At 34.6% G+C, this 143342-nt stretch overlaps 13 protein-coding genes, 2 long non-coding RNA genes and 1 pseudogene across 24 annotated transcripts; 4 read left to right on the top strand and 12 right to left on the bottom strand.

Annotated features, from left to right (window-relative positions):
* The first annotated feature begins 6683 nt into the window (after window positions 1–6683).
* Window positions 6684–17654, top strand: LOC129898612 (uncharacterized). Of its 4 annotated transcripts, XR_008769407.1 has the most exons (14): window positions 6684–6999; window positions 7508–7645; window positions 7727–7808; window positions 11812–11888; window positions 12052–12158; window positions 13027–13159; window positions 13442–13558; window positions 13661–13752; window positions 14127–14193; window positions 14295–14373; window positions 14468–14559; window positions 15435–15578; window positions 16762–17062; window positions 17329–17654. XR_008769407.1 is itself a non-coding variant. In XM_055973213.1 (13 exons), the coding sequence occupies exons 1-13, from the start codon at window positions 6796–6798 to the stop codon at window positions 16829–16831; spliced, it is 1380 nt and encodes a 459-aa protein (XP_055829188.1). In that variant the 5' UTR covers window positions 6684–6795; the 3' UTR covers window positions 16832–17274. The 4 variants fall into 4 exon arrangements, 3 of the variants coding, with proteins under 3 accessions (XP_055829188.1, XP_055829187.1, XP_055829190.1); XM_055973213.1 differs by lacking the exon at window positions 17329–17654 and having other exon boundaries at window positions 15435–15556; window positions 16762–17274; XM_055973212.1 differs by lacking the exon at window positions 17329–17654 and having other exon boundaries at window positions 16762–17274.
* A 3703-nt stretch (window positions 17655–21357) lies between these two features.
* Window positions 21358–22001, bottom strand: LOC129901130 (uncharacterized). Its single transcript, XM_055976248.1, has one exon. The coding sequence runs from the start codon at window positions 21985–21987 to the stop codon at window positions 21412–21414; it is 576 nt and encodes a 191-aa protein (XP_055832223.1). The 5' UTR covers window positions 21988–22001; the 3' UTR covers window positions 21358–21411.
* A 4248-nt stretch (window positions 22002–26249) lies between these two features.
* On the bottom strand, window positions 26250–34993 carry LOC129899057 (beta-carotene isomerase D27, chloroplastic). Its single transcript, XM_055973837.1, has 8 exons — window positions 34810–34993; window positions 34664–34732; window positions 34491–34592; window positions 34225–34324; window positions 34011–34102; window positions 33826–33906; window positions 26931–26999; window positions 26250–26630 (listed from the first exon to the last, which is right to left on the bottom strand). The coding sequence occupies exons 1-8, from the start codon at window positions 34912–34914 to the stop codon at window positions 26496–26498; spliced, it is 753 nt and encodes a 250-aa protein (XP_055829812.1). The 5' UTR covers window positions 34915–34993; the 3' UTR covers window positions 26250–26495.
* Window positions 34994–47730: 12737 nt separating this feature from the next.
* On the bottom strand, window positions 47731–49459 carry LOC129899410 (uncharacterized). Of its 3 annotated transcripts, none has more exons than XM_055974369.1 (5): window positions 48943–49456; window positions 48747–48876; window positions 48449–48632; window positions 48277–48328; window positions 47731–48155 (listed from the first exon to the last, which is right to left on the bottom strand). In XM_055974369.1, the coding sequence occupies exons 1-5, from the start codon at window positions 49336–49338 to the stop codon at window positions 48039–48041; spliced, it is 879 nt and encodes a 292-aa protein (XP_055830344.1). In that variant the 5' UTR covers window positions 49339–49456; the 3' UTR covers window positions 47731–48038. The 3 variants fall into 3 exon arrangements, with proteins under 3 accessions (XP_055830344.1, XP_055830346.1, XP_055830345.1); XM_055974371.1 differs by having other exon boundaries at window positions 48747–48886; window positions 48943–49032; XM_055974370.1 differs by lacking the exon at window positions 48277–48328 and having other exon boundaries at window positions 48075–48155; window positions 48943–49459.
* A 10681-nt stretch (window positions 49460–60140) lies between these two features.
* LOC129900699 (pectinesterase 4-like) lies at window positions 60141–62174 on the bottom strand. The gene is made up of 2 exons (XM_055975714.1): window positions 61030–62174; window positions 60141–60930 (listed from the first exon to the last, which is right to left on the bottom strand). The coding sequence occupies exons 1-2, from the start codon at window positions 62024–62026 to the stop codon at window positions 60230–60232; spliced, it is 1698 nt and encodes a 565-aa protein (XP_055831689.1). The 5' UTR covers window positions 62027–62174; the 3' UTR covers window positions 60141–60229.
* Window positions 62175–64334: 2160 nt separating this feature from the next.
* LOC129900861 (uncharacterized) lies at window positions 64335–71941 on the bottom strand. The gene is made up of 3 exons (XM_055975939.1): window positions 71710–71941; window positions 64874–64948; window positions 64335–64687 (listed from the first exon to the last, which is right to left on the bottom strand). Exons 1-3 carry the CDS (start codon window positions 71860–71862, stop codon window positions 64526–64528), a joined length of 390 nt encoding a protein of 129 aa, XP_055831914.1. The 5' UTR covers window positions 71863–71941; the 3' UTR covers window positions 64335–64525.
* Window positions 71942–73687: 1746 nt separating this feature from the next.
* On the bottom strand, window positions 73688–80752 carry LOC129900242 (uncharacterized). 2 transcript variants are annotated; one of them, XM_055975169.1, is made up of 8 exons: window positions 80396–80752; window positions 80222–80307; window positions 80037–80131; window positions 79326–79422; window positions 75449–75563; window positions 75189–75343; window positions 74979–75104; window positions 73688–74175 (listed from the first exon to the last, which is right to left on the bottom strand). In XM_055975169.1, exons 1-8 carry the CDS (start codon window positions 80706–80708, stop codon window positions 73954–73956), a joined length of 1209 nt encoding a protein of 402 aa, XP_055831144.1. In that variant the 5' UTR covers window positions 80709–80752; the 3' UTR covers window positions 73688–73953. The 2 variants fall into 2 exon arrangements, with proteins under 2 accessions (XP_055831144.1, XP_055831145.1); XM_055975170.1 differs by having other exon boundaries at window positions 73688–74123.
* Window positions 76693–78262, top strand: LOC129900243 (uncharacterized). The gene is made up of 3 exons (XR_008769589.1): window positions 76693–77151; window positions 77232–77350; window positions 77442–78262. It is a non-coding gene; the product is annotated as an uncharacterized LOC129900243 (long non-coding RNA).
* A 1315-nt stretch (window positions 80753–82067) lies between the features above and the next one.
* On the bottom strand, window positions 82068–84395 carry LOC129901457 (60S ribosomal protein L19-1-like). Its single transcript, XM_055976641.1, has 5 exons — window positions 84229–84395; window positions 83273–83395; window positions 82598–82911; window positions 82379–82440; window positions 82068–82300 (listed from the first exon to the last, which is right to left on the bottom strand). Exons 1-5 carry the CDS (start codon window positions 84338–84340, stop codon window positions 82276–82278), a joined length of 636 nt encoding a protein of 211 aa, XP_055832616.1. The 5' UTR covers window positions 84341–84395; the 3' UTR covers window positions 82068–82275.
* Window positions 84396–91460: 7065 nt separating this feature from the next.
* LOC129899145 (pentatricopeptide repeat-containing protein At4g20770) lies at window positions 91461–96884 on the top strand. Of its 2 annotated transcripts, XM_055973969.1 has the most exons (2): window positions 91461–91720; window positions 93487–96884. In XM_055973969.1, exon 2 carries the CDS (start codon window positions 93612–93614, stop codon window positions 95706–95708), a length of 2097 nt encoding a protein of 698 aa, XP_055829944.1. In that variant the 5' UTR covers window positions 91461–91720; window positions 93487–93611; the 3' UTR covers window positions 95709–96884. The 2 variants fall into 2 exon arrangements, with proteins under 2 accessions (XP_055829944.1, XP_055829943.1); XM_055973968.1 differs by lacking the exon at window positions 91461–91720 and having other exon boundaries at window positions 93073–96884.
* A 232-nt stretch (window positions 96885–97116) lies between these two features.
* LOC129899144 (O-methyltransferase 1, chloroplastic) lies at window positions 97117–102313 on the bottom strand. Its single transcript, XM_055973967.1, has 7 exons — window positions 101972–102313; window positions 101321–101472; window positions 101112–101232; window positions 98830–98954; window positions 97735–97863; window positions 97473–97646; window positions 97117–97383 (listed from the first exon to the last, which is right to left on the bottom strand). The coding sequence occupies exons 1-7, from the start codon at window positions 102135–102137 to the stop codon at window positions 97312–97314; spliced, it is 939 nt and encodes a 312-aa protein (XP_055829942.1). The 5' UTR covers window positions 102138–102313; the 3' UTR covers window positions 97117–97311.
* Window positions 102314–110341: 8028 nt separating this feature from the next.
* LOC129899602 (uncharacterized) lies at window positions 110342–112761 on the bottom strand. Its single transcript, XR_008769560.1, has 2 exons — window positions 112571–112761; window positions 110342–110619 (listed from the first exon to the last, which is right to left on the bottom strand). It is a non-coding gene; the product is annotated as an uncharacterized LOC129899602 (long non-coding RNA).
* On the bottom strand, window positions 110629–112280 carry LOC129899601 (uncharacterized; annotated as a pseudogene).
* Window positions 112762–114822: 2061 nt separating the features above from the next.
* On the top strand, window positions 114823–117874 carry LOC129900989 (outer envelope pore protein 16-4, chloroplastic). Of its 2 annotated transcripts, XM_055976089.1 has the most exons (6): window positions 114824–114999; window positions 115069–115120; window positions 115215–115246; window positions 115331–115364; window positions 116283–116350; window positions 117487–117874. In XM_055976089.1, the coding sequence occupies exons 1-6, from the start codon at window positions 114826–114828 to the stop codon at window positions 117613–117615; spliced, it is 489 nt and encodes a 162-aa protein (XP_055832064.1). In that variant the 5' UTR covers window positions 114824–114825; the 3' UTR covers window positions 117616–117874. The 2 variants fall into 2 exon arrangements, with proteins under 2 accessions (XP_055832065.1, XP_055832064.1); XM_055976090.1 differs by lacking the exons at window positions 115215–115246; window positions 115331–115364 and having other exon boundaries at window positions 114823–114999.
* A 1211-nt stretch (window positions 117875–119085) lies between these two features.
* Window positions 119086–120988, bottom strand: LOC129901229 (universal stress protein PHOS34-like). The gene is made up of 4 exons (XM_055976353.1): window positions 120602–120988; window positions 120429–120523; window positions 119782–119903; window positions 119086–119392 (listed from the first exon to the last, which is right to left on the bottom strand). The coding sequence occupies exons 1-4, from the start codon at window positions 120867–120869 to the stop codon at window positions 119305–119307; spliced, it is 573 nt and encodes a 190-aa protein (XP_055832328.1). The 5' UTR covers window positions 120870–120988; the 3' UTR covers window positions 119086–119304.
* An 859-nt stretch (window positions 120989–121847) lies between these two features.
* Window positions 121848–142091, bottom strand: LOC129900411 (uncharacterized). Of its 2 annotated transcripts, none has more exons than XM_055975383.1 (27): window positions 141804–142091; window positions 141429–141639; window positions 141197–141321; window positions 136847–136969; window positions 136579–136722; window positions 135783–136456; window positions 135158–135279; window positions 134973–135064; window positions 131283–131505; window positions 130986–131049; window positions 129125–129273; window positions 128961–129031; window positions 128700–128873; window positions 128541–128612; window positions 127915–128016; window positions 127745–127834; window positions 127260–127335; window positions 127077–127173; window positions 126851–126920; window positions 126576–126755; window positions 126309–126431; window positions 126140–126223; window positions 125709–125893; window positions 125444–125582; window positions 125237–125296; window positions 124911–125015; window positions 121848–122233 (listed from the first exon to the last, which is right to left on the bottom strand). In XM_055975383.1, the coding sequence occupies exons 1-27, from the start codon at window positions 141888–141890 to the stop codon at window positions 122120–122122; spliced, it is 3756 nt and encodes a 1251-aa protein (XP_055831358.1). In that variant the 5' UTR covers window positions 141891–142091; the 3' UTR covers window positions 121848–122119. The 2 variants fall into 2 exon arrangements, with proteins under 2 accessions (XP_055831358.1, XP_055831359.1); XM_055975384.1 differs by having other exon boundaries at window positions 127266–127335.
* Between the last annotated feature and the right edge of the window lie 1251 nt (window positions 142092–143342).

Raw genomic sequence — 143342 nt, 5'->3', positions numbered from 1 at the left:
TCCCCCAATTTTACATCTCATTCTATCTATATACCGCAGATAAATTAATTTACACATTGTTGCAATAAGATAATTTCTCAATTTATGGACTTTACAATTTTTTTATTATTATTATTTTTCGTATATAAACACTTATCCGATTATCTTTTTAAAAAAATAAAAATATATATATAATAAATAATTCATCCGATTTTTTTAAAATAAAAAATATAAATAAAATATATATATTATTATACTCATGCTTTGTCCCCCTTCCCATATCCCTATACCATTTTTTTATTCCACGCTTGTCCCCTGCCCATATACCCATATTAATATTATATCTCTTTTCCAGAATATATATATATATATATATATATATATATATATATATACCCTCTAACCGACACTATTTCAAAAAAAAAAATCACGCTTCCTTCTTCCCATTTTTATTTATTTATTTATATATATATATAGTTATTCTACCCATGTGCCCCCCCCCCCCCCCTAATCCTATAAAATAATAAAAATTAAAAAAAAAGCAAAATGTGTCCCCTCCCACTTTTCAAAAAAAATAAAATAAAATATATATATACGTACACATATTAATAAACTAAACATGTTTTGTCCTCTCCATTCCCCATTTCTTTATATATATATATATATATATATTCACATCCGATTTTATTTTTAAAATAAATAATTAATAAAATAAAAATAAATAACATTAATTTATACCACGCGTCCCCATATATATTCTTCCGAATATATATATATATATATATATTTCGCATTTTTATAATATTCATTCCGTATTATTTTAATAATCCGTCCATTCCGCATTATTTAAATATTCCGCCCATTTCGTATTAATTATTATTTTTCCGCCGTTCCGCATTATTTTATATTTTCGCCCATTTTGCATTATTTTATTAATTTATCCACTCCGCATTATTTTAATCATCCATTTTCTTTTATTATTTTACTTAATCCGCATACCCCTATAAATAGAGGGATTAAACAGAACAACAAAGGGGCTTACACGGACAGGAGAGGAGAGAAAACGGAGAGAAGCAGGGCGGAGAAATTGGGATAGATTTTTGGCATAGACAAAAACTCCTACACTCGTATTCAAATATATCTTACAAAAATTCTCGAATTTTCTTTCTGAATTTGCACTTGAATTTACTTAAAAATGAGGGTAGATTCATGACCAAATCATCCCCGTTCACTGCCCTGTAACAGGTAATATTTATTCCATGTTCCTTTGTTTTTTTGTTGTCATTATGCTTAAATATTGTCCTAAAAATGCTAGCTTCCTAATTTCGTCACTCTCTTCTTATTTGCATGAATGTTTTGGGAGCAAAAATGGAGTCTCGATGTAGTCTTCATTCCTTCACATGGAGCCGATATCCTTATTATTATTATTTTTGTTATTATTATTATTATCATTATTATTAGTATATTTTCTTTACTGTTATTATTGTTATTATTATCATTATTGTGTTATTATTATTATTATTGTTTTCGTTACTAATATTATAAGTAGTAGTAGTTGTATTTTTATTTTTACTGTTGATATTATTATTATTATTATCATTAGTGCATTTCGTTTACTGTTTATTATTATTATTATTATTATTATTATTAATAATAATAATAATAATAATAATAATAATAATAATAATATTAGTAGTAGTTGTAATTGTATTTTTATTCTACCGTTAGTATTATTATTATTAGTTAATGTATTTTTATTATTATTATTATTATTATTATATATATATATATTATTACCATTATTATTATATTTTTATATTATTATTATTATCGTTATTTTTGTTATTTTTTTTAATTATTATTATTATTATTATTATTATTATTATTATTATCGCTGTTATTATTAATATGGCTATTATTATTATTTTCATTGTTATTGTTATTGTTGTATTATTATTATTATTATTATCATTATTATTAGTATATTATTATTATTATTACTAGTAGTATTATTAGTATTATTTTTTTGTTATCATTATTATCATTAGTATTTTTATTTACTGTTTTTTTTATTATTAGTATTATATTTTATTATCATTATATTTTATTATCATTACCGTTATATTATTATTATTATTATTGTTATCGTTATTATTACTATTATTATTATTATTATCGTTATTGTATTTATTATTATTGTTGGTGTTATTTACTGTTGTTATTATTATTATTATTATTTATCATATTATTATTATTATTTTTGTATTATTATATATATATATTTTTACTACCGTTATTATTATACTTTATTATTATTATTATTATCGTTATGATTATTATTATTATCATTGCTATTATTATTATGGCTATTATTATTGTTATTGTTATTGTTGCATTATTGTTATTATGATTGTTGTTGTTATTGTTGTTATCATTAGTATTATTATTACTATTATTATTATTACTATTATTACTATTACTATTATTACTATTACTATTTTTATCAGTATTATTTATTATTATCATTACATGTTAAATTTGCTTTTATAATTCGAATATGTTCTCACTAATGCAATAGATAACATTATATAGATATTTAGGTTTGTGAAACTTTAATTAAAATGGTTCATCATAATAAAAGAAACCAATATTTTTCTTTAAGGCTTAATTACTAAAAAATATATAGCGCATTTAAACATTCACTTATTTCATGTGCAAAATAATATTCGCCTAATAATTTCAAGTTCGAAAATCTTTTTCGCATGTAATTACTAAGCTTTATTTTCAAAACTTTTGAGCAACCTTTTTATAATTTTAATCATTTAACCTAAGCTTGGCCGGTAATCGTTTTTAACGAATCTTGAAGGATGCCTAACTCCTTCCCTTTAGGATAACTAGAACCCTTATCTAGAATCTCATAAGCTAAGTAGACCACTGATCGGAGATCATTTTTTAGCATTAAATTTATCAATTATTTAGGTATCCTAATTTACCTTAAAAATAATTAGGTGGCGACTCCTTAAAATTAAATAATTTAGGAATCATCAATATGTTGTACACCGTTTGCCCTCGAGTTAAAATGGGGTATAACAAAACATATTAAAAAAGGGATTACTCACAAGAAGTTAGATTTTCCGACAAATGTGATCTTTGTTTTTGTAAGGACAATATTTTGTGATATTTATATTAAAAAAATATATAGTTAAGTGAAAAGCTCAAAGTTATATGACCATCTAATGAAATTTACCTGATGAAAACAGAGAAACTAGAAACCTTTAAGCATATGTACGTGGGTTGTTTAATGTTTGTTTTAGTTGTGCCTACACGACATATTGCAAATGTTCTTATGTTAAGGCAGCCTTGTCGGCTTGCATGCCCTTTCATGACATGATGTAAATGAAAGAGACTATATGTATGCACATATGTTATCACCCATAGGGGTTCTGGTATATAGTTCTTATATCGTATAGGTATGTATACGGGGGTACAGATCAGACCCCAGTCGCGGCCTACGGGGTTGGATCGTGACAAACAATAATGCAAAATGATCAAGCAATTCGTACAATGGGCGATTTAGTGAAAGTTTTGCAGTACTTAAGATAATAGTCATACCATAATATAAGACAAGGAGTAAGGAAACAACTCATCAAACTACTTTAAATTTCAGAAAATAAAATATTCCAACTTCAAGTTTATACACGAACCTTGGCGTTTTAGCACATAACAAGTTCTACCACAACTCGAGGAGCTTTATTCCTATACGCCATAGACCAACCAAAATCCACTTTGTCAAACAGTTCCTCTTAGCTGGTAAAAGCGCATATACACATTAAATACACAATCAAATATCTACTTAAGTTTAACAGTTTCATCATATCAAAACTAAACATGAAATCAATGAAAATCAGTCCAAACTCTCAAAACAAGAGTTCTGGACAGCCTACTATCTTGTATTGTTTCTCTATTTCGAAGGGGTAAATGGGGGAGGTAGGCTTTGTGGCCTTAATGAAAGTTATAGACATTTGTCTTAGGGTCGCATACAATTTTGAATCACCCCTACAACAATTATTTACAAAAAGATATGCCCAAAATATCAACAGTAGTCCATGTAGGATTTCCAAAATAAAATTTGGGCAGCACCTCCCCTATACTTCATCACCTTTTTTCAAGAATATACAAGCAAAACTGAGTTTTAAAGCCCAAATGAAAGTTATATACCTATGAAATATATTTCCAAAACATCTTGAATCACTCGAAACGAAGCTTTACACAAGGAGTTATACTAAAATTACTAACTGAAGTCCTATCAAAAAACGAGTTTGCAACCAAAGTTTATTCCCCCAATTTCGACAACAAAAACTTATTAACAACAATATCAACAATCATTCTACATCATAAATTAACAAATTACACCCATTTAATCCAATCAAAACAACCCCTAATCCATAAGTCTCAATAAAGCAACAAACAAGTTTATAACGCTTCTTCCTCCGTTTTAATCCGTTAAATATCTAAACTAGTTTGTTAACAAGGAAAAGGAACCTCAATATTACCTTAAGTGTAAAGCAACCACCTCAATACACTCCTTCTTCACTGACTTTTAGCTCAAAGTGAAGACAATGCAACGTGCAACGCCTTTCTCTTCACGAGCTTCAAAATCCGGGACTCGGATTTGGGTCGAAAATGGCTTCTTAGCCTAAAAGCTCTCTCTTTCTCTCTTTCTCTATGATGTTCTGGAAAGTTATGGTCTAAAATTGAAGAAATAAGCTGAACTTATCCTTTAAAGGTTAGAGAAAATGGGCCTGACCCGACTTGGAATCGGGTTGGGCCTAAAATCACCACCCTGCTTAACCTTTTTGTCTTAAAATATCCATTACTTTTTATTCCGATGTCGCATATAAGCCCACGACCTATGGTTGGAAAGGTATTTCAATTATCTACAACTTTAATTTTATGAGTTTTCCTAAATTTCCAAATTCTAATGGGTTTATGGCCTCCTATTCCTAAAGGCTCTATGATAATAAATGTCTCTAATTGCATAAGTTGTGTAGCATTACCTTGATGCACGTCTATGATGCCTGAGGCTCCACTTGATATGATTCCTAATGACCTTTAGAGAGTACTTAAGATGATTACTACCCTGATTTTCAAGTGAGGGTTCGCTTGATTACTCTATGGGGTCTCAGATAATGATGTAATTTGCATATGGTTATGCACTACTCTACTCGTGCATAATGTAATACATCTTTCACTGAGTTCCATAATGGGTCGGGTATGATATATATGTATATGGATCGGGCCGAACGTTCCTCGGCATATTTTACTATATAGGGATAGGGCCGAACGTTCCTCGATATATTTTACTATATAAGGATCGGGCCGAACGTTCCTCGGCATCACTATTATACTATATATGGATCGGGCCGTACGTTTCTAGGCATCACTATTATACTATATATGGATCGAGCCGTACGTTCCTCGGCATCACTATTATACTATATATGGATCAGGTCGTACGTTCCTCGACATCACTATTATACTGTATATGGATCGGACAGTACGTTCCTCGGCACTAACCTGCTATATACATGGATTAGGCTGTACGTTCCACAATGCTAATAGTATATATATGCCTATGATGATAGAATGATGTATTTGTAACACCGAGTCCCCGAGCGGGCCGGGTACGGTATGTGACGATGGTATACATGACTTTATTTTATAAGATGCAGGTACAGTACTCTGTTAAATGTTATACTTGTCCCCTGCATCCCTATGTCAGCTGTAATCTCCTTATGATGTTTTATACTTTACATACTCAGTACATGTCGTACTGACCCCCTCTTTTCGGGGGGGGGGGGGGGAGGGCTGCGTTTCATGCCCACAGGTACAGACGCACGTTCTGGGGATCCGCCAGCTTAGGATTCCACTCACGAGTTGGGGAGAAGCTCCATTGTATCAGAGCCTAACTTTTGGTACTAAACCTGTTATGTATATATTTGTTTATTCAGGGGTACGACGGGGGCCCTGTTCCGCCATATATTATCGTTCTTACTCTTAGAGGTCTATAGACATATGTATGTGTGTTATTTATAAGTTTGTTTTGGCTGTGCCTATACGACGTGTTGTAAATGTTATTATGTTATGCTTGCATTAATTATACATGCCATGAAAAAATGTTCCAAACAAAGTACTACTAATATACAAATTTAATGCATGCATTATTTTTGCTAACACACTATATCAAACGATCCTTACTACGTTTACTTATAAGAAAGGGTTTTCGAAAACATATCTCAATTTATAATAGAAAACATCCAAATATGTTTTCCAAGGAGTAAGATGTTACATAACAAGTTAAAGCTCAAAACTTTTCTACTATAGATGTAAGAAATTTTAGTTAACAAATTTCGTGATTCTTTTCATCTGCCATTAGTTGGCTGATGAAATTACATGACTCAAAACAATTAGTTTGTATCTTTCAAGAGATTAATGACAATATTATACTCTTCTTATAAACTTCAACACTACAAAATAGTGTAATTTTAAAGTATTAAATATTAAAATTTCTTATGTTTATTGTAAATTTTTCAAACAAAAGATAAAAAAGGTTCCATCAACATTATGGATTAGATCTCTAATTTGAGCTTTGTTAACTTAATAAACTACTCTAATGGTCCTAGCACTAGTAGTGCCCTATATTGAATATGGAAAAAAACAAAATAAGTATAAATATTGGAAGTTGCACTTACACTGCAAATTAGTCGACGTTGGAGTAGTCAACTAACTTCAGCTGAGTATTTGGCAGCTTGAGGGATGTCGTCGCTTACGGTGGTCACAGATCCTGGCGAACGAGCTCCGCTTCTTTGCATTTCTTCGGCTGAATCGTCGCACTCGCACCCTGGGGATGGAGAAATAGTCTCTTCGTCGTTGGACGAGATCGCCGTATCAAAACCTACGTCCAGTGATCCCAAACAACGTTTAGTCTCTCTCGATGTCTTTAGAGGCCTTACCATCGCTGTATGCTTCCTCTGAATTTTTTCTTTTCCGGCGGCCGGCCATTTCTAAAGTTTAATTTATTTACTACTGTAGTTCCTGTTTTTCCAGTTTAAATCTCTATGATGATTGATGAAACCCCTGATTACAGCTTTCCTGCAAAGCACCTTGCCAAAATTATTGGAAGAGAAGAAAACGTACTTTTGTACTTTTGTACTTTTGTGTGATTTTGCCTTCTGAATTGTGCTTATTTGCACAAACACCACCTAATCAACCAAATCGAATGTTAGAAATGCAATTCTGCAACTATCTTCCAGTAGGTTAATGGAAGAACTTAAGGGGAATTTTGAAAATTTCTAACGTGTCTGTTTGTGATTCTAGCCTGTATCATAAACTTGTCCTTCCTTTTGATCTTCCCTTGTTAAATGATGTGTCTTGAGCGATTTCATGTGCTTTATTCTCTTTGTTGTTTTACTTACTGTAATCTCCTTCCTTCTTCACCTTATTTTTCTTTATGTGGTTTGTTTGACAGTTGATGATTTTGGTTGATGATGCTGGAAAGGCTTTCCCGTCCATAAACCACTCTCCGTGGTTTGGAGTGACCCTTGCTGACTTTGTGATGCCATTTTTCCTCTTTATCGTTGGTGTTTCTGCAAGTCTAGTATTCAAGGTATCATTCATGATGCTCTTTTGTTAGGTTCCAATTTTTTCGATTCCAACAGTGATGAGACACAATCCCTTGTTGATGCAGAAAGTTTCCAGCAAACCACAGGCTACAAAGAAAGTCTTACTGAGGACAGTTAAGCTCTTTATTTTGGGAGTGTTCCTTCAAGGTATGCCATTTTCAAGCACCTCACAACCCAAGAGAGAGACTGAGAAGGAAAAATAAGATGATCTTAACCCTTAAGTGTTATTTGCGAAATGCATTGTGTACATAGAAGAGAAATGACTATGTTCAACTTATGCTCTGCCTTCATTTTCTACTTATCAACAACAACATACCCTGTACAATCCCACAAGTGGGAAGTAGAGTGTATGCAAACCTTACCCCTACATAGAGAGGTAGAGAGGTAGATAGGTTGTTTCCACCCTCGTCCCAAGGAAAAGCAGATTGAAAATGAAATAATATAAGTGTAGAAATCATGGCAAATACTATAGAAAGCATGGCAATGTATTTTGAAAAAAAAAGAACAACAGCTGTAATAAAAAAGTGCGATAGTCGATATACTAGTAACATAAATTGAAGGCCAAGAAACTACAGGAGAAATACTACGACTACCAATATGGAAGGATAAGCAAGACAACACTCTACTATCTACTAACTTTCTATCCTAATCTGTGTGCTCTACAACCTCTTATCTAAGACCATGTCATCGATAAACTGCAATTGCGTCATTTCCTGTCTAATCACCTTTCCTCAATACTCTTTCGGCCTACTTCTATCTCTCCTGAAACTATTCATAGCCAACCTCTCACACCTCCACACTAAGGCATCCATGCATATGCATCTTCTTTTTACATTTCTGAACCATCTTAGTTAAATTTCATCATTTGTGAGACGAAATGCTAGATTTGATGGAATCGATATGGAAGCCAACACAGAGAACAAAATATCAACTGCTTGCATTGAAGAAGTAAAGATTAATTACGATTTACGAAAGGATAAGAAAATATCTAATCCTACCTAGGATACATATATAACCAACCAACTAACTGCTCAAGTGAACTTTGACTGACTTAGTGGCCTAACTGACTAATATCCTCGTAGTTCACTGTATTTACAAGTATGCCACTTACTTCCACATTATCATTTCAACACCCCCTTCAAGCTAGGTGGTGGTAAAACATTCAAAACACCTATCTTGGATAATAGGTGATAATGTTGAACTACTCGAAGTCCCTTTGTCAACAAATCTGCCTCTTGCTCACTTGTTCGAACATACTCTAGGTGAACTAGAGCTGCACTTCTCCCTTATAAATTGATAATCAATCAATTGTTCTTCATGAAACACAAGAAGCACCTAAGTCCACGACCCACGGCCCAAAGGTACTAGACTGTGAAACACAAGCAAAGGAATTACCCATATCAAAAGTATTAGGCTGGAAAATCGAGGCTACTTATGGAGATGTCTACTTACTTGCTCGATACACAAGGAACTCATTATATTCCCCTTCAGATAAAGAAAACCCTTGATTACTTGCAGTGTCAGTCCGAGCAATCTGAGCATCCTTGGGTGGTCGACCATGCAAAGAATAACATACGTCACGAGTGTATCCAAGCCTATTAGAGTAACTACACTTGGGTCGAGATTTTTTAAAATGACATCCTCCTTATCGATTTTCCATAGACTGAGATGTTTGATTTTTTGTGGTTTGAGATGTGAGAACATAGTAGTCAATGGTTGGTGATGAGACCACAGTGTGTTTGGGTGGTGCGACAAGTCAAAGTAAACAAGAGAATATTTTATCAATTGTAGGAATCGTAGGACTGGCCAAAATCTAATCACGCACCTAATCAAGGTCAGTAGGAAGTCCAACAAGTGTAAAGAACTAGAAACAATGTGCGTCTTTGCTTCTATTATTTTTCAACGTTCGTAGTGGCTGATATCAACCTCTCAAATTCCTCCATGACTGATTGTACTTGTCCTAAGTAAATAGACATATTTGATTCACGTTTCTTTGAGTTGGTCATCCGAGATATGATATCATAAAAACGAGATACATCTTTATTGTTTAAAGCGCAAGCCTTTTCCCAAACTAAATAACATGTCTGGAATGGGGGAAACAAGGGCGTCAGCTTGGAATCAATAGATTGCCATAAGAGACTACATAGTTGAGCGTCAACCTTCTCCCGATGTGGTTTGGCCTTTTCATCTACCTCACTAACCTTTGCGTTTTCATCTATGTCGTTAAGTCATCTTGAACACCTTGACCCTTGCACCACAACTCAACTGAGGAAGCCAAGCTAAATAATTTGAATTTCCCATTAACAGTTCTGAAGTTATCATAGGGCTTGAACTTCTAATTCCCATGTTTTTGGATCCAAAAATATCACATCCAAGAGTCATGACGAGATGGAAGAAAGTTCTATCCAAAAATCTGACAGAGGGTATATATCAGAATTTCTTGGTAAACTTCTCTGGAAAAAGATCTGGTACACTGCAGACTCCAAACAAACCCCAGAGTGTAAGAAAAAAAATCAGAGAAGTATGCCGGAAAAGAAACAAAACCACTGATATCAAAATGTTCACCAAAAACAGTGTTCAGATGGCTGTAATGAGAAGGTATGCAGATGGTTACCCTCAGAATTACCGTCGAACACAACCAAAGAAAAAAATCATCGAAAGTTGGCTGGAATATCTAGCACGCAGCGGCTCGTGAACTCATGCACTCACTCGAACCCTAGTATCTATCGGCGTGCTGCTGGAAAACTTGACTGGGTTTTAGTCGTGGGGGCTCGCTGAATCCAATGGAAGTGTTGGTTTTCGCACAACACTCACCGAAAGAGGGATGATGCAAGACAACTGGTATAGTCGCCGGAATTACATGCTTGGTGACTGCTTCGCGGTTTTTTCTTTTCACGGATGTCTCTAACCAATACTCGGATACCATGTGAGAAATAAAGACTTGGAAAAATATTATTGAAATGTGTATTCTATATTATTACAGTGAACTCTATTTATAGACGCTATAGTATGATCCTTTTCCAAGTAGGACAATATACACAATCCTATTCCTATTTCAATTCTAACACGGTGGAATAGTTCATATATGTGCAAGCTGGCCCGAAGATCACTTTTATAAAAAAATAATGCCCTGTTCACTTAAGTTCATCCTACTTACCTTGTTGAAAAAAATACAGGAATCTTACTGTCTCAGCTATACTGCAAATGAGTCAAGCTTGCTCAGAATTTCATGCTCAACATGGCTCAATATAAATAACAATGTATAATTTGGCTTATTACAGTTTTTTTGTCGTCTATGTTGTTTACTTAATCAGACCCTCGATTTACAACTCGAGGCCCAACACAGGCTAACTAAATGCAGAGACTCATTCATTTGACAACAAAATGAGGATCGAAAATGATCATACGAGTTTTGAGATTTGAGGTTGAAGTCATTGATGTGAAAGACTGAAACAAAGTTTCTGTTGTGGTATTGCTTTGGCAAAAGCATTGATGAGTATGATAATAAAAGGACAGCCCGGTGCACTAAAGCTCCCGCTATGCGCAGGGTCCGGGGAAGGGTCCGACCATAAGGGTCTATTGTACGCAGCCTTACCTTACATTTCTGCGAGAGACTGTTTTCAAGGCTTGAACCCGTGACCTCCTGGTCCAAGCATTGATGAGTATGATAATGTGGATGGAAAATGGTGGCAAAAACTAGTAAGAATAATGAACTTAACCCTGAACGAGGGTGGTGGTGGGTGAACACTGTACAACAATCAACCACGGTGGACTTATTCAAACTGCGTCCTCTATTTGGATGGCATTAAGAATTCATATATTATTGACTATCAAGGCCATATATTATTGATTATCAGAGAGTTGTTTGTAAATGGAACTTTTTGCTGACTTTGTCAAAATTAAGATTATGATTTATTGCTTTGACAAAACATTAGGAGGAAATGTGCAGAGAGGTAACACCTGGAGGAAAAAGGGATCAATTGCTTCTGTCCTGCGTGAACTGAAAATTTGACATCATGAGCTTCTGTTAGTATTAGCTAATTAGATATTCTGGAATAGTAAAAAGCCTTCCTTATGTAAATTGTTCCATCAACTGCATGTAAGCTCATATATGTTACAAGTCATTGAATCCATGATTACTCATTCTTAGGTGGGTATTTCCATGGACGCGACAACCTGAGTTATGGAGTTGATATTGCTAAAATTAGATGGATGGGAGTGTTACAGGTACTTTGTGTGACAATGGCTTGTGTTCCTTAATTGATTATTTCCTGAAGTTGTATATTCCCAGGCCGTCTTCTATACTCTTTGGTAGATCAAAACCTTTAGGTTTACTTGTATTCAAGTTGCTAGACATTCTAGCATTACTCTATGTGCTTTTCTGTTGTAGAGGATTTCCATTGGTTATTTATTTGCTTCAATCCTGGAAATTTGGTTTGCAAATGATTATCCTGTTGATTCATCAAAGGCATTTACCAGGAGATACTTCTTTCAAGCGTAAGTATACCTTTTGAGATTCTGGATTATCTGCTTTTAGGTTCATTCATGGTTTATTTTAATCTTTCTGTTGGTGATTCACATGGCTGAAGTGTTCATTGATGGTTTATTTTAACCTTTTGTTGCTGATTCACATAGTTGAAGTGTTCGTTTTTCTTAATCATGTCTTCCTATGTCGAGAATATCACACGTATCCGTTCAAGATTTTTGTAGTGCTTGAAATTTTGTGGTTGCAGCAGAATATTTATCCTTAAGCGTGTGGATGAACTAGTACCCTTGAGAATCTGTAAATGATATTATTACTACTTGTCATGCGGAAAAACATCTATGATATTCCAAGGAGTTCATGAAGTGCAACTTTACCAGTTTCAGAAAAAAAAGAAAGGAGTTCATGAAGTGCACAACAATATTCTAGTGATTCAAATGGCTATCCATCAGTTTCTGGGAATACAGCTGATTGACATTTGTTCTTTTCTTATGTTCTTTCTACTTCTTAAGTGGCAGTCCTTTGACCAGATCAGTCAAATGAAAATCTCCTCCCTTAAAATTGTGCTTATTGGAATTAAATGCAGGTTAAGCAAAACTTATTAGCTTTTCAGTGGATATGTTTTCCTATTGCACATTTTCCCGAGACATGGTCCAATACATGATGACTCTTTCAGCTTTTTTCTTGTCCAGATATATGGGTCTATGCAATTGTATGATGTTCATAATAGTTATGAGGAGTAATGAGATCCCAGATCTGATTAGTTATGCCTTTATGCTAATTTGAAAAATGTAAATTCATGAAGAATAAAGTTTGCCGTGCTAAGTAATGCTCTTTGAGAAGCTTTTCTCTTTTTATGCTAATATGCTTCTCAATATGCAGAGTGGCTGGAATCTTAATTGGTTTGTCGTACCTGATTTTGCTATATGGCCTCTATGTTCCAGACTGGTTCTTTGAAATATCGAGTCTTAACATGGAATCACCAGTTTCAGGATATGGATTGAGTACTCAAACTGTAAGAATCTTTCTGAAGAGCTTCAAGATTTTAGTGTGCTTTGGGTTACTCTATCTGGTGGCTATTAAACACCATTCTTTTTCAGCACCAGACACATGTTAAATTGTCACTCTACATGCCTTACTTTAAGTTTCCTAGAAGTCTGACTCTTCAGTAAGTTAATTTGGGGTTATTTTGGGAGGTCAGTGTGCTAGTTTAAGCGAGAAAGTGAAGCCACATTTCAGGGTGACAGATTGACCCATTCTTGATCTTACTTTAGGTCATGATATCTATTTTTAACAGGTTAACTGTGGAGTGAGGGGCAGTCTCGAGCCTCCTTGCAATGTGGTTGGTCTGATTGATAGGCTTCTTCTTGGTGAAAAACACCTTTATCAACGTCCTGTCTACAGAAGAACCAAGGTTCTCTATGAACTTAATTTTCATGTGCAAAATCTGATTTTGTGGATTTGAACTTTACATCTCTATTCTCATTGTTTTTCTCTTATAATTTTCTGTGGGTAGGAATGCAGTATCAACTCTCCTGATTATGGACCTCCACCATCAAATGCACCTGGATGGTGCCTTGCTCCGTTTGACCCTGAAGGAATCTTAAGGTAAAATATCCTCCTTGCCCTGTATATACTTTCCCAGCAGATTGCATCTGGTTTAGTTTTATTAGCTAAAGCCTAGTTACACAATTGGAAACGACTTTCTTTTGTGACGTGGTTTGCTTTTTTGAGGTACTAATTCATGTAGGCTGATCGACCAATCTCTTTCACTTCATTAACCAATGTATAAAGTAACATATCTTTTGCCGTACCATTTGTTTTACATAGGATTAGCGCTTAAATCAACCAAAGACTACACAATGGATTAAGAGTGATTGGAAATTCCTGTTTCTTTTTCATGTTAATCAAATTATGTTCCTTTGGTTTACTTTAATTGCTTCCAGCTCATATCTTTCTATTTCCTCATTGAAATTATTCAGTTCTTTGATGGCAGCAATTACGTGCCTTGTGGGCTTGCATTTCGGCCACATTCTTGTGCATGTTAAAGTAAGAATGACATGATACCCTTTTGAAACATTTGCTAACTATGTAATTGCTTCTTGTTTTTGCTGTATCCTCTTTCTCATATATATACATCTTTGCTATAGGATCACATGCAGAGGGTAATCTTTTGGTCCGTATTTTCTGTCTTTCTAATACTTGCAGGATATGTCTTGGAGCTTGCAGGTATGCTGTTTTATTGATGACAGTGGGTTGAATTTTGTTTTCACGACATGTTTGCTTTGTAGCTGACACTCACAGCACATTTTTTATGCTCCAGGTGTTCCTCTTTCTAAACCGCTTTACACATTGAGCTATATGTTCATCACGGCTGGAGTATCCGGTTTGCTCTTAGTAGTTCTTTATTACATTGTGAGCCTGACTAGATTTTTTGGTTATCTTCTCTTCCTATGAGATAATCCTTTTGTGATATTAATTTTACAAAAAAATGATATGTACCGAAACAGAGAAATATTATTGCATCGACATTTGGCAGAATGAAAAATGAGCAAGATGCCCGAGAAGCTGCTAGAAATGAGCGTTGATGATATTAGCATACTGTGTCAGATACTCTACTTAATGAAAAAGCGACTGATAGGTTAATAGATGGAATTAAACTGATGTTCACAACAGGAGAGTACTTTTAATTTCTTTTAATGTTACAGAGTTTATAGAAGATCTATACATGCAAACACCAAGGTTGTCAATATTATTTCATTGTTGACTATTTTGTTGGTAAGTAGTTGGTTAAAAATGCGGTAGACTCAGAATGTGCAATCATTATTAAGGCAAATGTATTTGGTCATGATGCATTACGGTCTAGTGTCTAACTGAAAGCAGATACATTTATATATTCTCTAAAGCAATGTATGATCTTTAGTCTGCACTTCCAAATTCAATTAGATGGCTGTCTGGAAGATTCCAAGACAGGGTACCAAATAATGAAATGCAGATTGTGCACAAGACTTTTTTCCTGATACCTTCATGTATCCGTCAAATCATCTAGTAATTGCTTTCCTGGCACTGATTTATGGCTTCTGAAGAAAAAACATCTTTATTTTGAAGTAGAAACTTATGCTTTTCATACAGTATCTGTATTGCAATTTTTTTGATTCTGTTACAACACATTCTTGTAGACTATCAAATAGGAAAGGTATTCCCTTAATCTTTTATACCATTAGAGTAAAATGATGATATTACTGATCTACGGAATGGATTAATTTGCATTCTCTATCTGGCCGGTGCAGGTTGATGTCAAATGTTTTCAGAAGCCAATGATACTATTTCAGTGGATGGGAATGAATGCTCTCATCCTCTATGCCTTGGCTGCTTGTGACCTCTTTCCCGAGGCACTGCAAGGTTTCTATTGGTATTCACCCGAAAACAACTTGGTAATCATTTTCTTTCCATCAAATGTTTGTTTCTCTAGTAAACTTACTCATCTTCTGAGGAGCTATTTCTGATAATTGCAAGGCTCTGCTCCACGAACCTTCTTCCGGCAAGCAGTGTTTGTGGAAGAGGGGGGGGGGGGGGAGAGAGAGAGCGCGAGAGGGCTTTTATGATCGAGGCTTAATTTAACCTACTATTCTATATACTACATGCAAGAGAGGCATCAGAAAACAGTGAGCTGATTGAGCTTACTATACCTATGAGACTTGGCAACAGTGTTATCAAAGGTGCGCTTAAGCCTTGAAGCTTGGCTCAAAACGTGTTGAGCGCTTCGCCTCGCTTAATGTGCGCTTCAGTGTCGTTATCAAGGTTCTAAGATATACTTTTCCTTGCCAATGAACCTCTTCTGAAGGGACGACACTAAACAATTGATATTTCACTTTATCATAATTATTTTTTAATTTCTTTGTTCATGTACTTGTCATTCATGCTTATAAATTATTAGTTTTGGACTAAACATATACATTCGTATTTTATCTCCCTTTGCGCCTTTTTTTCATTAAAGCTCACACCTTTTTTGCGCTTAAAGCCTCAATGGACCCTAGAGCTTTTTTGCGCTTTTTGCTTTTGATAATACTGACTAGCAAGATACTCAAAGTAGCTTGAGGGCGACTAGAGCACATCAAAGATATTTCTGTTTTTGTATCCTGATGGATAAATTAGTAGTATGAATTTGGAGGATTCTCAGTAAAATGGGTACTCTGGCGGAAGGAGGTGGGATGGGGAGGAGGTGTCATTTGAAACTGAGACCTCTTTACCAGTTGAACTAGTCTGATTACCCTTCCAAGTACTCTGCATCTCTCCTCTCTCCCCATCTGTTATGGCTTTTCTTCAGCCCTCAGGTAGCGTAGTGATATTTATGGTGTCATTCACTTAACTTTCATACTTGTATGTTCTCCACAAGTCGCTATATATTCAAAAAATTTCTTGTTAACAATATTCTCTCCATTTTTTGTGTAAGAGACATTATCAAATAGCATCATTTTCCAGCACATTCACTGCTTCATTTAGGTTTCCAAGTTTGTTTAATGCATACTCTTAGGTGCTTTTAGAGATATACAGATAGTACCTATATCAAATAATGCTTCTCATCAGATCTGAAGTTACAAATAAAATGGAATGTAGGTTGACATTACAGAAAGGTTCATTCAAGCAGCATTTCATTCAAAGAAGTGGGGTACCTTGGTATTTGTGATGCTTGAGATATTGTTTTGGGGTTTGGTTGCTGGATTCCTTCATGCAAAAAAGGTTTATATAAAGCTATGAAGTTGCTGATGTGAATGCTTTTGCATCATGTGGTGCCACACTCTCTTGATCATGCCCAAATGTTTCAAAAACATGCATTCAGTGAGTCCTTCAGCAGCAAATCCAGAAGATAACTGAGATTCTCAACTCATAGCGTTGAACTTTACTCTCCTTATGGCATGTACGTATCTGCGGTTAATATTATGTAGTAGATATGAACAGTTTCCAGCTTTCTCCTTGTGTAGTTGTGGCATTAAAATTTGCTTCTAGGATATCTACTTAGTCCGGTCACAAATTGTCGCATGTTGTAAACTTGTAGTATCGTTTTTAATTCTCTTTGTTGATCTTCCTTTCTATTACGGTATTACCCAGTTCCTAGCTGGTCTTGCTTGACATGGAATGAAGTTAAGTGTGAATCCCACATATTATATATATATTCCCTTTCAGGTCTTTTTGCGGGTGGAGTTGCCGCGAAGCAGGTAGAATGAAGAATGCTCTTCTTATTAGCAGTGCCTATATATACACACACTTTGTTCTTCAACTTTGCGAATTCATTTACCAAGAGGAAGCAAAGATTATAACTTGGATAGGGCATAGGTGTTGAATTTGACAAGATTCTAGTTGAATTAATGTGAAGATCCATCTTCAAGCTTGAGCAAATACACACAATGATCGTATTTGCTTCTTCTGTACTTTTGCTGCAACACAAACTTGTCAAATCGTTTGTACCATTGCCTAGATGATTGTTTTAATCCATACAACGATTTTTCAAGTTTGAACACCATATTTTCTTTTCCATCAACTTTGAATCCTTTTGGTTGAGTCATGTAGATTTTCTCTTCCAAGTCTCCATTGCGTTTTTACATCCAACTGAACTAGTTCCAAATTCAACTGCGCTACCAAAGCCAACAAAACTCTAATGGAAGAGTGTTTCACGACTGGAGAAAATGTCTCATTATAATCAATTCCCTCCTTTTGAACACATCCTTTGGCCACCAATCTTGCTTTGTAGCAAACAACTTTTTGATTAGGAAATCCTTCTTTCTTTGCATATATCCATTTGCACCAAATTGCTTTCTTGCCCTCAGAGAGATTGACCAAGTTTCACGTGTGATTCTTATTGAGGGATTGTATTTCTTTATTCATGTCTATCCTCCACTTATCTTCTTCTGAACTTTGGACTGTATCTTTATAAATGGTAGGAATGCCATCAGTTGCAATTGAGTCTGCACAAGCCACCATATCTATAAGACGAACATGCTTTCTTATTGTTCTCTTTGGCTTGCTGGTTGTTATTGATTCAAGTTGTGGTTGAGGTTCTTGAGATGGAATCTCCCCCTCAACTAGCTCTTCTTCCAAAGAAAAATCTTCTGTTGTTTCCTCGTTTTCTCTTCGTGTTGGAAAAATTATTTTCCCCTCAAACTCCATCTGCTTTGAAGCATCATTAATTTGTTTGACATCTTCAATCGTTACCTTATTTGTCAAGGAAAATTCATTAAAGGTAACATCCTTCTTGAAAATAATTTTTCTTGTTTCTCTTGGGTCCAATTTTGACTTTTTTACATGATAATATGCAATTTGAGCCAAATACATATACAGAACCATAATCTTTAACAGGTTTTTCATATCATTTTTGTAATGGTGTCTTGCCACCAATAGCAGCAGATGGTAGACGATATTAATGAGGTGACATGCATATATTATTGCCTCAGCCCAAAATTCTTTGTCTAAGCCAGCATTAGACAGCATACAACGAACTTTCTCCAATAAAGTCCGATTCATGCGTTCTGCCACTCCATTCTGTTGTGGTGTATTTCTGACGGTGAAATGTCTGACGATGCCATTATCTTCACAAACCTTCTGGAAAAGATCATTTTTGTATTCTCCACCATTGTCTGTATGAAGACACTTAATCTTTTTGCCACTTTGAGTCTCTATTATTGCCTTCCATTTGAGAAAAATTTCAAATACTTCATCTTTTGTTTTTATCGTATACACCCACAACCTTCAGAAAAAGTCGTCAACAAAGGTTACAAAATAGTGTTTCCCACCAAATGAAGGTGTTTTGGAAGCACCCCAAACATCAGAGTAAACATAATCCAAAATACCTTTAGTATTATGGATAACTGTTCTAAATTTAGCCCTTGCCTGTTTTTCCTTGATACAATGCTCACAAAACTCCAAGTTACAAGTTTTTACTCCTTTTAAATAATCCTTGATCTGATAAAGTTTTCAAAAATTTTCCTCCAGCATGTCCCAAGCACATATGTCATAGCCTGGTCATTTTTGCCTCCTTGTCGTCACTGAATGTTGTTGCCGTTGTTTCAATAAATGTACTACCTTAGTACTACCTTGATAGTGGTACATATTATTGTTTCTTCGAATCGCCTTCATTACCACCAATGCATCGGAGCATATTCTCATTATCCCATTATCTGCAACGATTTTGAACCCCTCTGATTCTAGGGCTCTTACAAAAATGAGATTTTTTTAAAAAAAATTCAATACATATCGAACATCTGTTAATGTTCTGCTCAATCCATCATGATTCCTTAATCGGATTGAACCAACACCATATGCGGTAAGAGGATTATTGTTTGCGGTGTGAATAACTCCATATTCACCTTCATGTAAATCAATAAACCAGTCTCGATTGGGACACATATGATAGGTACAAGCTGTGTCTATTAACCATACATCAGATGATTTGGATGGCTCTGTTATAACCAGCGAGAAATCAGAGTCATCACAATCAGCTACAGTCTTTCTTCCAGGCACATTCATCTTTGCTAGGTCTGGATCTTGACTTGGATCTTCCTTTCTTTGTTCTCGTCTGATTTTGAGAACGACCTCTCACGAACAGTGCTTCTGTCTCTCCACTTTTTTGTTTTTCTCTCTTCCTTTGTTCATAACTATACAAGGTAGAACAAACTTCTTTCAGAGATACTTCATCATTCCCATGAAGTAGAGTAGTTTCAAGGTGCTCGAACTCATCGGGGAGTGAACTTAACAACAGTAAAGCCATATCTCCATCAGTAAAAGTTACATTCATATTTTGCAAATCTGTCGCCAACTTATTAAAACTGGTGATATGATTATTTATTGATCTTCTTTCTCTCTTGTAGTATTTCACTTGTATTCTTTTAGAGTGAAATAAATATTGATTGATTGTGTCTGAGGATTAAGCAAAAGAAAATAAATTTTTACCGAACCTCGTAAATTTTTGATGTTCTTTTTATTGTTATCTCATTTACTATTTATTAGTTATATTCAAATATAGCAGCTGTGATTTCATCACCCTTTATATATCCGACTTCCGCAACAATAGACACTAATTTTAATGCGAGACAAAATTAACATGGCAATTTTATCAAGGCTAGCGTGCTTCTGTTTATGTTGCTAGATATTCTGTCTGCAATAAGTGAACCAGATTCTTTTACTTTGTATTTTTTTTTTCAAGTCAGAAGATACAATTTAATTAATATACTAATTAAAGGTTGTCTCCGTCACTGATCACAAGGTAATTGTTCTTCCTAAGGTAAAGTTACTTATCTTAATTTTTTATTTACTAAAGCACTAAACTCCCGCTATGCGCGGGATTCAGGAAAGGGTCCGACCATAAGGGTTTATTTTATGTAGCCTTACCTTGCATTTCTGCCAGAGGCTGTTTTCAAGGCTTGAACATGTGACCTCCTTTAATAGTAGAATTTTAGCCACAACTCCAAATTACTTGAAATTTTGAATATAGACTCAAAAAACACTATGTTAAAGTTCACTGTGTCTATGTTCAAAATTTCAAGTGATTTGGAGTTGTGAAAAACATTCTTCCATTAAAGGAGGTTAAAGTTTTGAAACTTTGAAGAAATTTTAAGTGCGTCTTCTTGGGTTAGGTTGAATTCGAGCTTAAAAATTATTGAGTTTTAATATCTAGCTCGGAAGGATGCTACTATTAAAATTTGAGATGATTTCGTGAAAAATTGAAGAAGTTGAAAATTTGGAGTTCTTAGTTTTTTTAATGTGTTCTTGAAGAAGAAGACGCAAAAAGAGTACATTTGATTCAAAACTTCAATAGAAACATATTGAAAGTTGTTTGGGTGGTTTTGCAAAACCGTAGTTAAATAATGGTATAGATGAGCCTTTTCTCAAACATTAATGGCATAAATAAGCCAAACTTTTAACGAATGACATAAATAAGTCTATTCTTAAAGTTTGAAGGCATATTTGAGTCTTTTCCCTTAAATAAAATATGAAACTACTACGAAGAAAAAAAAGCAAGATAAAACGAAATTGAAGCAAAAGGCTGGCTAGAATGTTATATATATTCATGATTGTTACGTTCCCCTTGTCTTGTTATCTAGAATATAAGATTAACTTCATCATCGATGTGGAGTAGGTACCTACTTTTCATCATATATATGATTAGCTAGACATTGGATCATCATTTCATATAGTAACATGTATAATTGGATGAGACAATTACGGGCTAGCTAGCCTTAGCCTTATTGTCTTTTGCTTTCCTTGGACGTGCAATTAATTGAATTGGCCGCTGATTGAATCAATGTTTTGACGCCTCATTTGTTGGTAAAACTGAAGGATGAAGAGCTCAGCCTTGGCATCGATCATGTCGTCAGCACCAATAGCATCGAAGACTTGGTCAGGATCATCTTCCTCTTCCTCGTGTTCGTCGAGCTCTTGGAGATTGTTTGCGGAGGCATACTGGCTCATCGTCCCCGATGAGGCCGGGGCATCCAGTGATTTGAGATCGTTTGCAGAAGCGTATTGGCTCGTGGTGTCCAGCTGATCTAGTGATTTGAGATCGTTAGCGGAAGCGTACTGACTCGTTGCAGATGGTGACGTGGCACAGTATAATGTATTATTATTATTATTATTACTATTATTGTTGTTGTTCTGGAGATGCAAAGGGCGCATAGAGCCCACCAGCTTCTTCCAATCGGTTACCTGAGCAGCTTTCTGCTTTCCTTTTGTACGATGACGCAACACGAACATTGCAGCTTTGAAGAAGCCGAAAATGCCTGGCGTCTTCGCCTTCTTCTTATTCTGATCGTCATTTCTGTTGTCCTTGATGGCGACCACGCCTTCCGTCATTCTTCGATATTAATTAATTAATTTACCCTGGCCCTCCCCTGCAAAATGCAGGGTGAGTTATGGGAAAAAGATTTTGGGTACAACTACAACTGTTCTTATGATCTATCTATATAGGAGGAACATTTCTGTTTTCTTGGCAACATTCTTTACCACAATAAATCATACATTTATTCAAATTAACGCATTATTAGGACAACCAAAGGCTTCCATTTTCTAGTACACCGGAGCTTTCTCCTCACCAACCAAACGCATATATATAATTGGGTTGTCTTTTTTTATTTTTAATATATACTTAAGAGGAAACATACATGGATAGTGTACGTGAACTGAGACAACCTCCCATCTCTATTTGTCACTTATAAGCTATAGACAGATCTCTGTCCACTAATTACTGGACATAGATTATTATTGACCACAAGTTTCAAGATAATAGTTGCGATTTGCTCGAAAGCATATGTATTAGATATGATAATCTGGCACCTATCCAGTTAGAAAAATTAAACCACCTCAGTCCAAACTAAAAGATTACTCATCACGTTCTCACATGGATTTGATTATGCTCGTTGTTAAGTAGGAAGATATATATGGTGTCATTCACTTTCTGTTAAAAATTAGATCTACCTTTGTTTTCCACTGAAAACCCAGCATTTTGCAGATCGAAGATGAAATCAGTAATTGCTGGTAATAAAAGCGTCCGCCATATATACCCATGAATATCACGAACTAGTTTAGTTCCATTATATTGCGAGTTTTCTTTCAACACCTGCGTATTGATATAAAGGACGAGCAGTTCATAGCTAACTTGTACGGGAAAATGAAGCTGCTAAGAAGAGTGTCATATTTACAGGTGCAAATGAATTGATCAAACAAATCAACTACCAACTCATCCATAATGCATACAAAAACTCGAATCGTCCACATTATATTCCTCCTTTTTTTTCTTTTCTTTGGTCTCAGAACCTTAAATAAAGCTTGCTTTAGTTCCACATACATTTTTACTGAAGTGAATTCTAGATTATATATTCAGGGAGGAGACCTACAACTGTTCCTCCCTTTGACTGGAAACACTTGCGCTTTTACAAAACTAATGAATCTACAAATGTATCACCATTCTGAAAACACCTCAAAGGCAAAGTTACAAGGAAAAGGAATGCAATCCGCGAGCTACAGCACTATCTGTTGTCGAAAGAAAATAAAAAGTCAGGGATGTGAGCTGTTCATTTCCAGCTCAAGGATAACCATATAAAGAAGCTTTAAACTTTTGGTGCACAAACAGAAGCCATATACAATTCTCTCTACTCTACTAAGCAACATAAATTCCATGCTTTCTTCACAGGATAGCAATTTTGAAAGAAAGCTTGGACAGCTACTATGAAATATAAGTGGGTCCGGCCTCAAAACGGACACTTTTTGGGCATAAGGCTCTCTCTAAAAACACAAACCAAAGCATACACTTTGCCCACAAATGGATGAACTGTGCCAGACGAACGTGAAGTTATATCATATCTAAATTTTAAGTGTATATCGTGAGTTTCTTCATCAATAAACAACATTGTAAATTAATTTAGGTAATCTAAAATGTAACCGATAGATGATCTCAATATTTAAGAAATTTATTAATATTGTTTAAATGAGTGTCTGTTAAAAAATGGTCAATATTGGATCAAATATTTGGAAGCTAAGAGTTGGACAAAGGACAGCTTTGTACCATTTCATTAATTCGAGAATGTTGTAGGCAATTTTCCTTTTTTTTTTAAAAAAAAATTATCCCTATATTCAGTAAATACATTATTAGATTTAGAGAAAAGGCATAAAGACACCACTAAAGTTATTCTCTTTTTTAAAAAAGACATCTTAATTTTGCGTGTCTCCTATTATCCTACAAAATTATTTAATACCTTTGTAAATAGATCATTTTAACCCAATTTGGCCCAGTGTTTGTGAACACATAGCTAACGCGCATGAACAACTTTTTTTCTTCCCAGAACCAATCATTTCATTATTTTTTTTATTTTTCTTTCATTTTTAATTTTTTTTTCTATTGAATTCTTTGTTTTCCCGGTCTTCTTCAACGCGTTGATAGCGATTTTCGTCGTTGTGTTTGATTTTTCTTTTAATAGGAATGATGAAAAGGTAATAAAAATGACAAGAAAAAATAAAGAGGGAGATGGTTACTATAGATCACCATTTTATCCGGTGAAAAAGCATTATCAGGCGACAAAGAGATGCTTTTTGCACTACATTGGTAATAAATTTCGCCGTTGATGTTTAATTTTTTCAATAAAGATGATGAAAAGATAATAAAAAGTCAAAGAAAAAAATGAAGAGGGAGATAATCATTACTAGTCACCTTTTATCCAGCGAAAAAATATTTTCCGGCGACAAATATTTTAAATTTTTCCTCCACTTTCATGATCTACTTCACTATTTTTTATCTATAATATTAATTAATGTGACCTTAATTAATGTGTCATTAAGAAGAAAGGAAGTTGATTGAAGAAGAAAAAAAGAAAAAAAATGGAGGAGGGCTTGAACGTGGAGGGTGGGGTGGGATGGGGTGGTGTGAGGGTGGGAGGTGAATAAGAAGAAAGAAAATTGGGGGAGGGGCTGGAACGTGGGGTGGGTAGGATGGGAAAAAGTCAAAAAGTAAGAGAGAGAAAAAAAATATAGAAAAACTTACAATTAAAAAAATATATTTTAATTTAAATTAACACGTGTCACGTAATAATTGATGCGTGACATCACTTCTTTTTTTAAAAGTGGAGCTGATAAAAAAAAATATGCAATAGTATTACTTTAAAATTGTTTGGGGATCATAGGACGCCACAAAGTTAAGGTGTCTTTTTGAAAAAATGGAATAACTTCAATGGTGACTTTATGTCTTTTCTCTTAGATTTACTATATTTCGTAATTATTCCATTAATTTTCATTTAAATGATTTGGGTGATATTAAAAAATTAGATTATTTTTTTGAGATATTCATGCGAAAGCTAGACTTATGGATATGAAACAATGATTTCAAATCAACATTTGAACATGTGATTTGAGAATCATGCTTCAAATAATTATTTCAAATCCATAATTCTCCAAAAATATGATTTGGAATTTCAAATCACAATTTTAATTTATTTCTTTTTAAATGTAAAACTTGACCCATAAATTTATTTGTAAGAAAGGAATTCATCAATTTATGCAAAAGAAAAAAAACACTTATGCTTGGCATGAAGTGATTATTCGTACCAAGTAATATGACTATTAAAGAATAACTAGTCATGTACGTTGTTCAATTTAGAGGAAAAGAAACCAGTTAATTCTATTATTGACTAGTGGATCTTTATAAAATTATGTATATTTAAAATTTTGTAATCATAAACATATATTTATAAAATAAATACGAAGATATACGATTTATCAATGCGATGCCATGAGATATTCCAGTATCTTACTTATGAACTATGGTGTTCTCATTGGTTAAAATTGTATAAGAAACGGAAAAAATCTCATAATTTTCACAACTTGTAGCAATGGCAGAGGCAGGATTTCCATCGAGGGGGTTAAAAAAAAAAAGTAAACATGCTAATAGTATCCACAAATAAGCAGGTTGGGTCATATATAAACAAATCGGATCAAATATAAGCAACTAAATAAAATTCAACTCTACTTCAACACGACAATAAAATCAAGGAAGCATGTGTTTGACATAATATTAAAATGAGTAGAGAATGTATTTTTTAAAATTTTAATTTTGGATCGTGTTTCCATCATTGTTGTATATATATTTTATTCAATTTTTCAAACTAAATAGAAAACACAAAAAGAAAAAAAACTATTATAAAAACATAAACAATTTTTAAAAAGGTTAATGATGAAGATTTGCACCTTTAAAGCACATTTTTTCCTTGAGTTGTGATCACTGATCAAGAATCCAAGCCTTCCAAATCATATTCCTATTTGCTTTTTGATCTTGCTTATAATTATATTATATATTTGATTTAAAATGGACATGAGAAAATGTATTTTTTTATTAATTTTAATTATGAAAACTTAAAAAAAGTTACAAGTTTGACTTATTTTATAAAGATAGAAAAGAAATTTAGCGCACATCATGAACCCCTTTACCACTAAACCAAGCCTTTGCTTATGCTGAGGGGGTTCATCACTAAGTATATGTATATATATATATATATATATATATATATATATATATAAATATATATATATATATATATATATATAAATCAAAAAAATGATTTTTTCCAACGAATCCGAACCCCTGTGCTCCATGTAGCTCCGCCCCTGCTTGTGGGGTTTTCATATTTATGAAAAAAATACAATCTTAAAAAATTCAATGTGATCATATCACATGCCCAAGTGTGAAGGACAAACTATGGACCTCATTGATAACATGGCTGAAATATCATTGTGTAGTCACATTAACCAGACCTAGCAATGGTACTCAAGATAGTACAACGGCAGGATAATTAAGAGATTAACAGAATGAGCAGATTTCATGCTTTTGGACACTTGTGTGCATCCATGTGGTTCATTTCTTTTCGACGAACAGCATTGAGGCATATCTCCAAGCATGGCTCTTTAAGAGCGTCGTCAACTTCTTGCTGAGGAGGAAGAATCCCAAATTTGAACTGCCAATTAGATTGTGATGGCGTTATGCATGTTTACATGGTGCTTCTTGTAGGCAAAAAATTAATCAGAAGAATCCTATGCACGTGTTGCAAAAACGTCAACAAGAAGTGGATTATATCAGCATGTCTTATTCTCTCAGGGCTTTTCAGGGGACTTTGCTTAGCATTTTAATTTTTAGCCTCAATCTTGAGTTCCATTGAACCTCCAAATGGTGTGGTTATGTTACCAATTATATGTTTAGGATGCATGAAGGAACACACTTTTGCAACAGTACCATCACTTGGCCAATGAAAAGTTACCTGACAGCTATAATCGGTGAAGTTTGGCTCCATCAGCAATGGAACTCCCATGTGATCCTTGAAGAAAGTCTAAAAAGAGAGGCAGAAATGTGATGGCCAGCTCACATAAGAAGCTCAGATATGGAAAACCTTTTAACATAGTTATACATTTGTAGTCGTCATTAGTTTTCACATTTGTTAAGTTCAAGAAGCTAATAACTCTGATAGAAACATCACAGTGTGCCACCGCAATATAGATCATCCTAGTTCACACAAGTTAGATAATCTGCCTCTAAATTTTATATAACTCGAGTTAAGATTTGAGTGCTCTCTAAAAAGCCCCCAAGTTAACCTATACACGTACTATTAGCATCTTTTGAGAGATTGTATACTCATGAAAAAGAATGTATGAGGAAAACACCATTATGAAAAATAGCATGAAACCTCATTCCAAAAACTTTGAACTGAAGTCATGGATATGAATTTGACAACTCATCCAAGCTACTGCATAACTCAATCTGCAACTCCATTTCACGAATACATACTCCCTCCGTTCCAATTTGTTTCTCCGATTTTGACTTGGCACGGAGTTTAAGTGTACCAAAATGCCCTTTAATCTTATGGTCTTAAACATACTATGGGGAAAGTTGAAATAAAAGAGTTTCCAAAAAATAAAAGACACATTCTTTTTGAAATGGACTAAAAATGAAAGTAAAACAAACAAATTGAATAGAGGGAGTAAAAAGGAGCAATTGAGGTGAAAGATTTCAGCACATCAGCTTATTAAAAAGTGTGCACAAAAGTATTGTAAGCTGCTGGTAGAAAGGCTCAAGCTGGTAATTGATACGTTAGTTTAAGAGAGTCAGAATGATTTAATAAAGGGTAGGCAGATATAGATGCAACTATGGTGGTTAATGGAAGTATTGAACACTCGATGAGTTGAAGAAACAGGGAGTTGCTCGTAAGCTTGATAAGGCATATGACATGAGCGTTAAACATCCAGAAGCAGATGAACTTTGGAGACAAATAGATTGATTGGATCAGCTATGTATATCCACTGTCAGATTTTCTGTATTGATGAATAGGAGCCCTCATTGTTACTTTTAAGACTCAAAGAGGAATGAGACACAAGGTTCCACTATCTCCTTATTTATTTAATTTGGCAATGGAAACACAGAGCATGATGGTAAAGAAGGCATAAAGACTGGAATGTATTAAGGGCATGACTTCAGAAGAAATGGTGTTGAAAAGTGACTATATCTGATATTTTATATGTTGATGACACCCTCCTCTTTTTTCTTCTTTAATAACCTAGTTCTGGATCAGCTTCCACCCACTTTGACAAATCCCACCAGGTTGTAACCATATTTTTCTGAGTCTGTACTGTGTTATGACATATCCCTTGAATATACATATTAAACCTACAGATATGCAGACATACACTAGCCAACACTCCATCTATGTACTTCTTATCACTTCCAGCCGTGCTCTATTTCCTGAATTGGCTGCTTAGGCAAGGAGCAGCCTAACATGTACTAGCATATGTTGCTTTGATAATCAGAACCGTATAATATAAAGTCAAAAACAGAACTCAACATCATGCTCTGGATAATCCACACACATAAAAGGAAAAAAAAGGGAAAACATTAATGAAGCAAATACAATCTACAAGATATAGATTTTCCCCAAGATATGTTTTTTTTAGAAACAATTTGCTCACGATATTAAAGCAGCCGTCTGTAAAAAAAAGAAAGTAGATTTTTTGGAAAATGATAGATTTTTCTAGATTGTCCTAGTGTAGAAACTTAGATAACTATCTTGAAGAAATATCTAGACATTCTAGAGTATTGCTAGAAGATAAAGTTTACTAGAATTTTCTTGTAAATGTATCTAGAAGAGTTTCTAGAACCATTCATATACAAGTATAAATAAGGATGGTCTTGTACATTTGTAATTAATCCAAAAAAGCAATCCAATTCAAGTAAGTCTTCTTTCATAACCAAGTTCTCCTTTCCAAAATATTCCTTCTCCTTTTTAGCTTCCTCTTCTTTAGTTTAATCCTCTGATCTTAGTTAACGATTTTGAACTAGCAGAAGGTTTCCCAAATTATACTTTTCTTCTGCTATTCTCTACATGGTATTAGAGCCATAGCCATACATTGGATTCTGGTTTTTATTTCAAGATCGGGTTAGTGGAAAATTCAACTGGTTTCTCTATATAAATGTCAACGGTCGTGCTAACGGATTGGAAATGGAATTGTTGAACCAATCCAATTACAAGGTAGAGAAGACTTGTACGGAATCATACTTTGTGGGCGAGGATTTGTGGGATGTTGTTAATGGAGTAACACAAGTCTTCCTGCTGACGGACCGGAAAATAGCAGTGCGTACAAGAAGTGGAAGCAAATTAATGCAAAATCGGAGTTCATCCTGAAGAGGTCAATCTCATCCAGCTTATTTGATCATATTATAAGGTGTAAATAAGCTCATGAAATATGGAGGACCCTCGATCAGTTGTTCAACAAGAAGAATGAAGCTAGGCTATAGATATTGGAGAATGAATTGACCAACACTACTCAACGTAATCTCTCTAATAGCCGAATATTTTTTGAAGATTAAGAACTTATGTTCGGAGTTAGCTTTAGTGAATTCAGAGAAGGCTATCTCTGAAGCACGAATGACAAAGCACGAATGAGAAGAATTGTCATTCGTGGTTTAAAGCCCGAATATATTCCATTTGTGAAGTCAATTCAAGGATGGGGACTCAACAACCATCCTTGGAAGAATTTGAGAATTAGTTGTCGTCACAAGAGTTACTAGCCAAATAATTGGCTAGTGTCTTTGCTAAAGAAGGGGAAGGAAATGTTCTTGTAGCCAACAAGAGGAACTTTAAAGGAAAAGCAAGATATATGTCGTACTCTCGATCCTCAGGTGGTTCAAGCTCTCCTGGAAAGAAGGAAGAACCTTCTAACTATTATGACAAGAAGCCCCTTAAATGTTATCGATGCGGTAATATAGGACACATAACAAGATATTGCCAAGAAAAGGAGAGCAATATGGCTCAAACTAAGAAAGCTACTGAGAAAGAAGACTGGGGGAAAGTGTTTAGTAGATGAGACTCGAGCAATAGATGTCATGGCTTCCATTAATTTTGAAAGAGATTGAATTGTGGATTCAGAATATAATGCAGTCGATCACGTGGAGAAGCAAGACACTGATGTCATCGATATAATACGAAACTTCTGAAGATGTTTATACTGGTGATATGGTGATATGGTAGCTGCTATTGAAGAAATCAAGGAAGTAGATCTTGATCAAGTAATGTATGAAATTATATGTGGCAACAATGAGCATTTCAAAGAAAGCATTGAGGAACAAATTGAAGAACATATACTGGAAGCTAAATTCTTTGAGCAATTATATGTCATATCAAGGTCAATCACTGGAGCAGAACAAATACCTGAAGCAGATGAAGAAGCAAAAGATCAAATAATTGAAGAAGTTGACCTTGAGGGCTTAACTTCAGATGGAGAGATAAACGTCATGATCCTTGGAAGCTCTCAAGCAAATAAACAATTTATTGAGGAGCTCGAAAGAAAATCTAGTGATGGACCCTACACTGGTGTTGAGTCTTCTTAGAAAATTGATGGTTATATCGTCATCAACTTAGACGAGAAAGGTGGTTCTCCAAATAATACAATTGTTGGGAAGTTAAGGGGGAGCCTGAAAACTCAAAAATATGGAACTCAACACAAAAATGACTCATGTGGTTTGCAAAGATCAAAGAGGGCTATTGCCAAGCCAGTCCGCTACAGAAATGAAAATTTTATCAACCCGTGTTCTTGTTTCTTTGCAGAACCAATTGATTATGGAAAAACTTCTTCATTTGAAGAAGTAAGAGGAGTTAGAAGAAAATTGGTGAGATCTTCACCACGGAACGTTCAAAAGCTTTGATTGAGTTCTTCCGCAACAAGCTTGGGGTAGTTTCCAAAAGATTACTTTAAGGGGGAGTGTAACAAAAAGTTAAAGTAGATTTTTTGGAAGGTAATAGATTTTTCTAGATTGTCCTAGTGTAGAAACTTAGATAATTATCTTGAAGAAATATCTAGACATTCTAGAGTATTGCTAGAAGATAAAGCTTACTAGAATTTTCTTGTAGATGTATCTAGATGGGGAGGCCTAACTCCTGCCTTTTCTTGGGAGATGGGGGAGAAGTTGAATGGTTTAGGGGCCTGGAGTAGTAGCAGGGATGTGAACAGCTGATTGCATTAGAAAAACAGCTATCGAGGTTCTTGGGGTATCAAAAGGAATCTTTGGTGGTCGTCAAGGAGATTGGTGGTGGAATGGAGAAGTACAAGGCAAAGTGAAACCCAAGAAGGTTGCCTATACGGAGTGGTTGGAGTGCGTGGATGAGGAGGAGAAGAATAGCTTAAAGATATCTATAAGAAGGCAAAGAGGAAGCGAAGTCGGCGGTCACCAGTGCTAAGATGGCAGCTTTTGAACGCCTGTATGTCGAGTTAGGGGAAAAAGGTGGGGATAAGAGATTGTATTGGCTCGCCAAAGCGAGAGAGAGAAAAGCAAGCGATCTGGATCTAGTAGAGTGCATCAAGGACGAGGAAGGTGAAGTGTTAGTGGATGAGACCTCTATTAAGCAAAGGTGGCAAGCTTACTTCCATAGACTTCTAAATGAAAAAGGAGACAGAGACATTGTATTGGGTGATTTGGCGTACTCCCATAGTCTTCAAGATTTTGGGTACTGCAGGTGTTTTAAGGTTGAGAAGGTTAGACGTGTTGTTAGCAGGATGAGGAGGGGGAGAGCAACCGGGCCCGATGAGATTCCGGTGGACTTTTGGAAGAGCACTGACAAAGCAAGTTTGGAGTGGTTGACTAAGTTGTTTAATATTATTTTAAAGACTGCTAAGATGCCTGATGAATGGAGGTGGAGTACTATGGTTCCATTGTACAAGAACAAGGGTGATATCCAAAACTGTAATAATTACAGGGGTATCAAACTACTAAGCCACACTATGAAGATTTGGGAGAGAGTGGTGGAGATGAAGGTGAGGAGAGGAGTGTCAATCTCAGAGAACCAGTTCGGATTCATGCCAGGGCGGTCGACTACTGAAGCAATCCATCTTATGCGGAGACCGGTGGAGAAATTTAGAGAAAGAAAAGGGGATCTCCATATGGTGTTCATTGACCTTGAAAAGGCTTATGACAAAGTTCTGAGGGATGTTCTCTGGAGGTGTCTGGTGTCTCGATGGTGTATATTAGGGCGATAAAGGACATGTATGCTGGAGCCAAGACTGGAGTTAGGACGGGAGGAGGTGACTTAGAATATTTTCCTGTTGAGGTGAGACTACATCAGGGATCTGCGCTGAGCTCTTTTCTCTTTGCCTTAGTGATGGATGAGCTGACACAGTCTATTCAGGAGGAGATTCCATAGTGTATGCTATTTACGGACGACATAGTTTTGATCGATGAGACTCGAACGGAGTTAATGATAGATTGGAGGTTTAGAGACAAACACTGGAGTCCAAAGGGTTTAGATTGAGTAGGACCAAAATAAAATACATGGAGTGCAAATTTAGTGTTGCGATGGATGAAGAGGGCAGGGAAGTGAGGCTTGCCACCCAACCTATCCCCAAGACAAAAAGCTTTAAATATCTTGGATCCATTATCCAAAGTAGTGGGGATATCGATAATGATATCACGCACCGTATTGGGGCAGCATGGTTGAAATAGAGGCTAATCTCTGGAGTCCTGTGTGATATGAAAGTACCAGCTAAACTTAAAGGTAAGTTCTATAGAATGGTAGTTAGACCAACGTAGTTATATGAAGTGGAGTGCTGACCAGTAAAGAACTCTCATGTTCAGAAAATGCATGTTGCGGAGATGAGGATGCTGAGATGGATATGTGGACACATTAGGAGTGATAAGATCAGGAATGAGGTTATTCAGGAGAAGGTGGGAGTGACATCTTTGGTCGAAAATATGAGAGAAGCGAGACTGAGATAGTTTGGGCATGTGCGGAGGAGTGGTGTCGATGCCCAGTTAGGAGGTGCGAGCGGTTGGATTTGGAGGCTATGCAGAGGGGTAGGGATAGACTAAAAAAGTATTGGAGAGAGGTGTTTAGACAAGATATGGCGCTACTCCATATCACCGAGGACATGATCTTAGATAGAAAAGAGTGGAGGTCACGAATTAGGGTAGAAGGTTAGTAGGGATAGAATGGTGTCTTGCCGTGTGTCGGTTTAGGGTGGTCATAGGTCTAGGCGTGCCTTTATAATTGTGTTGCTATTGCCTTTGATTATCGCAGTACTTTGCTATATTGTTCGTATCTTGTAAATTTTTGCATTGCATTTTATTTTTATTTTTTATTTTTTTATTTTTATTTTTTTTCATTATGCTATATATATTGTTTTTCTTTTGTATTTGAATCTGTGACATTTAAGCCGAGGGTCTTTCGGAAGCAGTCTCTCTACCTCCATGAGTTAGTGGTAAGGTCTGTGTACATCCTATCCTCTCAGACCCCACTTGTGGAATTTCACTGGGTATGTTGTTGTTGTTGTATCTAGAAGAGTTTCTAGAACCATCCATAGATTAGTATAAATAAGGATGGTCTTGTACATTTGTAATTAATCCAAAAAAGCAATCCAATATAAGTAAGTCTTCTTTCATAACCAAGTTTTTCTTTCCAAAATATTCCTTCTCCTTTCTAGCTTCTCTTCTTTAGTTGAATCTTTCGATCTTAGTTAACGATCTTGGGCTAACAGAAGGTCTCCCAAATTATACTTTTCTTCCGATTCTCTACACCGTCAAAATACTTTACCAGATAAAGAATGACAAAAAGTCAGCACTGCAAATGCATCAGAAGGACCCATTAGGAACTATAATTCTCAATCTAGAAAACTGACCTGTGTAGGGAGTTTACATGTATTAATACATACACCCACACATTTGCTCTCTTCCAAATACTTGCATTTCTCCACAAAAACCTATTCAAACAAATATTTCCAGAGATCAAAATAAGAGTGAACGCATTTTAAGTAGTGGCAATCCAACTTGTATAAGTGTAACATCAAGGAATAGAAATACTAACCCCACTCATCAAAGAGAAACCATTAGGAAGATCCACCGAGTTAACAGCACATGGACCCATAAGCCATTGACAAGATAATGCAGTCACCCTTGCTTTCAGAAGTATAGCATTCAAATATTCAGCGGAGAAGTAGCTAGTTTAGTTTAAAGGGAACTCAAGAAGAAAGTAGTAACATGAAAGAAGAAAATCTAAGTTAAGGAAGAATATCACTCACCGACCATCAAGGCTGCAAATTTACCACTATCTATAGGTGCAACAAGCATCCGGTAGAGCTCCAACAACAAAGGAGGAAATAATGATCTCAATATCCGAACCTGTCACACTTGCAGTTGGAAATATTCACGGCAGTTGAGATATGAAAAGCTACTAGCTCAACAACGTACTTAATTAGTCACATTTAGCCACCGATTCTATGACTATCATACCTTCCCGGTAAATAAGTAATCAGAAGAAATTTTATACATAGAAGAAAGAAGTTACCGCGGCATCTCTAGTTTTGGAATTGTCTTGACCAACCGTCAGACGATGCGCCACTTCAATTAGACCCTCGTACCCCGGCTTTTCGGAGTCCCATCCTGTCTCCTATCAAATTGCACGACTATTTGAGATATGAAGTGGAGTGAAGCCGGAGCCGGAGGGTGAAAGGGGTTTACCTGGACCATTTTGTTCCGGAATAGACTAAGGAACAGATTATCAAACACCCTGGGATTTCTCGCTTCAATCTGGGGGAATGAGCAGAAATAAGTTGTAAGAAGAAATCAAAAAAGACAGACGATAAGGGGGGAAGAGGGTTTCACACAGGTTCTGGTGTACTGTTTGAGAAACCCGAAACCCGAATAGCAGTTTTTCCATGGTAAACTTTGGGCCAAGTGAAGAGAGGCGAGGGTAGAGAAACCATAGCCATCTCCGGACTTCCAATTCTATCTTCCTTTCTTTCTTTAACTCAGACCTCCCGTGTCATCTATTAGAAACCAGTGAAAATATTTTTAAATTAGATACATTTTTAAACTAGATGAAATTGAACAAAGATGTATTCAATTCAAAAATAATATGCTCCTATTATTAATAAATATAGTATTTTTCCCTCTTAAAACATATTCTATTTTAAGGAAAAATATTATTAGTTAAAAAACTCAATTCTTTTTTTTTAAATCACTTAAATAGGCAGGAAATAATGTTTTTTTTAATTTCATTTTAACAATTAAAATAGAATAAGATAATTTTCATTTAGATAACGACAAAAAAGAATCCTAATAAGATAGTAAATATTTGTATTTCTTAATCTTTCTAAATTGAAGTAGGATAAAAGTTTTCTATTATAAAAAACCATCATTAGGAAAAGAATGTATTTAAGAAGAAAAAATATATTTATTTATTTAGAAAAAGAACATTTTTGTTACGATCCAACCCTGTAGGCCGCGACTGAGGTCTGACCTGGACCCCCATATACATATTTATCAGCTGTGATCTACAGACACGTAATGCATATAAATCAAGTGTAGTCAAACCGGACTACAAACGACATGATACGTAAATGAGAACCCCCATGGGGCATAGCATTTCATATATTTGTAGCCTCTTTCATTTGCATCATAACATGAAAGGGCACGCAAGCCGACAAAGCTGTCAAAACATAATAACATATACCATACATCATGTAGACCCAGCTGAATCAAACTGACACACACAACTCACATATACATATCTGCAGACTTCTAAAAATATTAACGACAACATATGGCGGGACAGGGCCTCCGTTGTACCCCTGAATAACAAGACAATACTATACATCAGCGGCTAGTGCCAAAAACTAGGCTCCGATACAATAGAGCCTCTTCCAGCTGAGTTGAGCGGAATCCTAAGCTGACGGACTCCCAAAATCTGTATTTGTACCTGTGGACATGAAACGCAGCCCCCCGAGAAAAGAGGGTCAGTACGACATATGTACTGAGTATGTAAAACATAACATAATACGACTGGAGGCATATCTGAAATAGAGACGCAGGGGGTAAAGTATCAAATTAGAAACCTGTACCTGTATTCTGTGAATCATAAAAACATGCATGCTCAAATTATACCATATAGCCGGCCCTGTCAGGGATCCGGTGAATCATGATTGTAGGACCATCATAGGCCCGGCGCCATCACCACCTTATTACAACACATCAGCACACACATATATATATACCTAACTCGACCCTCACTAGATGGCCGGTGGACAATGCAGTGGAATTGAGCACGAATCTGATAACTGGCCCAGGACTCGGAGAAGAAGTGTTACAGTATACACGAGTAGAGTAGTGAGTAACTATATGCAATTCAAATCATTATCAGAGACTCGACAGAATAAGAAGGTTAAGCTTTTGCCTGAGGACTTCGAGTAGCAATGTAGTCATCTCAAGTGTCCTCTAAACGCCATTATGGGCTATATCAATTGTAACCTCGGGGACCCTAAACATGTACCAACGTAAGTCCAAGTCGCTTATGGAATCGAAAACACTTATTATCATATAGTCTCTAAGACTTGGAGCCTGTACATTTGGTACTTCTTTAACATATAGAAGTTTCCAGGGAAATAGTTCAACTATTATAGGAGTTCGATATTCAAACGTCAATAGGAGATGCTTAAGAGTGGAATTACTCTGGAGCTCACATCATACTTAACTTACAACTAAGACATGCCAAAAAAGAAAGAGAACAAGCTCTATTTAGTCTATACTTCCCTTCGTATGGTCATCATGTACATAATTTGTACCCGGCCCATTCTGGGGCTCGGTGAACAACTATGGCATCATAATCTCATTTTCATACCAAGTACATGTCAAGATAAAGAAGAGATGACTTTCTATACACTACTTTTTAACACGTAGAAGCCTTAATAGGCAATACTCAATTTTTGCAGGAGTTTCAATACTAAGCAGTGAACAGGGATTATGAGGTGTACTTGGAGTTCTGGGAATGAAATTATCCCCACATTTCACTACAATTCACTTAAGGCTAAGATATGTCAAAAGGAAAGAAAGATAGCTTTACGTACTTATGCCAAAAACATGCTAAGAGAAAGCTTAACATACCTCTTACGAGTTGCTCTTTATCACGTTCGCCTCGTCGTCCTTTGAACCTATTCAACATGGAAGCAATACGAATATCAACCATCCCTGACTTTTCAGCGTCTCAATTTGCACACGAGTATTCATAGAACTCATTTCCTCGCTCGTCTTCTCGACTAGTTCTTTAGCTAGTTAAAGAGTTAACGAAAATCGAGCAGCACCTCCCCTATAACATTCTGAATTTCCAATTAGATCCCTAATCACTAGAGCCAACCAACAACAACAACCTGCAGCTCATGTACACATAAAACATGGCAACATTATACAACATAAGCTTCAACAACTTGCTGAAAATTACGATACCAAAATAAAGTTTCTAGTCTTTATTTCGCAAAACCTTTAATTATACGAAATTAAGGGTCGTGTGGCTGCAAGCAGCAGCACCCACACCTCTTTTAGAATACTTTTAGGCCCTGCAACACACCCCTCCCACACCTGCAGTAGCACACCACAAGTACAACACTTTACTTCGATGATAATTCAACTATAACGACTCCAATTTAGATTGTCTTTAACGTCAAGCATTTCTACACAAATTTCATACTTCCAGCCACCTATAGGACGTGTAATACACTCCATAATAACACCATAAAGTCCAAATTGAAAGGAGAAACCTTATCTTACCCAAAATTGGCCAAAACTGCCAAATTGTGACTCAAAACTTCTCTAAACGTGCTGAAATTGAGCGGATTGTTTGTATCACTTTCTTGCTGCCCCAAATTGGAATTTTATGTTATCAAATACCATTATATAACCATGGGATACCTCAAATAATTAATTCACGGAATGAAACTCGAACGCTTACCTTGGCAGCCCCAAACTCGTAGCTCCCTCTTCTTGCCCTCCAACGTTTTTTTCTTTTAGTTTCTAAGTGTAGGGCTGAAGAAATGAATCCTTAGACATCGTAAGATACATATATACCTCCCCACGTGATTAAGTAAAATCGTAGGTAAGTAATTCATGGAGAGAAACTTGGAAACTTATCTTAGTTTCCGCTAAACCATGGCTGCCCTCCTTTCTTCTCTACGTTTTTCTCTCTTAGTTTCTAGGCTCCCTTTTCTTTTCTTGGCTGAAGTTTTGGATAAGAAATGAGGTACTTAGTCACAATACATACTTATATATGTTGTCTTAGGAGGTGACACGTGTCATCCCCATAGGGTGACACATTTCCAACCCTTATTGGACCAACGTAATCATGCAACCAATTAGGGGCTGCCGCGTGTCCTTGGTGGGGCCCCATCCCCTTAAAAAAATAAACATAAAATAAAAAAAATAAAAAACAAGTAGGTGGGTCACCTACTTGAACCCAAGCAGGTGGGTCACCTGCTGCCACGTGGCACCTTCCCATGCTGCCACGTGGCGCCTCCTCTTGTTGCCACGTGTCATCTTGTCCTCTTCCCCGTGGGTTCGTAATCTCGTCTTATTTTAAGAACCTGTGTAATCTTTTCTACGTAAGCTTGGTATGTACTCAAGTGGCTTAGGTATGCAGGACTTCTAAATTGGTAGTTTATGTAGGTAAATCAAGTCCTACGATTCATTACTTGGCCTCCAACTCCTTCCGACTTCTCATGACGCTATTTCCAACCTTCCCTCTCACGGGGTATCGCATTCTTCTTTTCTTAGAGTTGTGTGATAGTGTAGTAGATTATCCGACTCACTTCATAGCTTCTAAGAAGCTTAAGAGACATTCTGAGCTCAAGAGTATGGGGTGTAACAATTTTAGACATATTAAGTAATAATAGGGATATCTTTGGATCAAATTATTGATGATAAATTTAATTTTAGATCAAACTATTAGTTGATGACTGTTTTTATTTATTTTCACACATTTAAAGACATTTGGACCATTTTTCGTAAATCTATCTATATCAAGTAATATAACAGATGGACTAAGGCCTTGTAATGTGACAACAAGTATCAAATTTATATCTTTCCCATAAATTTGCCTTTTTCTCAATTTAAAGCCCTTTTAAGAATTTAAATAATAAAATAAAATGAAGTATTCTTGATAAAATAAAGGGACCATAGGAAACTATTTACAATTGGATACTTCATTATTTTCATGCCCCAAAAAAGAGTTCGCGCGTCTTTTTGATACTATCAGAATATATATATACTTTGATGATGTCATGAAGGGAAAAACACTACTCAATTATTTCTTGATACTATTATAGTATATATATATTCTGACGGGTATCAAGATCTGAATAACACTGCAGTGAAAATGGTTAACTGTCCTTGATACCTTCAAAGTATATATATTGTGCTGTTATCAAGGAGCAAAAAACAATTAATCACTGAATAAACCATCTAATTACTTTTTGATACCATCAGAGTATATATGAGTGTATATATATTTTGATAGTATCATGAAGAGAAAACACTGCAATAAAAATAGGAAAAATTACTTGATTGAGTGCTTTTTAAAAATTAATTACTGATTTTAGCGATATTTTTTATTTATTACCATTTATAGCAATATATAGCAATACTATGATAAATCTACACTTGTATTAAAAGTGAATTATGCATACAATATAAATGTATTATAAGTGTTTTAAAATATATATTATGGTTGTGTAGTAAGAAACTAACATAATGTATTATAAGTCTATTAAAATATGTGATTAATGTATTATCCATCTATAAAACTTATATTATGTATGTTTTATAAATAGTTTTCTGCAATATGTATTAAAACTGTATTATAAATGTATTATAAGTGTCCAGTGAAATTATTTTTTTATTGCTATAAATGGTAAATATTTTCTTAATATTATATATTTACGTAAGTTTCCCATAAAAATATTGCTCAATTATTTCTTGACATGGACCTGGTCACACGAAGAAGGGTCGGAGCAGTGTTGTAATTACTTTGGGTCTTTAGTCGAATTAGAATAAATAAATTGGGATAGATCCAGTTTAAGTAAATAGTTTACTCCCTTAATCTATTTTGTGTAGTTTTCTCTAAAATGAATATAAGTAAAAGCAAAGCAACGTTTCCAAAAAAATGAAAACCATATCGTTTATATTATTACAAAAATTCAACAGTTTAAAAAGCTGTGTGTCAATATGTTAGATCTACTTAATTACCAAATTCGAAAAACACAGAAATAACTTACGAATCTAGAAAATTTTTATTGAAAAGCATCTATATCTCTCCTCGCGAAGTTAAACAATTTGTGACATGTTGTCAGAATTACAGAAGATTGCCACTTATGTGCTATGGTCGCCAGTGCCGGCTCTAATGCGTTAACAAACAAGGCATATGCCTTAGCCTCCATTTTATGGGGCCTCAAATTTTTAAGAATAAATTTTATTTTATTTTATTTTATAGAAAAAAATTATTATTTATGGTAAAAAGTATAATTCTTAGAAAATTTATATTATTTTATTCTTTTTAATTCTTTTTCAAATAAAAAAAATTCAAGAAAATATTGTTTTGTGCCTTTTTACATTTTATCCTTTTGTGACTCTTTCTTCAAATCTTTAATAAAATAGTGTAATACACTGTCAAAAATAAGAATTAATAACCAAAAAGTATTGAACAAAGTGAATTACAGATTCTTCTTTTTTAATTTTTTCTTAGATTTTCAAGCAATATTACAGCAAGCATGTTAAAGTAGGTTACACCAAGTTATCAACTTCCTGAATCAAATTCTATGGTTATAACTCTTATTTTTATCTAAAATTTCTCAACTTATTACTTATAAAATTATGTTAACGATTCATATAATGATTGTCTTAGTAAAAGGATGTTTTTCAATGTTGAATTGGTAAAATCTTACCTAAAACTAATAATTGAAAACAAAATTCCAAAGAAATCATTTATGAAAAAATATCAAGTAATAATTTGCATCTAAAAAGCCTGAAAATGCATTTTAAAAATAAATACATATAAATTTTATTTAGATTTTAGGCCTCTAATTGAAATATTTTTGTTTTAGGCCCCCAATTTTGTTGAACCGCCCCTGATGGTCGAGAAGTCTCTATTCTCACTCACTTGAGATTTCATATCAACAAAACCTTTAGTGGCAAGTTCGTTCTTTGGTATTCATATTTTAGTAAGGGGAGGATTGTCCAAAAACATATAAGGAGATCAAAAAATCATCCCCACAAATGTGGAAGACTTATATAACACCCTCGTCACGCCCAAAACTGGAAAGAATTGGGATGGACATGTCTATAATATCATGATATATAGATATAACATCTGACCTAACTTAACCTCAAAGGATAGCTTGTATGAGGGGGATTGTTCAAGTCCATATAAGGAGACCATAGAACTGATTTTCGCAAATATGAGCGGCTTAACACTAGACATTTGATCTTCAGAGCTATTTATTTATGAAATACCTATTAAAGTATTGATTTAAAGTCATCAATATTAATAAGATTGTTCGATGATGCAGCCTAATGGGATCTTTCATTCACCAAACTACTATCATGAAAACAATTTCTTGATCTCTTACTTTGGATTTAACCAAGAGAAGTGCTCTGTATAGTGCGTTATGTGAGTCACTAAAATTAGGGTAGACTTTTGATTTTTATCAAACTTTTTTCGCACGTTTTTTCATCATATTTATACTTGAGTTGGCCTATATGTGCAATTATGCATAGTGAAGAAAATAGAACATTATATGATACTTTTTTTGTCAAATTATATTTTTTACAAAGTTCATCCAAATTTCATTTAAGGAAATTTTGAATGAGCTTAAAATGCATTCATCCCTATACTTCAAACCACTTTGTTTAATCTACTCCCATATTCATTTGTTGATATTTTATTGAATCTTTTTGAAAAACGGAATAATAAAACGTTTAGAATTTCATTATTTTGGGACGGTGAAATCATTCATAACGGTAATACTATTTATTATAGTTGTCCACCACAATCCAATATTAAGCTTCCAGTTACATTGGACTACTTAACATTTCTCGTTGCAATTTATAGAAGAATGATAGTTAGCAAGCAAGATTTTAAATTATCTATAGTTGGGAGATACCCAATATCTTTTTTGCAACAAGATTTAGTAAATTATGCAGAGTGTAATATCAAGGACAATGAGTCTTTGACTTATTTTATTAGGACGTCGGGTAATTTGAGAGATCAAATTAGTCTAACAATGTTTGAAATGTATGTCAAGAAGATTCGTAGGATACTCGCTGTGAATTTCCTCCTACTCAGGCTAGTGCTTATCTTGACATGAATATTTATGTAAACATTCTTACGGGGCAAATGTCAATAGAAAAATTAAGGCCTAATTGAACTAAACTTACCAGAAAAGAGAGTGATAATTGTCTACTAATAATGTTTGAATTTATGAACAATAGGATAATGTCAGATGATTATCTCAATCTGGATGGATGGATCATGCTAGAACATCCTCAATGGAGTAAAATGTGTTGTGATTCTCTTATCACTATGAAGAATATTTAAAAGGAAAAACAACTCTATTTTACAAGAATAGAATTACAGAGAATTTACACCAAGAATTTCTCTCTATAAAAAACCGCACCAAACATTCTCTTAATTCTTCTCACAATCTCTTCGTGGATTGTATTTTGTGTGTTAATTTACAAGTGAAACATAAGGCTCTATTTATAGCCTTAATAATGTGGTTGGTGGCTGAATTTTACATTTAACAATGGAAGCTTCAAAGATGGTGGCTGATGGCTTCAACAATGGTGTGCAGCTTCTAGAATGGGTTGGTGGGCTGATGAACATATCAATTCTTCCCCTTTAGCAGCATTCCAACATAGCTACTATCTAAAAGTTATTCCAACTATGTCTCTGCACATCTCTAACTTATCTTGAGTGACCACCTTTGTCAACATGTCTGCTGGATTCTCTTTCGTATGGATCTTCACTAGTTTCAACAATTGTTGATCCATCACCTCGCGTATCCAATGATAGCGAATGTCGATATGCTTTGTCCAAGAATGATAAATTGAGTTTTTGCTTAAATTAATAGCACTTTGACTATCACAATGTATCTTATACTCTGTTGATTCATTCCTAGTTCTTGGAGAAACCGCTTTAACCATAACATTTCTTTACCAGCGTCCACTACAGCAATATACTCTGCTTTAGTTGTGGATAGTGCAACACACTTCTGCAATCTTTACTACCATGACAAAGCTCCCCTTACAAAAGGATAAAGATACTGAATTTTGATATCTAGCTCAAAGGGATGCTACTATTGAAATTTGAGGTGATTTCGTGAAAAATTGAAGAAGTTGGAAATTTGGAGTTCTTGCTGTTCTTAATGTGTTCTTGGTGTTTTTGAAGAAGAAGGAGAAAAAATAGTACATTTGATTCAAAATTCCAATAGAAAAATGTTAAAAGTTGTTTGAGTGGTTTTCCAAAATCGGAGTTAAAAAATAATGACATAAATGAACTTTTTCTCAAACGACAACGGCATAGATAAGCCAAATTTTTAATTGATGACATAAATGAGCCCGTGAAGGACTGCTCTTGTCTTCAAAGTATATGAAATTTCTTTCTTTACGGCCATCATATACAAGCTGGGATGATCTATCACCAATTTTCAACATTTCTTTTCCCCCACTCTTCCAGCAACTCAAAAAACTCCTTAGTAAGCTAGGCATAGCCCAATTTATACCAAAAATACAAAAGAACATATGTCATAGATTTGTAGTTATCCTGCAATGCATGAATAGATGTTCAATGCTTTCTCCATCCTGACTGCAAAACATACATCTTGTCAGAATGATCTTGAACAAATATTGAGACCTCTTCTTTGTAGATACTTGAGTTATGCAAGCTTTCCTTACCACCAGCTAAACTAAACAAGATACCTTAATTGGTGTTTTAATTTTCCAGATAAATTCCCAAGGCTAATTTCCATTCAGAGGGCTTTCTTGATTATAGATCTCTTTGTTGTTTCTTCATTGTTCAGTCTCCATCTGGGTCTATAGGAATGTTCTGAGATTCCACAAAAAGATCCTAGCATCTGAAGCAGACTAGAAACCTGTTAATTACTCAATTATTCAGGGCTCTTCTAAAGTCCAATCCATGTTGAGTCCATAATTGATTTACCTGAGCATGAGTTTGAGTGCTTAAAGGTCAGCTAAGGTAGATTTGTGGATGCTATGACCTAGCCAGTGATCTGTCCAAAAAGTTATCTTACTACCACTTCCCACCATGATCTCCACATTCCTCTTAATAATCGGCTGATTTCTTATGTATTTCCATACACAACTAATAAAAGGGATTTTAACTACTTGTGTGATCCATCGACTCGCAATCACATACTTCTGGGTAATAAAGTTTCTCCACAATGTCATTTCTTCTAAATTGTACCTCCATAATCATTTTTTTAGCAAGTTTCTGTTATGCAATCTTAGGTTCTTGATTCCCAAATCACCCTGCCTCTTGTTTAAAGTAAGGACTTCCCACCTCACCAGATTAAAACCTTTGTTGTCGTTATTGCCATGCCATAAAAAGTCTCTTCTTAGCTTATTAATCTTTTTCTCCACCCCTTTAGGAATAGGAGAAATAGCCATATATGTGGGAAGGACATCCAACACAGAGTTGATCAGAGTAAGGCTACCTCCGAAAGATAGATATTGAGTTTTCCATCTAGCCACCTTTTTGTCACATCTCTCCGTGACATAATCCCAGATTTCTTTTTTCCCAGATACTTAGTGGGTAGTTACTCCACCTGACATCCAAGATTTCTTGCCAAATTCTGATTTTACATTCATAACATTTTTAAAGCATAGCAGAAGATAATGACAATGATAGAAACTAACTTGGGGTGTTTCTAAACCACCCCAACATGGTTTGCTGTGCTCTTTTCAACAGATTTTTACAGCCGCCTCATCTTCATTTTGTACCTCACCGACCAACCAGGTGCAATTCCGAAAAATATCTTCACAAAAGCATCAACATGTCTTAAAAATCATAACATCCCATTCATTTTCATTAGTTGTAATACACAGTGGATGTGCACTCCAAGTCCTATTAAACAGCTGTTGATCAGTAATTGTTGGTAAATCATCAAGCAGCACGAGTATTTCATGGTGTGAAGTTTGTTGACTCAACCATATCTATACCCACTAAAATCCCACAATCTAATATAAATTTCACACTTACAAACTAAAAGAAAGCTTCTATTTCAGATAGCCCTCTATGGTTCATGTACAAACCACATAAAAAAGGACAGCCCGGTGCACTTAAGCTCCCGCTATGCGCAGGGTCCGGGGAAGGGCCCGACCACAAGGGGTCTATTGTACGCAGCCTTACCTTGCATTTCTGCCAGAGGCTGTTTCCAAGGCTTGAACAAACCACATAACCTGATATTAATGAGCATATAACTCAACTGCAATACTGCATGATTACAACAATTTAGAAATTTGGATCACGTTTCTTATATGTATATCCAATGGACCTTTATATACAGAAATTTTGCATTAAAGGATGCTTCCCTCAACATCTTTTTTCTTTTTATTTAATGGTGATGCTGATGCATTGCCAGTCGGCAGCTTCATGACAAACCTAAAATATGCCTCTTGACTAGGTTTGACAAAGAACACATATCTGTTGGCCATAAATGCGCATGCACCATGACATGTTAAGATCTGCTATTAAGAATAACGTCTGACGAGAATGTGGAAGTACCTTTATCTATCATGCTGGCAATAACAATGTTAAAAACCTATCAAAGCAGCAACTAAAAAGAAATTCCCAGATTCTGCCAAATGCTCTTTGCTAGCTAGCTTGCTTCTACACAATTTTGAGATGTGATATAGATATTCTCATCAACTTTAATATAATCTTTGGGTTACAAGTGGATAGTGATGAGGTAAAAATTCATCACTAGTTCATGTAAACATAATACATGTAATCCTATATAGAGAGCACAAGTCAGAGAACTGATGAAGTTGCCATAATTTCTTACCATTCCAGTATCAGTTAGACTTTTGATGAAACTTTGTATAACTAGTAGATGTATGCTCATTTCTACTAGAAGTTTCTAGTGTCAGAGTACAAGGAATAGAAGTAGTGAATAGTATCCTACTTGGTAAATAATTGTATTGTAATAATTATAAATAGGGTCTCCATGTAATAATGTAGATACACAATTAATAATATTTTCCCCTTCTATTTCGCACATGGTATCAGACCTCTACGATCTTGGTAGAGAATCGAAAAAGTTTTTGTTGTTAGCGGGCGGCTATTACCCATGTATGTTGCCCGTCTGTCCAATAATTATGTTAGCAAAAGTCGGGGTCACCATGTATCTTTCGGATGATTATTTTCTCATATCTAATTTGCGTAGCACCGTACATCTTGCCGGTGAGTACTTTTTTTTCATATTTAATTTGCTTAGTATCATGCATTTTTCCGGACTACTTTTTTATATCTGATTTGTGTAGAACTGTGCATCATTATATTCTAGTGAGTACTTTTTCATATCTTATTTGTGTAGCACTGTGCCATTTTTTCGGTGACTATTTTCTCATATTCGATTTGTATAACATCGTGCCATTTTTCCGGTGACTACTTTTTTCATATCTAATTTGCATAGTATCGTGCCATCTTTCCGGCGACTACTTTCTTATTTATGCAGGGCCGTGCCATCATTCCGACTCTACCCGTATAATTTCTATTTTTCAGTAAGATCGTGTCATCATTCCGACCCTACCCATGTCATTCTCTTTCTCAGTAGGGTCATGCCATCATTCCTACCCTACCCATATAATTTTATTTCTTAGATTGTGACCACTTTCAACCAAAAAATCTAATAATTCAGGGCATGAGTAAGTTTTGGCCAGTTTTACAGTGATTTTTTTGTTTAATATCTATTCATCTCTTGATTTCAAGACATTTCATATATTATATATGAGAGTTCGAGCACTTTCCAGAGACCACTGCATTGTTTTCAAAAGATATGAGTTTTCCTGCAGTGTTTTCTTTTTATTTCAGATTTACTTTCGCCAAAAAAGACGAAGAAAGCATACTCAGATATTTGGGCTCGATTATAGTGATATTTTCTCCCTCGTGACTAAAATAGCATATGTCCGTCTTTTTCTATATATAGTTGTCGTTCTCCACTGGCCTTTTAATCAGTTGGACATAAAGAATATTTTTCTCCACAGTGATTTCTAGAAAGAAGTTTATATGGAGCAACCACCTGATATTGTTGCTCACGGAGAGTTTGGTAACCTTGTATATCGATTTTGTAAGTCACTCTATGGTCTGAATCAGTCTACTCAAACTTGGTTTGAGAAGTCCAACACTGCAATTCAAAAATTTATCATTCTGTGTTTTATTAACATTTTGCCCCAAATTCAGTATTTCATGAGAAGACCAAGTACATTGAGATTGACTGACATTATGCATCAAATACAGTATTTCATGAGAAGTACATTGAGATTGAATGTCAATTTTGTGAAGTCGAGTGATCAACTTGCAGATATCTCACTAAGCCCCTCATTAGTCATCGAATTAATTACATTTGTAGCAAGCTAGGAATATATGACTTGTATGCACTAACTTGAAGGAAAGTGTTAGAATAGCAATAGGTATATACAATTCTACTTAGAGTAGGAATAGATATAGGAATATTAATAGGAATAGAAATAGTAAATAGTATCATACTTGGTAAATGATTGTATTATAGTGTCTATAAATAAGATCTCTGTGTAATAATGTAGATATACAATTTAATAATATTTTTTTTTATATTTCTCACAAACATAATGCAATCTCTCCCACTATTTGTTTGTCTATCTACCCCTCTCTAAATTTGTATCCTTTACAATTGTTCAGTCGTCCATTTGATTGTAACTATTATCAAGTAATGGTGCTAGAGGATCAATTATCGGAACATCTCAATTTTCTGTTGAAGTGGATGTGGTTTCCTCTCAAGTGGGCCAATGATGGAATCTAAACAGATTTTGCCTGCGCAATTGCAGCAGCAATGATTGATTTCAGCCAACGGGAGAGGTTGATCAAGAAAGGTGTGTAGACAAAATAGCAAGTAATTGTCCAAGTGACTAGCCCCTGCAAACAGATAAAGGTCCGGTTATCATGAATTTGAGAATAGCTAGCTTCTGGTTTTTAGGCGTGAAGAGGAATGGCAAATAGTGTAAGATTTTGCTTGCTGATATGCCACTTTAATTACCTGTCCAAAGATGTGGATGTTTGCTTGAGGATAATACCACAAATTAAACCATCTGAAAATTATTGTCTTGTCAATGCTCCAAAAAACATTTGGTAGGTAGGCACATACAATATTAGTTAAATAAAATGTATAATCTAATGCAGAGGCTTGGAGTAATAAAGAGATTTCTTACTCCATTGCAGGGATCTCAGCAAGTGGGCAGGCAAGACCTACAACACAGGCTAATGCAAATCCAAGTCTTGTTCTATCCAGCAACAACCATATGAGTTCTGCTCCTACAAACAAGACATAGGCTTCGACGTTGTCTGGAACTCCGGCTTTGTACATTTCAGCACTCGATTCAGTGAATAACACCACTGCTCTGAGTAACATTAGAAACAGTTAATAAAATAGAAAGTTACATACTACCAGGGAGTATATATATGGATCGATCAGGAATAATAATGGGAGAGTTTGTGATCATTAATTACATGATACAAGGGAAGCGACAGTCGTGATTTCTAAGCTATCCTCTGGAGGCTGCTGAGAAGAGAAGTTGTGCTCAAGCAGCAAGTGCAGCAAACCCACAGAGCAGTAAAATAAGCCAAGCAAAGGTGGAACCTGAAAGAGGCTACTCAATTCAATTCAAGATCAGCCAGTTCCCCAAATTAAAACTTGGGAGCTTACCCATATATTTGTGTGAAGAGAAGCAACATCAATTGCCCCATTTTGGTACACAACTAGATGGACTCTGGAATGTATTCCATCAATAAGGGGGCCCAAGAAGAAGCCTGTCGCAGAGAGAGAGAGTCCTACTAATGGCCAGAGATGCCTCGGGGCTGTACTTGCACTCTTTGAAGTATCTATTTCACCCTGCTGCTTTCTGGCTTCTAGTCGCGTTGCCACTAACTTCTTCTTCTTCAAGATGGGAAGGGGACAAGGACCGGGCATGGGGATATGACTAGGTTTGGGTCTGTAATAGGAAGACGACCTGAGTAAACAACGGGGAGAGCCAAAAGTCACAGAAATCTGCATTCTTTTTTCCTCCCACAGGAGCACTTCTATCGACCTCAAACAACACATTTTTAATCCACACTCTTTGGACAAGGATCCAATAAATTCCAAAGAACTGACATCATCTTCAATCCACTATTAAATTTTATTTTGGCCTAAATTTAGTATATTGGAGCTCCGCACAACACCATTTTTTTGTATTATTTTAATGTGTAAATAGTCCACACTAAATCAGTTTTTCAATATTTTAATATTATTTTCATTATACAAAACTTTTAATTTAACATTTGTTAAATTGTATGTTTTTAATTAAGTTTCTAATATACTTAATTATTTTTTATGTAATATTTGTATAATATTACTTTTAGATGTTAAAGTCGACATATACAAATTAATTTTCGTATATATGATTTTTTTAATGCATAATATGATAATTGAGGATTAGCGTGATCTTAAGACACCAATTCAAAATGAGTGGGAAGGTCCAATATAAAAATGACATTAGATAAAAATTATCGATTTCAATAATTTTTAGCTCGGCATAAAAAAATTAAGTACAAAGATGTTCATTTTGAACTGGGTAATACATTAATAGAGCATTTATTGGAGCAATGTACTGATCTTGAAAGGTGAATATTTATGTAGAAATTAAAATAAACTTTATAATTATGTAATATTTATTTAATTATATTTCATTAATGATTTCACTTTTTTTTGTAGCATCTACTATTATGTATAATGTATAATATTTTCTAGCAATTTATATTATTTAAAAAATCATAGTTTAAAATAATTTTAGACGGAATAACTATATACGAAAAGAATATGAATTATATAGGGCGAATATATGAAAATAGAAGAAAGAGTTTGTTTATAAAATAAAAATATATAAATGAAATAAAAAAAAATAATATAATACTGAAAAGAGAGGGAGAAATATAAAGAGAATAATTACATGTGAAAAAATAGAACCAAAACATAAATCTAAAACAAGAAAGAAAATATTAGTAACATAAGTATATTTCTAATTTTATATTAAAATTAAACAAAATAGTTATCTAGCCATGTTTTCTTTATGTGATAATGCTAGTAGCGTAGAACTTCAAGAATTTGGAAGTTGAATATGCTCAAAAAATGCTTAAAGCTTTTAGTTTTGATTATTCAACGTTGCCCATTACCCAAGATTTCTGGCCCATCACCCATGAAAGTCTGTGTAAGATCCCGCATGGTTTAAAGATGGGATTATGTCATACTAGGGTGAAGTAGGAAAAAAATAGCTTCGGAGGATCCTTTTCGTCTCAAAATCAATGACATATAATTGTATATATGAGATAGGATCCATTCCTAAATATTTGAAGAGTATTAGATGTGTTTTAGGGTTATAAGGGATCTCTATAACCAAGTCAAGCCCAAAGGATTTCTATCGACTAAGTTTTCATATGAGACCGTAGAAGGGTCCACTTCAAACGGCCATATCTCTTAGAATAAAATGAATTGGGTATCCCATGACCTATCAAATTAAAGGTATTTGAGTCTTCTTTCCAACGCCACCAAGATTGCAATTTTTGAAGTTCAGAGTCAAAAGTTATGACAATTTTTCTATAGACTATCACTGCAGGAATTTCAAGCCTGGGGCTACAGTGGCGCCCGGCGCCACTATAGCGCCCGAAACTAGCCTCAGTAGTTTGGCCCTTGGCGCGGCGCGCCTGTTATACCCCATTTTAACTCGAGGTCAAACGGTGTACAACATATTGATGATTCCTAAATTATTTAATTTTAAGGAGTCGCCACCTAATTATTTTTAAGGTAAATTAGGATACCTAAATAATTGACAAATTTAATGCCAAAAAATAATCTCCGATTAGTGGTCTACTTAGCTTATGAGATTCTAGATAAGGGTTCTAGTTATCCTAAAGGGAAGGGGTTAGGCATCCTTCAAGATTCGTTAAAAAAAACGATTACCGGCCAAACTTAGGTTTAGATTAAAACTATAAAAAGTTGTTCAAAAGTTTTGAAAATGAAGCTTAGTAATTACATGAAAAAAGATTTTTGAACTTGAAATTATTAGGCAAATATTGCTTATTGCATGAAATAAGTGCGTGTTTAAATGCGGTATTTTTTACTAATAATTTAGCCTTAAATAAAAATATAGGTTTCTTTTATTATGATGACCCATTTTAATTAAAGTTCACAAATCTAAATATCTATATAATGTTAGCTATTGCATTAGTGAGAACATATTCACATTATAAAAGCAAATTTAACATGTAATGATAATAATAATAATACTAATAATAGTAGTAATAGTAATAATAGTAATAATAATAATAGTAATAATAATACTAATGATAGTAATAATAACAACAACAATCATAATAATAAGAATGCAACAATAACAATAACAATAACAATAATAATAGCCATAATAATAATAACAATGATAATAATAATAATAAAGTATGATAATAATAATAACGGTAGTAAAAAAATATATAATAATAATAATACGATAAATAATAATAATAATATGATAAATAATAAATATAATATGATAAATAATAATAATAATAATAATAATAACAGTAAATAACAACAATAATAATAATGAATACAACAATGATAATAATAATAATAATAACGATAATAATAATAATAATATGATAAATAATAATAATAATGACAGTAAATAACAACAACAATAATAATAAATACGATAATGATGATAATAATAATAACGATAATAATAATCGTAATAATAATAATAATAATAATAATAATAATAATAATAATAATGATTATAACAATAATACAATAATAATAATAACAATAATAATAATAATATCCATAAAAATAACAATGATAATAATAATAATAAATAAAAAATATAATAATAACAATACTAACAGAAATAAAATATACTAATAATATTAATAATAAAAATAGTAAAATAAAAATATATATATACTACTACTACTACTAATAATAATAATGATAATAACATATACTAATAATAATAACGAAAATAATAATAATAATAATAATAATAATAATAATGACAGTAAAAAAAAATACAATTATAACTACTAATAATATTAATAACGAAAATAACAATACTAATAATAACACAATAATAATAATAATAATAATAATAATAATAATAATAGTAATATTAATAATAATAGTAGTAAACAAAATGTACTAATAATAATGATAATAATAATTACGAAAATATTAATAATAATAATAATAATAATGCTAACAGTAAATAAATACTACTACTACTAATAATAATAATAATAAAAACGGTAATAATAAGAATATATACTACTACTAACGAAAATAATAATAACGAAAATAATAATAACAATAACAATAATAACAATAATAACAATAATAATAATAATAATAATAATAATAATAATAATAATAATAACAGAAAAATAAACATACTACTGCTTCTATTAATAATATTAATAATGAAAATAATAATATTAATATGAATAACGAAAATAATAATAATAATAATAATAATAATAATAGTAATACTAACAGAAAAATAAACATACTACTACTTCTATTACTAATATTGATAGCGAAAATAATAATAATAATAATAATAATAGTAATAACAGAAAATAAAATATACTAATAATAATAATAGCAATAATAATTAAAATAATAATAATAACGACAATAATAATAATAATAATAACAATAGTAAAAATAATAATAAGGATATCGGTTCCATGTGAGGGAATGAAGATTACATTGAAACTCCATTTTTTGCTCCCGAAGTGTTCATGCAAACAAAAAGAGAGTGACGAAATTAGGAGGCTAGCATTTTTTAGGATAATATTTAAGCATAATGACAACGAAAAAAAACAAAGGAACATGAAGTAAATATTACCTGTTGCAGGGCAGTGAACGGGGATGATTTGGTCATGAATCTACCCTCGTTTTTAAAAGTAAAGCTAAGTGCAAATTCAAAAATACTTTGAAAGAAATATTCAAAATCAGTGTAAGAGTTTATTTTTTTTGTCTGCGTTTTTTTTTCTCTTCTCCTGTCCGTGTAAGTGTAAGCCCCCAATTGTTCTGTCTAATCCCTCTATTTATAGGGAGATAGAAATTAAAAAAAAAAATAAAAAAATAATAATAATAATAATAACCGATGATTAAAATAATGCGGAGTGGGCGAAAATAATAAAATAATGCGGAACGGCGGAAAAATAATAATTAATACGAAATGGGCGGAATATTTAAATAATGCGGAATGGGCGGATTATTAAAATAATACGGAACGGGCGGATTATTAAAATAATACGGAACGGCGGAAAAATAATAATTAATAGGAAATGGGCGGAATATTTAAATAATGCGGAATGGGCGGATTATTAAAATAATACAGAATGAATAGAAGAAGAAAAAAAAATAGTTGAAATATATATATATATATATATATATATATATATATGTATATTGATGGGAAATTAATATATTTATATTTATTTATTTTTCGGATGAAGAATAATTTTTTTTTTTATATATATATATATATATTGAAGAGGGGACAAAAGATTATGGGTTAATTAATATAATATTAATATAGGGTATGGGGAGGGGCACGCGTGTATTTGTTTATTATTTCGGAAGAATATATATGGGGAAGGGGGTGCACGCTTGGATTTGTTTATTATATATATATATATATATATATATATATATATATATTTTCAGAAGAATATATATGGGGACGCGTGGTATAAATTAATATTATTTATTTTTATTTCATCAATTATTTATTTTAAAAATAAAATCGGATGTGAATATATATATTTTGGAAAAGAGATATAATATTAATATGGGTATATGTGCAGGGGACAAGCATGGAATAAAAAATGGTATAGGGATATGGGAAGGGGGACAAAACATATAATAATATATATATTTTATTTAATTTTTTTATTTTAAAAAAAAAAATCGGATGAATTTTTATAATATATATATATATATATATATATATATATATTATTATATTCATTTTTTTTAAAATTATTTGGATGAAAAGAAAACAATTATATATTTTATTATTATTTAATGTTTATTATTATTTATTTTTTAAATAGGAATTCGGGTGAATATTATATATATATATATATTAAAATGGTACAAAAGTGCGGCGGAAAATATATATATATATATTATTATATTCATTTTTTAAAATTATTTGGATGAAAAGAAAACAATTATATATTTTATTATTATTTAATGTTTATTATTATTTATTTTTTAAATAGGGGACAACGGGTGATGGGCATTATTAATATAGTATTAATATATGTATGGGTAGTAAATTAAAATATTTTTTTTTATTGTTATTATTATTATTATTATTTTTTATTATTATTATTATTATTTTTTTACGGAAGATTAACATTATTTATTTATTTATTTATTTATTATTATTTTAAAAGAGGGACAAAAAGGTGTGCAGAATATTATTATTTTATTTTTAATTATTTTTATTTTCGGATGAATAAATAATATATATATATTTTTTAATTTCTTTATTTATTATTATTATTATTTATTTATTGATTTATTTATTTTTATTTTTTGACGAGGAGATGGCATATATATTATTTGCGTGTTGTAGTATTAATGGAAGAATAAAAATAATAATAAAAAAAAATTGTTAATTCAATATTAATTATTTGTTATTTAGGAGAAGTAATGAAAACGCAAAATTAATTGGTGAAATTGGTTATCAAATTAGACGAATTAATTTACGATCTTCTTAATTTTAACAAAAGTAAAATGATTAACTTTATTGTAACTAATTATTAATTTACGAAATAATTAATTATGGTAAATAATAATTTTCTTTTTATAAGTCAAATTTAAATATTACTAAGAGATAATGACTATATAACAAAAAAAATGCATGTGTTATAAAGATAACAAATTATTTAAAATACACTTGAAAATATGCATGGTTTTATAAAAGCCAATTATTTTAATTTAATTAAAATTGAAGAAGTCTAAAATTAAAATAAGATGAGTATGCATTAATTAATTAACAAACCTCTCATTTTTTACAAAGTAAATAATTAACTTCAGTTTAAATAAATTAACTTGAAATATGAGTCTATTAATTAAAATCCAACTAATTAACAGAGCTATTTATTTTAAAAATAAAAATCTTTTGAAACAATTTTTTTGAATAAATAATAAAATATATTCTATTCAAGAATTATTTTATAAATATATATATATATAGAGAGAGAGAGAGAAATTAATTTAAAATGATGATACCATATATGTATATTTCGTTTTTTTTTATTATTATTATTATTTAATTTTATATATATATTTTATTATTATTGTATTATTATTATTTTTTGTAAAAATTACGTTGTTGAGGGTAAAAATTGAGTGTCAACAGCGCCACTATAGCGCCAGCAGGGTTTTGAACCCGTTTTCCAGATTTTAGGGGCATTTTAGTCTTCTCTTGTGTTTTAGCCAAAAGTGGTGTCGTTTTGGAGGCAAAATCCTCCTATCTAAAGATCCTAGACCCTTCAAACCCCTCATTTCTTTCACTCTAACTTGTCCAACAAAAGCCCTAACCTCTCAAGTTCCTCTCAAGCTTTCTTCCTCCATCTCCAAGAAGATCAAGCCACCATTTCTTTTCAAGTTTTTCATTCAAGAGTTGACTCCTCAAGGTATGTGGGTTTTTATCCATGAGTTCCTCCAATCATGGAACTCAAATGTTTTCTCAACCTACCATTTCAATTCAAAATGATGAAATCTTATGGGTTTTTACATGATGGTTCAAAATGCATAGATTATATTATATTTGAAGTTTATTTACTTATATTGATATATATTGACTCTCAATTCCAAGTGATGAGTTTTTATGGATTTTCATACTACGATTTCAAATGTATAGATTCTTGAACATTTGAAGTTTGTTTGTCTATGTTGATTTATGGTGATTCTTATTTACATGAAATGGATGATTTATCAAGGTCCCTCTATGAAGGCTTGAAAGTAGTTTTAAAGTATATCGTTGGGTTGTTTTAAGATATTTTAAATGATAAATTATTTCACTCTCATGCATGCTAGCATTGATTTAAATGACTTGAAGGTTGATTTATTTGGACTCACCTAGTTTCTTATGATAAAGTAAAGTTGAAATGAATGTTTGACAATGTCTACAAATGAGTTTAAGGGTGCTCTTTGCAAATAAGTGTTGTGAATATGATTCTAAATGTTCAAGTAAGTTGATGATAGGGTGAGTTAAGGCCCTAAAGATATTTTATGAATAAAGATATGTGATGATAAAAGGCCTACACTCACATCACATGAGACAAAGTTAAGGAGCTATTCTATGATTTTGTTCTTATGAAGAGTGGACGGGTAGTAGATATGGCCCCTCCGAAATGATGATTGAGTTTATGTTTTATGGTTTGTCTATTCCGTTGAGAGTTTACCTAACACCGAGTGGACCTTGGGATAGGCATTCTCTTCCGTAGCAAAGGCAAGAGACCCATAGAAAGATCCCATTGTCCCATAACTACGTGCCACCGTAGGAAGAAGGATCACCCATTAGTGAAGGCTTGATACCTTAGAAAGGGTCACCCGTTAGTAGAGGCTTGATTCCTTAAGTAGCTTAGTGGATCCACTTAGGCATGACGGAGTCTACCTTGGCAAGTAGTCTCCCCCTTTTTCTCCGGTTAACGGTCGCTCTCACAAAGGTACAAGGTCCCTCTTCCAATGTTTAAGATATATCATATGATGTCTACTATGTCTATCACAAAGTAAAGTATGTGCTCTCACAAAGCTAAAGATTTCTTTCAAAAAGGTTTATGGAATACTTATTTATGATTCATGGTATTTTGCAAGAATATAGTTTCTTATAATGACTCATGGTTACCTCTATAATGTTCAAGTTTCTTTTATGATTCATAATGGTTTCTATATTTCATTGACTAAGCTTAATAACTCTAAAGGATATCTCAAATGATCGCAAGGTTTTAGCATGGTCCATTGCATCACCTTATTGTATAATGATATATTGCATTGCATACTCACATACTTAGTACATTCAAAGTACTAACGCATATTTTTGCCTACATGATATCACCATGTAGGAACCGACGTCACTCCTCGACCTGCTCCACGTGGCTAGCTCAAGTTAGTTGAAGATTGCTTGTGGTGAGTTCCCATGTTTCGGGAACAACATCCTTTTTATTCTAAGCTTATGTTATGTAGAATAGTAAGACTTTTATTAAGGCATTTCTTGACACTTATTTTGAGGGTGAGCTAGGGACATGTCTTAGCCCCCGCCAAGTCTATTAGTAGAGGTATGTTTGGACACAAATGGAAAAATATTTTTATTTCCATTTATTATTGTTTATCGTTACCAATGAAATGCTTAATGAATGCTAAGAGGCTTGGGTGAGGTACCTCTGGGTGTCTCATTCGTCGTGTCACATCTAGGCCCTAGGCTTGGGTCGTGACAGTCTGGGTTGTGTCTCAATTTCAATTCGGTTAATCATTTAAAAAGACCATCTAAATATCGAAGAAAGCTTTGAGCTCACATTATTTATGTGTTGAGAACAAGAATTGAACTATATGTGATCGAATCTCAAGGGAGAAGCAGGAGAAAGGTTGGTGCACGTTTCAACTGAATCATAACAACCACGTACCATCTAACTCATTAATTTCATGATCCCTTAATGTATCAAACAATGTGATGCTATTTGATCAGATGATCAAGATATTAATGAATACCATATATGATCAAAAAAATAATACCTAACTATAATCACATGAAAGTAATGAAAGTCAATTGCTAAGAAAAGATAGAACCATAAATAATATATTTGAAATAATGAAGGGTATTTGTTATATTCCTTTGTATTAACAAAGGGGGAAACAAGTCCCACGAATTTGAGGTGTGTAACTTATAATTACAGTTGAAGAATGAAATAGGTGGGATCAAAGAGGAAAGCAGCAATCATAGTTTGAAATATTCACTTACGAAGCTTTTCTTTCATCCGGTATAAATTTCTTTAATTTAAATTTTATTCGCTTTAGAGGTTAATCAATAGTGAAATCCTCTTCTTCTGTTTTTAATCTTCCTCTGAAAAACAGAGATAGCTGGAGAAATAAGCTCGACTAAAATAATCTTTAACCCACCTATAATTAAAGGTAATCATGTTTTTTCTTCAATAATTACATGAATTGTTTTTTTCCTCTCTTTGATTATTGTTTAGGAAAAATGGTCAAAAATACTTTTCAATTTTAATTTATTAATTGACTTTATTTTTATCATTAAAATTAAATTGTTTTTACCCTCACCTCTACAAACTTGTCATCCGTATCTTTTTTTAACAGAAAGCTCCAAATCAATAAAAATAACTCGATTTGACTTAAATTACCCAATTTTAATCCGATCAGACCCAACTAATCATATAACCCATTCCATTTACTTTGATTAACAACATTTTTTCAATTTTCTTTCTAATAATTATGTTCAAGATCCCAAATCCCTAAATCAATTCCAAACCAAACCAAATCCCTTATCAGATGGAAAAGGAGGTAACAAATCATTCGCCGTGCCATGCTTCAAACAAAGCTGCAAATTTTCTTGTGAAAATGGCCAATAAGTCTTGATGTCCTTTCTCCTGGTTCTGAAAACATTATCTCTACAAGATAATACAAAACATTAATATCATATGTCAATCAGTAACTCTAGCAAAGGATAGAGGGGATAAAGAGTTTCAAAGTATTAGGTGTTTATTTTTGATTGTTTGTTTATTTTTTTTCTAGTCGATTGGGCCATGTAGGAAATGAGTTTTGTCCAAAGTGGTGTTTTATACTCATTACTTCATCAATAAAATACCAAAATTTAACTGAAAAAAAAAACAAAGCAGAACTCAAAACCACAACACAAGCACCCTTACTAGTTTTGGAGTTTTCGCCCTTTGCTTCCGGCGAAGGTAAATAGTCAAAAAAAAGGAACCCCCACAACAAAAGAAAGCAACAATCTTTAATTGCTTATTACTATATCATATGAAAAGGAACCAACATAAAACTCATCTCATGCACATTCACATCTGTATACCATAAATTAATATAGTTACATGAAATCTCAACCAAGACTAGGAGTAAAAGGCAACAAGCTAAAAAAGACCTTTTTTGTTTCCCAAAATCAAAAACCAACGAGAAACAGTGGATCTGATCAATAAAAGGAAAATCCCCATATGACTAAAAAATTCTTTCAACAGTAAAACATTGAAGAAGTACTAGAAACTAAAATCCCATACAAAACAGAAGCAGAGTTTCTTCTCGTTTTTACCTTATGGAGAAATTCTTGTTGTTGTTGTCATCAAGGACAGAGTTGGACAGATCTACTAGCTTGTTATGAGAAGAAGGCCTTTCATCACTACTACTACTTTTCAGTAGATAGATATGACAAGGATCTGGTGGAATGTTTTCAATGGATAGCATCTGCTGATAAAATTCTCCTTCCTTCGTCTTCTTGTGCTGTCTTCCCAACAATCACAAGAACTGCTGTAGCATATTTTCCAAGACTCAAAAGAAATCAAACAATATCAAAAGCAGAGCAATCAACCAAAAAGATTAACCACATCCAAACATAATATCAATCTCCTTTTGATGCTCTCCCTGTTATTTATATAACATAGGTAGTATATACTCCTAAAGTATGCGTATGTACTATATTTACTTTTTGCGAGGAAAAATATATATACCATAGTCATGATGATTTGAGACAGCTAATTAGGAAGATTCTAATCACATTAATAAACTAAAAGAGAATGTAACGAATGATCGCTGTTCCCGGTCGTGTGTATATATATATATGTGTGGAATTTATAACAATAATAAGCATGCATGTAATTAAATGGAGTAGTTTCCAAGTATATATTTTAATTTATCTTCCTCCGAGGCCAAGGTAAAAAGGTGCACCAGTGCGCCTCAACCATAGATATCCATTAATCCAGCGGTCGACTGTGTATTGAAGAGCTTCAACTGGGTTAATAAGACGGAAGTTCTTGAAACTCCTGTTTCTTTTATTGATGAGAGCACCCGGTCCACGGTTGGCAAACTCGTAGACATTACATGTCCGCTCGAATGATTCTCCTTGCCATACAATATAACCTTCTGGGCGGATGAAATCACCCAATTCACTCTCCATGAATACGGTCGTTGCGTAAGGCTTCCAGGGACGGCCCAAGTAAGTTGCGAGTCTGAACCTATCCGCAAACAATTCCTTTTCAGGCACGATTCTGCAGTTCTGCAACACCAAACCACCTGGTTTATTCGCTATTTCTTTTCCATCAGCGCTGATCGTGTTGAACTGGCCGTCCAAAGGTTTCCTCGCTATGATCAAACTATTTTGGATTACTGCTGATCCCCTCCCAAAGATGAAATCTATGGTACCAGAGATGACACAGTTGCGATAAAATTGTCTATGGTTTTGATAGTACAAGGTGTCTTGATAACCTTCAATGCTGCAGTCAAAAACAGCAGCCATATCACCGTTAATTCGAAGAGCCACAGCTTGGTGACCTTGTGGACCAGCAGTGTTGCGGAAGGTAATTCCCTTAGCAACGAACCCATTGCCAATAACAGCTGCATTCCATTTGATTAATTATACACATCATCATCAGTATAATTATATATGTATAACATAATTAATTAATGTTTCCATATATATATATATATGCTTACCGAAAGTAGCAGTGTCTGAGGTGGGTATTTTCATGATACCAAAGTTTCTATTTCCAGTAATGATGGTTTTCCCTGCTCCATCGCCGTAGATGAAGACGTTTGGTTGCTTCTTAGAGATGATGACATGCTCTTCATAGATTCCAGCTTTGACATAGACTATGTATTTGCCTCTATGGTTTTTAGGATAGGCAGCGAGGGCAGCGGCGACGGTGTTGTACTGGCCACTGCCATCCTTGGCTACCACTACATGAGGAGCTGCCCTCCTATGTCGTCCTCCTGCTAAAAGCTTACGGTCTGCAACTGGGAACCACTTAGGGTAACCAAGGAGGCGACGGTGATTACTAGTAGATGCAGTAGTAGTTATGGTGCTTGAGATGTTGAAGGCTTGGAGGACGGTTGAAATCTTTGCTATAATGTTGATTGCGTTGTGTGTGAGTTGGGTTGCATTGCGCATGCCATTTTCCAATGCTTCTTTGTAATCAGGCTTATCGATTATACCATCGAGACACATGCTTTGATAGGAGTAGACCGCACCGAGCCAGTTCAACAGTTCGCTCACACGATCCCCAAGGGAATGCAATGCGGTATCCCCAACCATAGAGTAGGAGTCCTGGAGTTCCTCCACCGCATATTGCAACAGCTCTTTGCAATCCTCTACTGCCATGTGATTGTAGGGATCCGTTTTATTATCGATAGGAGTACCTTTTTCCACCACCTCTAAAGATTTCTTGATTTCATCCCCCGTGACTTGCAACGAAGCCAACAGGTAGTCTTTCATCGTAGCACTATCGTTCTTAGCCACTGAATCAAGGCTCTTAAAACAAGCTATTTCGAATTCTGCAGGTTTACAGAACTCCTCAATGGATGCCTTCATTTGGACTTTCGGACCATGTTCAGCATCATCTTTTGAGCCTTTGTGCAGGACGATCGCCACTCCCAATACAACACCCACCACAAGAAACAACGACACCAACGAAACCACTATTTTCCCCACCATCTTAATGCCTCGACTATCTGTATCGAATTGACTAATGTTCTATTTTTTTATATCTTCGACCGGGACAAGGAGAACATGCATGCATGTATTAAAAAAAAAAAAGACGAGAAACAATTGGGTAGAGGTTATTCCTCTAACTCGTTACGGTAGTCGTTTCTTGGAATTAAACATGCATATACTGGATGAATTAACCATCATCTTATGAGGAGCTTTATATAGCGTTACCTTCAGGAGAAAGAATATGATTGAACATCTAACCGACGATTCGGCTCCATTGACTTCCTGGCCATCCATTGTATTGAATAATGGTGAACCACTAATTAGGAACGGTCATGGAACAGAACTAGTGAATTTCTTTTTTAAAAAAAATAGAGCATCAACAAAGTAATATCTTTTTATAGGAATTTAGTTCGCGATACACAACTTTTTATATGTATGCATATAAAAAGTTGATTACTCCTATCTATGTTTTGGTGAAATTATAGTACTAGTATTTTCTTAAAAGAACTGCATTTTTTGATTTTCGACTAGGCGGTTTAATTAATTGTTGACATAAAATTAAATTTCAATAAGAAATATTTGATAAAATTCATGTGTATTTTTATGGATCCAACTCTATTCCATTAAACTTTTTCTCCATTTTCTCAAGTAAACATTTAGATGAGTGAAACTTGTCTAATATAACTTTCAAAGGTCAAGATTAGATTAATTTAACAAGCATCTTAACTGTGATTAAAATATTAAATTTGGAAATCACTTTTTAATTATAGTATGCAATATCAATCTCCACACATATCTTGATACTCATTAATTTCAATTTGTAAATTTTACATTGAAAAATCAATAAATTCAAAGTTCATTAAAAAACATTAAAAAAAAAATAAAGTTTATTAATATGTTCAAAATTTTTAACTAAATTTAATAGCATCAAATTAATATTACTATCACACTGCTTTTCCAAATTCTCCATCTTAGCTAAATTAAATTAAATGGAAGAGAATTAATCTAAACATTATCACAGATAATTTCAATACTTTAATTTACTTTTATTATGTCAATTGAAAAATTAGAGCTATTATTTAACCTCCAGTGTTAATCCCCTCATATGTTCTTTAATTCAATTTTCAGACCATTTTTTAAATCAATTTCCTAAAATTTATGATCAGAAAATATTCTTCTTAATTATTTATACGGATTATTTAGGGGTGAGAGGGTAGGGAAGTTTATCGATAAAATTTACAAATTAAAATTAATGAGTATCAAGATATGTGGGGAGATTGATATTGCATACTATAATTAAAAAGTGATTTTTAAATTTAATATTTTAATCATGGTTAAGATGCTTGTTAAATTAATCTAATTTTAACCTTTAAAAATTACATAAGACCAGTGTCACTCATCTAAATATGTACTTGGGGAAATGGAGAGAAAGTGTAATGGAGATGAGCCAAATCCTATTTTTATTTGCAGTTTATTATTCTCGCAAGAAAACTGTAGTATGTGTTTACAAATCATATGTATTTCAATTTTGTAATTAATTTTATAGCTTATTTTTGATGAATTCGTGTTAAACTTAAAAATGTTACCATCTTAACCAGAAAAGAGAAGTATCAATGACAATGAAAATGAAAAATAAAAGGGATACAAACCAAAAGCACACCTTTTTCAGAAGTACACAGGATTCCAATTGAGCGTATGCTTTCTAAGGAGCCTTGTTCAGCTAATAGTTGTCATATATTTTCTTTCAGTGGCAAATGGTTATTTTCAATTTTTCAGTCAAATCTTCGATTTTGATTTTTGACAAGTTGATTTTCGATTTTAGGGAATTTCATTTCGGAACTAAATACCCGACTTTTTAAACAATCAAAACAGATTTGTCGTCACCACTGCCGAATTGGTCGAAGAGGTAGTATTTGAAGCAGCTTAACGACTTTGTTTCATCAGTTAACCTGAGAGAAGGGCAAAAAACTGCTTTCAAAACCAAAAATTGATGAACTCAGGACTTGGTTGAATTCGCCGACACTTCCAGATCAAGATTGTGCTTGGACGCACTTAAAAGAGAATGATGCCAGATGCCAAGCATTTAATAAAGAACCAAACACAAACCAAACAAACTACGGTTCAGTATTCGTATATACAAATACAATCGAACCGAACCAAAAGTACCGAATGCCCACCCCTAGCGGCAGGTCAGTGACTTCCCAAATTCCAACACAACCCTTCTTTTCAGCTATCAAAATTGCATATTTTCTCAGCATCACTAACCAACAGAAACGAAGTAAATGAAACAAAAGAACAAACAAGAAAATAAAGCAAATACTTATATGACATCATCAATCCCATTCAGTGTCCCACAAGATTGGATTTTCACATAGTACGTCAATGTTATAGCACACAAACACAATCGCTTAAATGCAACTATTTCCATGGGGCATGCATTTATCACTCTGTTATATCCCTCGTACCAAATCCGTGATCAATGACAAATGATTCCATTACTCAACTGAGTATGCTGCATACAAATTTGCCATCGGATACCACTAGCTTCTCCCCTTTAATGACTGTATCTAGTGGTAGTGGACTGAAACTCCGAGATGGGCCATAAAAATGAGGAAAGACATTTGTGTTATCGACAGCTTCATAAACCAACCCATCCCCAAGCTGCAAAAAAATAAACCGTCATTACAGGGAAACTTCTCTCATCTGTTGATCAAACATATCATATTTAGATTAGAAAAACCAAATCAATCTTGATTGTATTATCAAATATGACGATCAACATGCACAAAAGGGAAAAAAAAAACTGGTTTTCATAAATGGTGAAGTCAAGAAGGCAATACGACTAGCCTTTTTAGCATCGATTTGCAGCAAGTACAAATCATCCTTAACATTCAAGAAAAACTTCAGCAAAGTTGGTTGAACCTGCAAGTTCCAAATTTTCAAGTCAGAATGATGACAAACAGACTCACCTAAATGCAATCTAATTGAACTGTTCTCTAAACTAAGCAAAGTTGCAACTGAAATATTCAATTAGATCATTTTTTCCACAACACGTTAAGCTATATCTAACAACAATTGAACTATTGATTCTTACATTCTTTAACTTGCATGTCATAATGATTTTACATGCTTTACACGAGAAAAACACTTGGAATTTTATTAATTAGGAGTTAAAAACATAAAGTACTCTATAGAAGGTGCTTCCCAAAGTAAAGGAAATAGATAAATGAGCAACTGAGGCAATAAGACCTTGATCGAAAGTTGCTTTTTACTCCTCTGCCTTTGAAGGCTGGTTACATCCAATGTCTCCTACAAGGCTGCCTTAAAGTCCTCTTTGTCTAGGCAGAGGTATAGCCAAAACTATATCATGTGCGAGGTATAGTCTCATGTAGGTGATTTATTAACCAACATATTAAACAAGTAGCTCGAGACTAATTTAAAGTTCTTTTGCATTCACATGGTAAAAACTAGACACCTAATTCATAATTAAACATGGAAAATAGGGGAATCCAACACAATTTCCCTTGATAAGTCACTTCTCAAGTGTTGGTCGGAGTACATTTTTCTATAAATTTTGTCAATTGGATAATGACTTGCTTAATATTCCATTGTGATAAATGGGAAGCCTACTTCTCCCTTCCTTGCCAATAAGGGAATCCTTTATCTCCATTGTTCTTTGTCTTAGTCATAAAGTATCTAAGCAAATCCTTAAAGGAATTGAAACTGCAGCCAGACTTCAATTATCAACCAAGATGTGAAAAATTGAACATCATATAACTGGGCTTGTTGATGACCTCTTATTATTTTGTAGGGGTGATGTGGTATCAGTGCAGCTATCGTTTGAAGAGTTTCAGAACTTTTCTATATTATCCGGATTAAATGGCAATCTTGATAAAAGCTAAGTGTTCTTTGGGAATGTATGAAACAATAGTGCTACACCACTACATGCTTTTTCATGCAAGACGTTCAGAAAACAACAGAGAATGATAAAGAAATCTAAAGAAAAGAAGAGACAGTAATATAAGAATGAAAACCTCAAGACCAAGAAACTACTCCAGTAAGTAGAAAAATGGAACTATATTGAGCTTTCTCTGATGGCTTTCTCAACCCTCGCACAAGTTAGCTAACCTGCGCCTTCCATGGGAAAGAGAGCTCGAATTTCATCTCAAAAGGCTCTAAGCCTCTAACCGCTAAGGAGGATGCATACAAGGGCAATCCAAGAGGACAGAAGGGCAAACAATCTTCAAGGTAACACTGGTAGAGACATTGAAAAAGGGATCTGATCCTAACCACTCAAATATCAATAAAACAATAACCCCTAGATCTACTGGGGAGAAACAACTGGAGCTGATAGGCTGCCACATTTAATGAAGCATCAGAAGTGGAATCGCAAAATGAATCTGGACAAGTTGCTATAGCATCCAATAAAATAGTAACCCCCAATCCTATTGCGGTGAAAAACAGCCAGTTGCAGGCATATTGACACAGTGGAAAGAAGTTGTACTAGCTTCTTCTTGCAGTGAAAAAAACAACTCTGGAAGTAGTGGTAAAAGGACATAGGCAGATGAAGTTGAACAGGAGATGCACACACAAGAGAAGAAGCACTTGATTTAGGATAATTTTGACATCAATAAGGTCTTGAATGCTGGGTTTAAGCTTGATCCCCCAACCCTGCATGGTGAGTCTTCTATCATTGAAATTGAACTTGAGGAGATCGAATATTAAATTATTTATTGGAAATCAACTGTGGTTTGTATGTATTGGGCGCTCATCCTCCATTTGGAGTATTGAAGAGTTTTCTACAAAGGTTATGGGCAAAACATGGGATTAACAAGATAGTTATGTTGAACAATGGAATTATCTTAGTCAGGTTTGACTGTGAGGTGGGGAAAATATGAAGCTATTCAGGGAGGGATTTACTACTGTGACAATAGCCTTTCATTGTCAAGGCTTGGAATCTTGACAAGGAGTTCATTAGAGAGGAGATCAACAATGTCCCTATTTGGATTAAATTTCCTGGTCTCAACTTCAAATATTGGAGTTATAAGGGGTTAAGCAGTATAGGCACCCTTGTCGGAACGCCTTTAATGATGGATAAAAATACAGAGAGCAAGATTGGTCTAAACTTTGCCAGACTACTTGTGGAAGTAGGCATGGATTCTCAACTTCTTGGAACCTATGTTGCTCAGACTTTTCAAAAATGCCATCAGGTAGTCGGATGCTCCAAATGTAGTGCATTATTTGGAGGATCTGACACGGGGCGGCAACATTTTTGGAGATTCCGAGCAACATAGCCTGAGACTGTTTTATTTAGGAATGAGAAAGGTGACTTGACTGAGCAGAAGGTAACCTATGATTGGAGACCAACTATTTGTAAACTTTGTCAAAAATATGGCCATACTGAAGATGTTTGTCGAAAGAAGAAGGCACCAAAAGCTGCACCACAGATTGAACAGACTGGTTAGTGTCAGCATACTCCTCCCAATGAGAAGACTGAAGCAGCCAAAGCACATGAGAATGTAATGTCTAACCCTTTATTTGAAAAAACCAATGTTCATGTTGCATCACCACAACAGATAGTACAAGCACCAATTGCTAAACCACAAGCTACTGAGTCACAGGCACAGACTGTAGGCTCAAGCAACTATTCAGAGTGGATTGACTAGTACAATATGGGTTACTCCGTCAAAGACAAGGAGAACTCAGGCTCAAACACAGCACCAAGTGGAAAGAAGGAATGCAATTCAGATATTAAACAGTCCTGTAGCTACTATAACCATATAAGAAAACCCAAAGAGGGAGGCCAGTCTATCCCTATATTTGGTTATGGTTGAAATCTTACCTGAACACTGAATGATTAACCTATTTGTTTTTAATATCTGAATATGCATATGAAATTAACATTATATCATTAAATATTATAAAAAATTAATTTCAACAAAAAAGTATTACTTTTTGCTAAAAAATAATATTTTAAATTTTACATTTGATTAAAAAGATTAAATTATATGATATGCAAATAAAAATTATATATCAATATAAAAATTATTGTAACATGAATTTTTTTAAGAATTCAACATAAACATCTTTTCATAAGAAAAATTATCCAACTAATCAAATCTTGTTTCGATTCACTGTCCATCTCTAAACTGTTTCAACAAAAATAATGAACAATACACGACAATAAGCATAATATGTTATGTATTTGGTTAACATAAAAGCTACATAATTATAATAAAGTAATCACAAAAAAAAATCACAATCATCAAGCATAGTATAGAAAAAAATATCACGAATAAAAAATCTTTTATAGTCATAATATAATATTAAAAGTTCCAATAAATATGATAGATACTCATTGAAAAATAATAAAGAAGGTTTCACATCATCAATGCCTAAGATATCTTCTAGCTAATCAGAAAAATTAAGGAATTCCTATTTTTTTCCGATAACCTTAATCCAATTCTCTAATTTGTGAACTGCAGCATCATCCATGCTTTTTTGTAGCTGACACTTTCACAAAATATACTAATAGTTGTACTATATAATGGTTCTTTGCATCCAAGTCCATTTGATTTTTCCTTACATTCTTCAAAGTAAGGTGCACTATTTTTTAAAATCAATAACTCCAAAGTAGTACTCATTTTCTCATCAATTTTCAATTGACACGAAGAGATTTTTCTTGTCTTCCCCAAAACTTTTCTTTCAACTGAAACTGACGATTGAGATGGAGAATTATTAGGAGCTCCATTATTTTCGTCACCAACTAGATCTTCAACTCCATATATTTATATTTATAGTAGTAGATACAAAAGAGACACCAAGATGGGGATGGGAACAACTTGAATGAAGTCTTTCATGTCTTTGCTTTTGGATGCGCCTACTATTTTTTTACCTAGGAACCTTGAGTTCTTGAAAAAATTCAATACACCCCAAAAAAATTGTTAAATAAGAAAATACTTGTAAGGATTATGAAACCTGACCATTTCAAAGGAAAAAGTTGATGTTTGGTTGAGAAAAGAGAGGAAGAAAGTCCATAGACAGAGAGAGAGCAAAGCCGCACAACGAGAGGGAGAGGCGACGACTTGATTTTTTTTATAGTGTATTTAATAAGTCTGGATGTTAAAACTCTCCTAAAGATCTGATCTTTTTAGATCCATTAAGAGTTTTTTTAAAAAAGAAACAAATGGACTTAATGGGTGAATCTAAATTATTAAGATTCAGACCTAAAAACCAAACACATTCAATGGGCTGAATTTGAATGATTAAGGTTTAAACCACCATTAAGTGCAAACAAATGAGGCCTTAACGCCCCTAATAAGCAAAAAGAGGTTAAACTCCTTTGCTATTATGTGAATGTTGGTTTGATAGGGTTACTAGAATCTAAGATCAACACTTATAAGGTGGAACAAATTACTAATATTTCCAATTAAGAACCCCACTACAATGGGAGAACTTTGGTGGTTTAGAGACCTGATTACTACTTAATGACAACCCTTAGTATCACTGCACAAGTTATTACCTGTGAAATTTTCCACAGTTCCTTACAAGTGACTTGTGTGATGTCTTTTGTATATGCCTTCAATACGGTGTTTTGGACGGCGAAAGGCGACAAGGGTCTGCCTCGCCACAAGAAGAGGTGAACGACGAGGCACTCACCTTTTTGAAGTGCAGCGCCAATTAATACCAAAAAATTAAAATATTTAATTGCATATTAAATAATCATAATCTCAATAGCAATAACATATTAGCAAATATTTCAATTCAAAAAGTGAAAATTGATAGTCATACTAAAAGTTTAAAACTTGAATGAGTAAAAAACAGAACAAAAGTCAAAACAATGAGGAAAAAAAGGGTAGACGTTGTGATAGCCAAGTTGATTGATCCACAACAAATGTTCTTCATCAAAGGTAGACAAATCGTGGATGCAGTGCTAAGAGCTAATGAAGTTGTTGACTCCAGACTTGTGTAAGCTAGTTGGATTCTATGAGAAGAATGGGTTTTGGTCAAAAGTGGATACAATGGGTCAAATATTGCATCTCAACTGTGAGATTTTCAGTGCTTATCATTGGCTCACTAGCAGGATTTTTCAGTGCACAAAGGGGTTTAAGATAAGGAGATCCTTTGTCATCCTTCCTCTTCTTAATAGCTATGGAAGGTCTTAATAACATGATCAAAACAACAAACATGAATGGGTGGCCCAAAGGATTTGATGTGGCCAGAACCGGAGAAAGGAACTGGAGATGACTCACTTGCAATATGTTGATGATACTCTCACACTATGTGATGCGGAAGAGGATCAACTCAGGACCCTGATGGTGATTTTGGTGCTTTTTGAAGGGATTTTGGGTTGCACATTAATTGGAGGAAAAAGTTTCCTATATCCTATTAATGAGGTGCAAACATGGAGATTTTGAATGCAATCCTATGTGGGGAATGAGGGAATCTACCCACCATCTATCTAGGATGCCACTGGGAGGAAAATCACAATCAACTGAAATATGAAATAGTGTAATTGAGAGGTGTGAAAAGAAATTGGCAAGATGGAAGACTCAGTGTCTCTCCAGGGGAAGCAGACTAACTCTCATTAATTCAGTCCTTGATTCACTCCCAACCTATATGATGTCTGTTTTCCCAATTCCAGCAGGGGTTATTAAGATATTGGACAAGGTGAGGAGGAAGTTTCTCTGGCAAGGAAACAATGAAAAGAAGGGTAATAATCTGGTCAAATGGGAAGAAGTGATAACTGGGAAAAGACAAGGGGGATTAGGAATCAAGAACTTGAAATTCCAAAACAATGCCCTTGAATGAAGTGGTTATAGAAGTATAGCAATGAAAATCAGACTCTATGGAGGAATGTTATTAATGTTAAGTATGATGAGAAAGACCACTGGATGAGGAATGTTATTATTCACAAGCACCCTTCCTAGAAGGTGGCGAGGAGATTTGAGTGTTGTGTAGGTGCATGTTTTTCTTGTTGGTTAGATGTTTACAGTTCACCAACAAAAAAAAAACATAAGTATTTACCATCGTTAGCATTTCCCAAAACTAATCGTAGCAATAATTTAAGTTGTTTAATCAGATTAATCACGTAAGACATATAGCCTATCTGGTCAAGCTTTTGGGATATTTCCCAAAACTCATCTCTGCTACATTCATCTTCTAAACATGTATATTCTTGACTGGCAAGCAAAAGGACTATTCAAGCAAATGAAAATAAATTACTTCTAGAATATTATTGTATTATTAGCTACTATCCTGCAACTTAAGCTTCCAAGGTTCTTACTTCTTCTCAAGCCAATTCATCCCAACCCATCAACTCTCAAATCAGTTTTGTAGCCTTCTAATTCTACAGACGATTCTCTATATGGTTTACTAAAGTATCAGCTAAATGGCATGTCAGCTAATGGTATATTGTTTTGCACAATCACTTCTTGACATTAGAAAAATGGCTACACATCAAAACCGATGAAGTTGATATTGTTAGACGGTTCATTGTACAAGATTCAGCTGTTTCGTCACCTCTGTGCGCACTATGCTCTGTGGAATAGGAAAATAGACGAAATGGGTGGACGGCTAGACATCCGACTTAGTATTTATCGAAGGGTCTAAATGGATATGCAACAATGAGGGGAAAAAGGGATCTAAGAGAATAGAGAAAGATAAATAAGCGGCAAGGTAACCTGGTCGAGCTTACTGAGATGTATAAAGCCAGTGGTTCGATCAAGGTCCCCGCCAAAAGTGCTGCCTGTTTTCTGCAGCAATTCCCACTCCTCCATCGTACTGATGCGGTAGATGAATTCTTCACTTACATCCGCTACCTCTCTCCCAGTCATCTCTAGAACGCTGAAACCCGGATTTCATCATCTTCTTTCAACCTAAGCGGTCCCTTTTTGGGTTAGTAGAGAGTAGAGAGAATTCCAGATTTATCCTTTCTCTCTCGGTGATGGTCAAAGACAATTGATATTTGTTGAAGGGTATTTTAGACTTTACGCTAGAGGAAATTGCAAGGTGTTATTTACCTAAAATTGAAGAGCCACCGCACAACAAAGCATCTGAAAATTTCTTCTCTCTCGGAGATTATAGAAGTTGCGCTCATCTTCGTTTTTTTTTTGCCTCCATTTGGTTGCATTCATCTCTGTTTTTCAATTTTGGTAACTCAATTTTTTCTATTTGTTTATGATTCGTCTTTTTTCAATTCGGACATTCTATTTGGTAAACTATATTATTTTAATTCTGCTTCCTTTTCTTTTATTTATGATTTTTGTTGTTTCTGCTTCTTATATAATTGTGTTTCCGTGTGTTATTTACTCATGGTTTATGTGGATAGATTTTCTTTCATTCCTTCCTTTAATTTTTAATTTCATGAGAAGTAAAAATTTGACTTTTTTTCTCCATTTAATTTTGATTTGCATAAAAAATTACTCTTGCATGTGGCATTCCCAGCAAGCTCGATTTTTTGTTGGGTTGAATCTTTCACGGAAAGCACCGCATATGCAAATCTATACAAATAACAATATAATCAAGGATTTGAAGACAAAGCTTAATCCGGATCAATTTAAGATGTTTAGCAATACTTATTTTGATATATACACGCGTATGTACGAGTGTCGTGTACAAGCACAACTATTTAGATGGAGGAGACAGAATTCTCGGGAAACGGAGGTGGTGATGGATGGTGGTGGGATTGGGAAAGGAAGATGGAGAGATGTTGGTGAGCAGATTGAAGTGAAGAGTAGTTTTGTAGGAGTTGAGAAGAATCAACAGTGGTCGGGAGTTGTTTAGCCATTAGGGCTATTTGGAGGTTTTTTTTAAACGGAATTTAAAATTGGGTGTGGGTTTTTTTTTAATTGAGAATGGGTCATTGAATAAGATGAGGACACGTGTCTCCATTTGTATGTCCTTTAAAGAGGAGAGTATTATTGCACCAATTTTTGAACGGTAAGGGTATGATTGTATCAAAAGTATAACAAAGGATATATTAGTATCATTTTCGAAAGCTAAGGGTATATATATCCTTTTTTCCTTAATTTCAACTAAATATTTATCTATCAACATACTTAATTGTTTCATCTTCTCGATCATCTAATCTAGAAATGAAAGTTTGTCGGAAAAAGATTGTTCATACAATATGAAATTTTTTTATAAAAGAATAGTTTGTTATTACATCCTGTAAAAAAGAATAATTTGAGTGACAAGATTGGAAAAAAAGAAATAATTTATTTTTAATTCGATTAATGTATTGCTCTTATGCATATTGTTATTCTATTAGTTGTTGATTGTTATCAAATTATATTATAAGATTTTTTTTAACGAAACATGTTCATTATAAAATGATAACACAAACTTATGAGTATTTTAAATAATTTATAGAATTACGAATACAAAATAATATATTTTGAAACTTCACCAAAACTGAGAAAATTTGTGATCAAACGCATGGCGAAACCCAAAAATAACTTGCCAAGAATATTTGAAAACTTAGACCAAACGGCACTGCAGTAATTTGTGGTCTTCCATGCCTTGATTCGGGAAGTTTTATCTCTAAATATTGGATCTTCTTCGTCTCATAATATGGAGACGAACTTTCCAAATAATTGCACGATTCTAGTTTAGGCAAGCACAATTTGGGGTCATTCCAAGGCAAAGCTTTCTTCCACATTTGACATAGCATGCATAAATATTCACCTTACTTTTCGAGTCATGTAACTTTCTTCATTTGGTAAAAGCTACAAGTTGAGAAAATGAGTGATTATCCTTGTAATTTCTTTTCATGAACTTTATCTAACATTGCAAGATGGGGACAAAGAACAAACAGATCGATCTTCTAATGCAGCTGTTTATCTTTCTTATTGTTGCCTCCAACCAACTTGAAGCTTCCACTTCTCATGGACGTGGATTGGAAAGGCTAATTAAAGCAATCCAATTTATAACTCCAGTTCCCCTGAACCATCGATGAGCTTGGTCAACTTTTGTGAAGCAGCAGCTAATGTTTCCTCACTTTTGCAGAAGGCAAACCTGATGTATCTTCTGTGGTAGCTAATAGCCGTCGGGGAAAGGTCCTCTTTTGAGGAATCGGTGTGGAAGAATACACAGCCTGGTACAGCAACCACCCCAGCTTGTTTAATCAATTCCTCCACAAAGTCAATCTGGAACGCCTTGAAGTTTATCACTTCCACAAGTTAAACATATAAAGCACACTAAATGAAATGCTTTGTCAAGTTCTTACAGGCCATTCTTGAGACTCAAAACACGGAACCTATTACTGGCACAATCAACAGGTGTCACACTTAATGTACATGTATCCTTCAATTTCTACACTTTCAAATAAGTTTCTAAACCTTGATGATCAGGTAAATGATCAACTAAAACCCAACTTCGGGTTGGTTGGAATGGAAAAGTAACAACAACAAACCCACAGGAATCCCACAAGTGGGGAAAGGTAGAGAAGTTGTTTGCAAAAGACCCTTGACTGGACAAACAATGAAGGAATGGAAAAATAACCTTTCTTCAAATCTCTAAAAGATAAAAATCTCTGGAAAGTAGAATCATCATACAAGACCATCTAATGTTTCTTCAAGTGATCTCAACACACAAGCAGTATTAAGGTATTAAACTGATATTTTGGAGCCAAATACACTTTTAATCCAAACTCCGCCAATTTTGTAACAAGTAAAGATTAAGATCCTCTTAAGTGAACACATTTCAAGTAGCATTTCTTGGTTGAGCTAAGTTCCAGATCTTAACAAAGTTAAATCCTATCATCCTTCCTTCTCTTCCTCCAACAACACCCACCCACCACCCACCCCCGGGTCAAAAAGAAAGAAAGTAAAAAAGAAGATTTCTTGTACCTTTATACAAGTTAAATAGGGCAGTCCTAATGTAAGGATTTCTATTTGGGAAAATAGATATTCATGCTTGAATAGAAGAAAGATCGTTTGTGAGTATTTACGTCAGAAAGTGTGCATGTCCGGGGAAGCTCCATGAATAGGAAAAACGAACCCTTAGGCATGATGGAGATCTGGAAACCAATTTTTGTAAGCACCTGAGCCAAGTAATCTCTTTTTGATTTATAGTCCTGAGTACCAAAGACGTGAAAATAGATTAACTAATAAGTTGGAAAGGGAACACCAATAGAGCTACTAATTGCGAAAAAAATTACTTGTCTCAATGCATCAAAGTACTCGGGGGAACTTCTCAAAGCTGTCAAGGCAGCTTCCTGGAAAGGTGCAGGAGCAGAGTCTGTAATTTTAACATGGATGTTCCTGATTGCAGATGCGAAGCAAGCTGGGCAAATTGCCCAGCCAATCCTCCAACCTGAAAAATCATGAAGATGAATGAGAATTTAATAAATCAACCTACTTACAGAGGTAGGAATGACTTGAACATGCTGGCATTGGAAACAGGATATCAAATGCTTACCAGTCACACTAAAACTTTTTGACAAGGAAGATGTGATGATGGTTCGCTTCTGCATTCCTGGAAATGTGGCAACTGATGTGTGCCTCTCCCCGTCGAAGGTTATATGTTCATATACCTATGAAGTAATTAGATGTTTTAGCTATTAGAAAGAGAACACTTCTGATTATTTGATTCTTGTTAAGAAGTCCCACATCGGTAGAGGGATGAGAAATTGGTCTCCTTATATGGACTTGGAGAAACCTCCCCTCGTGAGCTAGTTTTTGAGGTTGAGTTAGGCACATGTCTTCCTAACCTTGTAATTGGACTGGTTCAACAACTCCATCCCTAGTCCATCTACACAAACTAGTTGAATCCATTATCAACTCGATCTTGAAATAAGACCCAGAAGCCAACGTACGGCTATGACTCTGATACCATGCAGAGAATAACAGAAAAAGAGTATAATCAGGGAGACCTTCTACTAGTCCAAGATCGTTTGCTAAGATCGGAAGATTCAACTAAAACAGAGGAAGTGAGAAAGGAGAATGAGAACTTTGGTAGAGAAGAAGACTCTTGAATTACTTTCACTTTGTTTGGATTGATTGCAAATGACTAAGATCATCCTTATTTATACTTGTGTAAGAATGGTCTAGATACTATTGTAGATATATCTACAAGAATAATCTAGATAACCTTATCTTCTAATTATCTAACAAGAATCTAGACTATACTATAATGTACTACAAATATCTAATTCTCTAGAACATCTACACATTTCTTAGATACAACAGATTCATGAAAGCCGAGGGAAGTCCTTTAACTATCATATGGAAAGTTTTGTTCTTGACTTGGAGACAGAGAAAGCCTTCTCAACCTTCAGATCAAACTATCTAACAAGAATCTAGACTATTCTATAATGTACTACAAATATCTAATTCTCTAGAACATCTACACATTTCTTAGATACAACAGATTCATGAAAGTAGAGGAAAGTCCTTTGACTATCATATGGAAAGTTTTGTTCTTGACTTGGAGAAAGAGAAAGCCTTCTCAACCTTCAGATCCTGGATTCTTGAATATGATGAGGAGATACACAAAGCAAAGAAACTTGGTAAAACCTGCTAAGACAAGATTCGCAACAGCTTTTCTGACATTGCATAGTTTTTATATGCAAAAGAAAAATCTGAGAACCTTGTTTATGTCCACTGAATGGAATGAAAGTGTGTATGCAAAGGAAACTCTTGGGAAAGAAGTTGCGAGACACGTCATTAGTCCATATTTTTGGAATGACACTGTTCAAGCACTTAAAGTTGGTGGTCCTTTAGTTAATGTACTTCGTATGGTGGATGGGGAGAAAAAACCACCAATGGGCTACATTTATGAAGCCATGGATAGGGCAAAAGAAAGTATTGAAAAGGCATTCAATTATGATGAAAGGAAATATATGAATGTTTTCAAAATCATTGATGCAAGGTGGACGGATCAACTTCATCAACCTTTACATGCAGCAGGACATATTTTGAACCCGGGGCTCTATTATAAAAATAATGAGATGAAGACTTTAACTGAAGAAGTGTGGTTGGGATATCATGCATATGTTGAGAGGATGATCCTAGATAAAACTTTGCAAGACAAAATAGGGGATGAGCTTGGTGTGTACATGAAAGCTGATGGGCTACTTGGAATTGAGTCGGCCATTAGAGCTAGAACCTTAAGGTCACCAGGTGAGCATTTCAACATTTAACTATTTGAGCTTTAACTTTTAAGTTATTACATATTAACTTCTAAAATAATTCTTCTACAGTTGAATGGTGGATGTAATATGGTCATAATGTCCCAAACTTGCAACAATTTGCTATTAGAGTGCAAAGTTTAACTTGTAGCTCATCCGGTTGCGAGAGAAATTGGAGCGTGTATGAACATGTGAGAACCTATATTACGTTATTACTAAATTAAATGATATCTTAATTGTCCAAAGTCCTCCCATTAATTACTTTCTACGAATTATATGCAGATTCATACTAAAAAGAGAAACAGGCTTGAGTTAAAACGCCTGAATGATCTAGTGTTCATCAAATATAATAGAACATTGGTGTGTCGCTACAATGCTCGCAATACCATTGATCCAATTTTGTTGGATAATATTGATAATGCAAATGAATGGTTAACTAGAGCACCCCAAAATCATGAAGATGAAGAAGTATATGAAGGAGAAGGTCTCACTTATGGTGATGTTGCTACGGCTAGTGGTGTGGAGGAGAATATTTATGGTTTTAGGGGGAGTATTTTAAGGGGCAAGGAAAAAAGAGTAGCTACAGGTTCAAGTTCATGTTCAAATAGAAGTAGAACTCTTGTTGATGAGTCCTCCGATGAGGAAGAAGATGAGGACCAAGTAGAAGTAGAACCCTTGTTGATGGCACTTCAAGAGTTTGAGGATCTTGTTGAAGAATAGGATTTTGCTCTCTTTGTGATTTGGTTATGCATTTGCTTTATATGTTGTTACTTATGAGGATTATTGACTATCTAGTTACTTTTTAATCTAAGTCTTTTGAGTTCTTGATTATTTATCTATGCATATTTTATATTTTATATTTTTATACTAAATAGCGCTTTTTCTGAAAAAAGCATGCGCTTCGCTTCACGCTTCTCGCTTCTGTGAAGCGAGCCCCCGTCGCTTTTTTCCGCTTCTCACTTCTCAAAACACTGGTGGCATGTGTAGTATTTCTCTCTAGACATAAGGTTTGAGTTTGAGGTAAAGTATGGGAGCTGTAAGGACCTTGGAATGCAGATATGTGAACCTTGTTACCTTTCCAGTCTTTGATCATAAGCATAACTATGCTTAACCAGAAGCTCTGCTAGGGGCATTACTAAATTCTAAAAGACCCCTTAAAGTGACTGAATAAAAAAGAAGAAAATATTTCTAAACACTAAGAGGCAGATGCAATGTTACGGCACCAGATTCATCTAAACTCAGTACTTTTGACGCGAAGCATAGAGTCTGAATCTTGGATCCACCTCTGATAACAGTCCATGACCTTTTCTATAACTATAGCCAAATAGAACTAAGGCAACATACTAAAATCTATTACAATGGAGTGAGAAAATGAATTCTTGTCTTTGGCCTCACCTAGCAGATATGTATTACAGAAGAGCATAAAAATTTAGACAACTTAACAGAAATTTGAGGGGGGGAGGAAAGGAAGACAGAACACTACAATAGCTAATATAAATGGAGCACTACTATCAATGACAATTAACCATTTATCCGTAAAATTGTTATAACAACCTGGGACATACCTAATTAATTAACATCGCCTAGCTTCAACCTTATAATACATCCACAAGAAGCTTAGTGCTACAAGAATGCAAGAACTAGAGTGCAAGAATCTATGCTTATTGCACTTCCCAAGTTGCTCTATCCAGAAACCTGAAATGCTATGATATAAAGTGCCAAGTTAGATATGTTTGGTTCCAGATCCAGGCGTACCATTGATGTATAAATACATTGCAATCTTAGCTTACCCGCAAAGGCATCAGTCAAGGGACGAAAAGGAAAAGGTAGGGTGCAAACAAAGGTTGAAGAAACATGCCTACTAAGGTAGAAAGTGTCAAACAAACAAAATAAAAACATCGTTCTTCTATAGATACTTCACCAGAAGTTTTTTAGGAGAGAAAAATTTTAGCAGTGCAAATTGTATCTCTCTTTCTATTTTTCTTCTCTTTTCTTAAATGTAAAATGCATTCTGCAGATTATCTTGAACAAGGGACTGAATATACTTATTTTGTTGCTTGTCAAAGAATTCTTCAGATTAGCTTGAACAAGGAACTGAATATACTTATTTCGTTGCTTTTCGTTTTCTCTGAAAAGCGCAAGAAGATGTGTCAAAGTGAAGCAAACCTCGTCTGTTACAACTAGAATATCCCAGGTCTGGCAAGCTCCAGCAATAATCTCAAGCTCGTCGTTTGTGAAAACCTTTCCAGTTGGATTGTGAGGGCTGCACCATATCCAATGCTAAAATTGATTATCTGTTTAAAACCTTCTTCGTCTAGCATGTTGTACAATATATGTGCAACTACAAAACTGAACCTTGTCAATTATTGGTTCAACTAAAAGAACGAAAAGCTTATGATTTCCTGAAACAGAACATGAGTAATGAGAATGTAACCATCTTCGGCACAACAGTAGTGTAATATCTGAATCCCGAGAGGGAGTTGTTCGAATGGTAAGCACCCCTCAGGTTGTGCGTTCGAGTCACCAAGGGAGTAAAAAGGGTGGGAGTTCCTAGAGAAGGGTATAACAAAAAGTGTGTCATCCTGGGGTGAGTTGCAGCAAAACTCTAGCATTGGTGCCTATTGTTTAACCCAGATGACTTTTAGTACTTAAGTCAAGTCATTAGCTTTCCTGTGGAAATGTAAAGGTTTCTTCCACATTGTTCTCAAATTAAGCTGATGACTGGAGGACTAACATCTTCCATGGCAAAATGCAGAAGAAAGAGCAGAAGTCCATAAGAATTAGGTACAACAGAGTTGTCCTAACTTGGTAGCATACTCGACCAACGGGATGTCAACACATTCAAGAATTGAATAAGAAACTTTTTTCTGTTGTTACCTGTTGAGGACAATAGCTTTTGTCCTGCCAGTAAATGACTTTGCTAATTTATTTGGATCGAGACTCCAATAAGGGGGATCAAGTGCTACATACACCTGTCCATGGAGAAATACAACTTATAACCAATCTAGATAGATGGATGTATAATTTACAACCTAAAATTTAATGTAGTCATGAAGGCTTACTGGGACCCCGCCAGCCAATCTAATGCATGTTTCATATGTTTCATAGGATGGATCGAATAAGATGACTTCATCACCCTGGTTTATTACTGGGCAAAGAAAAGAAAAGAAATGAAAGCAGTAATTGAGACATGATTTGATTCTCAAAAACTAAATAAAGTAGTAATTGAGACCTACTTGCAAACATTGCGGCAGCAAAGGCCTCAGATTGGCCACAACATATGACGATATCAGTGAGGGGATCGACATGTAGGCCATGCATTTGTTTGAATTGATAAGCAAGGTAGTCGCACATTGCTTGAACATGCCTGTACTGATTGAAGTCAGAGCGGATAGCGGAAATGGCAGCGTCTTTGAGGTAGGAAGGTGCAGGAAAATCAGGGAAACCTTCGGCGAGGTTGACGGCATTGCATCTTTCGGCAAGATAAGAAAGTTGCTGTATGGGTGAACTTGTTAGCATTTTCGCTACTGAAGAAAGCTTCTGCTCCATCTTATTATCTTATCTTATCTTCTTCCAATTTTATTTACTACTCACACACTTTTATGTTAGTGTTATACACTATCCTTTTGTCAAGGTGACTAGCTGATATAATTGAATAAAGGGAAAAAAAAATTAAATAGTAATGAAGAACAAAAAAGAAATTGCTGCTTTGTAGATATCCAATTGTTTCTGATGATTTTTTATTTTTTATTTTGTGAAGTTGGAATTTACGTCCCTATACCTTTTAATCAGCTAGGCCTCTCTACAATAGTTGCAAAATCGGCAAGTGATAAATCTGATCTTTAATATTATTATTATTATTATTTACAAACTAGCAGTTGAATAATGTACATAGTGACGGTTAATATGCAGGTAGCTTAGAAGTTGTAAATTACAGCAATGTTAAATGAACCAAAGCATTTAAGGGGGTGTTTGGTTTTTAAGCACTTTTTTAATATTGAAAAGGTTAAAAAGTGTTTTTAAGCAGTATCTTCCCAAAAAATTTAAAAATAAGTCAAAACCAAAAAGTAGGATATCTTACTCACTTTTGGGCAAAACCCATAGTCTTTCAATACCACTCACCCAACCAGGGCTAGTGAAAAGTGGATCTGGATTGCAATAACTGAAGAAAATGAAATTGGCAACACTCTTACTCCTTGTGATTTGCAGCAAAACTTCTTGTTGGGTGAGTCCAACTTTTGGTCCACAACAAAAACATTTCGTTTTACACTAAAATTTAGACGTTAAAAGTTAATATCTGCTGTTAATTTATTTTATAAAAAAAATTTTTTTTTTTTACATTAAACCTATTTTTGTTACATTCTGAAACTGTGACTTATTTATGTCAATTTTATTTCATTGTGACTTAAATAGATTTGAGGTCACTTTATCTTCTTCCTTTTTTTATAACTATAATAAAAAGATAAATCACCCAGTGTTTTGTGACACCTTTATGACCATCGTGATTTTTATCTTATTGGGTTTTCTTTTTACCTTTTCTACTATTCAGGAGTACCTTAATTTTTTTCTAAATTGGACACTTCAGGTGAGAATTATTAGTTGCCTCCCCACAATCAAAGAGTGTTTCGTCAATTGGACCAAGACACAATAGAATAGGACGTGGCAGAATTTATGAAGAGAAGACTAGCTAGACTCTACTACATCCTTTTCTTGATAAAAAGTAACTAGACTCCACTAGTTTCCTTCAGAATTTGACATAGTCCGCCACGGGCTATATATTAAATTTTGGACAGGAATATGATCTATGTAAAATGACAGAGAGATAAAATCGTGCAATGTCATTTCTACATCTTACCCCCAAATGAAATATTTCATGCAGTAGGTTCCATCCATCGCATCACAAAATAATGACAGAGAACAATAATTAAAGTTAAAGCATAAGTGAAAAGGAATAGCTCAGTTACAATGAGAATATCGTATCAAAACTCTAAAGCTGCTCTCAAAATCATGTTCTAATGTTCTCTACAAGTTGAATGAAAAAGGGATATAACTCAAACTCCCACGCTATCACGAAATAGAAATAAATATAGAGCCAAGCCTCCTTACCACATCATCCTCACTTCTTTGACTTCTTAGATCCCCTGCAAGGGCAAGCTTTTGTTAATTTTGTTCTAATAACTTAACAAGAGGAAACAATAGCATGTTTGTGGAGAACTTACTGGGCTGGCTGGGCTTGGGTGGCTGCCGCTGCTGCAGGTTGTACTGGCCTCTCCCCTGGTCCCTGAGAATTGGAGAAAAATACCAGCTTTTTTAATTCCCATGCACTGTCATTTCTACGTAAGACAAAATTGTTGACAACTAGCAAACAAAATCATGCAAAAACAACTAGCTCTCCTCTCGAAAGAGAGAACATGTCAACCAAATTTATAACTTATTACCAGAGCCAAACGCTCCTCCCTCCTTGCAAACTTTCTTTCCCTACTTGCTTTGTTCTTTGCCCTCCTGGCCTCAAATTGGTCGGACAAGGTCTTCTCTCTAGCCTTTTCAGCCTTTGTTTTGTGAATGTTTTCCATTAGCACACGCTTGTTCTTGAAAACATTACCCTTCACCTTCATGTACATGTCATGATACATGTGCTTGTCAATCTTCTTCGACTCCCTGTACTTGCGAAGCAAGCGCCTAAGGACTCTCATCCTCCGCATCCATAGCACCTTTGTGGGCAACCTAGCCTCTCTGGTACCCTTGCGCTTACCTAAGAAAAGAGTCCTCAATATCAGGAGTCACTGAAACAAACTTCAGCAGCAAAATTTTCATTAAAAGATAAGATTAGGAGCAATGACATTGTTAAAGCAAGGTTAACATTTCTTCATGCAATGGGAAGACAACTAAAACTAGAAACCGAACCAATCAAATATAGGTGAGACAACAGAAAGTAGGCAAATACATATATCAATTTCTCAGCAAGGAATTATCAAAAACAAACTAATTTGGTCAAAACACAAGGCAAACTTAAGACTAAAACATAAACCACCTTATGAAGAGAACTAGTATCTCAAAACAAAGAGTGCTCGAAATACAATATGGTAGCAGTAGTTTGAAAGAGTGGGACTTACCATATCCAGAGTGGCGGCCCTTCCTCTTTGCTTCCTTCATTCTGCGGGCACGAGATCTTGAGTGTATTTTGGTCGGTTTCCTGATGATGAAACCATCCTTCACCAACTTTCTGATATTTTGCCCTGCACTCAATGCAAACAGGGGAATTAGAGGCAACCAATATGTTTAGAGAGTCTGAGAAATATATTACAGTAATCTCATACTGCTATTGTCAACTCTTTTTGAATGGAAGTAAATAGGAGTGCTTACACCAGGTTCGATTAAAGCAATATGTTCATATATTTTCTATGCCTTCCAAAAATGTTAAGAGCATTTAAATTCACTGTACCTCAAGGATAAAGGAAATAATGTAATACCAATAACCCACATTTCCAATTCACATCATAATAACACAAAAAACTAACACCAGTATGAGCTACTAACTTTTTGCAGTTGTTAAAAAAAGGTCAAGTATCTTCTAAACAAATAGAAAAGGTCTAGTATCTTGAACAACCGATTGACAGTAAATCAATTCCTGCATAGACTACTCAAAAATGAAAAACACCCTGAACTTAGATTCGAAAAACTAATCCTCAATTTCAAACTACTTCCTCTGTAAAATGGGACAATTTTCTTTTTTGTCTATCCAAAAAAAAATGTCACCTTATTATAATTAAAAACAAAAAAAGACTTTAAAATTCCTTTTTAACTTTAATTGTTTTAGACCACAAGTTTTAAAACTCTTGCTTTTTTTCTGAAACATTGTACCCAGTGACACATAAAATGGGACGGAGGGAGTAATATATATGAGAATGACACTCCATTTACTTCAACACTCCCAAAAATTGTAATATTAGACAATTAAGGCCTGAATTTTTACTAAAAGAATAAAATTGAGTGAGATCGAATTTCTAGTATGGGAACATCAAACATAATTCTGAACTGATGAAAGTTGAGGAAATAAAAAAGAACGTACGAGAATTGGCCATGGAGATTTCATTGCCTTCATTGGGGTCAAGCCAAACCTTGCCCCTCCCACACTTGAGGACGCTAGCAGCTAGCCGCTTCTGTAGCTTCAACGACACCATCTCCCTTTCCCTCCACCTCTCTCTCTCTCTTTCTCCCTGCAGTGCTGATAATTATACTTAAATGACTTAGGGTTTTTTAAAAGGTCTCATCTTTTTTTACTTTGTATCCGGGCCTCCAACTAAACTAAAACGGCCCATCTAAAATGTTTCGCCTTTTAAGTCCAAGGCAAGGCAATACAAAGGTAATTGATGCTCGGACTTGCAATTCATGGGCTGAAGTGGACACGACAGGTGACCCCCCCAAAAAAAGGCTTATTGATAGTGTATAAATAGTATATAAAGAATTAGAATTTATCAGAGATGTATATACTATTTATATATAGTATATTGATCAGCTCATTAAGGAAGATGAACTATTAAAAGAACTTTTAATGATCAATAGTCTTTCATACCGATCAACTCAAAATTTCTTCTAAACAGTCCCAACTTTTATATATGAGTTCCTCTCAATGATTCGAGTCTTGTGATATATTATTCACTCAAAATAATTTATATTTGCGGCACATTAAATTTTAAAATAAAGCTTTGAAGAAGCTTTTAATGGTTGAACATGGAGCCTTAAGCTTCCTTTTACGATTTCAATCACAAATAAGAAGGAAAGAAGCGGAGAAGAAGGAAAAGAAGAAGCCCTTTAATGGTCGAAAGAAGAAGAGCTAAGAAGAAGGAAGAAGAGTGAGAAAGCAATGAGCCACACATAACTTAAAAACCTTTAAAATTAATGAACCTATAAAAATTTAAATTATGGATCTGCTTTTAGACACGCATGACTAAATTTTAGTTGCTGCTTGAACTCTAGTAATATGACTTCAAACTTAAAGTCTTGTCAAAGCTAACTTGAAAGTTCGAACCTAGCATATTTAAAATTATTCAAAGTGAGTAAACATACAAAAAAATCTATAAAAAATTATGTACAAGGTGAGGGTATCTGTGAAGTTTCTAAGCAATTAGTGTGTCATTTTTATAGGAAAAACTAACCAATTGCACAAACATTTCTATCATATTTATTAATTCTCCCTATAGTTTAAAATAATTATATTTTATATCACTAATTAATAATTTCATATCAGATTTTAAATCAAATACACCTAGATACATATTTTTTGCTACCAGATACACTGAAATAGGAAGAGAGACGAGCGAAAATAGGAGAAAGGCAAATGAGATTTGTCTATGTATTTCAGATATGGCGAATCACACTAGATACATGTATCTATATGTATCTAGTGTGATTTGCATGTACTCGGTATACTAGTTATGTAGGAGAGTGGCGACTAGTGAGCAAGATCGAAGGAAGGTGAGTGAGATTTGTCTATGTATCTCAGATACATGTGAATCTACTTAGATATAGTGTATCTAGAAAAAATATCGCCTAATTTTGACTCAATGTATCCCAAGATATATGTATTTAAACGCACCAAAATCTAGTAAGATTCATAATATTATAAACTAGTGTCTGTCAAAGTAATTAACTCATAAACTAGTAGGATTTATTTACGTTATCCTCTCTTTTTTATTTTAGTGTACATGCATTCTCTATCTCACTTATGAACTACTATTACTCATATATATATACCACTACATATTTATTCATGGCCTTGAGCAATTGTTGTTCTTCTCATTGCAATCACAATTAGTTAGAAATTCAACAAGAAAGACTTAGGTTTGTGAATAGGGTACTCCCAAAAAAGCTTAGGCTTCAAAATTTGAAAGAAAGACAAACCTGAAATGCGCAACAAACAAAAGTTGGTTGTTTTAAAGAAGCTTTAAACATAGAAGAGAATATATCTGCAATGGATTTATGGTGGGGATTTGGAATGAGGAGAGAGTAGAAATATAATGTTGTGATATAAAGGTGTAGATGGAAGTTAGTTAGACTGTTAAAAGTAGTTAAGTGCAGCATAGTCTTTCTAACTGAATTAGTTGTAACAAACTTTTATGAAGCTAGTTAAGAGTTTGTTAATTATAAGTAAAGTATGCTAGTTATAAGTAGCACCTACACTCATTATAATCATATACTTTCTACATGATTCAATGAGAGTCCTCTCTTCTTAGATATTCATCTTTATTTCTTTTTTTTTTCTTAATTGTTTCTGCACTTACTTTCATGGTATCATAGCCATCACAGTTAATATTACGAGAGACATTTTTGATTGAAGAATCAAAGGATCAAGTTTCTGATCTATAGATTCATCGAAGCTCTGTGTTGGTCAACAGATCAGCGGATCAATATCAGAGTTCAAGAAGATTTTTCAAGTTGTTTGAGCTTTGCTTCCACAATAAAAGTTGATTAGAGATTCAAAAATGGTAGTTGGTAACAAAGCAGGGGAGTTGCCTTCCTCAAATGGTCAAAACACTAGTACTACTTCTTCAAATGGTAGTTCCATGGTAAGTCAACGTATTAACTATAATCACCCTCTTTTTCTTAGTCATAAAGATGTCAGTGGAATAAGTATCATTGCATTTTAATTACTTGGAATTAGGAATTATACTTTGTAGAATCGATCATTTAGGCTAGCTTTGTTGGGAAGAAACAAGTTAGGACTAGTTGATGGATCATGTAGAAAAAAAAATTATGAAGAAGAACTATGGGAACAATGGAAGAGAATAGATGCTAAGTGAAGTCATGGTTAATGAACTCAGTGTCTAAAAATTTACATAGTGGTATTGCTTTTGCATCAACTGCTTTAGATGTGTGGAATGATTTGAAAGAGAGGTTTGATAGAGTAGATGGATCTAGAACATATAGTTTGCACAAAGAAATTGCTTACTTGCAGTAAGGCACAAGTTCTATATTAGTATACTTTATTAGACTCAAGACTTTGTGGGATAAGTTTGAAGTCTTAGTGCTAGCTTCTTGTTGCAACTGTGATAAATCCAAAGGTTTTGTAGCTCATATGAATAAACAGAAATTGTATCAGTTCTCAATGTGACTAAATGAGTCATATCAGCAGTCAAGGAGTCAGATCCTAATGATGAATCCACTACCTAATATCAACCAGGCATATGCACTAATTGTAGGAGATGAAAGTCAGGAGCCAATTGTTACTCAGACTAGTAGTTTGGGACTGAACACTGTTGGCAATAATTTAGGATTGAATTTAGTAGATGTAGATCCTAGTGTTATGTACTCAAAGGTGGAGAGTAGTTCTGGAGTATCTCAAAAGTTCAAGAAGAATTTTCCATTGGTATATGACTTCTGTAAGTGCAAAGGTCACAGCAAAAAATTTTACAACAATATAATGGATTAACCACCTGATTTTAAGTCCAAAAGGAAAGCTCATATTGCTAACTCAAACTTTGCTATAAATGACATTAATTTTCTCGTTAACATCCAGTCTAATCAAGTCAACTTTGTTATGGAATGAACACTAGTGTTCCTTTGCATGGATGGAAAGGCAAAAGAAAGTTGGATACTTCTAATGCTATAGTGTCAGTTGAAGCAATTGATACTTCTAAAAATAAGCAAGTAAGTCAGGCTGAGAATGAAATGAAAAAGTTACTTCAGGGGTGCACATTTTCAAAGAAACAATATGATCAAATTATTCAAGTATTGAATCAAAAAATAGACTCTACTACAAATACTGCAGGTAAGGGCCTTATTTGTATCTGAAAATAGTAAAGTCTGGATCATAGATACAGGAGCAACAAATCATATGGTGTCTAGGTTGGATATGTTAACTAAAGGATCTATTACAAAACTGAATGCTCCCAAGGATGTAGGATTACCAAATGGTGATATCACTCAGGTCACTCATATTGGTTCTTATAGGTGACCTGATGTCTGTAAGCGAGATCATAAAACTCAAATTATTATGAATAGGTCTTTCTAATGATAAATAAGTATGGACTATGTTTCGTATCCTTCTTCCCTGACTTTTGTATATTTTGAGAGCTTTACAGTGGGAATGTGAAGGAAGTTGGTAATGAAGAAAGAGGTCTGTACTTGTTGTGGAAAAAGTTAACTCACAAGGCTGATACTAATACACAGGAATCTGTATTGACTGTTGACAAAGTTCATTCATACACTAAGAAATAAGATATAGAGCTGTGACATCAAATATTGGGTTATGTGTCTTCAGTAGTACTTAGTAAAATGTTTGATATGAATAAACATAGTGTTTGTAAGGTGTCTATGTGTTTACTTTGTCCTTATGCTAAGCAAACAAGAATTCAGTTTCCTTCTAGTAGTATTAAAAGTTGTGATTGTCTTGAATTACTTCATGTAGACTTGTGGGGTGTTTATAGTACACCTACTATTGATGAAAACAAGTATTTTCTTATAATAGTTGATAATTTCTCAAGGATGACTTAGTTGTTTCTACTTAAACAAAAGTCTGATGCATGTGTATCTCTAAAAGTGTTCATTCAGCATGCTAAAAATAATTTGGGAAACCTATCAAGGTAATAAGGTATGATAATGGCACATAATTTGTTAATTTAGTGTGTGAAACCATGTTTAAGGAGTTGGGGATTATTCATCAAAGGTCTTGTCCCTACACTACACAACAAAATGGAGTGGCTGAGAGGAAACATAGACATTTACTTGAAATGACAAGAGCTCTAAGATTTCAGGCAAAAATACCTTTGAGGTTTTAGGGACAGTGTGTGTTAGTTGTAGCATATCTTATCAATAGATTACCTAGTTGTGTCATCAACTATCAAACTCCTTACGAGAGACTTTATGGTTCTAAACAAACTTATCTCACTTGAGAACAATTAGATGTCTGTGTTTTGCCAAAAACCTTACTGAACGCAATAAAATGATGCCTAGATCTAGGTCTGCAGTTCGTAAGGGATATTCAGAGGCTCAGAAGGGATATCTGTTGTTTGATCTAATTAATAAGTCTTTTTTTGTCAGTAGGGATGTTATTTTCAGGGAGGATCTATTTTCTTTTTCACAGTTAAATCCATCTAAGACACCACCTATGTTTCTAGACACAGTACAAGGATTAGAGGTGTTGTTTTAGGATATCCCTGAGCCTCCCTATGAGGTTATTAGTCTTGATGAATTACTTAATGTATCAATAGATACCAATCCTATATTATGTGATTTCTAATGGTGTTGAATAGGAGAATGATTGGATGGCACAAGATTCCTTCACAGAAGAATATGAGTATGCTCATTCAGAGATTGAACCTATTATTGAAGGATCAGTACCTGCAATTCAAGATGATGCAGTTGCACCTACTATCAAAAGATTTACCAGAACAACACAACCTCCTACTTGGTTGAAAGATTTTGTTTCTCTTAACATCAACAAAAAAGTTCTATATTCAATGTCCAACTACATGAGCTATGCTCACTTATCTCCTACCTATCAATGTTATATTGCAGCAACTTCTGCCATTAAGGAACCTACTACTTATGCAAAAGCAGTGAAGGACAAGAGATGGGTGGATGCTATGCAAGATAAAATTCAAGTTCTTGAGAGTAACAACACTTGGGAAGTTACAGATTTGCCACATGGTAAGAAGCCTATTGGTTGTAGATGGATTTATAAGGTTAAATACAAGTCCACTGGGAAAATAGAAAGATTCAAGGCAAGGTTAGTTGCTAAAGGCTATAATCAACAAGAGGGCATAGATTGCAAGGAAACATTCTCAGCAGTGGTTAAGATAGTTACAATCAGATCTATAGTAGCACTTGCTGCATCTAGAAATTGGTATATTCATCAGATGGATGTATTCAATGCTTTTCTTCAAGGTGATCTAGAGGATGAAATTTATATACAACTTCCTTAAAGTTTTGTCAGTCAAGGGGAGAATGTGTATAGATTGACAAAGTCCCTATATGGACTGAAACAGGCACTAAGACAATGAAACCATAAGCTCACTGAAGCTCTTATCAGACTAAAGTTCAGGCAGAGTCAATATGATTATTCCTTGTTCATCAACAAGTCAAAGGAAGGTATCATCATTGTACTTGTACTAGTGACTGATAGTAGTTTGAAGTTGATAGAAGAAAAAAAGAAAGCTCTACAAAAGGCATTTAAGATGAAAAATCTAGGTGATTTAATGCACTTTCTAGGTATTGAATTCACTTGATCAGTAGAAGGCATATTAATGCATCAAAGAAAATATGCTCTTGAACTAATAGCTGAAGTTGGAATGTCAGCAACCAAACTTGCAAGGACTCCCACTGACATTAATGTCAAGCTAACATCTAAGCAGTATGATCAGCATATGAATAGAACTAAAGAGGTCTCAGATGATCCTTTGGTAGATCAGACAATGTACCAAAGATTGATAAGAAAGCTTCTGTATCTTAATATGACAAGGCCTGACATATCCTTTAGTACTCAAACTTTGAGCCAGTTCCTATAACAACCTAAGAAGACCCACATGGATGTTGCATTAAGGATAACTAGATATCTAAAGAGACAAACTAGACAAGGGTTGTTGTTGTCAAGCTGCTCAGACAAAGCAGTTACTGCATTTTGTGATACTGATTGAGCTTTTTGTCCACTTACAAGAAGATCTGTAACAGGATACATAATAAAACTTGGAGATTCTATGGTGTCTTGAAAAGCAAAAAAGCAGGCTACTGTGTCAAGGAGTTCAGCAGAGGTTGAATATAGGAGCCTGGCCTCCACAGTGTCTTAATTGGTATGGTTACTAGGAATGCTAAAAGAAGTTGATGCTAAAGTACAAGTACTAGTTCAAGTTTATTGTGATAGCAAGGCTGCTATCCAGATTGTTGCAAATCCAGTGTATCATGAGAGGACTAAACACATAGAAATTGTTTGTCATTTTATAAGAGAAAGACTACAACAAGGCTTGATTAAAGTGAACTATCTTCCTACTACAGAGCAACCAACTAATATTTTGGCAAAAGGATTGTCAAGGCCACAACATGAATACCTTCTGACCAAACTAGGAGTGTTGAATATTTTTATACCTCCTCCTAGTTTGAAGGGGAGTATGTGTTGTGATATGAAGGTGTAGATGGAAGTTAGTTAGACTGTTAAAAGTAGTTAAGGGCAGCATAGTCCTTTTAACATAATCAGTTGTAACAAACTTTTATGAAGTTAGTTAAGAGTTTGTTAATTACAAGTCAAGTATGCTAGCTATAAGTAGCACCTACACTCATTGTAATCATATACTTTCTACATGATTCAATGAGAGTCCTCTCTTCTTAGATCTTCGTCTTCATTTCTTTCTCTCTTCTTAATTGTTTCTGCACTTACTTTCACACAAATATATATCAGAGTGAAGTGTGCCCTGGCAATGGGATTGGGCTAGCTGTTATTAATTGGATGTTTTTGTGAACGCAAGGAGTTGTTAATACTACAATTGCTCTGGATTCTGTTTTTGGGTTGCTAATTAAGACAAGGAGGAAGAATAGGCGGCCAACGTAACAGAGAAGTACAAGTAGTAAAGGTTTGTGTCTTCACTATATATATGTTACGTTGTGAGAAAATTAAAGTATAGCTAAGCTAAGGATTGGTAATTTCAAACTTAATTTGGAATCGAATATTGAAACAAGTGGCTCGATGCAAGGGTGGTGGAAAAGGAATACAAAAATTGTTGAGGAATACGTTAGAGGAAGCAACTAAATACTATTCCTCTATCCGTATAGTATTAGGAGTAATATAATATATGCTATAGGATTTAATTACATGTAAAGATTGTTGCGGCTGGTGAGGAATATAATATGTACGTTAGAGGAAGTAATTATATATACTAGTAGCTAGCTAGCTAGTAGGATTAATATATATATATATATATATATATATATATAATATGAGGGTCATACGTTTAGCGTTTCTCTTTATTTTTGGATCAAAAACATTATACTATTAAAGAAATTAAAGGTTGTAATACGCACAGACAATTGTCATCGATTGAATTGAATAAAGTTATCATAAAAAGTGGTAAACAACTAAAATCTTATATATAAGATGGAGACCTTTGAAGAAGAAATTAACATACAACTATTTCAACGTGATACTCTCACTCAAAGCTCCTCCTCTTAATCAATCACATCGAGATTTTATGTTATTATAATAATATCAGCTCGACCCCTACCATAAAAATATATCCGATGCTTCATTATAATAATGACTTGTTGCAATTTTTGAAATCAACACTAGAATAGAAATTTTTATTTTTTATAAGCAAACACAATAGACTTGGCAACATTTGACCAGTTGGGGGAATTCAAAATATTCAATAATAATAGTAAGAGATAAGAAAAGTGGAAGAGAGAATGGAAAAGGTAAACACCTAAATAATAATAGGTACTTTCTCCCCAAAAAATCTCTTCTTTGCCCCAAACCATGCCTTATATTTAAGTCACCCTGCATCACAGGGTACAATTTAGTGATATAAATTATTCCTATTAGTTAGTTTCTTCTGTTCGTTTTACTCCACTTATTTTGTATAAAACGACGAATTACTCCTAGGTAATCTAAGAGAAGCATAAACCAACTCTTAACCAACATACTTGTAAAAAAATTCTTAGAAAACACAGGTAGATGATCGAGTTTTGGGTACACGTTATTAAATTTATGACAATCCAAGTCAGTCATAATTAGCGATAATCATATCATTTTTTAACTAATCTCCAGAAAATAAAGAAGTAATTGAGTGAGATTAAAAATATGAAAGATAAAAGATAATTAAATATAAAAGCGAAGGTACATTATTTAGAATATTATCACTCAAAATCAGTATTTTCCTTTTAAATATGATTGTGAATTTAGGGCGAAGAAAGAGAATTTGTCAATTAATTAATTGCCTACTAAGAATCACCAATTAGTTATCGGCTAGATAAGTATGAGTAGTGTACGTTGAAATTGGTCAAATGTAGATACACCGTGTAAACAAAATAAATGGTTGGCTTTTTTATGCTACCAAGAGAACGACATTCTTTCATGCTTAATTGGCTATCATATAGTAGTATGTGATTTTTATTTGTCAAAGCTAATATTTTATTCCTTGATTATTTGATACCTTTCTAATCTCTATGCCTGGCACAAATTAAATACGTAGGTAGTAGGACATAAAGTTTTAATTGTCCATATTATATGGTTCTGTTCGTATCAACTTATTTGTTTTGTTACAAAAAATGCATGCCAGGTTCAACACTGCCTACTTGGTAAATCTCTTACAAACCTCCATTGACACCAAAGCTTACATTGCAGGCAAACTTCTCCATGCCCATATACTCCGAATTGGCCTTTCCGCTGATACATTCCTCCTTAACCGTCTCATAGAATTGTATTCCAAATGTGGCCATATTCACGCCGCACGACAACTGTTCGATCAAATGCTTGAACCAAATATATATTCTTGGCACTCCCTCTTGGCTGCTTATTGTAAGCAAGGTCAGCTTGACAATGCCCATAAACTATTTTTGAATATGCCTGAAAGAAATAGTGTATCATGGAACACTCTCATCAGTGCATTTATTCGAAACCGTCATGAAACAAAGGCCTTGGAGGTTTATTCTCAAATGAACGCCCATGGTTTCTCACCCACCCATATCACATTGGCTAGCGTTTTAAGCGCCTGTGGCGGGTTGGCTGAATTGGAGTGCGGCAAGGTGTCTCATGGTTCTGCTGTCAAGTATGGGCTTCACAAGAATTTGTATGTTGGGAATGCTTTGTTGAGCTTGTATGTAAAATGTGGCTGCCCTCAGGATGCGTTGATAGCCTTTAGGGAGTTGGATGAGCCTAATGAGGTTTCCTTCACGGCAATGATGTGTGGACTAGTTGATACTCACCAAGTGGGAGAGGCATTTGAAATGTTTAGGTTAATCCAGAGGAGTGGAATTAGGATTGACTCTGTTTCATTGTCTAGTGTACTGAGAGTTTGTGCTAAAGGTGGGGGTTCCAATTTTGGTTGGAATGGTGAGACTGATAATCATCTACCTAATATGCAGGGGAAGCAAGTCCATGGTTTCACCATTAAACTTGGATTTCAAGGAGACCTTCATGTGTGTAACTCCTTGCTTGACATGTATGCAAAAAATGGTGACATGGAAAGTGCTGTAGTATTGTTTGGAAACCTTTCTGAAACTAGTACTGTTTCTTGGAATGTTATGATAAGTGGGTTTGGACAGAATCATGATAAAGAAAGAGCCATGGAGTACATGGAAAGGATGCGGGGTTTGGGTGTTGAACCAGATGAGGTTACTTACATAAATATGCTCACGGCTTGTGTTAAATCAGGGGATGTTGAAAATGGCCGCTTGATATTTGAGAGCATGGCTTGCCCTAGCTTGATTTCATGGAATGCTATTCTTTCAGGCTATTCACAGAATGAGGAACATCTCGAGGTACTAAAGCTTTTCAGAGAGATGCAATTTCAAAATCAGCGACCTGATCGGACCACTTTGGCTATCATACTTAGTTCATGTTCAGAGATAGGGTTTCTAGAATGTGGGGTGCAGGTCCATGCTACTTCATTAAAGTGTGTCTGTCCAGGAGATCTATATATAGCTAGTGGTCTTATTGGTATGTACCTAAAATGTGGTAGAGTAGAAGCGGCTGTACGTATTTTTGATGGGCTCACTCAAGCAGATATAGTCTGTTGGAATTCTCTAATTACTGGTTTATCCTACAATTCATTGGATAAAGAAGCTTTTACTTTCTTTAAGCAAATGCTACAGATGGGGATGTTACCTAATGAGTTTTCATTTGCTACTACACTTAGTTGTTCTACAAAGCTATCCTCATTATCGCAAGGGAGACAACTTCATGGGCTGATAATTAAAGATGGTTATGCTAATGATGTTGTAGTTGGAAGTACTCTGATTGACATGTATTCCAAATGTGGTGATGTAGATGAAGCCAGGGTACATTTTGACATGATGCCCTATAAGAATACAATTACATGGAACGAAATGATACATGGCTATGCACAAAATGGTCGTGGAGAAGAAGCTATTTTCTTGTATGAAGACATGATATATTTAGGAGGAAAACCTGATGTTATAACCTTTATTGCCGCTCTAACTGCTTGTAGTCACTCGGGGCTTGTAGACCTGGGGCTTAATATATTCAACTCAATGCAGCAACAATATGGGTTGAAGCCACTTGTTGATCATTACACTTGCATAATTGATTGTTTGGGTCGCGCTGCCCGGTTTAGTGAAATAGAAGAACTCATAGATAAGATGTCATGCAAAGATGACTCTGTTGTCTGGGAGGTTTTGCTTAGTTCTTGTAGGCTCCATGGAAATGTAATCTTAGCAAGGCGGGCAGCAGAAGAGCTATTCCGTCTTAATCCGCAGAATTCTGCCCCTTATGTGCTTCTAGCAAATATGTATACATCGTTAGGGAGATGGGATGATACAGAGGAAATTAGAGTAGCTATGTTGGAAAGGCAGGTAACCAAGGATCCTGGTTTTAGCTGGGGATGAATTTTTGAAGTAGTAGTAAGTGTAGCTGGCAGTTTTTAATTTTGACAGACAGCTAATGGAAAAAATGCCCCTATTTGTTAATGGCATGAAATTATTGCATATGTCTCATCTACTTGTAGGTAGTTGATATGTTCTGATGGAGGTAATGTGATAGCTGATCAAGCTCGGATTTCTCAAAAAGACCTCCTAATTTTTAGATATTATTTCGATGTACTGTTTAGTCTCTGGAAAAGAGCTATATCTTGGCAAATGTCATAGGCGGGTCATAGATTTCTTGTGTGTACTGGCTTCTCATTTTCCCAACTGGGGGATGAAAATTCTGGATATTCTTCTTTCTTCTACTGACTATCTGATATTGATACTCTTCACTTCTGTGTTTGTATCATTTTTCTGGGCCAGCAGGATACAACTGTGACTTACTGGAACTAAGAGGCTCCAAGCCTCCAAGTCACATGGAGAATGCACAAAGAAGTTTTCTGTTGCATTGCAACAAATGTTAAAAGGTCTAACACCAATCAGTGAAAATGGTCTAAAGTGTACATGGAAGGTACAAAGCATGTATAGCTTCCTTTATGCAGATTGTGCCTCACTGTTGCATATCTTAAGAGCCAAAGTCCTATGTGGACATGCACTTTTTTAAGTGCTGATCCTTTTGTGAACCTTTCTTCTTCGAATATCGATGGAGGAGCTTGAGATACAGCCACAGGCATAGCAGGTTGAATCTCGACATGTAATATACTGCTTGCAGTTTGCAGGGTTAATTCAAAATACAGCCAGTACTAGTAGAAGGAAATATATACCATTTGCCCTTTCAACTTTTATGGTTTGATGAGTGTAAATTTACAATTTTTCACTATTTGTTTATTGGTCCTGCAGGGAGAAAGTTACTGGAGAAGCATTGACCCCTAAGCAGAGTATTATCCGTCGTCATGTCATCATTTTGTTAAGGAATCTAATAGGCAATCATTATTTAGTTTCAGTGGAAACATAGTTGTCATCTAATTTTGGCGCTTGTGCTTCTAGAACACATCTTGTGCAGTGACACGAAACAACAAACTGAAAACATTACTCGGAAAGTATTAAAGGGCACATGTGAACCTTATGCACTTAGGAGTCGCTATTGAGTAGATAAACCATAGCTATAAATCTTGTACAGTAGTTGGTTTGGAACGTCACTTCTCATGCACCTTGCAATCTTGTCCCAATATTGCCACTTTGTAGGAAGTGGCAATCTCGTTAAACATACTAGAACAATTTACGATTTTTCAAGTAAAAGATATGAAAGTACCCATTACGCTAGGCTTTGTTCGTTTCCTATATCTGTGTTTCCATAACAACCAAGGTAAAACCAACAGGAAATCCTGCCTCTTCCGGTATTTTCAAAGTTCTTGTATGCAATATGGCAACATGACATTAACATTGACAGATAAATATTAGAATTTTGGAACTGAGAAAATCGTGATTTACATTGCTGCTTGGTTGACCTGATAATCTTTAAAGAAAAAGTAAAAATATAGCAAAAAGGCAATAGTATAGGGCTGGCATTCCAAAAACAGAGAGTTAAAATACTGATCCCCCAAAGGAATAAACTCTACTAACTTCCCTACAGCTCCTCAAACCCTTCTTCATCCCCTTCTTCCTCTATTCTCTGAAATTCTGTCCTCCAGATTTCCACCTGTTAGGATACAGAAATGTTTAGCTACTAGGGATCTCAAGAGAATGAGAATACATTTGGACAAAACTATACTGGTATAGGAAATCTACCTGATCATCAGAGAAGCGTAGATGCTCTGCAACAAAAAGTATGCTCGTGCTGACTCCTGACGCTCTTTTTGCAGAATTTTTACTGAGGTTTCGTGCAACTTCATCATATTCAATCATCTTAACCCGAAAACCATAGCTTATAAATAGATCGTCAAGCCACTTCTTTATGGCAGACTGAACACAAACCAAGAATTAGATTGAGGATTCTCTAATGCTTTGATTGAACAAAGAAACTGTCTGCTCAATTTACAAGATCACCAACCTGGTCTCCAACATCAATTTCAGCCAGCCAGACAGGAAGTTCTCCCAAGAAAAGACATCCCTTCATGGCTAAATTACTGACGGTGGACAAGATATCTTTAAAACTTTCCAAGTTCACAACAGGCAGTCCCTAAAAATGAGGTCTATTGTTACTGATAAGATACTCTATACACATGAATTCCACATCAATTGGACACTATTGACCATAATACATATACTCCCTCCGTCCCATTTTATATGATGTAATTTGACTTGGCACGGAGTTTAAGAAGAAGACAGACTTTTGAAACTTGTGGTAAAATAAGTGGTAGATAACGTGTGACAATAAAATCATTTTATTAAGGGTAAAATGGGCATTTTTAAAGTTAAATTGTTACTAAATATAAAAATGTGTCATTCTTTTTGGAACTGACTAAAAAGAATAGTGAGTCATAAAAATTGGGACAAAGGGAGTCGCAAGTTCAAACCCAAATGAGGATAAAAGTGGCCTTTTGAACACAGGGTGACCTAGAAGTGCAAGATGATCTGTCTTGATGCTGCCAATAGCAGCGATATTTAGGAATGTGAACAACCACAACAGCCATTACATGCAGTGGACATCAAGGCACCTTCCTCTTTCAATATAAAGGTGAGCTCCAAATACATTTATGCCCAACGAGGAGTGAAGGTTGAGAAAAGAAGAGGGGCGGCAGATGAGTGGGAAATATACATATTGTGATTATATGTCAGTGAAGCCAGTAGCCTAGACAAATGAAGCCAAAGATGGAAACAAGTTTCACCATTAATGAGAAGTTTGCTACAATTTGGAGCACAAAGACAAGCATAAACAGCTGTACTCAAGGAAGATGCTCACTGGCATGCCAAAAGTTAATCTGAAATTTTCAGTCTCTATGACATGCGGCCCAAGCTCTGTGTTTTTTCTTTTCTAGTTATTGTCTTTTCTGGTGGATGAGAGGTGAGTAAAAATCCTCTTCTTTTGTTTGAGCTTGTATGGATGAAGAGTCAGCAGAGGTTAAAACTTTAATTATATAAACACCATAAATGAATTCATACCTCATAGAAGGTTAAAAGAAAAACCCAGAAACCATATATTCACCTGAAAAGCCCATATACTTGGTCTTGTACCGCAGAATCCTTTACTGCGCAGTATATGTTCTATGTCAAAAGACTCTGATGGGACATGAAAAGACATGCATCCTCTTGGAATCTTAGCCCCAGCATCTATGTCATCCACAGCAGTACCGTAAGAATATGCTTCATGTACTCATCAAACCAACACATAGGAATAAAGACAAAATAGTAGAAGGAAAATCTAGGAAGAAAAACAGTACTCTTCAAACACAACAATAATACAAATCATAGATGCCATCGAAAAAAGCATGGAAGTCTAATCAAGAATTCACTAAGCTCAGAAATAATATAGCTAACAATGTCTCTTTTGATGCCTGAGGAATGGAACAAATAGATGATTCTTTCAAATAGTGAGTCTACATTGAGAGTAGCGAAAGATCCTTCCTATTTTTGGTGTAAAGAGTACAGATAGCTGGCAAATTTGAGAGATGCCAACTGATGACATGGTTCATAAAAACAATTTTGAGTTAAAAAAAAACTCATAACCAACTCAGCGTGATATATTAACAAATCTACTAGTATGTCTGGTAGAAAGAGCCAAAAACAGGAAGCTACTATCTCAACATCATAATTTTGGTTATCACGTTTACTCGGATAAAAGAACAAAAGGCATTAGCTTATTTTCTTTATCCCCCCCCCCCCCCCCCCAAAAAAAAAAAATTGCTTATCAGTATATCCCAAAAAAGACATTTTGCTTATCACTATATCCCTCTCATTATATTCCATTTTACTTATAGCTAGAAGAAGCCTCATCTTTTCCCCAGTGCCTCAACTAGTTTGGAATTGAGATATAATTGATTGATTAATAGATTTCTTTATTATAACCATCATTAATTGATTTCTAACTAGAAGATATATATATAAATAAATAAAATGGCAGACAAAGATAGTAAATAGTGGTAATAGCATCTTCTATGAACTACATAGCATGGCTATTTGGAGTCACAAAAAGAAAGAACTTTTACAAGATCTGAAATTTAATTTTTACAAGTCTAGGTTTATATTTTTTAGGAGAAACCAAGGAAGTTACTCTAGGGTGTTATGGTTTTACTACTACCAAACCTGTTGGATTTGCAAGGTAAAGTAACTCCTGAGGCTTCTACCTCGTAACAGATATACAAAAGCTCCTTTAACAACAACAACAACCCAGTGGAATCCCACTAAGTGGGGTCTGGGGAGGGTAGAATGTACGCAGACCTTACCACTATCTTGAGGAGGTAGAGAGGCTGTTTCCGAACAAAAAGTATTAGGAAACCTTTATTTCCTTATACAGAAAGTATTAGGTTTTAGTGACAGGAAAGAACTGTTTTCTTGAGATACAAGAGCTGGAAAGAATTGGGACAAAGATGGAAGCATGCATCTAACATAAGGATATAGTTTCTACAAAAATGGGAAAAAAGAAAGGGATCTGCCGATTTACTTAGTTGCTGGATCAGAAGAGGGGAAAACAAGAACCAAAAGAAGTGCTGGAGAATAATCCCAGCATGCATATGGTGGATAGTTTGGATAAAAAGGAATGGGAGATGTTTTGAGGATAGATTTAATTTCATATAAAAAGTTAATTGTAATTGTATTGTATCCTTGTATTTTTGGTGTAAAGAGGAATGTATAGAGGAAGTAGAACAGATAGTTGATCTTTTAGGCTCTTCGTAATTATTTTTGCTCCTTTGTGTCTCTTTTTTGGAGGTCTCCAGCATTAAGGAGGAGGGATCTCTTAATGCATTCAGCTGGAGGAAAGAACAAAATAAATTAGAGCTGGATGATACAATTTTCATGTATTAGGGAATTTACATCTGCAGACAACAATTTAGACTTTGAAAACATCCTTAGGCCACCAAAAGATGGTAGCTTTGAAAGGAAAATGGAGGAAACCGTTGTCTGTTCGATTTGACTAAAAGCTATTGTTTACGAGATTCTACCTAAACATCAACCCCCGCCTGAATAAGAAAGAATGAAGAATGAATTCTGTAGCTGGCATAATCTTTTGGAAGGCATAATCAACGATTGCAGGTTAAAAACCGAATATCAACATAGTTAATATAAAACAGTAAATCAGATCTCATATATAGCAGTCTCATTATCAAAAATAAAACAAAAACAGAATAGAGAATCTCATAAATAGAAATCTAGAGGACATGCAGAATGGTGTAAGTTGTGCATTGGTTCCCATAGACTTACTTGTCCACACACCAACTATCAAAAAATAAGGGCTAGAACTCAGACAAAAAGGGAAAAGGATGTTAAAACCTTGAAGCTTCTGAACTGCTCCTCTAAATACTTTCTCGGGGCATATGCCAAATACTAAAGTTGATGTTGGCCAATTGAGCCTGTAAGGTCGTGTATCCAGTCCATCTGTTAACAAAACAACCTGCAGCATGTCTGTGGAGTACAGCCATCTAACTCAAAGAAGTTGTGAAAACCAATTAATTAGATCCTTGTTAGTATTGGTTTCATACCTGTTTCAGTCCATCAGTAGATTGCATTGTTTCGAGCAACTTGTCATCAATAAACTTAATTGCAAGACAGTAGGGATGCAGCTGTTGATCCATGTCTTGCAGACTATTAGAAGGAAGAAGGCAGCCGACATAAGGGTCAATAAAGAGAGGATCTGCAAAAGCAAGAGATAGACATCCGTCAAAAATGACTTGTGCATTATATGTCAAGTTATGAACAAAATAAAGCAGGATTTGGAGACATTCAACTTAGAATGCATTAAAAATATCTTACCTTTGATTTAAACAAATAAGCTTATCAATTCTAGTAGAAGATAACAGCACGTCACTCACTGTATAAGATAACAAGGAAGTAGATCCTATAAATATGCCAAGAAAGATTGCTGAATTGATATTACATTTCCTATAACTTGAAAAAGCATTCCATGCAGAATTATTAGACTGTCCCTTGCAAGTATTCCAGATTCTCTAATTTACAAGCTCGAGTACAAGGTAAGGTATTGGTTATGTCTTATGTGGGTTGGGCAACACACACTTACAGTAACTCAAACAAAAAAAAAGCGATCGAATTTCTGCTGTCATTCTTTTGAATTTCAACAACCCATTAAAGCACATTCCTAAGGCTATGGTAAGAACATTGAAAAATGGATTTGCCTGGAGAGTGAGACTCCCGGAGACGAAGTGAAGCTCGTTCAATGGCGGCCTGGAAAAAAGGGTCATTTTCTTGTTCAAACTTGAAGCTTGCCCGAGCTCTAATGCTGAAATATGTGCTCCTTGTTGAAAAGGGGCAAAAATGAACCCTCGGTCGGAAGACATCCATGCCTTCCCAATCACAATCCCAATCCCAATTCCAATTCCAAACAAATAAGTTGCCCTCTTCTTCCCCACACAAATGTATCTTTTTTTTAGGTCCTGTTATAAAATTAAGTAACTTACCAAATTAATTATAAAAATAGTGAAGGAAAGAGGGAAAGAGAGTAAATTGGAAAGTATTCATGTGTGTTTTTCTATTTGTGTGTATATTACAAGGATGGTTATATTTACGGCCAAAAAAGGGATTACAACCAAGTGGGCAACTTGCCCACTTTCAAGTGGGCCCCACTTGAGAAAACAACGTCCATGAAAACAATATCCACAACATTTATTTTCTAACACTCCTCCTTAAATGTCCATGTGAAATGTCCCTCGTTAAAACCTTACTAGAAAAAATTCAGTAGAAAAAAGTCTAGTGAAGAAAAAAGAGTACGCACATCTAGTAATACGCCTTGAGTGTTGCCTAATTAAAAACCTTACCAGGAAAACCCAGTGGGATAAAACCTTAGCTAAGGGAAAAAGAGTACAACACGTATTTTTCTCCCCTTGTGAAAACATCACTTAATATCTCGAAGACGACGCATTTCAATTTTCTATCTCATTTTCTCAAAGGCTGAAGTTGACAATGGTTTGGTGAACATATCTGCTAAATTATCACTTGAACGAACTTGTTGGACATCTATTTCGCCCTTCTTTGGAAGATCATGAGTGAAAAAGAATTTTGGTGAAATATATTTTGTTCTGTCTCCTTTGATGTATCCTCCCTTCAGTTGAGCTATACATTCAGCATTGTCTTCATATAATATTGTTGGAACATCTCTTTTCAAAGAAAGACCACATGCTTCTTGAATGTGTTGAGTTATTGATCTTAACCAAACACATTCTCGATTTGCTTCATGAATGGCTATTATCTATGCATGATTTGAAGAAGTGGCAACCAAAGTTTACTTTGTTGAACGCCATGATATAGCTGTACCACCACACGTAAATAAATAGCTTGTCTGCGATCGACCTTTATGGGGATCAGACAAATATTCCGCATCTGCATAACCAATCAATTGTGACATGGATTCATTTGAATAAAATAATCTCATATCAATGGTCCCTCGGAGGTATCTGAATATATGCTTAATTTCGTTCCAGTGTCTGCGCGTTAGTAAAGAACTAAATCTTGCTAACAAGTTTACTGAGAAAGTTATATCTGGTCTAGAAGTTTTGGCAAGATACATTAATGCACCAATTGCACTAAGATATGGTATTTCAGCACCAATAAGCTCTTCATCATTTTCATGAGGTCGAAACAGATCTGTATTAATATCAAGAGATCTCACAACCATTGGGGTACTCAATAGATGTGCTTTATCCATATAAAATCTCTTTAAAATATTTTCAGTATATGTTGACGGATGGACAAATATCTCATTTGTAAAATGTTCAATTTGTAGACCAAGAAAATTTTTTATCTTTCCAAGATCTTTCATTTCAAACTCCTTTTTCAGATACTTTCTTGCCTTTGAAAGTTCTTCCGAAGTTCCAATAATATTCAAATCATCAACATATACTGATATTATAACAAATTCAGATCTAGACCTTTTCATAAAGACACAAGGGCAAATTGGATCATTTTTATATCCTTCTTTTAGCAAATATTCGCTAAGACGATTGTACCACATGCACCCTGATTGTTTCAACTTGTATAAGGATTTTTGAAGCTTTATTGAGCAAGTTTCTCAAGAATCCTAGCATGCTTCAGGCACTTTGAACCCTTCGGAAATTTTTATAAAAATATCATTGTCTAATGAGCCATATAAATAGGCAGTGACCACGTCTATTAGGTGCATTTCAAGCTTTTCATCAACTGTCAAATTCATTAGATACCTGAAGGTAATTGCATCCACCACAGGGGAATATGTTTCCATATAGTCAATGTCAGGTCTTTGCAAAAAACCTTGGGCTACAAGTCGTGCTTTATATCTTATGACTTCACCCTTTTTATTTCGTTTACACACAAAGACCCATTTGTGCCCTACTGGCTTGACACATTCAGGTGTTCGGATTATTGATCCAAAATTTTTACATTTTTCAAGTGAAGTTAACTCTGTTTGAATTGCATCCTTCCATTTTGGTCAATCATTTCTCTGTCTGCATTCATCGACAGATTTTGGTTCAAGATCCTTATCTTGTTGCATTATTTCAATGGCAACATTATAAGCAAAAATATTATTGACCACAATATCATTTCGGTTCCACCGTTTTCTTTTCGAGACATAACTTATTGAGATTTCTTCATTCTCATTATTTTTAGGTACTTGGACCTCCTCGGTGGTATCACAATTTGTTGTGTCTCTGGGCTCTTCTTGAGCACTTGCCTCCAAATTATGATTATCTTGATCATTTATTCCTTTCCTTTTTTAAGGATTTTTATCTTTGGAACCAATTGGTCTTCCACGTTTTAAGTGTGTCCTATACTCATTTATTTGAACAAGTTCTTCTACCGGGACATCAACTCGAACTTGAGCATTAGCAGCTGGGATATGCATTTTAGTAACCAGTGTAAGGTTAGTAAATGCATCCGGCAGTTGATTTACAATATTCTGCAAAGAAATCATCTTTTGAACTTCTTGCTCACATTGATTTGTTCGAGGATCTAAATGAGATAGTGATAATGAATTCCAATCTATCTCATTTTCCAATTGCTTATGTTCTCCCCTAATATTGGGTATACTGATTCATCAAAATGACAATCAATGAATCTTGTTGTAAATAAATCTATAGTCATAGATTCCAAATATTTTATAATAGAAAGAGATTCATACCCAACATATATTTCCAACCTTCTTTGGGGACCCATTTTTGTGCGGTGCGATAGTGAAATTGGGACATATACCGCAAACTCAAATATTCTAAAATGAAATATATTTGGCTCCCTTCCAAAATCAACTGTAATGGAAAAAATTCATGAAAATTTGTTGGCATTATGCGCACAGGTGTTGCTGCATGCAAAATAGCATGCCCCATACTGAAATAGGAAATTTTGTCCTCATTAGCAATGGTCTAGCTATTAATTGGATACATCTAATCAATGATTCTGCTGGACCATTTTGAATATGAACATGAGCGATCGAATGCTCAACTTTTATTCCAACCGGCATACAATAATCATTAAAGTATTGAGATGTAAATTCACCAGCATTATCAAGACGAATTGTCTTTATTGCATAATCTGGAAATTGTGCTCTTAACTTTATAATTTGAGCTAACAATCTCGCAAAAGCCATGTTGCGAGTTGATAACAAGCACACATGTGACCATCTTGTAAATACATCTATCAAGACCATATAATATTTAAATAATTTACATGAAGGGTGAATTGACCCACATATATCACCCTGTATACGTTCCAGAAAACCAGGGGATTCAATTCCAACCTTAGTTACTGATGGTTTAAAAATCAGTTTTCCTTGGGAACAAGCAGCACAAGAGAATTCCTTAGATTAAAGAATTTTCTGATTCTTCAAAGTGTGTCCATGTGAATTCTCAATAATTCTGCGCATCATATTATAATCGGGATGGCCCAACCGATCATGCCAAATGATAAAATCATTAGAATCAGTAAACATTTTGTTTACTATGGCATGTGATTCAACAGTATCAATATTTGTATGGTATAATCCAGAAGAAAGTACAGATAATTTTTCGGGCACAATTTTCTTCTACATATTTATTGTAGTAATATAAAGGTATTCAACATTTCCTTCATTCGCAATCTTAATATGATAGCCATTTTGGCGTATAACCTTGAAACTTAACAAGTTTATTTGAGACTTACTATAATATAATGCATTATCAATTACCAATATTGTTCCTCCAGATAGTAATAATGCCGCTTTTCTAGAATCTTCAATCAATTTTGTACCACCAGATATTGTGTTGACATAGGCCTTTTTCATAATTAAATGACAGAAATATTTTTTTTCTTTTAATATTGTATGAGTTGTGGCACTATCCAAAAGGCACATATCTCCATTACTCATCTTGGATCCAATTGAAAACTGAATAATTTATTTATCTTCATAAAATAAAAATACATTATAAGAAATAAGTAATAAAAGCAATATGCACATAAGTTAAGTTAAAAGGATTGATGTATTAACATGTAGTAACGTAATAAAGAATGAATCACGAATTAATGTAGTAGTGATAAATGTAATGGTTATATAGAAATAGATACAAATACGGTGGTATATGAGTAGTTCAGCATAAATAGAAATATTTAATAATATAGTGTGCAATTGATGTAGAAGGTTGTAAAAGAATTAAAAAATATATAGGAAATGTGCTATAAAAACATATGGGAATGAAATAATAGAAAGTGTACATTTAAAAAGTAATAATGAACACAAAAAGGAGTGAGTTTTGCTGCACCTCTCTTTCCTACTTATAACGGAAAAGGATACAGTTGGTTGGTCCAGCCTATCGATTCTTTTTAATGAATAGATTCGATCGCAACTTCGAATATGGAATTCAAAGGGATCAAATAGGAAAGGATACTCTGAATCATAGAACTATAATGAAATATACGATTAACCAATATTTATCGAATTTGAAAAAGAGTCAGAAGAAATGGTTCGAGCCTCTTATTTTGATTCTCGAACCGAGAGATACTGATGTTGCGGGATGTAGCAGAAAGGGGTGTAACAAAACTTGCCTCCTTTTTTTGTTTTAAATAGATAAACGTAAAAACACGATAATTCAAAGTACATAAAATGACAACATATTGAAAATTATACAATGAAATTAAACATCAATTATAATCCTTAAAGAAGTCTTCAACCTCCAAATGAGTAATATCATTGAGGTCATTAAAATCGTCATCTTTCAAAGCTAGATTTGCTTCAATATTATCATTATGCAAAGGTCTTGTCTCAATATTATTTTTAAACGACAAGTGTGACTCTATCAGAGCATTAGAAGAAGAGGCACCACCTCTATTTGCCTTTTTTTTTAAGGAATTTTGATAAAGCCTTACAAAATGCTTAGGCATTCGACATTCATTTTTCCAGTGGTCTTTCATGCCACAACGATGACAGATACTTCTTGAAGAGCCACTTTGAGAACTGATATTGTTCTCTCTTTTATGTTGACCACCACGACGACAATTATTATATCGTCTTCTGCCATTGCCATGTCCACGCACATTATTGTGGCCATGATTTTTATTTTGTCTTTTTTCAGATTGGCATGTGTTTCTACCATATTTGCTTCCGGTAACGGAGCATTTTCTGTGGGACGGGCTACATGATTTTTTATTAAAAGGCATTATGTTGTTCAGCCACCAGAAGACTTGAGATCAATTCAGAGTATTTTTGAAAAAACCTTTTTCACGGTATTGCTGCTGTAATATCACATTAGAGGCATGAAAAATAGTTAGTGTTTTTTTCAACATGTCCTCATCATTTATAGTCTCCCCACATAATTTTAATTGAGAAGTTATTCTATATACAACAAAATTATACTCAATTACAGTTTTAAAATTTTGAAACCATAAGTGCATCCACTTATAACGAGCCCTTGGCAATACCGTTGCCCTGAAGTGGTCATACCTCCCTCTTAAGTCTTTCCACAATTCAAGTGAATCTTTCACTGTCAATTATTCAACATTTAGGCTTTCATCTAGATGATGACGAAGAAAAATCATAGCCTTTGATTTATTCTGACTTGATGTTGTATTACCTTCGATTATAGCATCACCAAGACCCTTAAAACCCTCATTCTCAACATTTCAACCTAGGGTTAAAAAATCAGTTCTAAGATCAGTTCATCTTCTTTCTTGTTTTCGTTATTTTTTTTGTTAAAAATGTCAGCCTCTTCATCGATTTATTCTCCTGAAGAACTACAGTCCCATACATGTAAATGCAGATTGATAGCAAAATAATTTACATCTACAACACTTGAGAATGGTGGACGCCGATTCTATAAATGTCGTCGTCTTGGATCAAATTCTTGTGGTTATTGAAATTGGATTGATGAAAAACTTCCACATCATGCATCAACAATGATTAATAATCAAAAATTTGAATTGAATTCAATTCGAAAAGAAAGAAATCATTTGAAGAAGAATGTGGAGGATATGAGTGGCATTGAAGATTCTAATTTGAAGAATGACTAATAATGAAATGTCTAAGTTGAATGATATGGATACAAATGAAAATTTTGATTTGAAGAAAGTTTGTATCTTGAAGAAAAAAATGTTAAATTTGGAGTTGATGAATGGTATTGAGAGTTCAAATTTGAAGAAAGTTTCTGACTTAGATGATAAAGTTTCAAAGTTAAAGTTGAAAGTGCATCAATTGATAATTTGCTTGTAGTTTCTTGAGCTATTATTGTTGGTTTTGTAGCTGTCAAGATATTGTAGTATGGTGCTATTGTTTATGTTAAATTAGTATTATTAGGTTATGTTAGTTTTCTGTCATTTTGTTATTGTTAATGAAAGAATTAACTGAAAGAATTCTGCAGTTTTATGTAGTATGATTTGATGTGGTTGTAATGTTTTGAGATAGTGTTAAAATGGTGTAGTTTTTCATCTATAAAATCTACAGATGAAAAACTATTTACATAACAATTGCAACTACTTACATAACAACCTTCAACTACTTACAAGCCATATATATACTCATAATACAATCAGTAATTTACAAAACATTTTATAGATAAACTATCAAATACATTCACATATTTTTGAGCCCATAAAATATTCTCACATTTTTTTTGCAATTACAAGACTAAATTGTAATTTAACATGCATGGCCAGTAACAAATGGTAAACATCCCAAAAACAACAAAATAAAAAGCTTCACTATGCCATTACATAAAAACAAAAAGTTAAATCACAACTTAGTAGTCATAATCTAATATTTGCCCCTTTACCTTTAGTTTTTCAATCTTTATTTTCTTGTATTTTGTCATTGATTTGAGGTCACACATGCTTTGCCATTCTAAGTCAATTTTTTTGGTGAGTATGGCAGATTAATAAGCATGCTAGCACCATTCTCATCACCCCTGAAATTAATCTTTCTTGAACCAATTGGTTGTTGATGCAGCTTTTTCATTTGAAGTCTAGTCATTTCTTCAGATATCACCCTAGGCGCAACCACTGTCTCATCATCCTCACATTGAATATTACCTTCAACTTCATATTCATCGCAACAAGAATTTTTTCTTTTTCACTGTTTTTAGACCTTTTTGAAGGTGCAACAACTTTGTCTTTTATTTTTCTTTTTGAATTTGAAGGACCGGAGGAGGTTCATTAATTACTTGGCTTGAATGTTGGCTTGTTTATTGATTAAAAGATGCATCAAATTCAGGAGTTGGCATAAAGACTGATTCAGCTCCTTCACCTAGTTGGGGTTCTGAAATTGGCACATCTTGAGGAACTTGTCTTCCTCTTTGAAGCTATAATATTTGAGAAAAAGTAGGATGACTAAATATATATTATAAGTAATGAACAATTGATGAAAGACAACTTATCAGAGGGCATTTTCTTCGATTATGACCTATTGCACTATAGTTTTCACATGTCATTTGCAGCCTCTTCCTACTTTTTGACTATATTCTCTCTTTTTTTATTGTCTCATCCTTTTCTCTTACTCTCTTAACTTTTGATCTGCCAATCATTTTATGGATTTCTGGTGGCTTCATAGCTTTAGAAGGATTAACTTTTCAAAAAATTTCACCCTAACAGGTTGAATTTTATGTAGGTACACATATATGTTAGCGTCTTTTGAATACCGCCAATGCATCTCATATTCTAAGTCTCTATTAGCAACGACTTGACAATCTTGTGCAATGATTCTGAAATCATTAAACAGTTTGATGGCATATTGACTATATTCTTTTGTCCACTTCTTACCCTCTTCTTCAAGTTCTTTCAACCTTTTCATAACTTATACAGTTCTTTCAATTTTTTTTACAACTTAAACATAACCTTTTCAAAACAGTAAAAAGGTTAAAAAAATTGAAAACAATAACTTTTTCAATGTTGTACTATTTCAAAATATAGAAGAGTAAAAACAGTAACATTTTCAAAACAGTAAAAAAATGAAATATTTATGAAAAATAAGTGATAATACCTTGATTCTAATATTTTTCAACATCTTAATTATTGGTTATGCATTTGCTTTCAAAATTCATTTGTTGAAAAACTCAGTAAAATTATTTTTACATGAAAATTTTTAAAGACTGTCAAAATAGGCCCTGCACCAATATTGTGGTGGATAACATAACAAATTCTTGGGGGCTTGTTCAGACAAAAAACACATGATCTTTAATTGGTCTTCAAATTCTTCTTCAAATGTACTCTAAGCAGACCACCAAAATAACTTCTTCATCTGTACACCCCTTCAAGTCTTGGACCAATTAACTTTTATGTGCCTTGCACATTATTTATATTGTGCTTTTGGAAGTAAATCACTAACAACACCAATTAGTCCCTATAACAATAAACAAAAATAAAATTTCAAGTTAAAATGTCAAGTATATACAAATAACCAAAATTAGAAATTGTCGAACACCTATAAAATTTCTTTTTGCTTATCAGACATAAGTGTCAAGCCTACCATCTGCCAACTCCAAAGAGTTTCTTAGCAATTCTATGAATCATTTTCAGGATCTACTTGTTTCTCTATCCACCACTGTCCAAGCAAGTGGATAATTGAATCTTGTCCAATTGCCGTCAATAAAATTTTCTTGCACTATTCTTTTAAAAAGATGTCATCTAACCCTATAAATGACCTTAAACCAACTCTTCAGCCATTTTTCAAAGTTTGAAAGCAAATATACATTATCAAAAATTTTCTTTCTTCATGTTTCAACAAAGCCTCTTTAGCTATGTTTATAACCACATCAGTATCAGAATTTCTACCCCTCAACTCTTGAGCATAATACTTCAACTTATTGAAATCATCAAAATAGCTATCTTCCAATTTTTCTAACACAAGCCTTTTAATCCTCTTCATTTTTTAATAACTGATATTAAGTGCAAAGTTATCATCTAAATTTTGCCTTATTTCTGTTACCTTGTACTTAGGATTATTTTGGACTTTCTTTTTGAAGTAGTGTGCTAAAGCTTGTTGAGTAGCTCTTCTATTCTTGAATGCTTTAGGACATGTATGTTTTGTTTGCAAGGTCTTAATTTCAAACTTGTGTCCTTTCTTAACTTCAGAAATCAAACACATAAAAGGACAACCCATAATAGTCACTTTTATCAACTCTAAGAACAACCTTTCTAGCAATTGAATAGTAACTTACAATTCTTTTAGCTTCATCAAGACTTTTGAAGCTCATACCCTTTTTCAACTCCAAAAAGTTGTCTAGTTTCTCATTTATTTCTTTTTTCTTTTTCATCCTAAAGAATTCTAATTCATCATTATTGTAATCACTAATATAAGGTTCATTTTCATCCTCTTCTTCCTCACTTGATTCACCTTCAGTTGCAGCATCTACTAGGACAAGTCAAGGTTCATTATGGTGGCTAATGTCAGTAGCGGGAACAACATGCTCTCCCTCATCTACAATAAGTAGTTCAACTACACCAGACTGAGCATACAAAGATGTCTACAATGTTCTTATGCCATAATCCCCCTCAATCACATAATACTTTTCGGAAGGCCCTTTGAGTAGAATTTGCTTGACCTTTGTGAAACCTAACTTTTTATTGAACTCTTGACATATGTCTATATATGACAATAAATCTGGATCATACCCTTTTTAAACATGAGTCAATTTTTTAATATAGCTAAAGTGAAGTGTTAACACCCACTTGCCCCCATAATTAAATAACAGATCCACCTTGTTGATCATTCTTAAAGAAAGGCGCATTAAAGATATAAAAGAAAGAGAAAAGGACCCTATTAGACAACAACATAACATAAACAAACAAAGGAATCTACCAAAAATAAAGGGATAAGCACATTATAGACATAAAAGAAAGAGAAAAGGGTGTTATTAGTCAGCAACATAACATAAACAAACAAAGAAATCTATCAAAGGTAAAGGGATAGGGACACATGCTTCAAAGTGTTAATATACATAAGGAAAAGTATGTAATACAGTACCAAAAATTTTAAAAAAGGAGACCATTCAAATAAAATATTCATACCCAACAATCATAAATATATCTAATACACAAATCGAAAAAAATCATGTAAGAAAGAAAAAACAACAACGAATAAAAGCTGAAAAGAACAAACTTGAGTCAATAATATAAAAATTCTAACTCGAGACACCAATATAGTACAATGTAACACTTGTATCACAATAAAAAAATACCATAACAAGCATAGAAAACATGAAACATCAAAATCAGCACAAATATACATTGAATCGGAAAACACATAAAATCTAAACCCTAACTGAGAATATGAAGTACACAAAAGTTCTTACTTGAATTCAAGTCGAGATTCTGACTGAAAAATTATTCCTGTAGTCAAATAGCTTCACCGATGAGTGTATTCAGATAGTATTTTTTGACATTATAGACAAAGGGTTTAAGCTCTTTCTGAAAGTTCTTTGGTTGAAGTGTGAGAATTGGGGTGAGTTTTGGTTTGTTTAATTGGTTTTGGATATTAGAAGAGTGGGGCGGGTTTAATCTATTGGGTCAGATTTTAATTAGTATGGGTGGATTTTAATTAGTTATGTGTGGTTTTAAAAAAATAATTTAAGTAAATAAGTTGTGACTAATAGTAGCTCACCACGTAATTAAAAAAAAATATTTAAATTATTTTAATTTTAATCCGTCAAATAAGTGATAATTTTTGAAGCCAAAGATGGATGATAGGGGTAATAAAGAACAATAGGTGGATAAGGACATTTTTATACTATTTTCAATAATTCAGGGATATTTTAGGCCTTTTCCGTATTTAAAAATTGTAAACTTTAACTAAATTCCATAATGGAAAAGTCTAATTACTATACATCCCTCATTGTATCAAAATTACCCGATTTCCCCATTTTTTTCAATTTTTCTGATACATTAGTTATGTATCTGATACATCAATTTAGCTGTAGAATAATTAATGAAGATCATCTATTTATGGATAGTATCTTAATATAAGGTATGATTAGTTATTTAAATCAATTACTGATCTAATTAATGGGATTAATTTGTTAAAAAAAATAACTTTTATGTTCATGAAGATTCAAGCCAAAAAACAGAGCATCGTCTCGAATGGAAAAAATAGAGCATCAATTTAAACCGAAGTCGTTTTCAATTATTTTTTCAGTTTTGCTGATACATAAGTTATGTATCTGATGCATCAACTTTAGCTGTAGAGTAGTTAATGCACATCATCTATTTATGGATAGTAGATTGAGATAAGGTATGATTGACTATTTAAATCAATTACTGATCTAATTAATGGGATTAATTGGTTAAAGAAGGCGACAATTATGTACATGAAGTTTCAAGCCAAAAAATAGAGCATCGACTCCAAGGAAAACAACAGAGCATCAATTCAAAACAAAATTCGCGTTTCATCAATTAATCGATGATTCAAAATCATCAAGAAAATTAGCCCTATATGTCGTGCCGAATCTCAATGGGTGGGACGGGATCTTCTTGATGACGTATTTCATTTCCTGCATTGACATGAAAAATGGTTAAATACAACTTAAACTTTATACATAAATACGATGTATCATATGCATTAAAATATTTGATACATGAGATTCTGATACATACAGAAGATGTATCAAAAGCAGTAACGCTTTATAAATTATAATCTGATACATAAATATAGATGTATCAAAATCATTAAAATTTGATACAATAGAAACTGACACTTAAACACGATGTATCAGAAGTAGTAAATCTCCAAAAAATGACATTTAAAACACACACTATGTATCAGAAGAGTTAGCGCTTGATACATGATAAGCTGATACATAAACGATATGTATCAGAATCAAAAAACCTTCATAAAAACTTCATTAAAAAAAAACTTAATTGAACCCATACCTTTGGGAGATTAGGGCGCGTTGTAACCCATTCAATCTTGTTGTCTAGTTCTTTGGGTGCATGTTTAACTGGAGCTTTCGACTTCAATTTCTCACGTAGCTTATCCATTACTGCTGGATCATTACGATGTTTGGATGTAACCTCGTCGTAACCTTCCCAAGATGAATCAGAATCAGGTGAAATAAGAATTTCTTGATTTTTATTCGACTGTTTGAGACCATGAACGGATTCCATATGCATCATTGAAGATATGAATTACAAAAACAGAAAGATTTACAGAAGAAAGCAAATGATATCAATTTTAGAAGATTTTTCAAAGATTTACAGAAGAAATCAAACGATACAAATTTTAGGAGAAATCAGATTGAATGAGGATGAAGTGAGATTCCATATAAGGAAAAATTAAAATATACCTTAGTTAGATCCTTGAAATTGAGTAACAGATGTACTTATAAATTCAAAATCTCAAAAACTGATGAAGAGAAGCGAATTAGGGCGAGGATTTAGGGAGGAAGAGTGATGTATCAGTGAGGGAGAGAGAGTTAAAGAAAAAAGAGAAATTTTGGAAATTTTTTGATATAATAAGGAATATAAGTAAATATGGTATTAGAATATGTGTAAAAGAGTAATTTTTCCTTAAAAATTAGGCCTCAAACTCTGCTATTTCTTAAAATTTCCCTTTATGGTAAAAAGGCCTGTGAACTCGCAGGCCTTCCTTTTTGAAAGGCTAAAGAAAGGCCCAGCACATTGGTGTTGGTGTTTCATGAACGTCACCTCAAAGGAGATGGAGGTGGATATCGCCGACAACGTCCCCTGTTCTTCCATCGCCGTCGATTCCGTTATTCGCATGGGCACCGTAATCTACTCGTCATATTCCTCTTCTCTCTATGAAATCCAAATATTCTTAAACTTGTTATTACTGCAGGCTGGCTTAATCTGGGGCTCCTGTTCTGGTCCTTACGATGCCAACAAATTAGGTACTACAGTAGTTCTTTTGAGTTCACTTGAAAAAAACTGTTGATAGAAAGATCAAAAATTTTGTATCTGTTTCTTATTCTGATATACGAACAGGTCTTGCTGGCATTCATAGCGCTTCTTTTATTGTAAGTTGCTCCATGACGCCTCATTGCCATCCCTTTCTCTTTGGTTTGATTTGATTGTTTTGTGTGCTTTTACTCTATATGCAGGCTAAGTCAGTTGGTCGGTTTGGCTTTCAGTGGGGTAATCAGATTAACTTTCCCAATCTAATTTTGACTTAACCAAGCATTTCCCCACTTCCTTAACATGTCTCCTTCCATATTAATCCAGATTTGAATTATATACATGTAAAGAGCAGTGGTGGTTATTTAGTATTTACACCAATTACAGTAGTGTTTATCTTAAGCATGAATTTTGGTGATCTGTCAAATAATCTGCTACAACTGATTAATCATACTACTACAATATGCTACAACAGATTAACTAATAAAACAAGATAAGTACCATTCTATTACACTGCTATATAGAACAATCTGTATAGCATTGTGTTTTTGGTGGAGCACATTCTGAGGTGTGATTAAAGTCAATTATTTGTTAGTTGGAGCCCAATTACTCGTGGAAGGGCTTAGATGCGACCTTTTCAATTTAAACATTGATCGGCGGTTAAGATTAAAAGCTGTATTTATGATGTATCATATACATCCATATCTGAACCATAACCTGATAACCGTGGAGAAGTAAGCTAGTTTATATAACGAAGAAGTGGCAATGTTAAAAGTTAAATTGGTAGTTATCTGTACATGTTTGACAGTACAAAACAGCTTAATAAGGATGTAATAAAGATAATGAGCAGGATTACAATAACTGCTAAGACTATGCTACACTAGGCTACTTTCACAAAAGCTTATCTAGAATGTACTATCACTGTTTTTCTATGCTTCTTGTTATAATGTTATGTAAAATTAAACTTATTTTATTACAAAGCCGTATCAAATGCTCATAGTCAGACTTGGCTGTGTCCAACTATTTTTTTCCTAGTGTTTTCACCAATCCTCAATGTTTATTTATTTTTGCTCTTTTGACTAAGTTTTCTCTTGGATAATGTCATGGTTGTTTTGATATGTCATTATGATCTGATGAGCATCCATTCTTCTTTTATAGGAATGTTTGCTGCTATATTTTCTTCCACTCGGTGTGGGCTTCAGAGATATAGAAGGCGAAATGATTGGGTCAGTTTGTTAATACGTGCCCTCTCAGATCTCCAACATTAATTTGGACCCTCCTTTATTGACCTGCTTTTGTCTAAACATGAAAACACGTTATTGTTTAACTAAGAGAATGTATATCGAAATGCTGCTTCCACTACTTTTTCCAAATCTGCTATTATATATGCTTCAGAGATATAGAAGGCGAAATGATTGGGTCAGTTTGTTAATACGTGCCCTCTCAGATCTCCAACATTAATTTGGGCCCTCCTTTATTGACCCGCTTTTGTCTAACCATGAAAACACGTTATTATTTAACTAAGAGAATGTATATCGAAATGCTGCTTCCACTACTTTTTCCATATTTGCTATTAAATTTTACCATATCAAGTTGTTTCTGGGGGCTAAATGGTTGGTAGGCATAATTAATTAGCACCACAAGGTCTACTTATGCATTTCGATGGGAAATTAGGAATGTGTGTTCTCCTCTATTGTCAGATTATAGTTTCATGCAATATATATGAAACTGGGATAATTTCCTTTTCCTTCTTTTTTCAATGTGTAGTACAGATTTTTACAAGAGACTAGAGTTATTAGTTACCGTTTCTTATTGTTAAGAAGCCAATATGACAACGTGTTAAGCAATGATTTTCAGAAAATAGCAAAAATTGCAGGAAATGCATTGGATAGTCATCAGTAACAACCCGAGCTCACTTAGATGTATGTGAAAAAATACTGTGGTAAACTGATGAAGTAAGATGCTGAAGCATCATGTGTAACAATGGGTGATATCTTAGTACTTTATATGGGTCTGCAAGATAGTATGATCTCTGACCTTTGCTCTATATAAGTGATCAATTGGAGGTAATGTTTTCACAGCCAATGTAAGAACAGCAGAAATAATCCTCCTTTTGCCGGATGAAATTAACATTTAATATAAACAGAAATCATGAAAATTGCATATTCTTTTGGAAGTGCTAATTAAAGACTAATTAACATGCACTGATTTAATAAAAAATCTACATTTGCTTGGACAACATGATGCTTATAAGCTTTTCTCCCAGTACCTTTTTCACTTTATTACTAATTGAGTTTGTGTCAATTGTAAACCATGGGTATTACTATCCACAAAAGTTATAAGATCTCTTTTACTTTTGCAGGTTAATGTTTTGACTGCTGGTGTTGTAGCCGGGGCTGCTTTTGGTGCAGGTACCCGGAACTGGAAGCAGGTTGCCGGAGCAACAGGTCTTGTGTGTCTCTTGTGTCATGTTGCTGAGGACTCCCGATAAACTTTGACTCTGATTTGTTGAAAAGGGACTGAAATGGACACTTGTCTCCATACCAGTCTGTGGAAGACTAACTATATCATGTTGACTAAGGAGCGTGGCATACCAGCATGCTGGGAAACAAAATTCAGCTAATTGAAGTTCATACAAGATTTATGATGTTGATTTCGTAGGCCATTAGTCATATTCTCTGTGTTTGGGAAATAAACCTAACATATGAATTACGAAGCAAGTATATAGTTGTTATCTTTTTCATATTCTATAGGTATCCTCTAGGGCACTGTTGCTTGGTGTTGATGATAGGTTGGTTGATCTACCTGCTTTTGAACCACAGTTGAAAATAACACTTGTTGGGTAGTGGTATAATGGACGGCAAGTGTGAGTCGTAGACATAACTAGTGTAAGTGGCGTGAGAGAGCGAAGATGAGAGAAGCGATAGCAAATTAGCAATGCATGCAAAGAGGAAGATGAGGCGGTGTTCGTTGAGCATGTAACATGTTTGGGGGTGTAAGCGTCAATTACATAGTGGGTTTCTTGTCCTCTGTAATACAATTCAGAAGCCATCTCAATTGAATTTAGGAAGACAAGTTTCGTATATATATTGGGATTACAGTGCCAATTGAATTGAAAGAGGATTCGGTCTGTGATTATTTTCTCTTAGTACCGTTTCATTTACAAAAGTAGAAATATACTCTCACATTTAATTTAGCCCCGCTTGCTATTCAATGTTTTTGAATCATTAATCTCGCAGGACTCGAGAATAAATTGTTTTTTTTCCTCTTCTTTGAAAAGTTTCTATTGTTAGTCAATAAGGATAATTCTAGCTTATGGTAACGACAAAGATAGATATGATATTCCGCTCACATAATTTGACCATTTCGCAAAGTTCGTACAAATTTAACCATTTACCTTTGTTAATATAATGTTTAGTTTCATTTTTTTGTTACCACATAAAAGTTTAACTATGATCTAAATCTTTCTTTTCTGTATATGTGATATCTTCTCTGTTATGCATTCCGATTCATACTTTACTAATCTCAACATAACTTGCTCCTCAACAATCATTTACTGAAAATGCCCAAACAAATAAATTACTTCAGATTTTTTCTAAGTAGGTGGCTGGGTATGATAGGAGCTTTCTGTTTCCGGTTTACTGTTCTTTTGCAATGGTAAACGGGACCCTAAGCTAATCTATTTAGTTAGATTACCTAACTTTTGAATCATAACAAACCATTTAATTCCTTTCCTAATTAAAATGTCCATGTATGTGAGTGCCTGATGATACCTGAATAGAGATACTGTAATTGCACACAAAGTATCTTCTCAACATTTTATGTAGACTTCTCAACATTGCTAGCTACTCCAATTTTCTAAAGGGGAGAAGTAGCAAATCTACTGTAAAGTATATTCTTCTTCTCAATCTCAATGTAGTACATATATGGCTTCCAAGGTCCCACTATATTCACAGTTGGATTTGTTTCATGCAAGAGATCAATCATGATTTATTATTATAAACCCTCTGAAATTTATCCACAATAATGTTACACGGCAGAACTTTTACATTGGGATATATATACGGTTATCGAGAGTCGAACAATTGGATAAATACACACAATCAACCAAATCGTCCTCCACTTGGAGCAATAGATAACGAAGTAATAGACTCTACAACTTGTACAGACAACAAGAATCTCAAGCCTTGACCTTTGGGCGCTTCACAATCATCACACTGCAGTGGGCATGGTGAGCACAGTAGTCACTTACACTGCCCAAAACAGTCCTGCAGGAAAAAAGTGCATTATCAATTATTACCAGGAAATTTGTCTCAGAACTTAGTAGGAACAAGTTGGAGACTTGTATGCCTATGTAGAAATAAGTGCGAGATTTCAAGACCTTGTAGTTTTGGAGAAGCTCTAATTGAAGTAAAATGGATCTCAACAGAATGGAATGGATATAAAAGATTCATATAGTCGACCATGAAGTATTTGATTGATTGATTAGGGGGAAGGTTTGTAATTTGAGCAGACTAACTTGTGCTAAGCACCGAACTTTTCAATTTTGAGGTGAAGATAAATGTTTCAAGTAGTATATTAGTCCGTTTCCATCCCAAGCCAAGCAAGATAGTGAAATGGAATACTAAATATAGATAGGTTGATGAAGAAAGTTTACCTCTTTAGAACTCCATAACCATGACTACCAACAACTAACATAGAGGCATGATGCTTCTCTACAGCATCACACAAGACACTCCTAGCATCACCTTCCACAACCTCAACTACAACATCGTTTACCTGAAAACAACTGCTAGTATTAAAGATGATCAATTGTGAATTTTGCAATCAAAGAGAAGTTATAAGATTGGAGATCACTAATCAGTTGTTTTGACAATTTATGCAGCTAAGAAATAATAAGATTCACAAACGAAAAGAATATCATCAGTCAGTGATTTGCTTAGTTAGTCCAATAAAACATGTCATGTCACCTCTAAATACAACTTGCGACCAAATCACAAAGTTAGACTAAATTGTAATGCTGAAGATGTTGTAGAATAGTGAAATCCCTAAATAATTACTCCCTCCGAAACAATTCGAATTTCGAGAGTCAAACCGTTTGAATTTGGGTATGGAAACTTCAAGTTTGTTAAAATAAAATTTATGTACTCTATTTGAAAACCATGTAAAAGGTAGTATAAGTGAATTCAAATATTTAAAAGATATATGAGAAAATTAGAGTTTATAGACCAGTTTGAATATCGAAATCCACATAAATTGGAACAGACTAGTTATTGTAGAGGGGAGGAAATTAAATTTGAATACCGATTTAGCAGAACAAATCTTCTTAGCTTTTTCGGCAACCCTTGAAGAGATCTTCCTCAAATCAGCCTCCACATAGGGCAAAACATCAGCAGCCCCTGCAAATTCATTTTCTCAGCTGATCTGATATTAACATACATACATACATACATAGATGAGAAATAGATATTCCCTACCAGGACCAGCGAGGCCGACAGCGGAAGTAGCAGTAGGTTTGGCGTGAACGATGAGGAGCTTGAAAGTAGGTGAAGGTCCAAAGAAGTGTTCCAAAGTCCACTCTAACGCATAAAAACTATGTTCGCTGTCATCCAGCCCCACCACCATCACCGGTTTTCCCTCCATTCCGATTACACAGAAAGCAGAGTTTTTACTTGAATATAATGATGATATGACTCTTCTCCTCTTTGCGTAACAGAAATGATTACCCAAACGTGTTGTGTACATGTACTATACGCATTAGCAGCCAGAAAAGAAGGTTCTACACTGCAAATCTGTATTTTCCGTTTTATCTAGACAACAATCAGTCAATTACCTTTATGTCCAACTCTTCTCCCACATCTTCTACATTATGCTTATTCTCTTCTAATAAAAGGTAATCAAGAGATCCTCACAAATTTTTTGTGCTTTCTGGGTCACAAATTCATGATGAAAACTATAAAAACTTTTCTCAAAACCAAACATGTTAGGCATTTTACACTTTGTTTGAAGGGTTTGTTATCTATTATTTCATAATGTATTGTTTTAATGAATATAATATTTGGATAAATTGTATCGTTCTTCATCCTTATATAATATCACATATTCATAATTCTTTGAATGATAAACCTATAAGAAATTGTAGGATATGGGGGTAGAGCTTCTACAAAAAGATAGGATAAATGATAAAATAAAATTATTAAATAATAAGTAAAGACAAAATGAGAAAAAAAATATTAAGATAACGACGCGATCACACCAAATCGGTCATTACATAAAATGAGTCTTTTTGTCGTTACCTAAATTTAAACGATACGATACAATAAAATTTAAGTAACAATCAAAATAAATATTGTATTTAGACTAACAATACAATTCAATGCAACACAACCATCCAAACAAGGTGTTAATGATACAAGAGAACATATGATAAATTTACCCGGTGCTTAATGCAATTGTTGACCGACAACCTCAAGGGTTAGTAAAATACCAACAACTCTTGTTTTGGGCACCTTTTTGTGGGGTGTAAAATTTGACATCTGAATTATACAAAACCCAAACTTAAATGGGGCAGGCCTGAGACTAGAGAGCTTTCCTGCCCTGCCCATTTGTGTGCACAAATATATATGTATCTTTGTTCCTTCAGTTAGCCCGGCATTCGCAATGCTACAGTGGAACAAACTTCACAAGATTCAGGAGAGGAATCTTTATTATAATAATGGAAAGAAAAAAAGAGCATGGGGATGTTTATTAAATAAATCAAATTGTATATACAGAGAAGAGATCTAATAAGGTGAAAATTGGAAGACAAGCTTCGGATAGATATTTCATAACCTGCACTTGCTGACATAAATACCTATAACTAACTATGATACACATGGGCCACATTTTTCCGGGGAACCTGAAATGGATTTCCATGCATGCAGGACCCCTTTGCTACCAACTTGGGTAGATTAAGAACTAAATAAATAAAGCAACACTATACAGTTCACATGTCTCTACATGAAGTAGCTGAGAGATTTCTTCTTCCTTGATCCACCTTCTCCATACAATTCATTCCACTGGAGTAGCTCATTCATGTTTGCCGATTCCGAAGATACACTAGCACATACCTGCATTTTTAACATGAAACAATGCATGAAGCTCTCCTTCATTAATGCATGGTACTCAATGGTCTGATAAAGCTTATAAAACAGATGAGGTACTAATAGTTAACAGTTTCACTACCACCGTTTATTACACAACCATTAATCTTCCGAACAAAGCTAAAATGTAACAACAAACCATGTGGCTGAGCATCTAATGGAAGTGAAGAGCGTAGAAAGCGAAAAATACTGATATTTATGGTTGAGGATAATAAAGAAACCCTTAGAACGTTTTACCACTGTGAAGGAGGCCATAGATCAGATAATCGTGCTTTTATGGTTGAGGATAATAAAGAAACCCTTAGAACGTTTTACCACTGTGAAGGAGGCCATAGATCAGATAATCGTGCTTTTTTATTTAAACTACGGAGGCAAAGCCTAAGTTGTAGGAACAATCCCATGAGGCAAACAAACTTGACTAATTTACGACAAATACCTATATAAAAGCTGAGGAAACTTAATGAACATGCATTTTAAGAATGCAGAAGACTGTAGAGGGATAAGCCAAGCTCAAGGGTAGACCAATAGAATTTTCCACCAGATCATAGCAGTCATTAAAAACAAAATCAAAGTAGAGGATACATGCCATTTCATCATCATCCAAATATGAAGATTTCTTCGGTGGGAGGAGAGGTCATCAACAATGTAGCATTCAAGCACAGGAACTGGGAGGATAAAAGCTAGGACAGTAGTTTTATAGAAGTGGAGGCTTAGACTGGCCTAGACAAAGCATCGCACTAAGAACAATCATCTACCAACTGGTACTAGAGCAGCATGGACCTAACTTTTCGACCCACTAATATGATTTCTGTGCATTCTTATTATCAGTGCCTCCTGGATTATCATAAAGATGTTAAGGTGCCAAAATAATTGAACACTCAACTAAGACCCACCTGCATTATAAATCTGAATCGAAGTCCCATACTATTAGAGAATGATCCAACAATAATTGGAAGAATAGCTCTTGTTTTCTCACTGGTTTTGTACATGAGTTAGGCGTGGATCCAGTTTCTTAACATGGGGACGCGTTAGACGCATCTCTAGTGTTGAGTTTCCTAATGTTAGGGAATAGCTCTTGTTTTCTCACTGGTTTTGTACATGAGTTAGGCGTGGATCAGGTTTCTTAACATGGGGACGCGTTAGACACATCTCTAGTGTTGAGTTTCCTAATGTTAGGCTACCATGTTACGCAAGTTCAGCCCTGGTTGTGCGGGAATGTTAAAGAGTGTCCCACATCATTGGTTGAGAAATGAGTTGTTGGCTCTCCTTATATGGTCTTAGGATGATGTGTGGTATACATCATAAGCTAGATTTTGTCATACTCTGCTTATGTTGGAGAGAAAAGAAGGTGACTAGGAAACAACAGACGTATCAATTTGAGAGCTACTGTTTTTTATTTTTCAACTTTTAAATACAAGACACCAGCGTGACACGAGCTATTTCATCAATTGTGATCTCCAAAATTGCTACAGTCAGAAAAAATTCATTTCAAACTACTACATCAGAAGCATACACTGACATGTGACAGATACACAAGATTTGACTAGTCACCAACAAAAAAAATTTATGACCCAGAAAACCCTCAAGGGCCAACCCTTGGGACAAACCACAGCCTTCAAAACTCGGGGATGATGAACTCACTCCTCTACCCTTCTCCACTAAAATACCAGGCTTGGCTCGAATGGTGCAAGGTTTGAACCTGTGACATAAGTCACAAGTCCCTCGACCTTTGCCAGGGCTCTCCAACAAATATATATTTTATTAAACCATCTGGCACTTAATAATAAGAGGAATTTTCATAAATAGCTATAGTGTGGACCATAATTATGAATAGTAGCTATAGTTTGCCTAGTTACAATTCATAGCAACAGTGTTAGAGAGGAGAGAGGCAAGCCAGATCGAGAGAGATAGAGAGGGATACAAGTTGTATCTCAATTGAAACTGAGATACACATATATACAGATACCAGATACACGATCTCCTCTCTCCTCTCTCCCAAATCTCACTCGCCTCTCGCCTCTCTCTTCCAATCTCGCACACAGATCCACAAACACAGTTTATTCTGGTAATAGTGATATCAGTTTTTTTTCCTGATACACATATACAGTCTGATAGGTGTATCAGTTTTTTTCTGATACACAGAATCAAAGATACAGTTTTTTTATACATAGATACAATTGGTTGTATCAATCGAAGAAGATACAGTTTGACAATAGATGTATCAGTTTATCAATCTAAGAAGAAGAGAAGATCCAAACATTGAACAACAATCAAGAACCCAGAGTGGAAAATTTCGATATATCGGCGTTAATCCAATAAAAAAAATGAATCAACAATCAGCAACCACCCAGAAAATATTGAAGACCAGGAACCACATGTATAGATAAAACTAATTCAGGTAAAACTTTAATGGGATTTCGTATTAATGTAATTATGTAGTTTGTCCTAATAATATCTACAAGACATTGACAATTTGCAAAAGGCTACATAGAATAGGATATATGAGAAAAGTTTAGAGAGAACAATTTACTCGTTAGTTAACTATCTTGTCAGGAAAAAGTATTGACTAATTCAAACAAGATGGTTTAAGACAGTAGGAAGAAAGCATAAAGTATCATGTTAATAATCAGAAAAGCCAACATACCTGTTCATGTGCATATTTAAAATCATCCATGTTAAGAGAGCGAACGTCCGCACTACTATGCAATGCAGGGACTGGCCTGCTCTCTGCAACTGCCAATGCTTTTTCCTGGTATCATACAAGTTAAATTACATTCCGGTTACTTGACTAGCAAATGGCAGTATGTAAGACAAGATGATGATAAATAATCTCCGAAGGACTCCTGAAAATAGCTAGTGGAGAGAAGTTAGAAGAGCACGGTTACATGTCGATCAAAGTCACCAATTCAACCATGTGTTGGAAGGTTACAGAATTATACGAAACCACTAGAGTGAACTCAGTCAACTGACCTTTTTCTCTTTCTCCAATATTTCTCTAATTGGGCAATGAGCAGCTGTGACACATAAATTCTGTGGATGGAAATTTAAGAAGTTGATAAGCGTGAATTGCGATATCATAGAAAATGTGAAGGGGGGATAAACCAGTCATTGGGGTGTTAAAACTTCTGACACAATAGAAAGTCGGTTAATATAGAACAACAGGATCATCTACCAGACCTTTAAATCACTTCCGGAATACCCTTCAGTCATATTTGCGATAGCTTCCAGATCAACGTTTGGCGCTAACTCTTCCTTGCCCAATATCACTCTCAAAATTTTCTCCCTGTTCAGAGCATCTGGCAAGTTTACCATCAACCTGCATCAATGGAGAGCACTAAACTTTATGACTCCTCATAAACTAGTGACACACAAATTTTCTTTTTTCCCCCTTGTCTTTGAGGATTAATCAGCTTAAAGGGTTCACTGGTTGATTATAACTTACCTCCGTGGAAGTCTCCTAATAACTGCTTCATCAAGGTCGAATGGTCTATTAGTTGCAGCAAGTACAAGCACTCGTTCCTTGTCCTTTGTACGCAAGCCATCCCAATTCACCATGAATTCATTCTTCATTTTCCGCATTGCTTCATGCTCGCCAGGATTTTCTCGTCTTCCTAGCATGCTATCCACCTAATAGACCAGCAGCATGGAAGAAAGAGGAGGGTAAACACAATAACCTTTACAATAAAACAGAAGATGACTTGCAGTAAAGAGGATGGCATTTACATTTACATAACATATAAGCTAAAGAGCAACATCATCAACTTAAAGAGGAGTGCCCACTTATACACATAGGCAAATATGTGAGAAATACATTGACTATAGCATCAATATAACAAAGTTCGAGATAGTAAATGTAAAGTATATTTTACCAACCTCATCAACAAAAACAACACTAGGCGCTATTTTACTAGCTAATGAGAAGACTGCTTTGACATACTTCTCTCCTTCACCGAACCACTACAATCAAGAAAAAGTTGTAAGCCATTAAAGCAAGGGCTCCAAAAGACAAAATGGGAATACACAAAGAAGACATAGGTTGTACCTTTGAAGTAATGCTTGACATTGATATATTTATGAAGTTCGCACCAGCCTCAGTTGCAACAGCTTTTGCAAGCATTGTTTTACCGGTACCAGGGGGCCCAAAAAGCAGTATTCCCTTGCAAGGCTGTACATGATAGCTTCTTCAGAAATAGAAGTGCATAAATGATGAAAAAGTTACAACAAACCCTACTCCCTATGTCAAGAAAAAGAATAAAGAATTCCAACGAAAATACAGATCCATGTAGATTTCACAAGAAAATCTTTTCACCTTGGTCAGCTGTCCTTTACAAAACAATTCAGGTCTTTGAAGTGGCAGCATCACCAATTCTTTCAAAGTATCCTTGACATTTTCCAGTGCCCCAATGTCACCAAAAGTAACACCAATATCGCTAGGCGGAATTACATCCGCAAGTAGTCTCTTTTCAAAGTCATTCTCAGTAACCACATCCTGAAAACTCAAACATCAGTACTTGGCTTCAGGAAGTTCAGAACAAATGGCAACCTTTTGACAAAATTAAACTTGCCAAAAAACAGATACTTCACCTTAAGAGATTTTTTTAGACTCTTAGTTTCATTGTGGATGCCTTGGAAAATATTGAGCCCATAAGAAATGCTGTCAGATCAAGTAAGACACATCAGTCATATGCCTCCTTTTGCCAACCCCCAAAAACTACGAAGAATCCTTTCAGTTGCCCAAAGTAGGAAATAAGATGCCTTAATAGTGCACATCTTCCAACATTATGATTTAGACAGTAAAATTTAATTTAACCTTGCACGGGAGATAACCAGCTTGGCCTCTTTTACTGGCGATTCAGATTTGTGCATAAAGTGATGGCTCAATGCCCAGCCTATTATCTTTTCCACACCTATCACACACAAGGAGAACATGAGAACATATTATAATCATGTTTCAATTTCAAACATAAAAAAACCAACTTCAACGAATACATACTCTCACTTGTTAATGCTTGATCTTTTATGCATAAAGTTTCGAGGTCGGGGCAATCAATTCCTATACGATTTAAAACCTGAAGACACAAACAGTTGAATTCAGTCGATCAATCGTGAATACGGTTATAAAATCACTATAATACTCATCTCCTTTTTAAGCAATCTCCAATAGATAGAAAAGATGAAAACATTCATCAACTAACCTACACTCTTTTGAAAAGAGATATGCCTATAAGAAGGTGGATTGAGGTGATATCCAGAACAAAACAGCACGAAAATGAAATTTGGGTATGCTAGAGAAATGTTACAAGGTTCTACAATTACAATATCCATTAGAACTTCCCTGTAAAATTTGAATATAGGGGAGAAATCGCCCATGAATGGACCTAGATAATATACAGCCCAAAAGCAATGAAAGGAGAAGAAAAAAAGGTATTTGCCCTCGGCAAAGAAAGGTGCCTTAAGCTGGGAAAAAGGAGCTCTCACATTGCGAATGCTTGCGATGTTTGACTGAGATTTCAAAGTTTCAATATCCCGTTCTAGCTGTTGCTTCCAGTCAGATAATAATGCTTCATCCTGCCACAATAAGACACATATTAAATGCTTCCATCACAGTATTTGCAGTTGGCAAGAGTATGCATGAACTAAGATTTTACCTGAGGTAGTTGTATGGTAACTTTGTTGGGGAAAAGACGGGTGAGCTGCTTCATCGTTTTAGGAGTTTCTTTGCTTCTATCATGCAACCTACCAAAATTATCCTGGAAAAGCGGAGACATTGCAATACATGGCCATCAGTTCTTTTACAAGTGAATATGTTTCTAGAATGCAATCCATAATTAAGTAAATAAGCTTCAAGGACATGCCAATTCTAATAAAATAAGAGACCCAGTATCCATATCCATAACTCCTGAACTATAGATCAAGATGGAAAAACAGGTTTTTTGTACTGTAAGTCAAAAACACTAGTGTAAATAATCTTGATTTACAGAGTGTTGCACAGGAAAACAGCAAAACAAAGGCAACCCAAGTTAAAATAATGCAATGCATCTTCAGAGTACATAAATGTCATTTTAAGGCCTCCCTAATTACAACCCAGCTCTCCACCAGCACTCAACAAGATAGAAGAATACAGAAGATTGAAAAGGGGGAAAAGTTGCCAGATATCACCTAGCAGGAACCTTTAATATGAAGGTAAAGCATATATTTTATTATTATAAGCCAGACACCTCCTTGCATTAGAAGGAAAAAAGGAAAAATAAAAGAGATAAACAGATTCACATACTGGGAAGGCAAGGTCAAGCAATGCTGTCTGATTACTTCCGAACTTCGTAAACAGTAGTCCACCAGGATGTGACTGGAAAGCATATAAGAATTGCTGTCAGTTTTGCGAGTCAGAATTTGATTCCAACAGAAAACAAAAGACATCTATGCCCTTACATACTTTCTCCTTTCGGTTGTCTGTTTGGGTATGGGAAGCTATGACAATAACATTCTCAGGTAAATGTTCAAGTTTAATCTTGAAAGCAGCATAGGCCTCAGGATTTCCCACCATAGACTTCTCAATGTCTTTGACAAATAAAACTAATGCACTAATTTTACTTTCTTTTGAAGCAACCTACAAATATGAAACAGGGTAGATTAAAGGAAAACTCACTTGCATACAACTCCAAAAATAGAAAACCAATATGGACATGAAAATTACCTCAAAGAGTTCATCAATGGCCAGTTTATCAATATCATCACTGCTCAAGCTATCAAGGCGGAGAAAGTCAGCTGTGCAAGAAATAAGGTCAAGTTTCAGCTTCCACAATGATGGTCAACAACAGATGAAACTTTTTAAAGTGAACAAGTGTAGCAGAAAATTACCAGCGCAAAAAAAACCATGATCTTCCTCGCAGCGACCACCAAGATCATTGCCCTCTGGAATTGATCTATCAAACCTGATGCCAATCTTAGAGGACTCATTATCTTCAAATGCAAGAACCACTTTGCCCCTGTAACCATATGTTGGACCCCTGAAATCACGTGTGTACATGCCATGATTTGCAAAATAAAGAGAAGAGTCAAATCACAATACACACATCCACTTTTTTTTTATAAAGGTAACATTTTGTATATCAATCATCAGCTTAAAGCTGGTATCCAAAAATTTACAACATATCCTACATCCACAGGTTGTGTCTATCAGAAGCAAAAGATAAAGGGGAAAAAGAAAAGAAAAAAATTGCCCCAAGACCCTCCTTCATCTTTATAAGGATCCTAGAATGTCTACAATAGCCACAGGATCATCTATAAACTCTGAACTACACCAATAGCAAAAAGTGATAATGCAATTCATTTTAATCTTGTGAAAGGGACTGCTCTTGTTTTCAAAACTCCTAGAATTCCTTTCTTTCCATATGGTCCACCAAATAACTGCTGGGACACTTCTCCATCTGTTCTTGTCTGTGCTGCCACTGCCCTCCATATTCCAGCTCTCTAAAGCCTTTCCTGTTCTCTCACGAACAGTCCAGCTTATGCCTCTAAAGCTAGTAAACAAATTCCACAACTGGCCAACCACTTTGCAATGTAAGAACAGATGATTGATTGTCTCTGCAACCTGCCCACAAAAACAACATCTTGGGCACATCTGTATTCCCCTCTTCATAAGATTCTCTTGTGTAAGCACAGCCTCTTTCACCACCAACCAAGTAAAAACTGCAACACCTACTTTTACTTGATAAAGAATAACAAGACTTCTACCTAAACCAGTCAACCTACACAAGCAATTCCTAATTGCCTTATACAAGTCATTCCATACCATATGATTGCTTGATTGACCCAAAATATTAAAAAAAAAGTAAAACTTTCAACATTTGAAATCGGATCATTATATTTGCATTTTCTACCCCACGTCTGAACGAATACAAATTTGCATCGTCTTCTCAAAGTTCATTAGAAGTTGAAAACTATAGCATGTAGCATAACTCAGTAAGATCATAGAGTTAAATAACAGTTTAAAAATTGAACACATTTACATGATAAAATAAAGTCATGAATTATTTCAACTTCTTCCATGAAGGACCATGTTATGTCTGGAGTTACTCAATATTTCATAATAAAGTCTATAGTCAATCTTACTTTAACATTTGTAAAGAAAAAAACTAGTCAGATGGGAAATATAAAAGGTTTTGAATGATATACTATTTTTTAAGAGGTTTGAATGATTGCATAGTAACAACATATATTAAGACAAAATTCCACTTAAAATTCTTAAGGTATTTGACAATATTGTAATGTAATGCAAATTACTTTCAGAATTTTTAAGATAAAATAAATATTTTAAATGAACATCCGAAAATTATTATCTTTTTAACCGAGAAATCCCCGAGGTCCAATGGCACACGGTTGGAAACTCGGTGGTAATGTGCCTGCCTGTTTAACCTTCTCCACTTAAATACCAGGCTTTTGCCTACAGTAGGGTTCGAACACGTGACATTATTAATCAATAACTTTTTTCAAAAAATATTAGTTATTAGATATTAGCAGTATGACTTTTAGAACTTGGAGAAAATTAATTATAGACATGGATGTTCTTTTTTCCATGACGATTTGAACAAGACATTACTGTTAGAAATCAAATTTCCAATGGAGACAATTGAAAATGCATTGCCAGGCCAGATGTGAATGGAGCTATTGAACAAACATCTAGGATGAAGAAAATTTTAACCAAACTTCTAGCCATTACCTCAAAGGTGCTTGTAAGGGAGAAAAGCCTGACTGTAACGGACCAACATACTTCACTCTGTCACCTGTCAAATTAGAAATCTCACATTCAGGATAGAACTATAACTACAAATCAAAGACTTCAACCCCAATTCTCTTTTATTTTCTTGTTCTTTTGAAAGGAAAGAAGAGTTGGAGATTTGTGATCCAACATATATATAACAAACATAAGATGGTAACTCTACCAAACAGACACACACAGAGGGATGAGGGGGATCTTCGAAAAATACACTCACAGTGAACACCAACACCCAATTACCTTTCTTAAAAGTGTAGTTTTTGGATGATGCAGTAGACGCCTCCTGCTTAGGCTGAGCATGAGAACTTATTGTAGAACCACCAGTTATATCAGCCTCAACACTTGAAGCTGGCTTCTTATTAAGGTGTAGTGCAGCTACCTGGCCAGCACGTTTAGCAAAGACACTTGCTCTGTCAGGCTTTGAACTTTCCTTCACAGAGTCAATGTCTTTGGCAATTGACCCCTGCATGATGTTCAAGAATACCATGAATTGCAGGATTTAGTGATTGAAACTGCCTTCCGAACAGGAAAAATATACATATTTTGGTGCCCACCCTCTCAGTTTCACTTTAACACCCCAACATATACCCAACTAGTTCGACTGCAGGACAAGTGAAAAAAGCAAAGATTCTTCAAGTGAAACTGACTCTCAAGTCATACTAACTTCGATTTCTAGTTATTTGCCTCCCATAAAACATCAATATAATATAGGCTTCTAAGGCTAGAAAAAGTAATAAATGGAAGATCAATGATTAATAAGATATCATAATAGTTGAAAAAGTTTTTAAAAAAAAATATGCATAAAATATCAGAACTTTATTCATTTAAAAAAACTGAGCATTGAACACAAGATTTTTAAGTAGGGAACGTGAAAATTTTCAAATAGTAGAGGCAATGGACTCATGCAACATCTTCATAACAAAATATTTCCTTGTTGAGTCATCCAAGTTCCAATAGTTATATGCAGATTTTCTGATTTTTAAGCCGTCCTGCACATTCTCCAGTTAGTAAGATCAAGAAACAAGAACACTGGCAGTCGACCATTAGTTATAAGCAGCAGTATAAATATATGTACTTTGAAATCAGCAGCATATTTGGAGGTTTGGAGACAAAATCAGGAGTCTAAAGGGTTCAGGTCGAGCAGGACTAAAATAGAATATTTGGAGTATAAGTTCAATTACATAACTCATGTGGCAGATGTGGAAGGAAGGATTGATACACAATTCATCTCCGAGAAAGGAAGTTTCAAGAACTTGGGGTCAATAATCCAAGAAAATGGGAAGATTGACGATGATGTTACGCATCGTATTGGAGCAGGGTGGATGAAATGAAAGCTCACATCCGATGTCTTGTGTGATAAGGATGTGCCACCAAGTCTTAAAGGTAAGACTTATAACGTGGTGGTCAGATCAGCTATATTGTATGAGGAGTGTTGAACAGTCAAGAACTTGCATGTCCAAAAGTTGAGAGTAGCAAAAATGAGAATGTTGAGATGTGTGGGTATATTATTAGAGATAGGATTAGGAACGAAGCTATGCCAGATAAGGTGGGAGTGACCATAGTGAACAAGATGAGGGAGGTGAAAATGAGATGATTCAAGTATGTGAAGACAAGATGCACAGATTCCCCAGTGAGAGAGGTTGGCTATAGTGGGTATTAGGAGAGGTAGAGGTAGGCTAAAGAAATCATGGGGAGAGGTGATTAAACCATGACATGGCGCACCTACAACTTACCGAGGACATGACCCTAGATAGAAAGATATGAAAGTCGAGGATTGGAGTTGAAGGTTAGTAGGTAGTCGAGTGTTATCTAGGTTCCTTCCCAATATTGTTAATTAATACTCTCGTACTATCTTGTTCTTCAATCTTAGAATTACTTGTTATATCCTTTGCTTCAGTTATTGTATTATTTCTCTCCTCCATTGTTTTCAGCATGGCTTCTTCGCTACTATATTTGCTATATACACTTATTTTTTATATGTTTTACTTGAACCGAGGGTCTATCCAAAACAGTCTCTCTCTACCTTCACAAGGTAGGGCTAAGGTTGCATACACTCCACCTCCACCAAACCCCACTTGTGGAATTACACTTGGGTATACTGTTAAAATCAGCAGCACAAATATATGTATAAAAGGAACACTAATTTTTTTTATCAAGATGTATAAAAGGAACAGTACTAAATCATGTTATTTCTACAAGGCAGAACCCATCGGTGGCCCCCTAAAGTTGGCACCAACTTTCACTTAGACACCTCAACTAGACTTTGTTCATTTTAGACACCTCAAGTAAGGTCACAATGTGTCACTTTGACATTTTGTGTTGACTTGGCACATTGCGTGTGCTGCACTCATTTTGAGCGCGTGAAGAGCATTTTAAAAATATATATATATATTTTTATTATTTTTTTTCTTGTTGTTCTTCTTCATTTTCTAGCTACCATTTTTCATCCATGGTGAAGTAGATTTGAGCCAAATATAAAGTGAATTCGAATGTCACGAGATTTCCTCAAGCTTAAACACCTTTTTTTGAAGCAATTAAAATAATATTATTTCTTATTTTTTTTCAACTTATACACTTAAATTAATAAATAATGATAATAATAAATTTAAAAGAGAGAAAGAAGGAAGAATGTCTTCCTCCCCAATCCCCTTCCAATATTCCTCACTGCAAAACTATTCCATCATCTTTTTACAAACACCCACCCCCACCACCTCCAATTCTTCTTCTTCTTTTTCCTTCCTTTTTATTCATGTAGATCTAATTAAAGTCTCAAATATTTCGGTGAAGTTCCATTATTTTCGATGAAAATAATATAAATTGATTATTTTTTACGACAAAAGTTTGCTAAGTTTTTGTAATTGTTATAAATGATTACTAGTAGAAAGAAAATGAATACAATGGGTGAAAGATTTTAATGTTATTAGAATGGAAGGTGAATGAAGGGTTAATTTAAGTGGAAAACAATGGTGTATTATTGACGCCGGTGAAAGAGATAGACTCGATGGAGATCGATGGTGACAGTTGAGGCGTAGCAGCCAGTGGAAAAGGAAACGATATCAATGGAGAAGAAGAAGAAGGGTTGTTTTGATGGTTTATTGAGGGCTTAGGCGCAGTGGAGTGGAAATGAGAGTCCGATGGAGAAGAAAAGCATGGGGGTGGGGGTGGGGGTGGGTTAATTTAAAAACAACTTTTTGTTTTCTTAAAATTCTTTTTGAATTATTTAAATAGAGTTTTTTTAAAAAATAATCTAATAGCCAGGTGAAATTACTATTTGGATTTTAAAATGCCATGTGTCATCAAGTTATTGGTCATTTTTTTCTACTCAAAAGTCATTATTTGAGAATTATTTTTGATTCATATATATGCCACGTGTCTTCGTTTAATTCGTCACTTTTGACACGTCATTGGCCAGTGCATTACACACTTTATATATTCGAGTGATTGTCAAAAAAGTGTCCAAATGACACATCGGGGCCTTACTTGAGGTGTCTAAAATGAACAAAGCCTAGTTGAGGTGTCTAAGTGAAAATTGGTGCCAACTTTAGGGGCCACCGATGGGTTCCGCCTTTCTACAATGATCAAACATGACTGAAATCAGTATACATGGTAGAAATATATAAGAAGTAATGGTCATTCACAAGCATTTACAGTGACACAACATTTTGTTGAATGCTAGAACCAAAGGGGGATGGGATGTAACAACAGGAATGCCGATGGATATATAAACACACTCAACTGAGCTTATTGGGTGAAGATTCATAATGTTTTTGACCTACAAGATAGATACTAATTTGTATTCCCATCTTTTCTCTTGTGAGGATCAATTAGCTTGGCGCAAATGTCCCTTACAGCTTCCAATAAATCTATCGTGTTTCATGAAAGATAGCATATAAAAATAGCAATAAAAGTTGGGTAAAATAAAAGGCTTACACCAGGCAATAAAAGAGAATCAACTATCAGTAGCCTGACACCAAAGTATTTCGCAAGAGCCTTGGCCAATGTCTCCTGATAGATTTCTGAACCTGTGAGCAAGCGCATCAAAAATATAATATTGTTGGCTAAATTGAACATATCAAATAGAGATTACTGTAATATATGCAAAATACAAATACTACCTGCTGGACCTGATAACAAAATCCTAGGGCACAACGTGGGGAGATCTGATGCATATTTTGTGAATTTGTGACACTTCAAATGAACGTAAGTCGAAGAAATCAGAACATTCTTCGTGGTTTCACTGTCATGTATCATGAAAAAAGAGATAACTCAATAAAATAAATTCCAACAGCACATTTGGGACATCCTGCATCTAGACTACACAGCAGCAACATAAAAAAGAGAAAAACCTACACAGGTACTTTTGAAAAATTCACAAGGCAATTTCAGCATACAAAAATGAAAAATTACAGGCTGCAACACAAAGCAATGAAATTAATAGAAGATACGAGTATTGCATAGCAATGATGAACACTACACCAAGTTCAACTTACAAGTACATTAAGAAAAAAAAGTTAGTCTAAAGTGTAATGAAGTTCAAAAAAAGAAACATTGCAATACACTCGTATGCATATCAATCATAACTAGTAAAGAAAAATGATGAACACATAACTTCAACTGAAATATAATAATACAGAATTAGTAAAATCAGAACTCCATTCATACTTTTTCTCATTATTAGTAAAATGAAAACTCCATTCATACTTTTTCTCATTATTTATTGCTTGAGAACAACGTGCTCACCTCAAATAATACGGAAAATTTTCAAACGAAACCTCAATATTTTTTGAATCAAGTACTCCTTGTTGTAACGCATCTTTAAAAGCTTGGCGCCTGGTTGATATCAAAATTGGCGGGTCAAGATCTCTGAGTAATTCCCGTATTCCCCTCCGCTCTTCAAGAATTTTGGAAATGCTACCACTTAAATCGAACTCAGAAGATCCGGCAAGCACCCGCAGGAGAGGTCGCAATTCCTGAGCTACCCCAGAGATCTTCCCTATCTCAGCATCAACTGAATCAAGTGGACCATTATCAAGATTCAAGCTCTCGTTTCCAGTGTGAGGAGATATTACACCAGTCTTATCACACAGTGAAACACCAGGTAAATCGCTATGATCAGAAGCATCCTTCATTTCAGCATCTAAATCATGCTTGTCTGCCACTCCATCTGCAGCTGGCAGTCTTGGCATTTCCGAACTTTGTTTCACATCCTTACCATTTTGAGATGATGGCGGGAGAAGCGACGGCTCTTTCTGAAAATTTGACAAAGATGCAAGAGTTGACGCCACCGCTACTGTGGAAGTGTCCCCTGACCTTGCCTCAATATGTAATCCCTTGACTGATCCACTATGAGCCTCAAGTATGCTGACTGAACGTGGCAAACTAGATTTGTTGTCGTTGGTGATTTTTTCGAATATCTAAAAGAGTAAGTAAATGAAACCATTGATTGTTCCAGTACTAAGATCAATAGGGAATGCACGCTTTTTACATGTATATAAAAACTCTAAGAACAGGGAAAACACATCGAAGAAAAGGATACATAAGCATGTTCACCCGACGAGCCAAAAACCATCTCATCACCATCATTGAGAGGCACGGTAGAATTTTTTGGGTAGACTTTGCCATTGACTTGCACATCACCTTTCTTGCCAGTAATTTCAAGTAGAGTAATGAAACCTCCTTTCTAGACGAATAGAAACATAAACAGAATGAATAATATGGGTTTACGTCACAAGTAGGAGACAAAGGAAATTAGGTTATACTACTTCAAACAACAGCAAAAGAGCATCTAGAAATGTCAAGTTCACCTCTTGCTCAATGTGCTTCAGATTACATAAAGATTTGCTAACAGAAGGTTCTCCCAACCACAAGTCACATTGACGACCTTGACCAACAGAATAAGTGGGACGATGCATGACAAAGTGAGGATTCTGCAAAATCCAATGGAAGTCAATTAGTGAGTTCATTATAGAAGGAAAACAATTAAGCAAGTAAAGAGAAACGGTTTACATTTATGTCCAGTTTATTATTTTTTTGAAAGAATATTAGTTTCCTATGGGTAAATCTCAGTATTGGGAAGTTCTCTGGTTTGTTTCTCAAAAGAAGTGGTAGAAAAATTTATGGTTGGATTGTTTTTCATAATAAATACTACGTAATTAAATAAACAGCTTCTGAGCAAAATTTTGAAAAACAACCAAAAATATATTTGTAATTTCCTGAATAACTTTTTGGACTGTTTTTTCACAAATAAGACTACTTATCAAACCAAAACACTTTATTTACGGGGAAAATTTTCCAATTAAAGTGCCACCTTAATTTTAACCACAACCAATTGAATTGGGCCCAGTTTTAGGGATGTGCCCAGGAATTAATTTGAATTCAGACATAGGAAGCATGGACACCAAATCTAAGTCGTCGTTAGTCCAACACCAACATCCTTCAACATGTATACAATACCACCCAACCATTTTCTTTATTTTTTATTTTATTTTAAATCCAAACATCCATAACACATGACAACATCGCCCTCACATAATTATGTTTTTGTGAAGGTTACAGAACTTCTTATCTAAAACAACATATAGAGCCTCCTAATTAAAAAATATTTTATTTTAAAAAAATTGAAGGCAAAGCTACCACTGTAGAGGAGATGAAATATAGCCTTTGTTTGTTAGATTTTCTGTGCAAATTCCAGGATGTACATGAAATACATAAGATGATAGATACCATTAGATTGCTTCAAAATTAGAATCTTTTGTACAAAGGCTTTTCCAGATTGCTCATTCCTGTTTCCCAATCACCATCTTGGTGTAGGGGTCTGTTCCTATTTATAAAGCAATCCACTATCTACAGACCTTTGTTTAATCTTTAAAGGGAATTCTCTCTATATATATAGACCTTGGCGCAAATATAAAGATGATCTGTACAACATCTATATGATGTAAGCACAGGCTAAGGAACACACCACCACAGAATGACCTAAGTTAACATGTAAAAGCCTGCAAAATCGAGGTACGCACAAAAAAAAAGGTCAATGCTGGTTACACTACAAACTTTGTTATTCATTTCTCAATGTATTAATGTCTGTACCTGTCAGAAGACAATATTATACTTAATGATGTACGGAAATGGGGAGCAGGGAATAATGGCGTGTTTTCTGTGAAGTTCTAAAATTTGTTGAGCATGGAGGAGCACATTTTTCTGCATCTCTCAGTATGAATTCCTGGGGTTCCGAGAAAGGTTTGTTTCTTCACCTGGTTAGCTACGAGGGGGTTATTTTGATGGTTGAGAACCTGAGAAAGAGGTGGATTACATGTGTTAATTGGTACTTCATGTGTAAGAGCTCGGGTGAAGACGTGATTCGTCTTCTTCCACATTGTCGGATAGTGACTCACTTGTGGAGGGAAATACTATGTTGGTTTGATCTTCAATGAGTGATACGAGACACGATCAAAGAAGTATTGCTTACTTGGACATTTAAAAGGCAGATGAGATACTTGGACATTTAGAAGGCAGATGAGAAGACGCAAGACGTGGGAAGTTTCTCCACTAGCACATAGTACTTATGTTGACAGTGTGGAAAGAGAGAAATAGGAGAACTTTTGATGGAATAGGGAAGGATTTTGTATACTTGAGAAATAGTCTCTGATCCCTCATTTCTTTTTTGTGCATTTGCGAGGTTCCTAAAGGATAAAAGATTGAATGTCCTTTTTAGAAAACCATATTTTGTTGTAAGGTTTTCTACTTTTTAGTACAGTCCCTGCATAAAGGATTTTTTCTTGCCTGTTGTTGATAAAATTCATTACTTGATCCCAAGGAGATGGCAGTTGAGGCATGAGAGCAACAGCCTGGAGATCCCAAGTCCGAATCCCGTCTCCTGCATAGGTATACTGAGCAGCCTCGGAGGGAAAAATACCCAGGTAAAAAATGTTTACGGAGTGCAAACTATTCGATGGAGGCATGTGCAAGATAACTAATTTATGAGTGCAATACCTAGCTCATCCTAATCATGGGAACAGTTTATTTAACAGTAATTGCTCAAAAGATTTTCAGGGTACTGTATACAAACATATGTCCAGGTGTCCAGCAGATCACCAATTATAGCTCCAACATAAGCACACTTGACAGTGGAATAAGACCACGGTAAGAGGACATCTCCCATTTGATTAAGAAAAATTAAGATGTATAGTTTAGAGAAAAAACAAGTTAATTGATTTTTAACTTCTTCATTTCACATTTAAATTCTCCAAACTTCTAGGTAAAGAAATTTTACGGATTTAGGTGTGTAAACACAGATATCTATCGATAATCTTATCAATAAAGCTCAAAATCGACTTGGAATACATATCTAAATTCAATGTGAACATCGGTCAATATACAAAGTCAACATCGCACTAGCTGAGTATTAAGAATGTGGATAGCAGATAAGAGAAGCCATAATTTTCTCTGTACAGGTCAAACATGTAAAAAGAAATAGTGAAACTGAACACCAGACTGAAATAGGTGTGAAAATTTTGGTTTGGCTCATTGGACTTGAAGACGATAGGGCCAATTCCACAAATTTTATGTAGAAAGTCCAACAAATTAAATAACTACGACATCAACATCCAGTAGAAACAAAAAAAAATAAACATAAGTAGGCAAGAAAGAAGTATGAAAAAGGTAGGGGTGGCAAAATCAAACCCAACCCGCCCAACCCGTTTAAGTTAGGGTTGATTATTGACCAGCCCATTCATTAGCTCAACCCATTTCAACCCATTAAAAATTAGGTTGATATGTAACCCGAATTGACTCATGAGATTTCTAGCTAAAATATTTTTAAAAAAACTTTTTTTTTCAATTTGATATGTTAAATATAGCCATAAAAGAGCAGCCCGGTGCACTTAAGCTCCCGCTATGCGCAGGGTCCGGGGAAGGTCCCGACCACAAGGGTCTGTTGTACGCAGCCTTACCTTGCATTTCTGCCAGAGGCTGTTTCCAAGATGTTAAATATAGCCATAATAAAAAATAAAAAAAATAATAATAATAAAAAAAAATTATTAGGTACTAAAATAGTTTTAAAGAACAAATAAAACAATTAAGCTTAATAAAAATTGAGTTGAGGGGTTGGGTCTTGACCCATTACCTAACCCATTTTGACCCAACCCGTTTTGAACAAACAAATTTGGGTTGGGTTGGGTCTTGACCCCATTGTTGGCTTAACCCATTATAACCCGCCCAAACTTGACCTAACCCACCCAATTGCCACCCCTAGAAAAATGACAACTGCCGCTCCACCTCCATAGTTCACCTCTTCCTCCACCTCTTCTAGCCTATTATGCCCCTGACAATTTAGATGATTGAGGACCTTTTTCCAGAGATCAAAATTAGATGGAGGCTCAAAATGCGCAGCGGTGACTGACTTGGATGACATTCAAGGGCGGTGGGCCAATCCTGTATGCTTCGTCTTTTGACCATCAGGGATCATTTTTTCCCTTTTTACATTTCAACTGAAAGATGCTACGTGCCAACAGTTTATCTTCACTGATTTGCTGAGAGTGGAGTTTCCAGTTGATGAATTGCCTCCAAGGGCACCATTTAGACAGGCGGCTGATTTCAATTGTAGTTATGTTTGGTTCAAGAGTTTCTCCTAAATTGTAGTCATTCTGGTCTAATTTCATTGTAACAAAGAGTTGAGGAACTTGGTGGAGATATATGTTGGCAAAAACCCTTATTCCAGCTGCATGCAACTAATGTTGGATATGACTTTTCCATGTTCTGTTCTTAAGAAAACAAACATAACATTTTGGGCAACTGTATATACATTATTAAACACTAGAAAACACAACTTTTAATTGAGAACTATGAAATCCAAATTCACAGGTGCAAGGCGGGAATATGGATGCAAAATGCTTCAAGTTTTGTATTTTCAGTATCATGGTCTGTAACTTCTGCACAGATTAAGTATTTAAATTCTTTTTCCTCTCTAAGCTTTTCCTACCTTGTTCCATGGGAGATGAGTGGCTGTGTCAGTGCAAGCAGAGTTCGCTTTGGTATCAAACTTTGACCAAAGGCTACAAATTTTCTAAATTTTTATCTTCACTGCTCGTTCTCATGCTACTTTTCCCAGTGAACAAAACTCAAAGATTAACATAAAACGAGTAAGAAGGGAAACCTACTTGAGAGCACTGGGAAATAAGCTTTCCCCATGCAGCCCCAACATTAGACTTCAGCTGCCGCTTCTTCCCCCTATTCAATGCCGATCCATTTAACTTTGCCTTCTCCACATCAATCACAGAATGACCTAAAAGTCATGGAAAGAAGTTCAAAACCTCCCAATTAACCAAACAAAAAATGCAAAAAGATCCGAATTTTGATAAAGTCAAAGAACATGCAAGGATAAAATCGCACCTAGAGTCATCGGTGATACCAAAGGCTCGCCTTGCACTTGATTTTCCGGTGATTTTAGTGGCACAGAAGCATCCGATGACTTCAAAACACTAGCACCAGCCAGATCAACCGATCGAACCTCTTGCTCAGCAGATTCCTGTCCTGATTCTTTCAAGGCACCCTGGGTTTTCTGCCCTAAGGTATCATTAGTTGATGACAACGCCTCCACTGCCTACAAAGCCGATCAAATAAATTAACCCAAAATATATATATATATATATATATATATATATATATATATATATATATATATATATATTTTCCTTTCTAGCTACATGCAAACATGTGGTATAGATGCATAAACATATATCATCAAATCCGAATTGGAAAGCAAACCTTGGAGCGCTTGCCATTAGGGAGAGGAGAGGATGGAGAAGAGAGAGGGCGTTTGGAAGAAGAGGAGCTTCGTCTGGTTTCGACCATGTTCCCTCTCGATCAGATCCAAAGAGAATTACAGAGATATGAAGAAGTAAATGGATATACGGATGTAGAGAGAGAAGGAGAAGATGAGAGAGAAAGGGAAGAAGGTGAATGATTGCGGGGGTATATCAGTTATCAAGCTCCGCCGGATGCTGAATTTATAAGAGCTTTAAAATGGGGAGTGATGCGGCAAAGAGGTTCATTAAGTTCGGGTGAATGATGGTTTTATAGGCTTCGGGTGGGTGAGGCCGTGTGAACTCTCATCCTCATCATCATGGGCTTTGGCTTTCCTAAGCAATACTCTCCGTGACAAATAAAATAGGGAAGTATCTCATGTTTGAAAAAATATTTACTTGTAACAACCTAATTTTTTTAATTGAAAAAAGGCATAAATATCCTCTTAAAGTTGTAGAGAAAAGTCACTTACATATTTTAACTGTATAGGCGATCAATAACACACCTATACTATCCAAAAGTGTAATTATTCACCCCTTCCTACACCCAACCCAGACGTTATCTAGTGAGTGAGAGCAACTCGTCTCCTAGTGATACCACGTATTAAATGAACCCCGACCTAATTCTATCACTCATAACCATTTCTTTTCACCCAAACCCACTCATTTCACCCATATTCATTCGGTTCCCTACTCGACGAAAGCCATGATCGACAAAAACGAATAACACCAAAATCGAAGAAGTTGACGACAATTTCTATCGTAAATCGAAGAAATTGCAAAAATTTCTTCGATTTTATAGTGTTTCTCTAGTTTTAATCGTTTAATCGAAGTTCTACCGTCATATTGGAAGTTGGTTGTTACGATCGAGAAGTTCAAAGCTTCTATTTTCATACGATTTAACCTAGGGTTTGTTTTCTTCATCAGTTTCTTTTCTTCAAGTTTACAATATTTCATACGATTTAACCTAGGGTTTGTTTTCTTTTTCAGTTTTTATTTTCAAGTTTACAATATTTCATACGATTTAACCTAGCTTAGTATGACTCTTTGTTGTTATTATGTTTTTGTCATGGTCGAAGGTCAACTGTAATTGCAAAATTGACTTGTTAATACTATTTTCAGGTTATTAAAATACCTTTTGAACCACTCCTTAACAAAAAAAGCCTGAACTCCAGTTGAGGGGGAAAAATCATATGATGGTGGACAAGTTACTTACTTCTTAGATGTTGATATAGATAGATTGTCTTATTTTGAATTGAGGGATTATGTGAAAGAATTAGGCTATGAACCTAGACAATGCCTACTATATGTGAGACTGCCAAAGAGTACTGCTATTTTAGATATTAAATCAGACTTTGAAACTAGTATAATTTCTGAATGTTTGAGTAATGGAGATATTTTGGAGGCATTTGTTTGTCACTTAGTTGGAGATCCTATTTTGATCCCACCTGAATTAGAATATTTGAAAGGGGAAAGTGGAGTAATTGGATGTGAGGGAGCA

Source organism: Solanum dulcamara, chromosome 8 (genome assembly GCF_947179165.1).
Source record: "Solanum dulcamara chromosome 8, daSolDulc1.2, whole genome shotgun sequence".
NCBI lineage: Eukaryota > Viridiplantae > Streptophyta > Magnoliopsida > Solanales > Solanaceae > Solanum > Solanum dulcamara.
The sequence above is the reverse complement of the archived record's forward strand: the minus strand, read 5'-3'. Positions and strand labels throughout refer to the sequence as shown.

Bases quoted from the DNA above. Each gene is read 5' to 3' on its own strand.
- LOC129900989 (XM_055976089.1), top strand. From the start codon at position 114,826: ATGGTAAAAAGGCCTGTGAACTCGCAGGCCTTCCTTTTTGAAAGGCTA. The intron at 115,121-115,214 runs GTACTACAGTAG...ATATACGAACAG, and splicing joins TTACGATGCCAACAAATTAG to GTCTTGCTGGCATTCATAGC. The intron at 116,351-117,486 runs GTCAGTTTGTTA...TTACTTTTGCAG, and splicing joins ATAGAAGGCGAAATGATTGG to GTTAATGTTTTGACTGCTGG.
- LOC129900242 (XM_055975169.1), bottom strand. From the start codon at position 80,708: ATGGAGCAGAAGCTTTCTTCAGTAGCGAAAATGCTAACAAGTTCACCC. The intron at 75,564-79,325 runs GTTTGCTTCACT...ATTACTTCATAG, and splicing joins TTCTAGTTGTAACAGACGAG to GTATATGAACATATAACCTT. The intron at 75,105-75,188 runs GTAATTTTTTTC...TTTGGTACTCAG, and splicing joins ACTTTGATGCATTGAGACAA to GACTATAAATCAAAAAGAGA.
- LOC129901229 (XM_055976353.1), bottom strand. From the start codon at position 120,869: ATGTACACAACACGTTTGGGTAATCATTTCTGTTACGCAAAGAGGAGA. The intron at 120,524-120,601 runs GTAGGGAATATC...ATGAATTTGCAG, and splicing joins TGTCGGCCTCGCTGGTCCTG to GGGCTGCTGATGTTTTGCCC. The intron at 119,393-119,781 runs GTAAACTTTCTT...TTTTTCCTGCAG, and splicing joins GGTTATGGAGTTCTAAAGAG to GACTGTTTTGGGCAGTGTAA.
- LOC129900861 (XM_055975939.1), bottom strand. From the start codon at position 71,862: ATGACTGGGAGAGAGGTAGCGGATGTAAGTGAAGAATTCATCTACCGC. The intron at 64,949-71,709 runs GTTACCTTGCCG...TGGAACTTGCAG, and splicing joins ATCTCAGTAAGCTCGACCAG to GTTCAACCAACTTTGCTGAA. The intron at 64,688-64,873 runs GCTAGTCGTATT...ATTTTTTTGCAG, and splicing joins TGCAAATCGATGCTAAAAAG to CTTGGGGATGGGTTGGTTTA.
- LOC129899410 (XM_055974369.1), bottom strand. From the start codon at position 49,338: ATGTGTTGTTTGAGGTCGATAGAAGTGCTCCTGTGGGAGGAAAAAAGA. The intron at 48,877-48,942 runs GTAAGCTCCCAA...AGCCTCTTTCAG, and splicing joins CTCTTCACACAAATATATGG to GTTCCACCTTTGCTTGGCTT. The intron at 48,329-48,448 runs GTAAGAAATCTC...AATAATTTTCAG, and splicing joins GCTGAGATCCCTGCAATGGA to ATGGTTTAATTTGTGGTATT.
- LOC129901457 (XM_055976641.1), bottom strand. From the start codon at position 84,340: ATGGTGTCGTTGAAGCTACAGAAGCGGCTAGCTGCTAGCGTCCTCAAG. The intron at 82,441-82,597 runs GTAATAAGTTAT...TCCAATTCTCAG, and splicing joins GGGAGGAGCGTTTGGCTCTG to GGACCAGGGGAGAGGCCAGT. The intron at 82,301-82,378 runs GTAAGTTCTCCA...TTGCCCTTGCAG, and splicing joins ACCCAAGCCCAGCCAGCCCA to GGGATCTAAGAAGTCAAAGA.
- LOC129899145 (XM_055973968.1), top strand. From the start codon at position 93,411: ATGCATGCCAGGTTCAACACTGCCTACTTGGTAAATCTCTTACAAACC.
- LOC129901130 (XM_055976248.1), bottom strand. From the start codon at position 21,987: ATGACGGAAGGCGTGGTCGCCATCAAGGACAACAGAAATGACGATCAG.
- LOC129899057 (XM_055973837.1), bottom strand. From the start codon at position 34,914: ATGGCTATGGTTTCTCTACCCTCGCCTCTCTTCACTTGGCCCAAAGTT. The intron at 34,593-34,663 runs GTAAACCCCTTT...GCAATTTGATAG, and splicing joins TCCGGAACAAAATGGTCCAG to GAGACAGGATGGGACTCCGA. The intron at 34,103-34,224 runs GTGAGTGATATT...TACTTCTGAAAG, and splicing joins ATTTGCAGCCTTGATGGTCG to CAAGGGTGACTGCATTATCT.
- LOC129899144 (XM_055973967.1), bottom strand. From the start codon at position 102,137: ATGGATGTCTTCCGACCGAGGGTTCATTTTTGCCCCTTTTCAACAAGG. The intron at 101,233-101,320 runs GTATGAAACCAA...GACATGCTGCAG, and splicing joins CTACTGATGGACTGAAACAG to GTTGTTTTGTTAACAGATGG. The intron at 97,864-98,829 runs GTGAATATATGG...CCTCATTTTTAG, and splicing joins CAAGTATATGGGCTTTTCAG to GGACTGCCTGTTGTGAACTT.
- LOC129900411 (XM_055975383.1), bottom strand. From the start codon at position 141,890: ATGGTCGAAACCAGACGAAGCTCCTCTTCTTCCAAACGCCCTCTCTCT. The intron at 136,970-141,196 runs GTAGGTTTCCCT...TGGATTTTGCAG, and splicing joins TTATTTCCCAGTGCTCTCAA to AATCCTCACTTTGTCATGCA. The intron at 126,756-126,850 runs GTGAAGTATCTG...TTGAGTTTTCAG, and splicing joins GTCTAAAAAAATCTCTTAAG to GATGTGGTTACTGAGAATGA.
- LOC129898612 (XM_055973212.1), top strand. From the start codon at position 6,796: ATGTCGTCGCTTACGGTGGTCACAGATCCTGGCGAACGAGCTCCGCTT. The intron at 13,753-14,126 runs GTAAAATATCCT...GAAATTATTCAG, and splicing joins GACCCTGAAGGAATCTTAAG to TTCTTTGATGGCAGCAATTA. The intron at 14,374-14,467 runs GTATGCTGTTTT...TTTATGCTCCAG, and splicing joins ATATGTCTTGGAGCTTGCAG to GTGTTCCTCTTTCTAAACCG.
- LOC129900699 (XM_055975714.1), bottom strand. From the start codon at position 62,026: ATGGTGGGGAAAATAGTGGTTTCGTTGGTGTCGTTGTTTCTTGTGGTG. The intron at 60,931-61,029 runs GTAAGCATATAT...AATGGAATGCAG, and splicing joins CTCAGACACTGCTACTTTCG to CTGTTATTGGCAATGGGTTC.